Source organism: Halichoerus grypus, chromosome 11 (assembly GCF_964656455.1).
Source record: "Halichoerus grypus chromosome 11, mHalGry1.hap1.1, whole genome shotgun sequence".
In the NCBI taxonomy this organism is placed as follows: domain Eukaryota; kingdom Metazoa; phylum Chordata; class Mammalia; order Carnivora; family Phocidae; genus Halichoerus; species Halichoerus grypus.
This window is the reverse complement of record NC_135722.1, coordinates 53908617-54048395: the sequence shown is the minus strand read 5'-3', so window position 1 is coordinate 54048395 and position 139779 is coordinate 53908617. Positions and strand designations below refer to the sequence as shown.

At 52.9% G+C, this 139779-nt stretch overlaps 3 protein-coding genes and 2 long non-coding RNA genes across 10 annotated transcripts in view; 3 read left to right on the top strand and 2 right to left on the bottom strand.

Annotated features, from left to right (window-relative positions):
- Positions 1-47493, top strand: part of ARRB1 (arrestin beta 1) — a 75265-nt gene extending 27772 nt beyond the window's left edge. Inside the window, exons 1-16 of one of the 3 annotated variants that reach the window (XM_036082809.2) lie at positions 6640-6740; positions 19705-19735; positions 21582-21642; positions 24673-24717; positions 25547-25743; positions 27040-27099; positions 28203-28270; positions 30481-30616; positions 31459-31543; positions 31998-32070; positions 32905-33042; positions 34223-34306; positions 35550-35573; positions 37798-37868; positions 38733-38784; positions 40137-47493. In XM_036082809.2, coding sequence (XP_035938702.1) covers positions 6736-6740; positions 19705-19735; positions 21582-21642; positions 24673-24717; positions 25547-25743; positions 27040-27099; positions 28203-28270; positions 30481-30616; positions 31459-31543; positions 31998-32070; positions 32905-33042; positions 34223-34306; positions 35550-35573; positions 37798-37868; positions 38733-38784; positions 40137-40248 — 1242 coding nt within the window. In that variant the 5' untranslated portion in view covers positions 6640-6735 and the 3' untranslated portion in view covers positions 40249-47493. Of the gene's footprint in view, positions 1-6639; positions 6741-19704; positions 19736-21581; positions 21643-24672; positions 24718-25546; positions 25744-27039; positions 27100-28202; positions 28271-30480; positions 30617-31458; positions 31544-31997; positions 32071-32904; positions 33043-34222; positions 34307-35549; positions 35574-37797; positions 37869-38732; positions 38785-40136 lie in introns of those variants that run through there. The other 2 variants (XM_036082808.2, XM_078058558.1) reach the window with 2 other exon arrangements.
- A 7252-nt stretch (positions 47494-54745) lies between these two features.
- Positions 54746-57538, bottom strand: TPBGL (trophoblast glycoprotein like). The gene has a single exon (XM_036082804.2). The coding sequence runs from the start codon at positions 57472-57474 to the stop codon at positions 56302-56304; it is 1173 nt and encodes a 390-aa protein (XP_035938697.2). The 5' UTR covers positions 57475-57538; the 3' UTR covers positions 54746-56301.
- A 1459-nt stretch (positions 57539-58997) lies between these two features.
- LOC118529831 (uncharacterized) lies at positions 58998-75498 on the top strand. Its single transcript, XR_004914326.2, has 4 exons — positions 58998-59114; positions 64921-64999; positions 72095-72164; positions 73695-75498. It is a non-coding gene; the product is annotated as an uncharacterized LOC118529831 (long non-coding RNA).
- An 11708-nt stretch (positions 75499-87206) lies between these two features.
- Positions 87207-88290, top strand: LOC118529832 (uncharacterized). The gene is made up of 3 exons (XR_013442473.1): positions 87207-87640; positions 87752-87891; positions 88172-88290. It is a non-coding gene; the product is annotated as an uncharacterized LOC118529832 (long non-coding RNA).
- Positions 88125-134750, bottom strand: SLCO2B1 (solute carrier organic anion transporter family member 2B1). Of its 4 annotated transcripts, none has more exons than XM_036082800.2 (14): positions 134398-134750; positions 122189-122319; positions 120969-121106; positions 119428-119590; positions 116197-116436; positions 115857-115955; positions 113561-113751; positions 104393-104495; positions 100794-101151; positions 97918-98083; positions 93152-93315; positions 91509-91573; positions 91057-91177; positions 88125-90029 (listed from the first exon to the last, which is right to left on the bottom strand). In XM_036082800.2, exons 1-14 carry the CDS (start codon positions 134411-134413, stop codon positions 89849-89851), a joined length of 2136 nt encoding a protein of 711 aa, XP_035938693.2. In that variant the 5' UTR covers positions 134414-134750; the 3' UTR covers positions 88125-89848. The 4 variants fall into 4 exon arrangements, with proteins under 4 accessions (XP_035938693.2, XP_077914680.1, XP_077914682.1 ...); XM_078058554.1 differs by lacking the exon at positions 134398-134750 and adding an exon at positions 130199-130245; XM_078058556.1 differs by lacking the exon at positions 134398-134750 and adding an exon at positions 122592-122696.
- Positions 134751-139779: the final 5029 nt, after the last annotated feature.

Sequence of the window (139779 nt, the reverse complement as noted above, 5' to 3'; positions counted from 1 at the left end):
GAGGATCAGAATGACTCCTTCCCTGCTCAAAGTCACCCGGCTCATGAGTGGCAGACCCCAAACCAGTACCTCAGACTCCCATAGTGACACAGTGTGGGGCCAAGGGCGAGTCCTGTCCTTTTCTGGACCTCAGTGCCGCTACGTGTGCCCCGAGGGGTGGGACCTAACGTTCTTGGAGGCCCCATCAGCCCCACTGCCCTGGGGTCTGCATTTCTGGGAGGACCCGCTCCCCGGAGAAGTTACCCCACCACACTCTGTCCCGCATCCAGGCTGCCTTTCCTTTACTATGTACGAAATGACCCCCTCGCTCAGGCCCTCTCAGCTCCAGGCCTCCTGCCGCCGAGGGCTGACCTCTGGCCCTGCTCCCGGTCCCTTACCCACAAAGAGGAACAGGTGTGGCCAGGACCTATGTTTTTTCCACCATGAGTGTGTGTGGCCTGGGGCTGGTGAGGCGGGATCCTCTCTCCTGTAGGAGAGTCCAGAGTTGTAAAAAGTTTGGTGTCTCCAGGGAAACGACCAAGGTCAGTGTGGCTGGAGGGTGTGTGTGTGTTGGGGGGGCTGGGGGGACGGGGAATGGGGTGGGAGGGGAGATCGGAGGAGTGGGTGGGCCCAGATTGTGAAAGGCTTGTGGGGAGCAGTGAAGGGGTTTGAGGCCAAGGAGAGACTTGCTGGGTCTCCATCAAGCATGACAGAAAATGCCAGTGACAGGAGACACAGTGTCAGGCCTACAGAATTGAATAGCTGTTCGTCGTGGTTTCCTTATGTTGATCGTCGTGAACATGCCGATCCCTCTTCTTACCAGCTGTGAGAACTTGAGCCCGTCACTAACCCCCAGGGCCTCATTTTCCCCACCAGTCCTGTGGGAAGAAGGATAAGGGGTCTTCCTCTCAGGGGTTTTATCAGGAGCAAAGAGATAATGGGGAGATTTCATCTAATCTTGGTTAATCCTGCAAATTCTTGGCGCACTCAGCCCAGCTGCTTAGCCAGGGCCCTTCCTCCCTGTCAACACGCCTCCCTGCTTCACAGTTTGGGGCAGGGTAGGACTCGGTCACTGGCTCCAGGAGGCCCCAGCCATAATACACTTCCTTGCAGGCAGAACTTTCCCCTCCCCAGATCCCATCCCCGCTCTGTCCTCAACCTTGGCCCTGCAGTGGCAGACCCCTGCCTCCCCCCTCAGACTTTCCCCCAGCCTTGAAGCCCTGGCCAAGGGGCTCCCGGCCTTAAGAGTCTATGGAGATTCCCAGTAAGCCCAGTGTGGTGTGGAGGGGAGCATGCAGGACCCGAGGAAGTTGTGTGCCTTCCCTGAGGCTGTGTCCTCATCTGCAAAACGGGAATGGGATGATTAGTCTGCTATTGCTTCTGTAACAAATTACCACAAATTTAGTGGCCTAAAACAGCACATATTTATTCTCCTAACAGTTCTGGAGGTCAGAAGTTCTAAAGTAGGTTGGTAGGGCTGCAATCCTTCTGGAGGCTCGAGGGGAGAATCCATTCCTTTGCCTTACCTAGCTTCTGGAAGCTGCCTGCATGCTTTGGCTCCTGGTTCCATCCTCCATCGTAAAGCCAGCAGCATAGCATCTTCCAATTTCTCTCTCGATGCTTCCCTCAGCACGACGTTGCCTCTTCTCTCTCTGACCCTCCTGGCTCCCTCTTATAAGGACCTTTGTGATGACACTGGGTCCACCCGGATAATGCAGGGGAATCTCCCCATCTCGAGATCCTTAACTAAATCACATCTGCCAGGTCCCTTTTATCATGTAAGGTACCCTATTCACAGTTCAGGGTTTCGGATGTGGGCATCTTAGGGGGCCATTCTTCAGCCTGCCACACATTTCTTGCAGGGTAGCTGTGAGGATTAAGGAGACAAGAAATGTGAAAGGCTCCAACAGTGCCTGGAGTCCCCAGACATACTTCTTCGACCTCCTCTCTCTGGGCCTCTGTCTCCCCGTTCATAAAAAGAGGCCCATTCCAGCTCCAGCAGTTGGATCCCACCTTCATCTAGAGTGAGTGGTAAGGACAGGCAGACTGTGCCCTTAGCCCAGTCTGGGCTTCATCAGAAGCAGCAGAATGGAGCCCTGCCCCCAGGACGCCCCCAGTGGCTTTTGGAAAAGCCCAAAGCCCCGTCTTCTCCTCCTCCTCCCTCTCTGGGGCAGGCCTCTGCCAATTCCTGGCCTGCTGTGCATTTCCCATCATTCCCAGGGATGGCTGATGGGAAAGGCTGAGCTCACTGCTCCCTGGGGAGGGCGAGGGCGGGAGGAAGGAGAGGGAGAGGCTGGTGGCAGCTGTGGGAGCTGGGGAGAGGAGAGCAGATTTGCAGTGGGAGAGGTCGAGGTTATCGGCGCTCAGGGGGAGTGGGAGAGGGTGGGGCACGGCCTCAAAGCTGGGCCTCACAGAAGCTCAGCTCTTCCTTGGCCTCCTTGGAAGGCTGTTCTGTCCCTCTGCTGGCCGCTCTGCTGAGGGGCCCTGGGCTCTCCGGAGGAGGATGCACGTATGTTGGGGCTGGGAGGAGGGCATCACAGACCAGCAGGGGCTGGGAATGAGGGGCCATTCCCTGACAGGAATATGAATACCACCCCCTTCATGAGGAGAGGGCCATCTCGGCCAGTGTCCATCCTTCACTCCTACCCTCTCCCCAGAAATCCGTCCCCATTTGCCCTTGGGCTCATCATGTCTTCACCGGACCTTACTTTTCTTATTTGCATGTGTGGGAGGGGCGGTGGGAGGGCAGGTAATAGCACCATTATGGGATTTGAGAGAATTAAATGAGATCGTGATTTTGAAATGATTTTGAAATGTACACTGGTGCTCTAGAAGGATGCGTAATTCCATGCATATGCACATCGCTTTGATGTTCTCTCTTCACCTTGATAACCTGGCAAACTCTTAATCATTCTCGGATTCCCATCTCACATGTCACCTGTTCTCTAACTTCCAAGCCACTCCCTCCCTGGAGTTACTGTCACCTTCTTGATAACTCTCTCTCACAGTGCCTTTTGCAGGATAGTTTTTGGTTTGTGCATCTGTCTCCCCTACTGCATGTGGGCAATGCATTCACCCCAGACCCCTCTGCTTCTCAGGGTTCCTGTAGTTGTGGTAGAATAGAGGCGGGATGGCGAAGACTGGGGAAGCTGGCCTCCTGGGGTCTGGCCAGGGCAAGGTCCCCACAAGGCAGTCCAGTCCTCAGAATGGAGCAGGTCCCCACAACCAGCTCCATCAGATTTACAAGCATCTAGGTTGGGCAGCTGGAGCTGGTTCTGAAGTTGTCACTCCAGACAGATTGGCAGCTAACGAAGGGGCCCACACTGTCCCTCCTGGCAGGCTTCTCACACTTCCCTGGACAAAGAAAGGGAACGGGCTAGGGAGCAGGTGGAGGGTTTGGGGTCGGTATGGAGGTGTTGATTACCAAGCCCCAGGGTGTGGTTCGGGGAGAGGTTTGGAGATGCCCCGACGGCTCCTTCCTGCTCACTGCCTCACTGAGGACGGCTGCTCTTGGCTGGCCTTGCCGTGCCCACCTCATCCTTGGGCCTCTGTGTTCTTGGAAGTAATGGAAATGCATTTCTTAAAAATGCTTGATAATTCAGCCTTGTTTTCATAACAGGCCTTTGTCTCTGGCCTCCTAGGAACTCCTCATACTCATGATCTCCTCTCAGCTGCCTAGGCCCATCAAGATAACGTGACCCCCATTGAGAGCTGGTGAGCCAGTTGAGGCCAAGATGGGCAGGAACCTGCTCAAGGCCACCCAGCAAGTTTGTTTATTGTGGTGGTGGTGGTGGTTAGTATTCTCACCGCTTACAGAGCTCTAACTGGGTGCCAGGGCCTCATTTAACACTGCAGACAGCTGAAGTACAGGCTGAGGAAGCCACGGGTCCACCTCACCCTAAGCCCTTAACTCCTTTGTGATGCACCTTCTCTGTGCCAAGCACAGCCCCCGCCCCGGAGCAGCTCCCACCCTGGGCGGGGCAGACATCCATGGGTCATGCCCACCACCATGCCCACCAAGGTGTATGAGATAGGCGCCCTCGAGGGAATAAAGGAATAATGCCTTCTCTTCCTTAAGTTGGCCTCAAGATTAAACATGATAAATATTCAAAGTACCTAGCACATAACAAATAAATGATAAATCTTAAAATGATTGCTATTGTGGGTTTTTCTTGTTTTCTAAATTTTAATAAAACTGCTCAGTTAAAAGTTTCAAAAGAAGGAGAACTGTAGGCGTGCCTGGGTGGCTCAGTCCATGAAGCATCAGACTCTTGATTTCAGTTCAGGTCACGATCTCTTGATCGTGAGATCAATCCCTGCGTCGTGCTCTGCACTCAGTGTGGAGTCAGCTTGAAATTGTCTCTCTCCCTCTCCTGACCCTCCCCCGGCGCATGGGCTCTCTCTCTCTTTCTCAAAATAAATAAATAAAATCTTAAAAAAAAAAACAACTGTATTTTGAGGTGACTGAGAAGCTTGTGTTTTACATTTGTAATATTATTCTTTGAGAGAACCTCTTACATCCTGACAATACCACAATATGTCCAATAATGAATGTATTTGGTTTGGAACACAGGATAAATTATATCTTTTGAAAGTATATAAGTCTTTTAAAATTCAGAGGCATTGTAATTATATTTTTACTTCTTAATTTATGAAGCAGATGGTTTGAGCTGCTTCCGTTTCTTCTTTTCTGCTCTGTGACTTTGGGCAAGTTACTTAACCTATCTGTGTCTAAGTTTCATCCTGTGTAGAGCGGGAATAATAAGAGTATCTACCTTACAGGGTTCTTGTGAGGATTAAATGAGTTAACATAGTGTTTAGCATAGTGCCGGGCTTGTATTAAATGTGATAAATATAATTTATAATAATATAAAATAATAATAATAATTCTTAATAAGAAAATATACCCAAGTTAAGTTACCAGATTAAGGTGGCTTTTCAGCGAACACGTATTCAGCTGACATTTACTGGGTGCTGGCCCTGGGCTTGTTTGGGCCTTGGTCTCGGGGCTCCACTGTTCCCTCCCTCTGCCTGGTGGCCTGGGCCCCCAGCTCCATTTCCACATCTTGCTCCTAGCCCCCAGGGCCCTGGGTGAGGCTAAGCTCATAAGAAGTGTCGGCAAAGCACTTTGTGGATCGATGCTAACTAATAGCAGCTCCCTGGAGCTGGTACACGTAGGGAAGAGGATCGTGAAGGCGGCTTGGACGAGGCTCAGGGACGGCACGTGGCCCTCGGGGAGGCCAGTGATGTCCTCATGGCAGGACCTGTCCTTCTTCTCCTGTGCCTCCTGCCACTTTAGCCAGCAGTGGGTGCTGATTTGGGTAGTGGGACGGGTGTTAGTGGCCACAGGGGGAAGAGGATCGCCCGGCTGATAGCAGAGCCATGAGCAGAGACCCATCGAGCCCATGCATCTGGTCACATCCAGACCAGGTCTGGGTGCACAGCCTGTCCTGGGCATCTTCTTGTCAGGGTCTCCCAGTCATCCCTTTCGAAATGTCTTGAGAAGTCAACATTCCTGGGCTGGGACAGACGGCTGCTGGCCTCTGTCCAGACATGTGGCTATCTTAAGTACAGCAAGGCAGCTTTGGGTCAGTTGAGGGCACGAATGGGAGGTTGGCGTGGGACCCTGTGCAAGGGATGATTGGGCAAAACGCCCCCTGTTTCTGCCCCAGAGGGAAGCCCTTCTCTGTGTCTTAGACTGAGCTGAAGTCTGTTGTGAGGACTGTTGTGGGGGCAAGCAGGTGGGGGGGGGGTGTGCCCTCTGGGAGCTCCTAGTCTAATGGAGGAGGCATGGCCCCATCTTCCAGGAGAGAGACTCCTGTCTGATGGGGGGGGGAATGTGGCTCCTGTTTCCTGGGGCTCCCTATTTAGTGGAGGGGACATAGCTCTCTTGTCCACTGGCAGCTCCTTGTTTAAGGAAGGAGGCATGATTTTTGTCCTGCAGGAACCTCCTATGATCGAAAGTCATAGCCACTTCCCTCAGGGAAATCTTTATCTGAAAGACGAGATCTGACCTTTGCCCTCAGGAAGGTCCCTTGTCTAATGGGGGAGGCTCATCTTGTCACTCAGGAAGGCCCATTTGATGGCCTCTGCCCTTGTCTCCCTCCTCCCTGCTTCCCACCGCCCCCCCCACCTGATTTATGGGGGGCACAGATCTACAGGAAGTAGCCATACAAGGCTGGGCAGAGTGGGGAGGTTGGCTGCTGTGGGGCAGGGAGGAAGGGAAGAGGGACTACAGAGGGACTCTGAAGTGAGGGTGACATGGAAGGCTTCCCAGTAGAGTGCCTTTATGGGACAGTCTATGGACAAGAGGTGCCTGGCTGTGATGAGTATCCCCTGGGGATAATGGGTGGAGGCTCCCCCAAGGCTGGGAGGGAACACTCGAGAGGTCACTCCAGGGAGCCCCTGTTCATGCAGGCCCGACTGCTGGGGTGGTAAGGGCCCCGGGGAGACCCTCACCTTCTGTCTGTGCACAGGCTGAGTGCGGCCAGCCCAGAGACATCCGCCCTCCAAGGCCTGAGAAGCCCAGAGGAGGAGAGGAAACAGGACGCGTATCAGGAACGCCTTTTCCTTTTCTTTGTAACTAACCCCCTCACTCGGGGCTGGGGAGAGCTGATCCTGAAGGCCTGCCCTGGCCTGGCTTCTGCTGCCTCCAGCCCCCAGCTCTGGGTCCTACACACCCTTACCCGCCCCCTTAGCTGCTGCTTCTGGGCCGGTCCCTTCACTTCACCAAAACTCAGGACTCTCATCTGTAAAATGGGGTAAGACTTCCTCTCTGCTTCACGTGGAAGTTTGTGTTTTTTTTCCTCTCTTTGTAGGATTTACGTAATTTATTCCTTTATTTGTGAGATGGACATTGAGACACCTCGGGACCTTTGGGGTGGGCAGGGGCAGAGAACGTAGGCAAGGAACAGGTGTGGACAGATAGGAAGTCAGTGTGGGACTTGTCTGGGGAGTCGGGGCACATCTGAGTGGAGATGCCACAAAGCTGGTGGGTGTGGGGTCAGAGAGGATCTAGCTGGAGATAGAGCGTGGACTTACCAGCCCCTAGTGGCAGCCAAGTGGCTGGGTGGGTGGAGTCACCCGGGGAGCAGCCTGTCATGCGCTGTGGGGAGGGGTGGAGGGCCAGACCCTGGAGGCCACAGCCTGCTGGGCTCAGCGTACAGAGAGCTGGACACAGAGCAGGGATGGGAACCACGCAGCCAGGGCTCCAGCGACCAAGGGGCTGGTGGGGAGGTGGTGTGTGGGGAGGGATGGGCCACAGAGGATGAAGAGGGTGTAAAGAGGAAGGTACGGAAACATCAGAGAAGGCTTTCTTCCACTGTTCTCGTGATTTCAGTTAGTCTCTGCCGGCCAGAAGGCTCCTGACACGTGTATTTGTGTGGTGTGGGTACGGCCTCTGTGTGGGGGTGCTGTAGTGAGATGTGCGTTGCAGGTGTGCGTGTGCTGACGTTGTGTGAGTGGTGTGTGTGTGTATGAGGTGTGTAGACTTGTGCACGTTCAGATCCTTGTTCCACACTGCAGATAGCAGGCTGGTGCGGAGCCGCCTGCCTGGGCTGGAAACTGACAAGCATCTACCAGGCTTGTGAATCCCCTTCTTTACTTAGGGTTACAGCCAGGGGTGTACTGGGGACAGCTGGCTGTCCAGAGAACAACAGAGGGGGTGTCAGTCTCTGTGGTGTAAGTTCCCCCACCAAGGAGCTCACACTACTAAAGTGATGTCATTGAGTGTGGGCTTGGGGAGAGATGCACAGTAGGACACCATCCAACAACATTCCAACCGTCCAGATCTGGGGGACATAAAGAGCCTCAAGAGCATCACAGGGAAATTTAGTGAAACAATAGTAATGGTAAGTTTGGAGTATGTATTCCCTTTGTTTTTAATGTAATTTATTTAACTGTAAGTTTAGAACAGGATTTCTCACCATCAGTACTATTAACATTCGGGCTGCAGAGTCTTGGTTGGCGGTGGGAAGGGGGCTGACCTGTGCCTTGTGCCCGCGACATCCCTGACCTCCACCCACCGGATGCCACTAGCACCCCTCCTCCAAAATGTCTCCAGACATTGCCAAATGTCCCCTGGGGGGGGGGCGCATTCACCCCACAGTGGCGAGCCTTGGCGATGGCCGTGTTTAACCTCTAGCTCACAGAATTTCTACAGTAGGCAGTAGGCTCTTAGGAGCCTATACGAGCCTCCTCCCGCACGTCACGGGCACCGCGTCTGGCTAAATCTGAGACATGGGTTTTTTCCCCTAGAATTCATTCTTAGAGAAGAGCTGCCACCTGAGGCCATAGCTTTCGGTCTGGACAGAGCCCCCGACCACAGAGGGCTCTCAGCCTCTGACCCGCCCGTGGGATGGTTGGCACAGAGTGGGAGATGCGCTGCCGCAGCCCTCTGCCCTGCTGCTTTATGACCCATGAGAGAGGGAAATAGTACGGCTTCTGAATTCATATCTCATTTTAATATGGCATTTTATAATCCTAAAAGTCCGTATGTGCGAATTGGCAAAACAAAACAAAACAACCAAACCCAAACAAATGAAACTTTAAATACAGTCTTCCTCTGGGAAAATCTGCCTGCCGGGTGTCTGGGGCCGCCCTGTGTGTCCCGGGCTCCCGCTGAGGCCCACGCGCCGCGTCTCATCCTGCTGGCCGGGCTGCCCACCTCTGATTTGCCACTTGGCCCAGGTCCTGTTTTTCCCCAGCTTCATGCTCAGGGTCTGGCTCTCCTTGATTCATTTATTCATTCGTACAAAATACTTATTTAGCACCAACCATGGACCGAGGAAAGTGAATGACTGAAGGAAGAGGCTCCTGCTCTCTGTAGTTTTCAGCGTTCCGTGGCTGTCCCCAAGGAGAGGAGAGGTGCATGCTTGTGTGGATGCCAAGGGGGCATGGGTGCTGGATGGGGGAGGGGGAGGGACAGGTGCTAACGTGTGTGGGTGGCTGTTTTGTGCCTGGAACCGAGCTGGACGTTATACACCCTCTCATTCCACCCTCCCACTGTGCTTTTGAGGGAGGATTTCTTTATCTGTGGAGCATCTGTCTCCCTGCTCCAGAGTGTAGGTGCCCTGAGGACACGGCGCAGGGGCCTGTTTCTCCTGGACGTAAGAACTGTCCCAGTCCCAGAGATTGGAAAATAAAAGGAAGAAAATGAAGGAAGGAAGGAAGGAGGGAAGGAAGGAAGGATGGAAGGAAGGAAGGAAGATGGATGGAAAGAGGAGAGAAGGGCAAGAGGAGAGAGGAGCAAGCACAGTCCCTCTGAAGATGAGAGCAGTCAGGGAAAGCTTCTCGGATGAGGTGACGTTGGGAAGAAAGGATTGCAGTTGGGAGAACTGATGGAAAGGCTAGTACAGAAAGAAGAAATAGGGCATGTCCCCAGAGATTTCTGAAATGTGAGGGTCTAAACTGGGAAGAGAACATTATAAACTATTGTTTTCCATCTGAGACTGAGAGGAAGACAGACAACTAAAAAAACTTCCCTGTCTCCAGCGAGGGTAACGTAACTATCTCTTCCCACCCCAAGGCCTTCTCAGTTGAGGGACATTTAGGCAAGAGCTCTCCCCTGGGCACTGGAGGGGAGGGGAATGATGATAACATAATCATCGTATTACCAATGATGTTGGCTTCCTTTCATCAGTTCCCTACTGTGGACCAAGTCTTTACATGTGCCTTCAACCTGTGAGGTAGATACCACCCCCATATTCCAGATGAGGGCAAGTATGCCACAGAGAGGTGCTAAGCTCACCCCAGGACACATAGGATTCAGGCAGGGTCTACTTGCTTGTAGGGTCCACACTGTTTCCACCGCTAGCAGCCTTCCCTTCCTGCCTCTCACCCCGAGAGAAGCCTGGAGAGTATTCAGGTGTGGTCTGTGGGCTCTTTGGGATCCAGCTGCCAGCCTGCTTGTTGAAATTTTTATTAGCCTTTGACTTTCGGATCTCCAGTTTCTTAGGTTACCAGCAAATGGGCCGTGCTTTTTTAAGAAACTCTCCCCTCTCTTCAGGGCCACCTGGTGGCTCCCCTCCTTCCTGACTCTGCACCCTATAGACATCTCCACAAGTATGGATCATGGCCAGAAAAGTGAACATGGGAATGCAGGCAAGAGGGGAAGGAATTGCTGTCTGCCCAGAAGCCAATGGAAGTCCAGAGGCTGGGAGCTTGCCTTGGTCAGAGCCCCTATCCACCACCCCTCGTCCCGCCGCCCTGCCAGATACGCCACCCTCTGGGCACAGGAGTCTTGCCCGGTTTCAAGCTGCGATATGACAAGAGCACCAGGATGCCCTCCTCCCTGTCTGGGACTCTGTGCACGTCGGCGAGTCTCTCTCAGCCTATTCCCTGGCCCCAGCACGAGACTCTTCCCTCCCTTGGGTTGTGATTTCTCCACCTGGGGAATGAAGCAGGCTGCAGTGTGCTCCCTCAGGCTCCCCAAATCTGTGAAATGAGGGTGACATTTCCTGTCTTCCTGCCCCCTTCCCCCTCCTGGGCTGTCCTGGGCAGCAGGTGCACTAATGGTGGGTAAACAGGTAGGCAATGTTCTGACACAGGGTGGGCTGTTCAATTTTGCCAGAGCAGACGAGCTTGTACACAAATAACTCTGCTACCAGGGAGCGTGTGATAAGGGCCCTAGAAACCTCTTTGCTGCCATAGCCACCTGCTCTTCATGCCTCCCTGCTCCCTGATGGCTGCTCTCACACCCAGAAAGTGGGTCAGAATGTAGGGCAGAAGGAATGCCCCCTTGTGTGGTCCCCACCCTACCCAACTGAGTCAAGATTGCCAGCAGGGCAGAGATAGAGGAAATTTATGGGGTTAGGGGCACCTCTGTGTCCAAAATACAGTCCTGGCCAGTCATTCTCCCTCCCCCAAATGCTCACAGCTCCCTATTGCCTTCTGGTTATGGTCCAAGTTCCTTAGCTGGGCATTCAAGGCCCTTCACACCTAGTCCGGGGCCTGCGTGTGGACGTGCTCCATGACTCTCTGGGCAGTGAGTGGACCCTTCTCTGGCCTGTCCTCCTCCCAGGCACGCAGGACACACTTCAGCACATCAGGCTGCCTGCCACCCCGTGGACTCAGTCGCCCTCTCCAGACCTTGGCCTGCAGAGCTGCCACCCCTTCATCTCTGACCGCTCCGTAAGGCCTTCCTCACTGCTCCCTCCTCCCTTGAAGCCTTTCCTGACTCGCCAGACGGAACCACACAATCCCACTTAGAAAGTGTTGTTGTGAATGGTTAAAAGTGTGTGATCTCTGGAGCCAGACTGCCTGGGCTCCAGCATCTAGCTATGCCCCTTACTAGCTGTGTGACCTTGGGAAAACGAGACTCTCTGTCTGTGCCTCAGTTTCCTCATCTCTGAAACGGGGATGGAGTAGTACCTCCTAATAAGGTCATTGGAGGAACACATGAGTTAATATTTATGACGCACTTAGAGCAGTAAACTGGCACCTGGTTTCTCTCCCGGGTGAGTTTTCTGATGTTGACTGAAGATTGAGTAATATTTGAAGGTCTTCCCACATTCACTGTATTCATAGCATTTTTCTCCACCATGAATTTTCTGATGCTCATAGAGGAATGAATTGTAACTAGCACTCTCCCAATTCACTGCTAGTCAATCCACATTCATGGATAGTCCAGGATGAGGTTCCTGATATTGAGTAAGACATGTTTTGTCTAAATGATTCCCCATAAGTGGCCCATTCATAGGGTTTCTCTCCTGTATAAATTTTCTGATACTGACTTCATGACTTTGGATAAGTTATTTATTGGAGTCTTAGGTTTCTCCTCTGAAAAAAAAAAAAAAAAAGGAATATTTAGATGGAATAACATAATATCTTTTTTAAAAAGATTTTATTTATTTATTTGACACAGAGAGAGAGAGCACAAGCGGGGGAGCGGCAGGCAGAGAGAGGGAGAAGCAGGTTCCCTGCTGAGCAGGGAGCCTGATGGGGGGCTCGATCCCAGGACCCTGGGATCATGACCTGAGCCAAGGGCAGATGCTTAACCAACTGAGCCACCCAGGCACCCCAGAATAACACAATATCTTAATGTGTGTCAAGTGCTTAGCACAGCACCTGACTCCTAGGGAGCGCTTAATGCACGGTGGCCATTGTACATGGTGGGTTCCTCTAACTTGGCTATACCATGGTCGTTTGTCAGCAGGGACCATGAATTGCTCGCCTTAGTGCCCCCAGAGCCTGGCAGTGGCAGGGCCTGTGTGAAGGTGGGTAGGTGAGTGATAAGGGAGAGAGCTTTATCAAAGCTGAGTAGAGGCCTATTTGGGATACATCAGTTGTACTCCTGACTTAGCCTGATGGTGGCTGGGACCCTGCCCCTATGAAGCATTTTCGAGGCTTGATTTTCATTGATCCTGACAGCCAAAGAGAAGGATAGATAGAAGAAGAAATGTCTGGAGTCTGCTAACCCAGAGAAAAGGATCATCGCCAACCCACCATCTTTTTAAACTTCATCCATCCTCACTCTTGACAATTCTCTCTTAGAGTATTCATTCATTCAACAACATTCAACCTGTAGTTATTTACTGAGCCCCTACTGTGCCCCAGGAACCATGCTATGCCCCAGGGATCGGTAACACAGATAAGATCTGTACTCTCACTTATGTAAGTGAAGCAGAAAGTAAGTAAACAAACCACTGCGAAGTGTGGGAAATGCTGTGACTCCCCACTGGGTGTGGGACTTGGAGGAGTCAGGGAGGGCTTCCTGGAGAAAGAAATAGCTGAGCAGAAGATAGCACAGCAGTTCTTATAGCTGACACAGCAGGCCCAGGAGGGATCTGAGCAATCACAGAGATACAGACTCTGCATTGTAAAATCGCGGAATCAGAGACTCTAACATCAAAGGATTCAGAGTAATAGGATCCATATTTCTCTACTAATAATATTTTTTTCCAGACTCTTCTTTCACCAAGACCCAAGACATATCTTATCAGGGAAGCCCTGGCATCTTTATAAAGTAATTTATGCCTATTATACAACATAGAAAAATAAGATCTATAAAGAAGTGGGTTGGTGGGTGGAGAGAGTCTCCTTCAACCCCGGTTAATATTTCAGCCATGTTTCTTTTCCTTTCATTTATTTCTTGGGCGTGTGTTTTTAGTATTATTTTTTTAAATTGACATAATTTATATACCATAATAGAATTTTAATGTAAAATATAGTGGTTTTTAATATATTCACATATATATATTTAATATACATATATATTTAATATATAACCATCACCACTAATTCCAGGACATTTTCATCTCCCCAAAGAGAAACCCCATACCCATTAGCAGTCACTCTTCATTTCCCCCTCACCCCAGCCCCTGGCAGCCACTAGCCTGTGCTCTGTCTCTCTGTGCTTGCCTATTCCGGACATTTCATGTAAGTGGGATCAAACAGTAGGTGGTCTTTTCTGTCTGGCTTCTTCCATATAACATGTTTTCAAGGGTCATCCATGTGGTAGCAGGAATCAGTATGCCATCTCTTTTTTATAGCTAAATAATATTTCTTTGTATGTAGATACCACATTTAAACAATACATTTGTCAGCTGATGGACATTTGGTTTTCTTTTTCACCCTTTATGACTATTTTGAATAATGTGTGCTATGGACATTTATGTACACGTTTTTGTGTGAGCATCTGCTTTCAGTTCTTTCAGGTGTATACCTAAGGATAGAATTGCTGGGTCATATGGTAACCCTATGTTTCACTTTCAGAGGAACTGCCAAACTGTTTTTCAAAGTGATCCCACCTTGTTAACATTCCCACCAACAATGTATGAGGAGGGTTCCAATATCTACACATCCTTGACAACACTTGTTATTATCTTTTTTTGATTGTAGGGTATCCTAGTGGGTGTGAAGTATCTCACTGTGGCTTTGATTTGCATTTCTCCAATGACTAATGATGTTGAACATCTTTACATGTGCTTATTGGCCGCTTGTATGTTTTCTTGGAGAAATGTCTATTTGAATCCATTGCCCATTTTTAATTGGGTTATTTGCCTGTTTATTATTGAATTGTAATAGGGTTTTTATATATCTTGGATACTAAACCCTTATCAGATAAGTGATTTGAGAATATTTTCTCTATTCTGTGGGTTGTCGTTCCACTTTCTTGATAGTGACCTTTGAAGCTAGAAGTTTTAATTTTGATAAAAAGCAAATTTCTCTCTTTTTTTAAGTTGCCCATGCTTTTGGTGTCCTATCTAAGGTTACATTGCCTGATCCAAGGCCATGTTGATTTACACATAGGTTTTCTTCTAAGGGTTGTATAGTTATAACTCTTACATATAGTTATAACTCTTACATCCTTGATCCATTTTGAGTTAATTTTTGTATATGGTGTGAGGTAGGGAGTCTAACTTTATTTTTTTGCATGTGGATATCTGGTTGTCTCAGCATCATTTGTTTGAGAAAACTGTTTTGTGTTGTTGTTTTTTTCCCCCTCAATGACTTATCTTTGTTCCTCTGTAAAAAAATCAATTGACCATAAATATATGGGTTTATTTCTGGACTTTCAGTTCTGTTCCATTGATCTATGTGTCTATCTTTATGTCAGCATCACACAGTCTTAATTACTGTAGCTTTGTGGTAAGTTTTGAATTTGGGGGTGTAAATCCTCCAACTTTATATTTTTTCAAGGTTGTTTTGGCTCTTCTGGGCCTTTGCATTTTCATATGAATTTTAGGGCCAGCCTATTCACTTTCTTTCTCTCTTTCTTTCTTTCTTTCTTTCTTTCTTTCTTTCTTTCTTTCTTTTCCTTTTTTTAAGATTTTATTTATTTGAGAGAGAGCGAGAGCACAGGCAGGGGGAGGGGCAGAGAGAGAGAGAGAGGGAAAAGCAGACTCCCCACTCAGCAGGGAGCCCATCTGCCCACGTGGGGCTTGATCCCAGGATCCCAAGACCATGACCCGAGCCCAAGGTGGATGCTTAACCGACTGAGCCACCCAGGTGCCCCCAGCCTGTTCATTTCTAAAAAAAAAAAAAAAAAAAAAAAAGCCAGCTGGGATTTTGATAGGGATTGCACTAAATCTATAGATCAATTTGGGAAGTATTGCCATGTTAATATTAAGTCTTCTCATTCTTTCTTTTGGTACTTATTGAGTATAAAGTTGAGCTCATGCCAAATACATTGTTTTGAATCCTGATGTCTTCTGCTCAATATTCTATCACAGGCATTTCCTTGTGTTATAAAAATGCAAGAGTAATTTCAGTGCTATGTAATATTCCATTGTTTGGCTATACCACACAGAATCATAAACTTTTGGTTTTTGGCTAATCTGTCATGAGTCCCTCATGGTGCAGGTACAAATGGACACTGGGAGGCTAGGTGGCTCACAGAAGGGCAGCAGATTATTAAAGGCATCCCCTGCTGCAGGTGGGGAATGGGACTCACTGGAAAAGACAATGTTCTGGTTACTGGAGAGCTGACCTGCCTGCCCACCTGGGAGCACCACCCTGATGGAATCAAATCAGGAAACACAATTCAATTGACTGCACAGACATTGATAGAACATGTCATTTAGGCATGTTTCTCTAGAACAGTGGATTAAAAAAATTTAAAAATTTGCAACATGAAATTCACTTAACCTTGTAACTCAGTTATCCTAAAATGAAGGTTTCACTAAATAATACTTTTTGTATCAGCCAGGAGAAGCTGGTTTGCTGCAGTAACAAGCAACCCCCAAATCTTAGTGGTGTAAGAGCTTTCTTTTTCTGTCATGCTACACATCTATCATGTAATAGGAGAGCCCTGGCACTTAGTTTACGGAAGTCTTCTCCCTCCAGATGGTTTCTGGTTTCAGTGGCAGAGGAAGGAGCGTGGGGTAGATAGAAGAATGGCACCCCGAAGATGTGTACATACTAACGCTTGGAACCTTTGAGCATGTTATATTACATGGCAAAGGGGAATTACAGTTGCAGATGGAATTAAGGTTGCTAATCAGCTGACCTTAAGTTAGGGGGCCGAATGTATTCATAAAGGTCTGTAAAAATAGAAGAGGGGGGCAGAAGAGGTCAGAATGATGCAGTGTAATAAGAATTTAACCTGCTGTGGTTGGCCTTGAAGATGGAGGAGGGGGCCATGAGACAAATGTGGGTGGCCTCTAGAAGCTGGGAAGGGTGAGGAAACAGATTCACCCTGAAGCCTCCGGAAAAGAATGTAGCCCAGCCAACATCTTGATTTTGACCCAGTGGGGGTACATTTCGAACTTCTGACCTACAAAACCATAAGATAAATTTCTGTTGTTTTAAGCCACTTAGTTGTGGTCATTTGTTACAGGCTCTGTAGGACGCGAAAACGTGCACTAGCCCTTATATGCTTCTGCCCGGAAGTGACATGTGACACTTCTATCTCATTGGCCATATCTCACATGCCACGTGGGCATGCCTAACTCCATAGGACTGGAGAAATTTGCTCAGCCTTAGAGGGAAATGGAATATTAGTGAATATAGTAATATCTGCTATACCCCTGCTATCTGTAAGTCACGCTGATGTCTTCAAGTCCATTAAAACAAAACAAGGAAGTGCCGGTGGCAACCGTTTTAAGTCGATTTCATGATCGACTAATGGGCTGCGACCCCCGATTAGTAAAACACTGCTCTGTAGACCCTCCTCCACCCAAGCCTCATGGAACACATGACACACCCTCGACTTAGCTGATTGGTCCAGGCTGGGGGCACCTGACCAAAGCTGATCAATCAAATTCCTCTCCTGGGAATTTGGAATTGGGCCATTCAGCCAGTTAACAGTGCGAAGCTGAGTGAGAGGCAGAGTAGAAACAGGGTCGGGGTGAGAGCCACATGCAAGCGAAAATGACGGAGGGGCAGAAAAGCCCTGAGTAAGCAGAGAGAGTCGGTCCCCAGAGACAATGGAGCGGCCACATGGAGAGCAGCACAGCCCCGAGAACATGCAGCCCCAGGGGGAGAGGTGGAGAGAGAGCAACTGCCTGAGAGGCTGATGGCTTTCCCGGTCCTGGCTCCAGCACTCCTGCGTCCTGCCTGCACGTCCTTCCCGTGAGAGTTTGGTCTCCTTATTGTCCCTCCTCCTTTTCTTGAGCCACCCTCGCTGGGTTTCTGTTCCTTGTCTCCAGTGAGCTTTAGTCAGCTAGAACACCCCCAGTGTGTCTCTTACTGGGCTCAGCTTTGACTCTGAGAATCAGGCTGGTGGGGCACAGATGGGTCGTGGTTGGGGGGGGGGGGGCTTTGTCCTGACAGTGATGGGGTCAGGAAGCCAGTGGGGTTGTTTCAGGGAGGGCTTGGCTGTGCAACAGAGCGGATAGGACCTGGGCTCTGGAGACACACAGCCAGAGTTCACCTCCCAGAGCCTCAGTTTCCTCATCTCTGAAATGGGATTGTTGAAGGATCAGCAGTGTTCTGGGAAAAATACTGAGAGGCAGGACTGGGGCAGAACATGTGCTCGGGGCATGGGAAGCCGCTGTTGTTGTTTGAGGAAGCCATCAGAGTCCCGGCTTCCTGAGGAGGTGGCCCCAGGGGCTGATTGAGTTAGCACAGGACATTCCCCGCCACTGGCCATGTTTCCTGCCCTTGTTGCCCTCACTCTTCTCGCCTCTTACTCGCTTTTTCATCCTTTTGCCCTCCCCTTCCCTCTCCAGACTCATTTCCCCTCTTTTCTGCTTTTCCCCTGAAGCTGATTAAAAAAAAAAACACCTGCTTTAGGAAAGCAGCAGAGTTGGATATAAAGTACCCAGCCTCTGGAGGCAGACAGAATTGGGTCTGAATCCTGACTTAGCCTCTTGGCTTGCTCTGTGTCCCTGGACAAATTGCTATATCTCTCTGACCTTCAAGTTCATTTTATGTAAAATGGGAGTTATAATGCCCATTTCACAGTGTGTTATGAGAAAGAACTAATCAGGCAGTCAACAAATGCTAGTTCTGTCTGTCTTACTGCCCTTCCTCGGTCCCTCCCTCCCTTTTTGACTGTCACTGCCCCCAGCCTGGCCCCCAGCCCCCTCCTGTGGTGCGGATGCCCCTCCCTCCTCTCCAGGATCACCCGAGTGGCTTTCCCTGACTCACTTATAACTCAGGCGTTTCTGGTCTCTCCTTTCTCTCAGGCCCCGGGCTCCTGAGCGGTGGACTGAGGTTTCTGGAAGCAGTTGGGGGTCCCTGTGACTTCTCTGGTCTCCTGGTCTCCTGCGCAGGTCCAGCCCTAGCTTGGGAGCTGCTGGTTCAAACTGTGTGATCTGTATTTTTTCTCACTTTAGCGATTATTACACCCCAGCTGACTATGGCATTTTCACACTCCAAATACTGATAAATATTTATGAGGAGGAGAAAAGCCCAGAACTAGGGGAGGTGGGGGAGAGAAGTGCCAGGGCCTTCTTTGCAAGCCAAGCTCAGCCCTCTCAGTGGTCCCTTGGGCCCCAGAAGTTAGGGTGGGGGTGGGGTGGGGGCTGAGGAGAGAGTGCAGAGCCACCCCCATACCCCTTCTGGGAGCAGCGACAGTCCCCGTGGCTCTGTGGGCTTCACCCCACTTGCCTTGGTGGCCTGCTGCACCTCCTGCTTCTGGGGGCCTGCTCCATGCTCTGGGTTTTTGGTTGGTTGGTTTGTTTCATCTCTCATTCCATCTGTTATGCTCACACCTGCAGGGCAGCGTCCCTCTCCCCTCCTCTCCCTCCCTCCCTCCTTCCTCCAGTACCTTCCTAGGCTTTGCCTCTTTCCTTTTTCTTCTCTCCTCCCAGCATTACTCTGAGCAATTCTGGGGCTAGATGATGGGGCTAGGTGAGGGGGTCTCAGGCTCCCAGACCCAGCTCTAAAAGGCCCAGCGAGCACTTGGCAGGAGTTGGGGGCCGCGTGTCTGCCTGACTCAGCGTCCAGTGCTCTGCTGTGTGGCCGTGGGCACGTCCCCTGTCTTTCTTGGGCCTCAGTCTCTCAGTTGATTCCTTCACTAATTCATTCATGCACCCACTCAACTAATATTTGTCGAGCGCTTGCTACCTGCCACGCATTAACACAGATTTATTAAATGCCTACTAGGGACGCCATTCTAGGGACTCAGGACACATTAGTGGAGAAGAAAGACCAGGCTCTCTGGCTCGTGGGGCTGCCATGTTAGCAGAGCAGACAGGCATAAATTAGCAAGTCGCTTGTGTAGTAGGTTAGCAAGTGGTGAGTGCTGTGGGAAAGTAAATAGAGCCAGAGGAGGAGAGGGAGTGTGGGGTGAGGCCACAGTGAAGCCCCATCACAGAAGGCATGGGGCTGGGCCAGCAGATCTGTGGTGGGGAGCATCTGGGGGCAAGTACTGCTCCATCGAAGGCCCTGGGGCAGGACCCACCCTGGTGTGTTGGAAGAACAGCTGTGACTGGAGGGGTGAGGGAGAGCGGTCGGTGATGCCCAGGGGTAAAGGGGAGGCAGGGCCGACCACACACACAGGGCTTTTTTTCTGCGTGAGCTGCGAGGACTTTGAGCAAATGAGCGGCAGAGGCTGACACATCTTTAGAGACTCCCTCAGCCTGCTGTGTGAAGGGGAGGCTGAGGGGGCCATGGCAGATCCCACAAGAGCTATAATGGCAAGAATGGAGGCTTGGGTGGGGTAGCGCCGGAGATGGTAAGATCTGATGATGCCAGACACTATTCTGGCTGTCAAGGCTTGGGCGGTGCCTGAAAATCACTCCAGGCGCTTCTCCTCTGTCCTGCCTAGGGACGGCCTGCGGGGGGCCTTGCCCCTGGAGGGATGCGCTAATCCTGGCTTCCTCTTTCTGTCCACAGGGTGTTCAAGAAGGCAAGCCCGAATGGAAAGGTGAGTCTGTAATAACCACACCCCAGCTCGTCCCTGGCCCCAAACTCTTGTCCTCTCTTGGGCATTTCTATTGCCCATGCAGCACTCCCCGCACACCCCCATCTGTCCTTAGGAGCTGTCCACCACAGGGGGAGGGACCGCTCAGGAAACTTTCTGTCTGAGGGGGGGCGGTACAACTCCCCGGGACTTTAGGGAGCCACTGCTCCAGGTTGAGACCCAGCCTTTCTTAGAGAGACTTCAGTGCGAGTGTGATAATTAGACTAAGTGCCAAGGGCCTCGGGGGCACTGAGTCCCCTGGCGTGAGAGGCCCTTAGAGCCTCTCTGCTGAACCCTGGCGTCACCTAGTTATGTGGAGCAGCTCCCAGGGCCTGTCCTGCTTTCTCTCTTTCCACAGGCCCCAGGCTCCATCCTGCTTTCCTTTCAGTTCAACAAATAGATATTACTGACATCATTCCTTCTCGGGTCCAGGCCAAAGTGGGGGGGACAGGGCATACCGAGACAAATGAGGCATAGCCCATGCCACTCACAGCCAGATGAGGGAGGCAGACACAGAAACCCATCACTTCAACGTGAAGCGGCAGGGGTGAGATCAAGGGATGCCCAGGGGCTGAAGGACCCAGCCTGGGCAGTCGGAACGGCTTCTCTCTAAAAGGGATGAGTATCCAGGCAAGGCAGGGTGAAGAAGGGCATTCTAGGCATGAACACAACTCACAGGGAGTGGGGGAGCATCCACAGCAGTTGAACCAGAGTGCCAAGAGGGAGGCAGGGGGAGCGGGAGCTGAGGTGAGGCAGGTTGCAGGGTGTAGGAGCTTGGCCTCGCGGCCTGGGCGGGCAGATAGCACCATGTTGCTCCCACGTCTCACATCTGTGCCCGCGGCAGACCTCGCCAATAACTGTTCACCCTTTCCTGCTGAGCCAGGATTCCATCTTAGATGCCTTCTCCACCCAGAGCCCCAGGCAGCCCCTGATCTATCAGAGTTGGCATTTGGAATGAAACCCATTTGTCATCATACCTCTGGGCTCAGGAACCATTAGAGGGTTTTCAGATGGGAGTAGTAGCGTTAGATTTGCATTTTAGGATAACCAGTCTGGCTAAGGAGGGGAGAAAGGCCTCCAGTCCAGAGCGTGTGAGGCTGCCGGCAGCAGGCCACAGAGGGGGCTGGTGTGTGTGGTGCGTCGTCCAGGCAACCGAGGCTGTGGGGAGGAGGAGGGCTGGACTGAGAGAGATGATGGAGGGAGGGGGCTCAGCGGGATGCAAGGACTGTGCAGGAACAGGAAGTGTCTTGGATGACTGTGGATTCTAGAATCTCCCGCTTGGGAGGTTCTTCCCTGCAGGCTGGCTACCTAGCAGGACACTGGCTCCCCGTTCCTCCTTTGCCTCGGAAAACCAGTCCTACTATGAGTGGACCCCGGCCAGACTGCAGTGAGGAGCACAGAGCTCAGGCTTGGGCGCCTTCGGCCCCGCCGCGGGTTGCCCTTGCTGTCTCAGAGATGCGCCCAGCGCTCCCGGCAGCAGACTTCTTTGCTGCTGCCGGTCTACTCTCAGTGGCGCTTGCTGTGAAGATCTCAGGCCTCAGTGTCCTCATCTGTAAAATGGGAACAGTAACAAGTGCTTCAGAGGGGTTTAGGCTAAATAGGTGCTTTCAGAATTGTACAAGGGTTTGTTTGTATCAGCGCTGGAGCTCAGGTCCAAGTCCAGTTAGGACTTTGATGTAGGTCCGGGTTGGGGTTTAGCAGTTGCAGAGGCAGTTCCCGGGGTTTCCTCCAGAGCAAGGGCCGGTGGCTTTTCAGGGATGTGTCCTCCAGGCCCACAGCTGCTAACACCCCCTGTGCCTCTCCTCCCCAGCTCACGGTCTATCTGGGAAAGCGGGACTTTGTGGACCACATCGACCTTGTGGACCCTGTGGGTGAGTCCCTGTAGGCTGCGGGGGAAGGTGGGGAGAGGTGGGGCTGACCTGGCCCCTCCTAGAGAAGGGAATGTTAAAGCCACCCGGGAATAGCCCCCAGGTCTCCAGAGGGGCCTGGTGCCAAGAACAGGGTGTGCGTGGCTTCCTGTGACAGTCGGCAGACATCTACCACGGTTACTGAGCAGCTCCTCGGCCCTCAGTGAGGACCACGTGAGGGGAAAGTGGGGGGGATTGAGGGGAGAAACCGGGAAGGAGGAGGGCGAGCAGCCACCAGCGTGAGGCTTATTACGTACCAGACACTGGGGTAGCTCCATTATGATCCCTGCTTTCCGCTGAGGAGAATGAGGTGCAGAGAGGTTAAGTGACTTTCTCCAGGTCACAGAGCCAGTGGGTTGAGGAGCCTGGATTCAAACCCCGGGCAGCCTGGCTCCACAGAACCTTTGTTCTGCTGCATCCTGATGAAAAGGTGGGAGGTGGGAAGAAAACCTTGGGGCTTATGAATGGGGTCTGTCCTCACCCACATGGGGTTCTCAGCAGAGGCAGGATTGCGGCTAAAGTCACCTTTCAAAGTCTTACTCTAGCTGAAGGTTTCTCAGCCTCGGCACTCTTGACATTTTGGGCTAGATAATTCTTTGTTGGTGGGGCTGTCCTGTGTATTGTACGTTGGGTAGCAGTATCCCTGGCCTCTATCCGTTAGACCTTAGGACTACCCCCCATCCCAGCAGGACGATCAACAATGTTTTTGGACATTGCCAGATTTCCCCTGGAAGGCACAGTCACCCCGGGTTAGGATTCTAAGAACCATAGCTCTCGTTAGAAGAGCCTGACCTCACTGCCTCTTCCCACAGCTGTTGGAGGGAGGGAGGCCCAGAATTATCCCTGTTTCACATATGGGGACAGTGAGGCCCAGAGAGGCTAAATGATTTCAGAGGGACAAGAACAAACCAAAGTGAGGCCAAAGGAGGTGACCGATTGGGAGGATGGACACTGGAAACTGCCTGAGGCCAAGTTCAGGTGAAGAAACTAGATGTGTCGCATGGGGAACGTTCACAGAGAATGTGGCCTCTGTTACGTATCCCTGGGAGTTGTCCCGGGGCCAGAGGGCGGAAGGGAGCATGCGGCTCCAGAGCCGAGGTGGGAGGAGAGAGAGCATAGCCAGCAGGTTTTGGTTTACTGGGAGGAAGACCTTTATGACAGTGGGGGCAGGAGAACTGGGAAGTCCCTGGGGTCCCTCTGCTGAGGGGGTGTGCGCAGGGCTGTGGCCTGCAGAGAGGTCAGCTCCCCATTAGGCCCTCCCTTCCTGGCCTGGAGTAGGACGACCCCGCCTTTCCTCCCCTGTGCTGTCTGGGAACACTGGCTCAGTGTCCCCTCTGCCATCTGCATCTCCTCCCTGAGCTGGCCTCTTGGAGGCAGTGAGCAAGCATCCCAGGGTTTGGCTGGCCTGCTACAAGGCACAGTTTCCAGCACACTGTCTGGGGCCAGGGCTGGCCCTACCCATTGGCCTATTAAGGACCGAAGTGGGGGTGGCACCGAGGCTGGGCGCAGGGCAGGAACAGGAGGGAACCGGCTCCCCTAGGGCACACACCCTGGGACTGTTCAGTCAGTGTTCATGGAGCCCCTACTTTGAGCCAGGCCCTGTGCTGGGCCCTGGGGATCTTGGAGAGCTCTGGGGCACTGTCCAGACTTGATCAAATGACCCACAGAGAGAAATACCTTCCCCATCGCGACATTGAGCTGATTATGAATTCCCAATGCATAACTATCCCCCATGGTTCCCTGTTAGGCTCCAGGGCAAGTCCGAGCCCCCAGCCTTGCAGACAGGACACTGCAGGTCAGGCCTGGCCCTGCTTCCTCCACCACCCCCAGCATGTGCTCTCCCAAGCCTCAGAGCCACACCCTTCCCCCTGTCCATTTTGTGCTGCCCCGTGGTCATCCAACTGGTGACCCTTACATGCCCTTTAAGACCTGGCTCCTGCTTCCATCCCCTAGGAAGCCTTTCCTGACACCCCTAGTTGGGGGGGTGCCCTCTCCCCGGATTTTGTACAGAGCCCCTGGTGCTCAGGCGCAGAGGAAACAACCACAGCAGAAGGAGGGAAGATGGGCAGGTTTGGGGATGGGCTGAACACTCCCCTGACCAGGTATCCCTTGGGCCTGCCTGGGACTGGATAGGACCAGGAGCCTTCTGACACTCCCTTCTGGATGTGGCCCCTGAGATTCCCTGAGAGCTTGCTGTGTTGGCAGCATGGGGGGAGGGCGGCAGTGGGCGAGAGTTGGGGAGCGACAATTTTGCTTGTTCCCTGGGTGTGGCTGAGTGAAGTTTGGCCAGAGGTGACTGGGGATGTCAGGCAAGGAGGTGACCCCTGAGCCTGTGTTTCTGGCCTTCTGGGGTCCTGCGGGGAGAAAAATGTCCTTTGTGTCCAGCTGGTCTCTGCACTGCCGCGGCCAGGCCTGGGGACATTCTCCGTGGAATCACAGGAACCGGGCACCGTCTCAGCTTTAAACATATTAACTCAGGCTTCACAGGAGCCCTGGGAGGTCGGTTCTACAGGATCGCAACTCCTGCTGGCAAATCCCAAATCCAAGAACCTCTAGAAGTCTCAACTTGCTCATAAGTTTGATGTGGGGTTCATTCAATGGCAAAACCTGACTTCAACTGATAGGAAGCTCTTGGTGAAAATATTCGTGTTTCCCTGCAGCGGTGTTAATGGGACATGGCCTTTCCACAATTCAGAACCTCTAAATTTTAAAGTACACCTGATCGTAAGGGTTTCGGACCCATATTGTCGTTCTTATGAACAGGGAAGAAACAGAGAAGTAACGGCCCCAAGTCACCAGCTGGGCCCGTAAAGCCAACCTCCGGGTAGGGGGTGGGGCATGGCAGTGCCCTCCCCTGGGTGCTGGCCTCCCCATTTCTCTCATGAGGCTTTTCAACAGCCAGATAGTTAGGTTTGGATTTGGCTTGGTGTTTGGGGCTCAGGAATTTGAGAGGTCAAGCTGGGAGGGTCTGCTTACTCTCTGTCCTTCTTCCAGATGGTGTGGTCCTGGTGGATCCTGAGTATCTCAAGGAGAGGAGAGGTGAGGTGGTGGTCCCCACCTCTGGCCTGTGAAGGGGCCTCCTATTCCCCACCAACCTCTAGCCCAAGGCCTCCCTGAGGCCCAGGCAGAACATCAACTAATTCTACGGCCTTTCTCTGCCCAGCCCCACTGGCTCTTCCCTTTGCAGCCCCAACGAACATCAGAGCAGGTGCCCTGGCCTCTTCCGGCCTGGGTAGCCCACCCATGCCCATTTTAGGGGAACCTTGTCAGTGCTCCGGGCACTCTCACATCAATATAAATGATTTTTGCAAGGCCGGGGATACCCATTAGGGCAGGGATTAGGGTCTCATTACAGAAGAGAAAACTGAATCCCAGGGAGGTGAAGGGATTGTCCAGGGTCCGCAGGGAGACACGGGGTGGGGGTTGGGCTAGGACAAGACCCCATGCCTTCCAGACCCCACTCAGCACTTATGTCCCCCTCCCTCTGCTCTCTCCAGCCACATCCCTTTCCCAGTCCCCCCCTTCCCCTCCAATCCTGTAAGCCTACCCCAGCCCTCACCAACCCTGTCAGACGTCTCCTATGCTCCTGCACACTCCACTGGCCAGAGCCGGGGCGGGGGGCCCAGGGTGGGGAAGGACAGAACTCACCCAGCAGTCAGCTCCCATCTCCCCGACCCCGGGGCCAGGCCTGAGTGGCTCTCCCAGGGACCCAGTCCCCCCATCCCCAGGGCAGCACAGTCCTCCCCGCAGCAGCTTTGGGACAGACCTGGGAGCTCCAGTTGAGCTAATCCCAGGGCTCAGCTGGTGCGCTGGGGGGGCTTGTTTGCTGCCCTCCTGGGCCCATCCTCAGCGCCGCCTGCTCCCACAGTCTATGTGACACTGACCTGCGCCTTCCGCTATGGCCGGGAGGACCTGGACGTCCTGGGCCTGACCTTTCGCAAGGACCTGTTTGTGGCCAACGTGCAGTCCTTCCCGCCGGCCCCCGAGGACAAGAAGGCCCTGACGCGGCTGCAGGAGCGTCTCATCAAGAAGCTGGGCGAGCACGCCTATCCTTTCACCTTTGAGGTTAGGGCCCGCCGGCCGCGCCCGCCGCGGGAAGCCCTGTGGGCAGGCACATGGGGGCAGCACTGTTTCTCAGTGTACACTGGGACCTGGGGCACGGTCACTGATCCTGCCTGGTCAGTGTCTCTTCTCTGGCCACTGCCAGGGTTGCACCTCACCTCTGAGCTCCTCCTTGGACCCTCTGGAGTCCAGCTCATCGGTGGGAGAAAGCAGGCTGGGGAGAGGCTGCAGAGAAAGAAGGAGCCCTGTCTCGCCCCGGAGTCATTACGGGACTGTCTCCTCCCTCAGACCAGCTGCCCACATGCCTGGCTTCTGCAGCCTGGCTCCAGCCCGGCTCCAGCCCACCTCATAAACGAGGGGTGGCACGTAGTGATTTCCCTGCTCTGCCACTTTCCCAAATGGAAAGGCTCCCAGATTCTGGATTTTAAAATTTCCTGTTTCTCAGACTCTGATTCTGTAATTCAGTGAAATCCGCTGGCTTTCTGGGAAGCTAGAGAAAGAGAGAGGATAGAGTCATCCTGTCCAGAGTAGATGTATCGCTTTCCTATGACTACTCTAACAAGCCACTGCCCACCTGGTGGGAATGAAACAGGAGCGTGAAAACACACATGGATGATCTTACAGTTTCAGAGGTTAGAAATCAAACACAGGTCGCACTGGGCTAAAATCAAGATGTCCGCAGGGCTGTATTTGTTCTGGAGGCTCTAGGCCCTGCCCTTTCCAGCTTCTAGAGACCACTCCTGTTCCTTGGCTGGTCGCCTACCCCTCTATCTTCCAAGCCCGCAGCGGCCAGCCAGTCTCTCTCCCAGCCCACCACTCTGACGCGGAGTCTTTTGCTTCCTGCTTTCCCTGCTAAGGTCCCTTGTGGTTACGTCGGGCCTGGTTAATCCCAGATACTCTCCCCATCTCAAGATCCTTGACTTAATCACACCTGTAAAGTCCCCTTTGCCATGTAAGCTAACAGGCACAGGTTCTGGGGATTCGGATGTGGGCATCTTTTGGGGGTGGGGGCCTCTTGTTCTGTCTACCACAAGCCAGGCACAACCCTTTAGGCAAAGAAAAGCACTGACATCCTTGGCTTTGCTGGAGGGGCTTCTGGCCCAATGTGGGGCATCCTTGGTGTGGTCTGATGGGGTAGACATGGTCTGTCCTCTGGAGTCCCCGGTCTGATAGAAGAGACATAGCCTGTTGCTAAGGGGCCCCTGGTCTGAAGAACGTGTGTGGGGGTGGTGGGTGGGCAGTATGGGGAGGTCAGGGGTCAATGTGACAGGAGACTTATTCTGTCTGTCCTCTTAACAGATCCCTCCAAACCTCCCGTGCTCTGTGACATTGCAGCCGGGGCCTGAAGACACAGGGAAGGTGGGTCACCTCTCTGGGAGCATCTCTCTGGGTATAGGACATTTGTATCCCTAGGGCCCTGGCTTTCTCTCTCAGAGGTGCCGGAACCCTCTGTGTGGAAGCCTCCTTGTGTCTAGGCCACTTCAATACTGCCCCAGATAAGCAGTCTCTTTTCTTTCTTTCTTTTTTTTTTTTTAAAGATATTATTTATTTATTAGAGAGCTCACGCACGAGAGAGAGTGTGAGAGACAGAGAACAGAAGCAGAGGGAGAGGGAGAAGCCGACTCCCTGCTGAGCAGGGAGCCCGACACACGGGGCTCGATCCCAGGACCCTGGGATCATAACCTAAGCTGAAAGCAGATGCTCAACCAACTGAGCCACCCAGGCGCCCCAAGCAGTCTCTCTTCATACAGGGCAGCCCAGAGGGTGTCATCCTCACCGCCCCCCCCCCCCCCCCCGCCAGCATTCAGTTATGTGCAGTCTCTCCTGGGCTGCCTGTTGGCTGCAGCGAAACCAAAATGTCTCTGGACTACTACCTGGTCTCACAGCCTTGCATGGGGGTGCACTCATTGTGGTTTCACAAGTGGGGAAACTGAGGTTCTGAGAAAAGTGACACCCCTAGTGTCACAGCCCCCAGATCTGAGCCCCCGTTTCCTCATCGGCAAAATGGGGACAATAGGATGCGCCGCCTCGTGTGGTTGAGAGGGTGGACTGAGACACTGAAGCACTGTAGGGTCTACACACAGTACGTGCCCCCCAAACAGGGTTGCGGAGGCACCCGTTGTTATTTCCGTGTGGCTGCCTCCATGAGGACAGCCGCCCAGACCAGGCAGGTGTCCAGAGGGTGAAGCCCAGTTCAGGCAGTTCAGCCCATCCAGCGTTGGGGGAGCTGGGAGAGCTCTGTGGGAAGGTCATGTTGGGGAGGCAGCCATCCCCAGAGGCAGCACACCACTGGGGCTGAGCACTGGGTCCTGAGTCAGGTGGGGGGTGGGGGGGAGGGGCGGGTTTGGGAGTTTGGTGTTCCTATCCAGCGTCCTCGTTTGTAAAATGAGAGGGTGGGATGGCTGTGCTGTGGGGACCCCGCCCTCTCCAGGACCCTGTGGTCAGCAGCCCCTTCCCCTCAGGCCTGTGGTGTGGACTATGAAGTCAAAGCCTTCTGTGCCGAGAACCTGGAGGAGAAGATCCACAAGCGGTGAGGAGGGCGCAGCTTCCGCTGGGTGTGTGGGCTGCCTGCTGGCCGAGGGAGGGAGACAGGGCCAGCAAAGTCTGAAGAAGAGATAAGTAACAATACCTGGAAGTGTGCGAGGAGGGGCCGCACATTCCAGCCTCAGGAACTCCGAGAAGGGCACTCTGGAAGGCTGGCCAGTCATGGAGGGGTTTTGGAGGGTTTCCTGGGGCAGGTGGCTCAATGGCCCCGGCTCGGGCCTCAGCGTTTCTCCCTTTACATGGCCGTACCTGCCTCCTCCATCTCCCTGCCTCTAGGCTTGCCCCGCCAGACTGCATGTCGTTTTATTTTGGAAAGAAACAAAATTCAGATCGTTTTTAACAGTGAGCAAGATTTTTCCCAGCCATCCTGGACTCCCCACTTCCCATTTCTCCTCCTGGGAGGCCATTAGCAGCAGGTGGTGGTTGGGGCTGGCTGGAGGCAGGGGTGGTGATGGGATCAGTGGAAGCTTCTAAGCAAGGGAGGGAAGTGGAGTCAGCGAAGCTCCCCCTCCCTGGGGAGAGTCAGGGGGAGGGTCAGCCCACCTGTCCGAGAAGGTCTCGTTCTCCTGGAGAGGCAGAGCCCTGGGCAGACAGGCCAGGTTAGCAGCCAGAAACAGCTGGCCCTGACTTCTGAGATGGACTGCCCAGCCCTGCTCTCACGCCTGCTCCTCCTCAAGGCAGGCCCTGCCCTTCCCCCTGGCGAGGCTGGCCTCAGCCCCCCCAGCTCTGATGTACCCTGCGTCCCCAGGCCGCAATGCTCCCGGAGGCTGGCTGAGGGAGGACGCTGCAACTTCTTAGGGAGTGAGCTGAGTTTGCCACCTGGTGGCTGACGGGTGTATTGCAGGCATCTCCATCTCCAGCAGGGCCAACTCTAGGGTGTGGGGGGATAGGACCCTCCCTTGCTTTTCTGTCTTCCTTTTCTTCTTAGGACCTGAGACCAGGGTAAAGAAGGGTGGGGGGGGGTTGGGGGCTTTTGAAGGAGGCCTGACCAAAGCAAGGAAGAGAAACAACACTGAGGGCCACCGCCTTCACCCCACCCCAGTGGAACATTTTAAGTCTACACCAAAGTTACTACTAATAATGATATAGCAACTATCATTTATCAAGGGCCTATTAAGGAACAGACACTATTCAGAGTGATGAACATGTACGAGCTAATTTAATCCTCTCAGCAACCCTGGGAGGGAGGTGTTACTATTGTTACCGTTTTACGGATGAGGAAACTGAGACCCAGAGGTGAATTTACTCAAAGGCATATAGTTAGTAAGGGGAGAACTAAGGCCTTAAGCCTGGCTGTCCGGTTCCAGGGAGTGGAACAGGGATGCTGGGACACCCAGCATGCCACAGACACTGCCTTGCCGGGTCCCATCCCCTCCCAATCTTGTGTCCTCGTTTCCTCCCTGAGCCCCTGTCACCTTCATTGAGCCCCATCTCATCTCTTGGCCTCCCATCTATTCACTGGGTCTCTGTCCTCTTCACTGACCTGCATCCCCCTGAATGAACCCCCTCACTGAACCCCGTCACCTCTCTGAGCCCCCACTTCTTCACAGGGCCCCTCCGCATCTTTTGGTCGAATAGATATTTGGAAGGCATTTGTTATATGACAGGCCCTGTCATAGGTGGTGAGAACACAGCAGTGAACAATGTAGATAAAACTTTCTCTCCTTAAGGAGCTTACCACTATTAAGTGACCTAAGGGATGCAGGCAGTGAAACATAGTCTCTTTCTTGCCATCCTGCTGGCTGCCAAGACACAGACCCAGTGAAGAACTGCCATGGGGGAGTTTGGCTCTGATGGGGTGGGAGTTCAGACCAGGAGAAGATCACGTGAGCTGATCCAGGAAGGTTTCCTGGAAGAGGAGGTATTTAGCTGGGCCTTGAAGAAGGAAGCAAGTGAGGGCCAAAGTGGGAAGAGGGTATTGCAGGCGAGGGCCCAGTGCAAGCGAAGCTGCAGAGACAGGACTAGATAGACCATCAAGGTGACAGTGAGGAAGTGGGGGTGGCTGCAGACACAACAGGGGAGGATGGGGTGGGGCCAGGTGGTGACAAGGCCCCTGTGTCCACCTCTACAGTTTAGACTGGATTTGAAGGCCATGGAGAGCCATGGCTGTCTCCTGAGCAGGAAAGGGAGGATTACAAGGGAAGGGGATGGAGGCAGGTGACTCTGGCTATCTTTTGCTCTGCCCATCTCCATTAGGAATTCCGTGCGCCTGGTTATCAGGAAGGTTCAGTATGCCCCAGAGAGGCCTGGCCCCCAGCCCACAGCTGAGACCACCAGGCAGTTCCTCATGTCGGACAAGCCCTTGCATCTAGAGGCTTCCCTGGATAAGGAGGTAGGAGGCTTGGACTTGGCAGGGGGTGGGGGCTGCTCTCTGGGGGCTGGGACCTCCCTGCCAGCTCTCTTATGGTCGCTAGGGCTCCTGGGGTAGGAGCTTCTGCCCCCAATCCTAAGACCATAGGGTTCAGGGAATCTGAGACCTCCCTTGAGGGATTTGGGAAGCCTTGGGGGCCAAAAGGAGTGGCAAAGTGGGGCATGAGCCTGAAGGATGCGATCGACTTAGGAGTCAGTGTACCTCCTGAAGGGACGTGGGTCCTGGCCATCTTCCCGCACCCCTGGGCCCCTTCGAAGTGTGGGCATGCCCCTGTCTCTGGGGACAGCTGAGGGTAAGTGCCGGCGGCAAGACGATTCGGAGCCTGTTCCCTCAGTGAGCCGGCCAGCCCTTCCCCCCTTTCTCCTGCTTCTTCCAGACCCTCTTGAGTCTAGAATTCCTGGCATCCAGAGCCAGTAGGGACTTGATACACCACCTAGTCCAAGTCCTTCATTGAACAGAGGGGGAGACCGAGGCTTAGGTAACCTGTCCAAGGTCACGCTACTCTCATCCTCTTCATCATTGTTATTACTATTGTTGTCATTATTTCTGGTGACCAGGTCAGGACTGGAGCCCAGGAATATCACCTTCTAATTCAGTTATATTTCAAAATCCCACCAAGGCACTGGTCTAACGTGCCCAGTGCCTTAGCATCAGTGGGAAGTGGCTGAGGAACTTGAGGCCAATGTCAGAGTGGTCAAAGTCTGGGGAACCCCGGGAGATGGGTGTGGGGCCTCTTCTCCCTCCCTCTCTCTAGAGCCTTAGTACCCTCCGGTCCAACCCTTCTCCCTTCTTCTGCCTCCCAGATCTATTACCACGGAGAACCCATCAGCGTTAATGTCCACGTCACCAACAACACCAACAAGACAGTGAAGAAGATCAAGATCTCGGGTACCCTGGGCAGAGGGCCAACCCAGGGGACGGGCAAGAAGGAATCCTGCCAAGGGTTGGGGGTAGCTGAAGGCTCTCCCCTTGTTAACAGCCTTGTGGATAACTACTGGCCTGCAGGGAAGCCCCGGGGCCTCCTCTTAGCCAAAAGGGAAGTCTTTTGAGGCTAGTAACACAGGCTGCTCATTGGTCAGGTAATGAGTTTACTGTGCAAGCTGCCTACTCTTAGGTTCTTTGGGTTCTGGGCAAAGCTGTCCCTAAGGGAGAGTTTTGGTGATGGAAGGGAATGGGTGTGTTTGGGCTATCCTTTGAGTGGCAGACGGGGGTGGTCTCTTGAAGAATCCCCCAGAGCACTCTGGCCATTCCCAGGGCTGAACATCCCCAACTTGAGGGAGCCTGGGATGCCTGGGAGTGGGAGCCCAAGGCTCATACCACCTTGTCTCCCTCTTCCTCCCAGTGCGTCAGTATGCGGACATCTGCCTTTTTAACACAGCCCAGTACAAGTGCCCTGTGGCCATGGAAGAGGCTGAGTAAGTGAGCGCAAGCCCAGCCGTGGATGTGTGGGACTGGGTGGGGAAAAGAGAAGCCCTGGCTGCAGTTACAGATGCACATGGTTCTTTTCCTCCTGGCAGAGGGCTGGGCCTCGGACTTCCTGGCCACTCACCGTAGATGATCCCAAACAGCCTTTTAGAAAACATCCACTTGCTTTAGATACAAGAAAATGCATGCTACAGTCAAGGGAAAGACCCACTCAAACTAGAATGACAGAATGAGAGCTAATGAATCGAAGGGGACCGGGGTCGTAATTACACTGTGCCAGAAACCTAGATTAAAGAGCAGATTTTGCTCTGAGCTTCCTGGCAGCCTAGGCAAAGAGAGAAAGGCACTAGGTACATAGCTTTTCTTGTCTGATAAAAGAATAATCCAGCTCATTGGGTAAAAGGGGTTGTATGTGCAAAGGTAGAGAGTAATTATATTTAAAAAATCTAGGTTTGAGGGTAGCTAATGTGGTTGAGCATGGAATTTTTGTCTCGAGTTTGTTAGCAGCTAAGGCAAGAGAAGAGATCTCAAATGAAACATCTTTTCTCACATAAAGGAAGTAGATGCTCCCATTAGAAGACACATCTGTTGTTGTTGTTGTTGTTGTTTCCTGGCCCTGCCTCCTTTTGGGAGGCAAGTGCATTTGGTGTAATTTTTCATGTGTACATGTTTATGGACATCTAATAGCGCTCAGTATTTTGGAAAGTTACAAACGTGTTTTCAGTGTTACTCTGTGGCCTCTGAACTGTTCTGGCTGGCCTGGGGGTGACGGCTGGGGGGTTGGCTCTGGGGCATGTTTCCAAACCCGCCTCCCTTCTTCCCAGTGACACCGTGGCCCCCAGTTCAACCTTCTGCAAGGTTTACACACTCACGCCCTTCCTGGCCAACAACCGAGAGAAGCGGGGCCTTGCCCTGGACGGGAAGCTCAAGCATGAAGACACGAACCTGGCCTCCAGCACCCTGTGAGGACCCACCCGCCCTCCTCCCTGCCCCTCGGGGTGTCCACACCCACCTTTCCCACCAGTGCCAGTCCATGTGGTGGTTACCCTCTCTGCAAGCATGGCCCCTAGCCTGTCCTCAGGAGCTTGAACTGTAGGGGAACTGTCCCCTTACTCTCACCGCTATCCAGGGCTGACCCAGAGAGCCAGATCGGCGCCTAGACCCAGCTCCCTCTGTCAGTGCTGGGCTCTGCTGGCTTGCCCAGGGGAGGGCAACCCGGAGAGGCTTCCTGCAGGAGGCAGCAGCTCCTGACCTAGTGTCTTGAGTCAGATGGGGTGTGTCCCTGAGGCAGAGCAAGGCTGGAAGGAAAGGAGTGGCTTTGGCGGGAAAGGATGAATCAGGAGGTGGATGGGGAGTCTGGGGAGATGTGGACAGTGAGCTGGGCTAAACCAGATGTTGGTGTGCCCCTTAAAGGGATCCCTGGGCCATATGATCACTCCTGCCTCGTGGTCATCACTGACTCAGAGGCTACCCTGCCCTCATGGAGACCTGGGGTGTGGGGAACTGGTCTCACCCTACCTGCTGAGGTCTGGCCCTTCGGTGGGGCTTTGGCCTGCCTCTGCAGCACCCCTGCCCCTGACTCCCAACGTGGACCCTGTGCTCCAGCCACCATGGTTGTTCACAGGCGCGCTAGCCGCTCGCCTCCGAGCCTTTGCCCTCTTCTTCCACCCTGGTCAAATCCTACCTGTCTTCAAGACTTGGTTGAGGGGCCGCCTCCTGCAGGGTCTTCCCCAATACCTCCTCCCCTGCCTTGCCAACCGTCCTCTCCCTCTCTGATCTCCCTGTCCAGCCCTTTGTGCCCCACGGGTTGCTGAGTAGTGGGAGAGGTAGCATCCATCCATCCAAGGGCAGAAAGAGCACACCCCTCCCCAAGCTGCTGGGACTCAGGCCCAGGGAAGAAAGGGGCTTATCAGGTGAGCCCGGCAAGTGAATTTCATGGCCAGATAGGGGACCCAGGGCTCCAGGTTCCCACCCACTCAGGGCAAAGCTTCCCATTCTCATATCCTGGGCTCCGTTTGCACATGGTGGCTGAGTGGCCCAGGAGAGGGACGGATGGCCACTGCCCCCACTGCACCCCACCCCTGCCATGTCTCTTCCACCCAGCGATCGTCCGTGAACCTGTTTCCCTATGTCACCTTGCAGGTTGAGGGAAGGAGCCAACCGGGAGATCCTGGGCATCATTGTTTCCTACAAAGTGAAAGTGAAGCTGGTGGTATCTCGGGGCGGGTGAGTGTTCTAGCCCAGCCCAAGACTCCAAAGTGCAGAAGGGGGTGTCCCAGACCACCTGCAGCCCACTGCCCCATTCTGCCTGTTTGCTGGACCTTTTTAGCTGCATCCACCAAGAGGGTAAACCAAGCTTGAGGACTTCCCATTCCTTCTCTTCCTCCTTCATGTTCCTTTTCCTCCTCCTCTGCCCTCTTTCCCTCGCCCACTTCAGAGGCTTTTGATCCCTCCCCTGCCCTTTCAATGTCTCTCTCTCCTTCCACCCTTTCTCGTCTTCCCTATCCCTGTCTGAGCACATGGGGTTGTTGCGGGGGGGAAGCTTTCTCAGAATCTATGCTGTGGGGTCTCCAGAGGGTTCTGTCCCCTCATCACGCCCCTGCTGATCTGCTGAGGAAATGGCTAAAAGGGGCTCAGAATCGCAGAGCTGGATTAGGGGTGTTCTGAATTTTCCCACTTTATAGATGGGGAAGCAGAGGCCCAAACCGTTCTCCAAACATTTCCTGAAATCTCCTCCCCTAACCTCAGGTCATCGGCTGGGTGCTGGGGTCACTGCAGCGGACCAGACATATTCCCTCCGTGGAGCATAGTGTGTGCCCCCACCTCCAAAGGTGGGGGCTCAGAGCAGCTTTTCCCCACAGATGGGGCCTGCATGTTGTCACAAACCTAGAGTTCGGATTTCTAATTTGTCACAGGGCTTTTTGTCTGACTCCTAGATTTCTATGAAAAGATTTGCAAGCTAATAGCATTAGACATTAGAACAATGCCCTACGTAGGTGGTAGTATCCAATACTGACCGCGTATTATAGGACATCTCAGACTTGCAAATCCCAAATCCCGTGTCCTGTGACTCTGCAGGACCCACAGTCTGCCTCGAGCTCTTCCTTGAGGAATCCTCGGTGAATCCCAAATTGATTTCTCTTGCCATCAGAGAGGCCTCCCCAGGGCAGGCCGCACAGGGCTCAGCTGTCATGTCTCCTTTGCAGAGGAGGATCCTGGGGGCTCAGCGAGGTCTCCCGCGAGGGGGTTTGGCTGAACTGGGCCTGGATTTCAGTCCCCCAGGCAAGGCTAATGCCATTTTTCTGTATCTCTGAATGAGAGGTCACAGCCACACAGAGGTGGGTGGGAGCTCGTCTCAGGGTCTGTCCTACCCCTGCAGGCAGCGAGGTGGTAAATGAACATGCTTTCTGTTTTCTTCCTCTCTGAACTCTCTCCTGACCATCTCTCCCGCCTCCTCTGACCCACCCAGCCTGTTGGGAGACCTTGCATCCAGGTAAAGCCCCTCCCTTCAACCGGATCCACCCACCTTCCCGAAAGGTCCAGAGACCACTGGGCTGACCGTCTAGAATTGTAGGGCACTGGGTTGGAAGTCTTAGCAGTCACTTTCGATGGCCAGGCTCAGGCATATATGTGCCGGGACTAGAATCCTCTCCAGAGGGACTAGGGAGATGCAGTTTCTCCTTTAAAAAACCTTGCCCTGTTCTTCTGTTCCACCCAAGTGACAGGAACCTTTGCAGACAACAAAGTCAGCTTCCTGGATCTGGGGAAATAGCGCTCCCCAACCCCAAAGTCTGCTGTTTTGGAGAAATGCAGGCTTCATGGCTTCCAGACTTGTACAGTAATGAGAATTAACTGCTGGCCATGTGTTGCTAGGGAGAGGTCCTGCGGAGATCTGCTCTTGTACACAAGGTCCCTTGTAGCCGGCTGGATCCATGCACCTTCCAAAACAGGCACGGGCAGTGGTTTTGCCTCCTCCTGTCACAAGGTGGCAGTAGTGTTCATACTGGGAAATCAGGCTATTTGGAGAGGTGAAATTAATTCAATTGAGTTCAGTTCAATATAATTCAGTAAAGATTTCTGGAATCCAGATTTGTGCCCAGCCTTGTGCTGCAATGCTGAGGTCCCAGGGAAGAATCAGACCTACCCCCTGCCCTTGATCACTCATGGCCTGCTGGAAGGTTAATGTCCAGATTCTTCCATCCATATGCTGTATGGCTTTCACAAAGGTTGGCAAACTCATTCTTCCCTTCTGTTAGCTTACTCTTCCAAGTGAACCTGGAAAAGCAATCCCCTTTGCAAGCAAAAACCAAAAAAAAAAAAAAAAAATGCCAAACTGTTTCGATAACCTATGAATCCCCCATGTCCCCATTGAGGGGAAGTAAAGATTGATTCTGGCAGGTGCACGTTTCACAGTTCAATCAAACCTTTTACCTACATCATCTCCTAGAAGTTAAGTATTGTTATCCCCATTTTCCAGCTGAGCTCAGTGAGACCTGAGGATGTAAAAGTGTCCCCCCAGACAGTGCTGGGCCTGGCAACAGACCTTTCTGGTTGCCCAGCCTCTGTCCCTGCCTGCTCTGTTCTCCTCTCCCTTCCCCCCTGCCACCTGGGCCCGGGGCAGCAAGTCTGTAAGATGAGGTGCTCACAGTTGGCAGGGCTTCACCCCAAGCTGAGAGGAGGAGCTTTCGTGGCTGCTTCTCTAGGAGTGGAGAGCAGACGATGGGTAGGAATCACCTCCTCAATTCAGAGCTGTTGTCACTCAGTGGTTGAGGATGTGAATTATGGAGTCAGAATCCTATCTCTCACTTCCAAAAAAAAAAAAAGAATCCTGTCTCTCACATCCCATTAATAGTTGTGTGGCCTTGTGTAATGTATATTTCCTCCTTGTGCCTCAGTTTCCTAGTCTGTACATATGGTATAATAATGGGATTGTTGTGGAGATTAAACAAGCTACTCTAGAATAGTCCTTAGCATGGAGTCAGCACCACGTGTCTGCTCTTGTTATTATTTTGCTCATCAGGGCCAAGGGGAGGGAAGTCCTGGTCAGAAGCACTGGCCTGTGGCAGCACCTCCCCTGTTCTTCCCCACCACCTAGACCCTCCATCCCTACAGGGCTTCAAGGAAGGCTCTAAGCACAATGTTGATAGCCCTGGGGCCTGCCCCCATACAACTTGAATTTGATTAAAATGACCTCGGCAGTGCATCATCCAGATGGCAGGGGGCTAGGGCCCCTGGAGCACTTTTACAAGAGCCTCATGGGGATGTTGGGAGGTGGGACTGAGTAGGGGGGAGGGGGAAAGGGCAGGAAGGAAGCCTGGAAGGGCAGTGTTAGGGAAGGCTGGGCTGGCTGTGGTGGTTTGAGGCCTGCGAGGTCCCGGGGCACCTCTGGAGCCACGCAGGAACCAATGTGCAGACTGCCCTGGGCAATTCTTTTCCCACCCCAAGCCTCTCAGCTCATGAGAATCCAGGGATCCTTATCAGGAAAAGGGAGGTTTCCATTTCTCTTGGGAGGTAGCAGGAAAGTCTTCTAATTCAACTCCTAGAGGGAGTAAGGTTCAGGGAGTAGCAGAACTGGGGCCTGAGTCCAGATTCCCTGCCTCAACTGAGAGCTACCTCCTCTGACCATAAAACCCTCCCCAGTCCTCAAACTGATAGGGCATTGAGTCTTCTAGCCTGAGACTGAGCTTGAGGCTCACTGGGTCTGGGTCTTGTTTCAGTGACGTGGCCGTGGAACTGCCCTTCACCCTAATGCACCCCAAGCCCAAAGAGGAACCCCCACATCGTGAAGGTAAGCAGGATCTGCGGGTCACTGGAGTGGGAGTTTCCAGGTTGCCGACCCCGTTCTCCACCAGCTGCTGTCTCTCCCCATCAGCCCATCTCACTCTGGGTTAGCCTTCAGCCCAGGGTCGCTCTTTTTTCTCAGCACCCCAGGATCTTTTGTGAGGCCCACACTCCTCTATTTGCATCTGACTCCCCCAAGAGACAGAGAGGTCTGACTCCTTTCTCCATGGGGAGGGAGGCGGGGAGTGGAGGGAACTCACTGGCCATGCTTGGAGCTCTTGTCTTGCATCCAGGCATGGGGGAAGGGGCTGCACAGATACGATGGCCCCTGGACACATCTTAATGATTTTTCCAAGTGATACCAGATTGGTCATATTTCCTTAAACCTAAGACTGTTTGAGTTGAAAGAGACAACACTATAGTCTGTACCACAAAGAAAGACAAATGTTCCCACAATTAAACTATGAAATGCCATTGATTATAAAACATACCCAGGTTCAGAGATGTGAAAGTGGAAAAAAAATAATAATGGTTGTCTTAACACTAAATGAAAGTCATGTATTTAAGGAAAGAATCTAAGTCATGCAGGAAACATGCCAAAGGAGCAGGGTCCAGAGTTTTTTCTGTTCTTCTGGAGCTGCTACGGGCCTCTGGGGCCTCCTTGGACCCTCCCTGGACTCTCCTTCCTGCCTTTAGGATGATTTGGGGGTGTTTTCAAGATCAAGATCAGGGACCAACCCTTCTTCCCCACTTCCCTTCTTCCTTAGCCCTCCCCATCTTAGTTTGGTTGCCCTAGCGTAGGGACCTGTGCCTACCTGCCCCCATGCCCACTCCCCACTAACCCATGGGCGTCCGCCCACCCTGTGTTTAGTTCCAGAGAACGAGGCGCCAGTAGATACCAATCTCATAGAACTTGACACAAAGTAAGCCAAACCCTGCCTGCAGACGTTTGGGGGGCGGGGGGCTGGGGCAGGGCAGGGTGGGGCGATGGGATCATTTGCATATATGCTTATTAACCCCTGAGGAACAGCTGGTCTAACCCGTTGCTGAGAGCTGCCTCTGCTCGCCTCTTCAGCAACCCGCTTGCCTGCATGTGACTTGAAGGACCCTCCGTGCCCGTTCCTCTTCCTCCTGCCTTGGTGGGGTCTGTCTTCCTCCCTCGTCCTTGCACGTCCGTCCGTCAGTCCGTTCGTCCATCCACAGCGCCTGCTCGGCTCTCACAGGGCTGGTTTGGTTCGGGGCCCTGGGCTGGGCTTTCCTGCCCTGCCCGCGCCCAGCCAGTGGAATCAGGCTGTGGGGTGGAAAAGGTTCTGGGGGCTCTTGTTGCTTCTGACTCCTGAGGACTGATGGAGATTTCCCTGCGGTCAAAGGCCATCACCTCACCGGACAGTGGCCAGAGGGGGAGGACCTAGGCTGACTTCATGAACCACCTCCAGAGCCAAGCAGCTTTCTCTTTCCAGCTCCAAATCCACCCTTTCCTTGTCCCCCAGGAGATATTTGGAATGTGGAGTCACAAGTCATCCCATGAGGATACCTCATGGGGCTGGCTGAATTCTGTGGGGCGGGGGACTTGGGTGGGCCTAAGTGTACATGTTATATGATAGAACAGAAATCACTGTTCTTAGAAGTCCTTCGTCCTGAAACCCCACTCAGGCACCCCCTCTCCCCACATACCCTTCCTCTGTCCCGCTATTCAGATTTGCTGCCCCCAGACCCCCTCCTATCCAAGATCCCTCAGGGTAGAGTGAGCTGACAGCTCCCTGGAGAAAGGGCATTCATGGTTTTCTCTTCCGCTAAGCCAAGCCCACACCGTCCTGTGCAGAAACAGGAATGCTTCCTGAGGGCGGTTCTTTGGGTGGGTGCTTAGGGTTTCTTGGGCCGGTTCTGGGGGATTCAGAATATGCTGTGACACTACTGGTGGGCTGGCCTCCCGTAGTAGGACTGAGTTCTTCCTCTGGCCCCAGCCCAGCTACACTGCACCTCCATCCCTATTTGATATCTCCCCCACCCCCAAATCCTCAAGAACCGGGTCACTCTCCAGCCCTTAGGCATTAGAGTCAAACTCGTGCATCCCTCTGGTATTTCCACAACTAGCTGGAGTCCGGATGTGACCAGTCCCACTGTCACCGAAGGGCATCTAGATGTGCCAGCCTGGCAGGCCTTTCTGCCCATGGTCAACCCCGGGGGCCGGCCTCTGAGTCCCATCTGACCCTCTGGATCAGCCTGCTCTCCCTGCCTGGCAAACACACCCCGTTTTCCTTGTCTTTCCCACCAGCGATGACGACATCGTGTTTGAGGACTTTGCCCGCCAGAGACTGAAAGGCATGAAGGATGACAAGGAGGAGGAGGAGGATGGTACTGGCTCGCCACAGCTCAACGACAGATAGACTGGGGCCGGCCCTCCCCCCGGGCAGCTCCAGGGCCGCGCTCATGCACTAGGATGCTTATTTGTCTTCTTCCTGCCCTCGTTCCCCCTCCCCCTTGTTCTTCTAGTTCCTACCAGGGGGCACCCAGTGGTCTTCCAGGTCACGGTGGTGAACCTCTGGCCTCAGGGTTGGCCCCACATCGCCATGCCAACAGGGCCCCAGGGATCACCTTCTCCCTCTTACCCCTCTCACGGGTCACCCCTCCAGCCCCTTCTCTTTTCCTGCTGACCCCCAGAAAGGCCATCTGGGCTCTGGCCTTGGGATTTGACTTGGGATGGGGAGCAGAACGGGGAGGGTGGGGCAGAGGGCTCAAGACACATGAGAGGGTGCCTGCGGCCCCAGGTGGCTGGCATAGCTCTGGCAGCTAAAAGATCACCGCACTGAGGGCCACCCTCTTCTGGCCGGGAGGGGCACACCTGTGGATAGATTCTCAGTACCTTTTTGTGCTCCGGACCCACCAAACACCTCTCCCCTTCCACCCCTCCGTCCCCATCCTGTGTCCCTCTGTGTCTGACAGTGACATTGGTGAAGGTTCACAGACCCCAGGAGTAGAGAAAAGCCACTGGACTGACATTCTTACCAGCAGTTACCCAGTCTAAGGCAAGCTGTGGGAACAAGCCCAAGTCTGATTCAGTCCTATCAGGATGTAACATCCTAGCTACCTTGTATCTAATGTGTGTGTCCTCTCTATACACATGCACAGAGAGAGAAGGGCGGGGTCTTCACAAAGCGCCAACCGGCTGCATAGTGAGCCCAAGCTCCTGGGTGGGGAGGGGTTCCTGAAGGGTGACTCTGAGAGATGGGGTTTGGGGGCAAGAAGATGAGCATCTGCTCTATTCCCTCCTCTGCAGACTTAACAGCAATCAGTGGTCCCCCGAGAAGTCAGGCTGGAGGTCCAGATGGGGCTGGGGACAACGCTACCCTACTACCTCCCCTCACAGTTAGTTCTCCAGGGCTGAGCTGGGCTGGCCCTGCAGGCTGGGAGAGCATGCTCGAGGCCGCCATGCCCACAGTCAAAGGGCCTCCTGCCCCAGGAGGTGGCATGGCCCATCAAGATGCCCTCCCCTAAAAGGAAGGGGGCTGCTGGGTAGCAAGGAACCCTTCATTTCCTTGGGGAGTTAATGACCTCCCAGTAGCTCCCAGTGACATGGATGCCCAGTACCCACTGGCTGGTGTTGGTGTGATTGGGACCTGGGGCATTTTTAGGCAACGGGGCAGACAGATGATGAGGTAGAAAGTGGTAAAAGGTATTCGTTCTTGTCTGGCCTTTGATGCCCACTTACTGTATGACCTTAGGCAAGTTCCTTTCTCTCTCTGGGCCTCAGTTCTTCACCTAGAAGACCAAAGGGTTTGACCAGATGATCACAAAGGGACCTCCCAGCTCTGGCCTCCAAGAACTTGTAAACCTTAGAGCTTCTGGTATGACGGGTGGAGCCAAATCCAGACCATTGACTCTGGTCTGTCTGCCTCCAGAGGTGATTCACCGAGCCCCAGAGGTAGCAAGGCCATGGAGAGCTCCTAACCCACCCCTTCCCAGGACCTTCTTGGGCCGCTGGAGGGTCATCTGATGTCAAGCTGTGGCCATAGCTAGCATGAGCTGCTTGACCATAGGGCTAGAGTATTCTAGAAGACCAAGTTTGGATTTGCTATGACAGGGCTTTGGGTACCTCACAGCTCCCTGTGGAGGCAGACCCCCTAAGATTCACCTTATACCCAAGCAAATATATTGCTTAGCAGGGCAAGTGGATCTCTCCTCCATCCCTGCTCCCTTTTATCTCTGTCTCATACTTGCCTGAAAAAGGAGACAACAAAATATTATGGGGACTCCACCCTTTTCAGTCCAGCCCCTCCTGGGGTGGGCTGGGTAACCATTATCCATGGCGAGAGTACCTAGTTCACAAGCCTGGCACTGCACCCCAGCCCTTCCCCTTCTGAATCTCATGAAGCTGCAATTCTAGGGAGCACTGCCCCATGTCAGGCCCAAGTCAGCTTGTGGCAGCCATACTTTCCTGGCCAGCTCTGGGGTCCTAGCTGTGGGTGCCCCGGGCATCCAGCCCCTACCAGAGCTTGCTGGCAGTTCACACCTCATTGGACAGCTGAAGAGTTGACGAAGGGCTGGAACACATGCCAAGCATATGCCCTCCAGTGTCTTCCTCTGGAACATTTAAGGCTGGTATGAGACCCTTTAGGATTTGGGGGATCACTCCCCTACAGACCAGCTTCTTCCTCCATCCCTCACCTGTGTACACAAAAGATTTGTCAGCCTGGTTTCTGGCTTCTTCACCTCAACACCACATTTACCCTTTTGGGTTTATCCCAGTGTTTGACTGAAATTTCTCCAGCTGCAGGAAGTATCATAGCCCCATCTAGACTTTTGCTCTTTGGGCCCAGGGCTCCAGAAGGGCAGCCCCTGTCCCCAGGAAGCTCCTGGTCAGTTGAAAGTTCTAGGGGGAAGGAATGGGGACCATTGCATTCAGGGCTCCTTGGCTCCTGCTAGTCCATATAGTGCCTTGATGTGAAGTAGAAACAGTGCCCCTTCCAGGTGGGTTCAGTCCATGTTAGAAGGCACAGCTTTGAGAATGGCGCACAGGCTGGAGTTCAGCCCCACTTGCCCCAGCCAGTGCAGCACAGGCCAGTGTTTCCTTGGGCCTCTTCCTGAGAGAAGGACCCAGATCTTCTTTCAAGCTTCCGGTTGGCTCCAGACCCCACTCCACTGGCAGCCCCCCAACCATGACCCAGTCCTCCTGTGCAGGGCCCCTCTCCATCTGGAGTCAGCCTGCCTGGAGCCAGGTGAGACTGGGGAATGAAATTGGAGTGAAATTGGGGAATGAAGGAGCCCCACCGGGCCCCAGGCACCAGTCCACAGTGTTGGCTCTGTGCTGACCCCACAGCTCCGCACTGGTACCTTCCAGTGGCCCATGTGGGTGGCCTAGAGAGATCGGTCTGGGCAGGTGGGAGAAGCATGGTGCTGGGTGAAAACCTACAGGCAGAGGCCAGCTGGGCTTCCTCAGCTTTCCAACCATGAGAATGGTGAAGTCCCGTGAAGAGAAGGGCTGAGTTATTCGGTCGGACTCCATGGGCTGCCTCAGCCTCAAAGCACAGACGGCGAGGGTGGGCACACTGGGTTGCGGGGGTGTTGCTTCAGCTGCTCGGCTTGTTGCTGACAAGCTGGTTCCCACATGGTGCCATGGAAAGCATGCTGGGCTGGAAGCACAGTGTCTCCAGCCCAGTTGTCACCAACCAGCTGAGTAGCCTTAAGTGAGCAAGTCACTCAACCTCTTGGGCTCAGTTTCCCTAACTAGAAAATGAGACCGTAATCTCTTCCCCACCTGACTCAAGGAATCTGAAGCCCAGATGAGACGCAAGTCAGCTCTGTAAGTTGCAGATGGCTGCTCAAGCAGTAGCCCAGGGTCACACAGGAAGATCACTGCAGGCTGCGTCCTCCTCCCACCAGTCTTCATCTCTTGCCCCCTTCTCACTTAGGCAGACGTCAGCCAGGAGGAGATGCAGTCCGTTTGGCTTTGAAAATGTGGACACTGCTTAGGAATGCCTTGCCCACAGATAGTGAGTGGTCCCAGAGATCATGACAGAGAGACACACCATGGATATTGCCAGTGATTGGGCTGGGGGGCATCCTGGACCCTCCCAGCCCTGGTGCCACCCCCATCTCCCGTCTTTCAGATTCCACAGAGGCCAAGAAGCTCCTGGTCAGGTGAAAGTTCTAAGGGGAAGGAATGGGGGCCATTGCATTCAGGGCTCCTTGGCTGCTGCTAGCTGCCCCCATCCCCCCATGGCTCTGATCCCAGATTACGGAGAGCCACCCACCTCCAGGCCCCGGGAGGGCTGAGCCACTATTCCATCAAAGAACCCCACGGGTGAGGTAGACTAGCAATTGCCCTTCGAAGTAGAAGGCCCCTCCAGGATCGGCACAGCCGCCAATGCTCCTTGGTGATACTTGGAAGGGATTTGGACCCAGGGGCAACCCAGGCCCGTTCCCCTGAGAGCTGACCCGTTTGTTCCCCATGGTTCCAGCGCCCCACAAAGGCAGCCTCTCCTACCAGTGACTGGGGACTGGACATTCAGCCATCCCCGAGGAAGGCATTGGCCCCAATCTTGGTCTCACAGGCACAGGCCTATGTCTGTTCTGATGTTTTTCTCTTTTTAAAGTCAACAAGGACCAAAACAGACTCTCCTGACCCTCACGCACAAGCCTGCGTTGAGCAGTCTGATGGCATTTTGCCATCCTCGTCCACGCAGGTCCATCGCTTCTGTCCTCCCTCCAGGACTGAAATGGCCTACCTGTGGGGCAGGGTCCCCACCTCGTCCACTCCCCTGCAGAGTCCCTGCACAGTGGCTTCAATGAGAGGCCCATCAAAGGGGGAGCACCCCTCTAGCACTCTCTCCCAACTCTTCACTCTGAAAGGGAAATCAAAGCACAGGTCCCCAGGACCCATGACCCATAGACACTCTGAAGCAGCGGTTTTCAAACCAGGTGCTGTGGAACCCCTGGGTTTCACAGAGCTTCGCCAGGGGCTGCTAAGGTGGGACAATGGGGGTGGAGGCAAAGGCTAGGTCTCCAGCTCTCCCCCATCCCCACTTCCACCAGGACAACTCTGCTTTTATCTGTCTTGCCTCTTGAGGTTCCACCTTCAAACTTTTGAAGAAAAGCTTCTTCAAACCACCGTTCTGAGGTTTGATCTTCAACCAGCAAGCACAGGTTCTCTTCTTGCTTTTCATGTTGGAATGGCTTTAGCATTCCAGTACAAAGTGGCTTTGTATTGGAACTTGGGCTGCAGACCCAGGCCCAAGCATTTGCTTACATACACATGCACACACACATGTACACATTTGACAGTTTTGTAGCTCACCCACCCTGAAGCTCTGGCCTGGGTTTGATTTGGGCAGGGGCCTGGTGCTCAGTGAGGATTGGTCTTACCTTGATATCAGCCCATGCAGGGTGGGGGATGGTGGAGCAAGGAAATAGGCCCAGCCCCCACCCCAGGACTTGTGTCTGCACCCCACTTCCCTGATTCAGGCCTATGGGACACGTGATGGGAGAAGGAGGAACTAGACTTAGGTTCCTCTTTACATACAGCCAGATGGATGGACATCCAGGTTCTTACAAAAATGTTGAGGGAGGATGTTATGATAGAAGTCCCTCCGTGAGGACATGGTCCCTCCAGAGACCTTTAAAGCAGCCAGTTTCCCTTGAGCAATTCTAATAGGCTCCCACTCCCACATCTGTGGACAAGCTAGTGTGTGGACAACAGGAAGATCCCTGAAGAGATGCTGGTCCTCCACCCACAGTCTCCCACAGTCTCTGCCAACCTGCCCCTCCGGCTGGGTCCCCCACCAGGCTGACTGAGGGGTGGCACATTGGTGAGACCTGGACCAGCCCTTGACACAGAATCCTGCCTGGGCCCCCCACTGAGGGCATTCTAGGTGAAAATGTGAGGCTCAGGGCACAGCAGACCATGTGGCATGGGAGAAAGTGTTCTGTGTTCAGTCCGAGTATGCCTTTGGGAACCCCACTGACCTGTTTCCCCATGTGTAAGATGGGGCTTGTGCCAGACTCTGCCCACCTCACAGCTTACTGCAAGGAGAGGTCATGGGGGGGGTATGATAGGTAGTGTCCTATCAGAGATGGGAGCCGCACAAACTTGGGGTGTGGTCATGGCCTGCACTGCAGATCAGCAGAGCACTTGGGGGAATGAGTATGGGATGTGCCATCTTTCCGGGGCATCTCTGCTCAGTGTTAAGGTCTAGCCACAGACGCTATGGGAGACCTGCCTCTTCCTACCCAATGGGAGCCAGCATTCAGCCTGGCACAGTGACTGTGGATCCTGGACGCAGGGAGTGACAGGTGGCTGGGACAGGTCTCCAGGTCTGTAGCCCTTCTGTTAAGTGATTATTTTGTGACACCCTCTTTCCTGGGCCACCTGCCAGGTTTATCTGTTGTACTGTGGCATTCCTTATTATGTCAGATAAGTTATTACAGTTTATTCAACTCTAACAGGACAAATGAACAAGAGAACCATAAATAGGAGACCATTAAAGGTCTTTTGTGACAGATGCTGGATGTGCATTCATTTCTGTCTCATTAGCTCATGGCAGGACCTAGATCAGCAAATCCTGCCCTACTGCCTCAGAATATTGGACAGGACCTGGGGCTGGGTCAGGTGTTGTCTTCCCTTCTCTGTGGCCCCACCTCCAACCTGGTTTCTGCACCTCTTTCTGGAAACTGTCAAAGAGCCCCCCTCCCCATGTACCAGTCTTCTGGCCTTGGGGAAGTTGCCAAACCTCCCAGACATCACTGGATCCCAGGACCCCTGGTTTGCTTCTCAGGTTAAAGCCATCCCATCTTCCCTTTGGCACCACCAACCACTCCAGCTGGAATCCTGCCCCGGTCTCAGCCCTGGGTCTTATTCAGTTCTCATCTCCTGTTCTGCTGGATCTCCCTGAAGTCACTTCACTTTGCCATGACTTACCCAATGCCTGTTCCAGAAGAACACATGGGAAGAGTGGGGATATATGTGAGGCAGATTCAAAGTTCTAAATGATAATGGGCTGCATTAACACAAAAGGGGGATGCCAATGAATGTGAGATGGCTTTCTCAAAAAAAATTGATTATGTAGGAAAAAGAATTTGTTTTTACATTCCTCCAAAATAATGTGTAACTTAGATCAAAGCATTGCCCTCCTGGTGGGCCAGAAGGTGGTCTCTTTCCTCTGATGCTCCTTTAGGCCAGAGAAGGGTAGTGGGAAGACACTGACATTTGAATCAGGAGGCTTCAGCTAAGGGCTCTCATTCTGCCTTCCCATGTGGTCTGTATCAGTCTGAGTCCAGAGAAAAAGCCTCTTCCCATATTTCAGTAGCAGGGATTTTACTGATGAAACTGGTTATAATGTTGCAAGAGTTAAAAGGGCAAGTGAGGCAAGGGATGTGAGGCAACCCAGAGATTAGGTGTAACTGGAAACCACTACCACCTGTAAGGTGGAAGGACAGGATGAGGAGTGACAGACCTGAGGAACTAGGGACATTGAGGAAGGTATCTGAGGAATTCAGACCACAGGAGAAACGTGTCTGTTGCTGGGGATGCTACCCAAAGCAGAGTGTGAGAAAAACTACTCCTCTCTTCCTGCCCCCTAACTTCATGCCCATGCCTACTCTTGGAACAATCTAATTAAAAGCTGATTTTCAAGGAATCTTGGGAAATGTGGTTTGCCATGGTCGGTGCCCTGTAATACAGAGCAGAAGTTCAGGGGATTAGATCTGAGACCAAATAGGCAAATCACCAGCTCTTCCTCAATCTTCTCATCCAAAAAATAAAAATAATCATATTGGCCTGGATACCACAATTGAGAAGGAGTGCCCTGCCATCTAAACAGGACCATAAATGTGGGAGAAGTATTTGTTTTTGAATCAAAACCTGATAGAACTGAATGGAGAAATATACAAATCCACAACACTCCTCTCTCAGCGATCAGTAGAGCAAGAAGACAGAAAATTAGTAAGGATAGAGGAGACCTGAACAACATTATCAATTGACTTAATTGATATTAATAAAATATTTCACCTCAAAATAATAAAATGTGCATCACTTTCAAGTGCACATGGAACATTCACCAAGAAAAACCATTTTCTGGGCCTGAAAAATACCTTAACAAATTTAAAAGAATTTAATAAAAAAAATGTTTTCAGACCATAACAGATTTAAACTAGAAATTAATAATAGAAAAGTATCTGGAAAATGTACAAATACTCGGAAATTAAGCAACCTTGTAAATAAAGAGAAAACCACATGGAAAATTAGAAAATATTCTGAATTAAATAAAAATGAAAACAAAAATAAGTAAATTTGTGGGATGCTGCTAAATTATTTTGATAGATGCAGAAGTGGCATTTGACAAAATGCAATATCCATTCTTGATCTAAAAATAAAAAACAACCCAAAGCCTTAGTGAACTTCCTTAATCTAATAAAGGGCATCTACAAAAAACCTATAACTAACACAGTACTTAATGGTGAAATGGTGTGGTAGTGGTGAATGATTTTCTTCTAAGATTGGGAACAAGGTAAGGATGATTGTTCCCACCACTCCTATTTAACATCCTACTAAAGGTCCTTGCCGGTACAATGAGGCAAGAAAAAGATATAAAAGACCTACTGATTGTAAACAAAGAAATAAAATGGTCTCTATTCACAGAAAACATGATTATTTACATAGAAAATCCCAAGAAATCTACCCCAAAAAGGTACTAGAACTAATGAGTGAGTCTACATAGGTTGCAGGATACATGATCAATACACAAAAGTCAACTGTACTTCTGGATAGTAACATCACACAATTGGAAATTGAAATTAAAAAGACAATGCCAAATAAAAAGATAACACCATTTACAACAGCACTGAAATGGAAATACTTAGGTATAAATATAACAAAATATGTGCATAATCTCTATGCACATCTCTAAAGCACAAAATACTGGTGAAAGAAATCAAAGAAGACCTAAACAAATTGAGACATTTACCATGTTCATGGATTGGAAGGTTCAATACTGTTAAGATATCAGTTCTCTCCAAACTGACTTTAGATTCAGTGCAATCTGAATCAAGATCCCTTCAGCATTGTCTTTTTGCAGATATAGACAAGCTGATTCTAAAATTTATATGGGGAGGTAAAGGAACTAGAAGAGCCAAGCAATTTTTAAAAGGAAAAACAAAGTTGGAATTCTCCAGTACCTAATCTCAGGAATTATCATGAAGCTACAGTAATCAAGACAGTGTCGTAGGGGTGAAAGAATAGACATCTACCTTAGATGGGACAGAATCCAGAATCAAGAAACAGACCTGCATATATATTGCAATTGATTTTCCAAAAAGGTGCAAAGGCAATCCAATTGTCTTTTCAGTAAATAGTGCTGGTGAGGATGTGGAGACTGGAACACTCAACACTACTGGTGGGAATGCGAAGTGTATGGACACTTTGGAGAACAGTCTGACAGTTTCCTATAGATTTAAACATACTTACATAAGACTTAGCAGTTCTACTCCCCAAAGAAATGAAAAGTTATGTTCTCACAAAAACCTGTATGTGAACATTAATTTATTATAAAATTTATTTATTTGTAAAAAAATTTTATTGTAAAAAACTGGAAACAACCCAAATGTCCTTCAGCTAGAGTGAACGGACTAACTATTGTACAGCCATACCATGGAATCCTACTCCGCAATAAAAATGAAAAACTAGCAATATCCACAAAAACATGAATCCTAAATACGTTACGCTAAGTGAAGGAAGACAGACTTGTCAAAGGACAAAAATGTATGATTCTATTTATATGACATCTGGAAAAGGCAAAACTATGAGGACAGAAAACAGACCACTCGTTGCCAGTGGCTGGGGTTGAGGGAGGGTTGGCTAAAAGGGACTACAGGAGGGATTTTGGGGGGTGATGGAACTGTTCCATATCTTGATTGTCAAAATCAACTGTAAGCCCAAAAGAGTGGATTTTACTTTATGCAAATATGTATCTCAATAAAAAAGCAAAAAAAAAAAAAAAAGGCAAAAGAGAAAGTAAACAATTTATATCACAGACTACAAACGATATTTACTGGGCACGTGCCCTTTGCTGGAGTTTATGCTGGACCCTGAAGACACAAAGATAAATAAGATAATCCCTTTAAGGAGCTCACAGATTCACAGGAGGATAAGGCATGACAACAAAGGTTTGGAATTGCTGTTGAGGGATACTGGAGATGGGGTTGACATGTCCTCATGGCATGCCATGAGACCACTAAGGAGGGGTCATCATGTTTAACTGGGGTGAGTGAGATGGGGAATAAGGCAGGCTTCTTAGAGGAGGAATTGCTTCAACTGAGTTTTGAAGGCTGAGAAGGAGTTAGGCAGGTGAGGGGAGGCTATGGACATTGGCCAGAACTGATCTCCCATCTGATATTTGAATATTCAGTCTCAGCACCTTTGCAACCACTGTTTCTTCTGCTTGGACTGATAGATCCTACAGAGCTTCCCATCCTTCAGGGTAAGCCACTTTCTCAGATGGGTCTGCCTGACTACCCTGGTCAAAGACATCCTTCCCCATCTCTTCTTATGAGGGAAATAAACAGAGACCTCTGTTTATTTCCCTCATAAGAAGTGTCTTGCTTATTTATGGTATAAGCACGTGGGCTCAGGGTTCTACACCCAATTTGGCCTCTTAGTGTGACCTTGAGCAAATCATTCACATTTATGTGCCTTGACTTCTTCATTTCTAAGTAGGAATAATAACTACTTTGTAGAATTGTCATCAGCCTAAAATGGGTTAATATATATAAAGTGCCTAGAACAACCCCCAGGTTCTTCCTAGCACAGTGCTTAGCACATGGTAGGCACTTTATAAAATACTTGTTGAACAGATTGTGACTAAATGAAAGAAGGAACTTTCCCATGCTCACCAGCAGATGGCGCATGTATGCAAGAAAAATTAAAACTGGTTCCGCTCCGACACAAATTGGCCAACAGAAGTCGCTGCAGCTCTCTGGGTAAAGGAACCAAGACCTGTGACAGGCTGAGCCAGGGTCCCACGTTACCCAGATAGGACCCTAGACAAGTATTCCAAATGGAGGGTCAGAAAGTTGTAACTGTACTAAAAAGCCAAAGCCCAAAGCTGAGAAGCTAAGGCTAAATTATGTTGTACACAATAACATATTCTATAGCTGCCTTTTCTTTCCGTTTTCTCACTTTATCAAATAGTAACAAGGTGCTGGCCATGCAGGCATCTTATATAACCACAACCTCAGTTCAGTGAGGTGGGAGGTTATGGGAATCAAAGGGAGTGGGCATCTGAGTGCAGCAGAAGGAGGCCATGAGCCCTGTGTGATGTTTCTTCCCTGGTGCTGTGGATCTCTGCGGGGCAGGGACAGTGCTCATAAATCTTCTGTGCCCCAGGACTGGGGATCACCCAAAAGGACACTGGACCCGGCCTCTGAAGGGAACTTCTGATCTGGTGTGGACAACGGGCCAGAAAACCAATCTATACAAATAAAGGTCTGGGGGGTACAGTGATGGGAAGGAGAGGTGAGGTTAGGACAGCAGAGGGGACTCAAGCTGTCCTGATGCTCTCTGCATAGGGAAGGCATCTCAGGCAGAGAGTACTACGTGAGCAAAATACGGGGCCTGGAATCACTGGGCTCAGTTACTAAAATCGAAGTAGTTCAGTGTAGCTGGAGAATGGTGTTCAAGTATGTGTTTAGCATGGCTCGAGGATAAGGTCAAGGATTGGGAGTGTATTATTATTAGTGTTGGTAGACTAGCTAGTCTAGCAGTCTAGCACTTTTTCTTTTCCTCTCCAGTCTTGTCAAAAGTCACTGGAGTCCAAGGCCCACCAGCCTGGTACAGTCCTAAATTATTCTTGTCCCGATTTAATTCTTAATAGTGGTCTTCCTCACTCCCCAAAGTTTCCTGGTTTGGTTGGTCCCCTTATTTAGGTGCCCCATGTGTTTCCATTATTACAGTGACTTCATCTTTACTGAGGACAGCTCCAGGATCTGGTCCATCTCATCAGGTGCTCAGCAGAAAGTAGAGGCTCAGGAAGGAGGAGTTTTATATCCGGGGACCACAGAGCTTGGGGTTCTAGCAAACCCCTCTCTCCTCTCAGGGAGGGATAGAGATGCCCCTTCCCCAGGGATGGATGCCCGGCAGGGTTTCTGCCCGCAAGAGGTTGAGGCAGGTTTCTGAGGCCTGCTGGAAGCTGCTGATGGAGACGGAAAAGTCCTCCGCACCCCTTGGTTGTTGGCTTCCCCCTCCCACTGCCCCCCCATCTCTAGGCCACCATAGGTATGGGTCTGGCTGCAGGAGGCAATGACCAGAGGGATGGAGATACAGGGTGAGGAGATAGGACAGCCCTGCCAGCTACTCAGACCCAGAGCAGGACAGGGATGGCCCCGGGGACATCCTGGGTTCTGGATCTGCTCTGATTCTGGATGGGCTCCTGCACTCCCTGGGCCTCAATTTCCCCATCCGTACTAGGTTAAATATCCGTACTATGAAGGGTTAGTTGGGGTGGTCTGCAAGGGACTAGCCAGCCCCAGGCGAATTGGCTTGAGGCAGCACTGAGGGAGGAGGGGTGGTGGTGAGGGAGGGGTGGGAGGGGTGGAGGAGGGGACTCCAAAGGCTGCCAGGCACATTACCACAGAAATATTAACTGCCCCGTCACTTCTCCCAGTCTGGCAGAGGCCATGTCCATAAATTAGGGCCGTGAGTCTGCCAGAGACTTAATGAAGAAGGAGATGAACTTCAGTGAGAGCAGGCAGTCCCTCTGGAGGTCACAAGTCCAGCCCCAGCCTGGACAAAAGGAGCCTGGAATCAGAGGGGGGCCTGGGGTGTCCACGGACACCCTGGCCTGGGCCAGGAAGTTAGGAACTGGCTCTGCCATGTTCACTTGCTGCATCCCCAGCACCCAGCACACAGTAGGGGCTCAACCAGTATTTCTGACTGCGGACCAAATGGCGTGGCAAGTCATGGGAAGCTCAGACTGAAACCAGGTCCTCTGGACTCCAGCTGGGCCCTTACCAGTTCCCACACCAGACCTGAGCGGCGTGGGGAGGAAAGGGGCTGCAGAAGTAAAAGGCTTCTCAAGGAGAGAGGGAAGCTCAGCTTTTACAGGGCCACAAACCCTGCGAAGTCTGACATGTTTCTCAAAGTGTGCAGTTTTATGTCTGTCACATTTCCGACAGTTACACACCTTTTCTCTCCCTCTGCTGCTCTTTAAGGGGACATCCCAGATGGAGTTCTTCCCCCCTGGCACTTGGCCCTTGCACCCCCTGCCCACCTCAGACCTCAGCAGCGTCAGGAGTAGAGGGGAGGCTGGTCATTCAGAGAGGCTTGGGCGCTGCTAAGAGCATCTGGAGTGGTGGGAGGTATCAGGGTATGAGGGAATCAGGGCAGGGCCAGCCAGACCCCTCCATGTCACCCCTTCCTTTCTCTTCTGGGCTCCCATAGTGGCCACCGCCCTTGTCCCCCTCCCATCTGGGCTCCCATGGGCATGGCTTTGTCTGATTTCGATCTCTGTCTTCAGTGCCCAGCATGAGGTCTGGCACAAAAAGGATGGACAGAAGGAAGCAACAAGTAAGAGGCACTGGGCGGTGATGGAGCTGCTGATGGAGACGGAAGGCTAAATTATGTTGCCAGGACCTACTGCAGTCTTAGGCTACATCATGAGGGCATGTCTTTGGAACTGGAGAGGCGACCTGTTAGAGACACAGGTCTCTAACCTGTGTTAGAGATACCGTTACGATTTTGTCCGGGAGAACCGGGAGAGCGCCCTCTGAAGGTCATCCACAGATGGGAGCACTTCAAGGGAATTTGACCCCTTCCCACAGGGAATGACTGGGAATTTGCTGGGAACAGACAGATACTCCTGCACCACCTCCAACTCTGGGAGGAGCTGTGCCGGGTGACGTGCACTCCTGGCCCCAAGGCATAGCTGGGGCCGTCAGGGAGTTCCAGGCCGACTCCTCTGGCAATGAAAGGGATGCTTCCAGGAGGGGAGGGAGTGAGCCCCTCATCGAGAGAGGGTGCCCCTTGCTGAGAGGGCCTAGGAGGCTTCCCACCTTATCTCCGAGGTCCTTTTCAGTGTCTAAATGGCCCAAATTCTAGCATTATGTGGCCCTAAGATTCCCAAATGCCAGAAGTCGAGCCTTCTGCATGTGGTTCTAGGGCTCTGCGAACCTGAATGTGAAATAATCCAGTCTGAGGACCTTGAGGCAGGAGATAAGCCTCTTACCATGGCCCTGCTGGCCCAGAACCCACCTGGCTCCTCGATCCACGTATCTCAAAGGGTCATTTTATCCATATCCACCCCCCACCACTTCTAGGCTGCTGCTTCTCTCAGCCTCTCACGTACCCAAGGTGCAGTTCCTAGTCCTCTCCCCAGGACAGCATAGCATGACACAGGTTATTAAGGGAGTGTCACGTAATTCATCAGGGGGGATGATACCAAAGCGGCAAATAACGATCCCTCCTTTTCTGCCTGAATTAACTGCCTCTGATTCTCTGTAGCTGGATTTCCTCCCTGATGGCCTCATCTGATGCTAATGTTTCCAGTCCAACAGCACCTCCCCCACAGCCCCCACCCCCACCACAGTGATGAGGAATGACAGGGTAAAAGGATGTAGAGAAGTGTAGGATTCCACCCTGGCTATGGATAGCCTCCTCTCAGAGGATAAAAGGCAGGCTAGTTTGGAGAGCGATGCAATCCCAGTGGGAAGTCCCTCCATGTGTCTCACCTCAATCCTGCTACACGCAGTCAGAGTCTATTTCTTCTCCCATACATCAGGAGAAGACACCAAAGGTCACTGCCTCACCTCAGGGAGGTCCAAAATACCCTCCCAAGTGTCCCCTCCCACCTCCTTCAATGCCCAAGGTCAGCAGGAATGACATGGCACCACTTCCAAGAATAGAGTTTCCGAGATTATTGCAGACTTTATAGAAAACTGCCCAAGGGAGATCCAGATGTCTTGGGTGGGGGTGGGAAGGCAGGCCTCAAGCCAATATGTTGGGGCGGGGGGACTTCCTGTATGCAGAGGCCACACAGGCCAGCCATTCTGCCTGACCTAAGGGATGGGAGTCAGGGAGAGGCAGCCCCCTCCCCACTCACCAATTGTGCTTTGGGATCATGCAGAAGGCAGGGCACTGACACTCTGACCTTAAACAGGATAACCTGTGCCTGAGACAAGAGATGAGGCCCCTCACCTCTTCTAAAAGGCATGGAGGAGGGAGGCATGGCAGCAAGGGATCCCCAGGGTAGAAGAGTCACATGGGTGGGAAAGAGCTTGTGGGCAGCAGCTCCCAGCCCTTCAGAGCCTCCTCCCCTGCCCCTCTCTGAGGCCACGATGAATGGGTGACCCCGGTTCTGAGGCCCAACCAACTACTTTAAACCCCTAGGGTTCTCTCCCTCTCCATGGGGATCTGCCTCTCCATGGGGTATGCTGGCACCTGCACCCGTCTTGCAGGCCTGGAGAGCTCATCCTAGGAGGAAAGGGGGGGTGGGCACACCCCAGGAATGGATTCCTCACTGGACCCTCACAGAGTGGGTGCAAGCGATGGGTATAGGGGGGATAGAGAGCCTAAGATTTGGGCAGGGGGATTAAATTCTGATCAGGGTGAAGAGCTGAGCGTCTTGAGATTAGGGACAAGCACTGAGTATTGGGGGATCAGAGCCCCAGTGAGAAAGGCTGAGGATCGGTTCCATACTAAGGCTATAACAGGGTGTGACTGTCCCTGGGATGGGAGATAGATGGAGCTGAGCCCCAAGCCTGGGCCAAGGAAGGGAAGAGCCTGAGCCAGAGCTGGGGTGGGGGGCAGTATGAAATACATCCCCAGATTGGAGGAGGGTGCCCGACCCTCAGGGCCCTGGGAAGTGGGCGTCTGCAGGATGGGAGGGCTCGGAGCTCCGGGGTGAGAAAAAGGCTCAAAGTTCACAAAAGCCTTCAGAGGAGTGCTCTGCTTCTGAGACCAGAACGGGATGAGAGGGTCCCTGAGCCCTGGGAAGGGAGTTGAGGTCTCCAAGCTGGAGATGGGAGTCAGTGATGTCTAGGGCGACGTTTCCCACTGAGAGGTCAGGCCTCAAAGCATAGGGTGGTGGAGGCAGTCTTAGGGCTCTCGGATTGAAGGACAAAGTTTCCTGGCCAAGTCTCGAAAGGGGGAGGGTGCTTTTGAGGGTTCAGGAGGGATGTGTCAGAGCCTGAGATGGGCAGGTAGGGTTTCTAGAATCAGAAGAGGGCGTCTCTTGATCTTTGATGGTGAGAGCTCTCAGAGGTTGGGGAGAGGGGGTACAGCTTGGGGCCTCCGGGTGGGGGCAGGGGAATGCCATAATCCAAAGGTTTCAGGCCGGTCAGGGGCAAGTCTCGAAGCCCCCAACTCACGGGTGTCTCATACCCATGGCTTCGGGCCAGGCAATCCCAGTAAAGTCATCAGCTGGCAGGGACAGCCGTCAACCCCCAAGGGGCAACACTCAGAGGCCCGAGCCCGGGGAAGTGGCGCGGGAGCCGGCGGGGGCGGCCGGGGCGGGCGCGCGGCGCGGGTCGGCGTCCTGCTCATAACGGTAGTGGTAGCCCTCCATCTGGTCCCGGCAGGCCTCGCGCAAGTTGCGCATCCAGCGCTGGATGCCGCGGCGGTTTAGGTAGAGCACCATGAGGAAGATGAGGCCGATGAGCGCCAGCACCAGCCCAAAGAAGACGTAGGAGGCTTCCAGCTCCGGGCCGGCGAGTTCCACTTCTTCCCCGCGACCGTCGGCGTCGCGGTCGGCGCAGCGCAGCCGCGCCTCGTCCAGGTCCAGGAAAGGCCGGTCCTGCAGCGCTCGCGGGGCGGCGCAGCGCAGGCGCCGCGCGTCAGGTACGCGCTCCGTGGCGTTGCGCAGCCAGGCCAGCAGGGGGCGCGCGGCACAGCCGCAGCGCAGGGGGTTGTCCGCGAGCAGCAAGCGCGGCGCGGGGAGGCCGCCATCGCGCTCGAGCGCGCGCAGCTCCTCGGGACCCAGGCCCCATAGCGCGTTGAGGCGCGCGTCCAGCTGCTCCAGGAGCGGCAGGCGCAGCGCGGCGGGCGGCAGGCGGCTCAGCGCGTTGCCCGCCAGGCCCAGGAGGCGCAGCTCGTCCAGCTGGGCGAGCGCGGCGTCCAGCGCGACCAGCAGCGTGGGGCCGCCTCGCGCCAGCGCGTGGTTGAGCTGCAGCGAGCGCAGCGCGGGCAGCCCGCGGAAGGCGCCGCCGCCCAGGGCGCGCAGCGGGTTGTGGCTCAGGTCGAGCGCCGTCAGGCTGGGCAGCCCGTCGAAGGCGCCGTCCTCCACCACCTCGATGTTGTTGTGCGTGAGGCGCAGCGCGCTCAGGAGCGGCAGGCGCACGCCGCCCGCCGCCGCCTCCTCTTCCGCGTCAGCGTCCCCGCCGGCGAAGGCGGCGGCGCGCAGCACGGTCAGGTTGGCGCCCACGATGGTGAGATTGCGCGCGTCGGGCGGCACGTCCCGCGGCGGCTGCCGGAGCTCCGCGCCCGACGCGCAGCGCAACAGCAGCTTGGGGCCGCCGAAGCAGTAGCACTGGAAGGGACAGGGTGCGGCGGGCCGGCTCAGCGCCGCCGCCACCAGCAGCAGCCCCGGCAGGAGCGGCCCCCTTTGCTCCGGCTGTCCCGGGCGCGGGGCCATCGCAGCTGCCCCTGCATCCAGCGCCCCGGCCGCCGCGCTCACCAGTGAGTTCAGAGCGCCTCGGGGGCGGGGAGGGGGGCGGGTGGGGCAAGTCCTTGACGCGGAGCGGCTGGCGGTCGCGGTCGGTCCGTCCGCTGGCTCTAAAGTCCGAGGAGCCTTCACTTTCCTGGCTGGGGCGAGAGGGGTCAGGCGGGGAGCAGAGCCCCCCGCCCCCCGTGCCCTCCTCGCCCTGCGCGCCGGCCTCCGACTCTCGCGGCCGTTCCGGGCTCGGAGCCGAGTGGGCAGGGTTTGTCTCCCCCCTCCCAGCCTCCCGGCCTCCTCCTCCTCCCCCAACGGAGTCTCCGCGCCCTCCTCGCCGAGAGGCGGGGTGGGAGGCTCCCGAGAATCAGGGCTTTCGGCCGTGCGCTTTCTCTTCCCCCCCTCTCCGGCTCCGGGGCTGCTGAGAAGTTTGGCTCTCCCAGGCTCTGACTTGCTTCTCCCTGATCTCCCCCCATTCCCACCCCCCACGTTTCAGCTGGTTCCTTCCTCCTCCCTCTATGGCACGTGTGGGGCGGGGCCGGGCGGGGGATTGCTGGCAGGTGGGTCAGCACCACAGAGCAAGAATTGGGAGGGGAGGACCTTAGGGTTCCCCCTACGAGCACAGGCCAGGATGAGGGGTGGGCTGAGAAAGTTATTCAGCTTTCAGCCTCTTCCTGATCGGTGTGACCAAGGAGAGGGCTGTGCTAGGAGAGACTGGAAAATCCCCAGCCCTGGTTCCCCCCTCAGCAACCCCAGTTACATTAGGCCTGGCTGGGTCACCACTCTTGCAGGTCCTGTGGGACCAGCGTTTTCTCGACCCCATCCTACCCCCACCCAGGGAAGGCAGCACCAACCCCCTCCTCCTTTTCTCCCCCCTTCTCCCCTCCAACTCACTGGCTGCTCTGCTGGGAGTTCCATCTGATTTCCTCCACCAGGCTGGACTCCTCCCCCAAGCATTCTCCTAGGCCCTAGGACCTGGTGGGTGTGGTGATTCAGCTCTTTGCTGTCCCCTCCCTGCTCCAGCACCTGGGGACCGTGTTAGATTGTTCTACCGGGTCTCAGGCCCCTGACGTTGTTGGACACCATCGACTGCCCCTCCTCCCCTCCAGGGTATCCCACCTGTAAATGTTGAAAGGGTGGGAGGGTTTGGAGCTCTAGAGATTTGGAGAAGGGGAGCGGATTTTGCAGCATTGAGTGGTAGTGGGGGGGTGGCCTCAGAGGGGGCCAGGGCCTGAGCTGTTTATAGGTTTGTTTTGTTCTGGATTTTTTTTTTTTTTTTCTCAGAACTGGGAAGCTCCAGACTTGATTTAAAGAGATATGCTCCTGAGAAGGGAGCACTCCTGGCCTTGGCATGAATTATTCAGGCTGGAGAGGCTGACACTTGATCCACAGGCCATTCTGGTCTCAGCAGAGCTGGTTGGGATAGAGGCTCCACCCTCCCCCCACCCCCCCAAATAAGAATCAGTCAGTCTTTCTCCTGAATTAGGGACAGTTGATCGGTTGACTTCTTCCCTGAGGTTATATTTAACAGATTGACCAACAGATCAATACCACTTAAGGAGAAGAGGCAGACCCTGCGGTGGCCTGGGTCCCAGGCAAAGACCAACAACCTCACAGGCCAGGTCTGTTGATGCTGGGGTGGGAGGGCGGGGGTCCTCTCCCCCTTCCTTCCCTCTCCCCATCCCTGTCATCACTCCCGGGTATTGGCAGATGAGAACTATAACTTGCACCTGCAGGATTGGACGTATCTACACAGGTGTACATGTAGGTTGCACGTGCATATATGCATGGACGTGTAGAGGCACGTGTGACACATGAACAGTTCAAGGTGCATCCACATGTGAGGAAACACAGACTCGTGCTTCCTTGGATGTGCATCCACGTGCATAGGACGGTGTGTACAGGTCTGCCCAGGGTTGCGGGCAGGCTCAGATACACCTCACACAAGTACCTGCAGGCCATTCATATATGTGCACATGTTAACACAGATTCGAGTCCATCTGGTGTGTGTCCATACATTCATAAGCACATAAATACTTGAATGTATGTTCCTGGGTACATTCTCGGAGGGGCAAGCTTACAGACGCATGCATGCAAGCACGTGCATCCAGAGATCGGACAACATACTCTGAGCCCATTCCTGACCTCCACCATGCCTTGGTCTGTACAAGTAACAGGCTGAGATACCGTTTCTCATATGGGCACAGGTGCTCAGACAGCCATTGGGGCTGGGCCTCAGCTGTTGTGCTTCCCCGAGCCCTGGCCCACATCAGCTCCAAGCCCCAGCTCTGTCATCTCCCTGGTGAGAGGTGCTGGCTCTTCTTCCTATTATGTTTCCAGTACAGGGACTAGCACGAGAGAGTGTGCAGTAAGTGTAGATGGGTGGGTGGATGGATGGATGAATGAATGAATGAATGAATGGAAAGGTCTCTGCTTTCCTGTCCCACTGCATAGAGCCCCTTCTGCCTTCAGCCTCTGGGGAATCACAGACCAACTGCCAAGGCCAGAGCCCCATTTCCAGGGCCCCTTGGTGGCTGGTTCCTGGTGGGCTGATGGCCTCCTTGGGAAAGGGCCACAGGGCAGCAGGCAGCCTCGATTGGGGGATACTAGACGGGATCGGGCACATTCAGGCTGGTATGGCCATACTGACTGGGGGGTACTAGAAATCTCAGAGAAAGGAGGCCCAGAGAGAACCTAGAACCATCAGGTATCAGAGAATAAGGCAGTGACTATGTTTTCTAAGTGGGGAGTCTGAGGCCAGAGGGCCAGGGACTTGCCTCAAAGCCGGTGACTGTCAGGGTTTAGCCTAGCCCCAGGCTCCTTGCCCAAGGCATTGTCCAAGGTAGTGGCCGCATCTGAGAAGGGCCAGTGCAGCAGGGAATCTCATCCTGACCCCGGGAAGCCGAAGCCAGCAACAGATGCCAGAGTGGATGTGGTGTGACCTTGAGCCACTCTCCACCTCTGGGCTGTCGACTTCTACTTCTGGAAAGTAGATGGGCTTCTGAAGTCCTATCCTTCCTAGGCTTCTCAGGGCTGTTGTGACGAAGTGAATGGAAAGTACTTTGAAACAAGAAAAGCCGTATCACCTAGGGTCTGGGGATCTTCACCATGTGACTGGATGAAACATTGCCCTTTTCTGGGACTAATTAGCTCCCATGTCATTTTGCCCTGTTCCATCTTCCTCCCTCCCCCAGCATAGCAAGTTCATGGTAGATGGTACGAGGAATGAGTCTCTACTTGCTGTCCCTGTGAATGCCTCTACGCAGCCTCCTCCCTACCCTCCCCTCTTTATGCAGGTGTTCCCCTTCTCTGTTCAGGTTCCCCTGGAACAAAGTCTGTAGGCTATTTAGGGGTCTCTGTTCTCTGGAGGAACTTCCGTCTCCATCTTGTCAGTATTCCGTATGCAGTAGGTGTTCAATAAATGTATGTCCAATTGTGTCTGGGGCTGTGTTCATTCTCTGATGCATCCAGTGGAAGTATCTTTGCTCAGATTGTTTGCCTCACTTGGGATGCTCTCTCCCCTTGACTGTTTCTTTGGCCCAGCCCACTGATCCTCAGGGCTCGGCTTGAGTTCTGTCCCTTCCAGGAAGCCTTCATGGCTCCTTCTCTCTCCTTTGAATTTCACTTAGCAACCAGAGGGCTGGAGCTCCTCTGAGCCCCCTAACTGTCAGCACCTGGGGCTCAGGACTGGTCTGGTCTCCTGTGTTGTCAGCTCAGAGCTCAGCATGGAGAGGGCACCAGGGAACATTTATTGGATGAAATAATGATTTAAAAATCTCTGGCTTGCTCCTCTCATCTCTGTGAGGCAGGCTAGGTGAGGAGCCCCCGTCTGCACTTTATACCAGGAGACAGCCTCCCAGAAAGGTGAAGTGCTTTCCTCAAGGTTGCACAGCTGACTGAGACCCAGTCCTGACAGTAGCTCAGGTTTCCTGCTCATCTTCTATGCTGCAGCCCTCCCCATTCTAGGCCCTCTCTCTGGAGAGTGTGACTGGGTCAGGTCCCAGGGGACCCTGTGGGCAAAGAGCTCAGGCCCTCAGGGTTGCCTTAGGACTCAGCAAGCGAGTCACCGCAGCCCACTCAAGCAGAGTGATTGACCTTTGCTGGGTTGAGAATCCCCCCTATGTCAATTACACTAGACTCCCCCTTTTTTTTAAGAGAGAGCACACACTTACAAGCGGGGGTGCAGAGAGAGAGAGGGAGAGAGAATCCTAAGCAGGCTCTATGCTCAGTGTGGACACAGGGCTCTATCTCACTTAGCTGACTGAACCACCCAAGCGCCCCTGAACCCCAGTTCTTGAATTTATTACCCCCCTAGGTTCCAGAGCCCCTCTCTGAGCCTTCCAAGGTACTGTCCCTCCCCTAACTCCAGCTCCTTCACTGGGCTCCTTTTCTCTCCACGAAGGCCCTGCTCTCTGTAAGGTCCACTGAGCCTTGGTAGGGAGCCTGCAGAGGTTTGGCAAGTTCCCTGAGGTCACCCACCAGAGAGCCCTTTCCCTGTCTGCCTCCAGCTCCATCTTGTTCATCAGAGGTGCGTCAGTGTTCCTAAAGTCCTTAGGCAAGTCTGCTTTTCCAGATCTGTTTCTTGTCTGCAAAGAAGGTGTGTGTGTGTAGACAGAATGATCTTGGAGGGCTTTTAGTCCTGTGCCCCTTGGCCTTTTAAGGGTGGGGATCGTGGAGGGGAAGGTAATACTGTGATTTGCCCGAATTGGTGCCCCCACCTCAATGTATGACCTTGAACTTGGCCCCACCCGGACTATAACGTGGTGGTAGCATAGTCTGGTGGGGGAGGAGGGTCTTCCTAAGTCTGTAGCAGCATGTGATATCCAGGGTCCCTTTATCTTGGCAGACTCCCTTTCCCTCTGCCCCCGCTTCCTCCGAGGCAAGCGGAGGAGCAGCTGGACAGGGCTGACATGATGAAGCTCAGTCATTAGGTAGTGGGGGAGCCCCAGGTTCTCTTGTGTAACTTCTGCACTGGCAGGGAGGGGAAAACTCCACCTCAGGCTTTGCTGTTCCCATTTCTTACTTCCCCCTCCCCCCTGCTGCATCGACCATGAGACACAGGAAAATCCATAGACCCAAGATTCATTTTCTCCATTGAGTCAGCAGAGGCCACACTGCTTCTGAGGGGCCAGCAATTGGCTTTTAAATAACTCTGATATTTAATACCCTCCTCCTCCACTCTGCAGCGTGGGCCTCTGGGGAAAAGCTAGAATAAATGAACTGGATGAGTCCTCTGAAAGTCCTAAGTGCTCCTGCCTCCACCTCAACCCACCCTCCTCCACCCAGACTCCCAGGCCATTGGGAAAAACCGGATTCCTTATTACCTTTGCACTGTGCTTTACAGTTTCTAAGTGGTGTCCCAGGCTGGGTCTGTTATCCCCAGGTTAGAATTGGAAGCTAAAGTTTAGAAAAGGGGAGTGAGCCCATCTTGTTTTGGGTCTTGGTCTACTAGTGGCTGGCTGTGTGACTGTGAGCAGGTTCATATCCCAGTCTGGGCTTCTAACTCCTTATCTGTGCTACAAGGTGGTTCAGCTGGTGGGTTGTGGCTGGTCCCTCTAATTGTAAAGTTTTCATGAGTTGCTGCCCTGATCTAGGTCTCCTCTCATGGAGCTGCTTTTTGCCTCCACATTCCTCTTCTTGGGGAAGCTAAAGGCAGAGCAGACTGAGGCTCAAGGCCAGGCAGAAACCGGTTTGGCCCCAGGGTTCCAGTGTAAACTCAATTGAGTCTGGGGCAGGAGTTGGTGGGTGAAAGAGGAAGGAGCAGCGTTGGAGGATTTTCCTCTCCACCCCTCCCCTCACTTCCCATGTCCTTCCCTTCCCTCTTTCTCCTTTCTTCTGCAAGTAGAGGTCAGGACAGGTCAAGGGTAGTAACCTATTTAAATCTTGGTTTCCTTAAAACTCAGGGTCTCTGCAGTTGTAGATGCAGTTTGAGGAAGGTGGGAGCAAAACTCTTAAGCTGTACCAGGTTCAGGCTCCTGATGATGGAAGTTAGTGGGCCCCGTTCTCCTGGCTTCACCACTCTTCCTTGTCATTCAGAAGATAGGAATTGATATCTCTGTTGGTTGTAAGAGAACACTGGGAGATTATGAGTGGTGCTTGGGGCCACCCCAAATTCATGATGGAACAGAGCCTATATTATAGGTTTTCTGATTCCCAGTTTGGTGCTCATGCCACCGTCCTGCTGCATGCAGGAAGTTGGGGGCTGAGGGATGGGAATGGGAGAGGCAGGTGGGTTCTTGCTTAGATCTGGGAATAACCTTAGTTTGCTTGACTTCCTTAATATACTCTTTTTGGGTCCTCATGATCCTCCTCAGCTGTACCAAGCCTTCTACTTCTAGAATTACAGAATCTTGGAATCAAAACATTGAATTATAAGAACCGCAGAGTTGGAAGGCCATAGGACCATGGTCTGTTTGAATCAGAACATAAGACTCTTATGGTGGTAAATGAAACACTTAGAACTTGTGGAAGGTTGTTATATTAGTGTTCCCCCAATTAATGCTGCCTATTTGTATCTATACTTTTAGGCTGTCCCTTCCCATACTGACTGGTTTGGCCAAATGAATTCCTTTGGCTATTGAGACATCAGCAAATGTGATGCAAGCAGAGGATTTAAAAGTGCTTGTGCATTGGGGCTTCCCTCTTTCTGTCCCGTGAGATCTCCATGTGTAGAAACCTAGGCAAACTTCTTAGGGGAAGAAACCAGAAATGAGCCATCCCAGCTGAAACTTCCAGGTGATCTTCTAGCTGACGTCAGCTGCCTGAGTGACCCTAGAAAAGACCAGGAGAACTATCTAACCCAAGCCCAAAATTGCTGACTCTCAGCAATTGTGAACAAATAAAATGGTTGCTGTTTTAAGTCATTAAGTTTGGGGGGAGGTGATTTGTTACACAGCAGTAGATAACTGACTCAGAGGCTTAGAATTAGAATTGTAGAATCTTAGTCATAGTTTCCATATACCCCTATGAGCATGAATCTTGGTTCTTGGGACCAGAGACTGGACTCTTTGATGTAGTATCTGAGGAATAGAAGGGCCCTGAGAACTCATTTCTTTAACTCCCACCCAGTGCTACACGCTCTTTTACAGACCGATTGATAGACCAATTGATCCACTCATCCTCTTCCAACCTGAGCCCTCCCACCACCCACAGTGTCCGTTATTCTTTGGCATTTTGTCCATTCTGTCACAAGGTCTTCTTGCCCCACTCCTCAGCTGGCTTCTCAATCCCTTCCTTCCACTTTAGGAAGCCTTCCCCTGTTGATCTGCTTGTCTTGGGAGCTAAATGTCGATGTGGTGATAACTTGTCTTGGTATTTATCCCAGTTCCTGGCACAGAGTGTGGGTTCATGGACATATCCTGAAGAAGACTACCACTACCCGCCCCCGCCCCAAACAACTCACTTTTTCCTGCTGTCCCCTTACTACAGAGTTCCTGGATCTGTCCGTGGTGCTGAATGCCTTTTTCCTTCTTGCCACTGTCTGCCTCAGAACGGCTACTTCCAAAAGGTAGGAATCATTTCTATGTCCTGGAATTAAATCTCTCTATCAATGCCCCCCTCTCCTTCCCTCCCTCTCCTTCCTTCTTTGTCTTTCCTTCCCTCCCTCCCCATCTCCCATTTCTCCCTCCCTAATGCCCCCATCACTCATACGGATCATTAGCCCAGAGGATTTCATGAAAACTAATATGTAGTGATATATACTAATTGGGATTAGGTTCAGTGGCATCCATCAGAATGCCCCAAACAACAGTCTCTTAAATGATAAAAAATAAAAGTTTATTTTTTCATAACAAAAATCCAGATGTAGCAGTTTAGAATTTGAATGGTTTCGGGCGCCTGGGTGGCTCAGTTGGTTAAGCGACTGCCTTCAGCTCAGGTCGTGATCCTGGAGTCCCGGGATCGAGTCCCACATCGGGCTCCCTGCTCAGCAGGGGGTCTGCTTCTCCCTCTGACCCTCTTCCCTCTCGTGCTCTCTGTCTCTCATTCTCTCTCAAATAAATAAATAAAAAATCTTTAAAAAAAAAAAAAAAAAAAAAAAAGAATTTGAATGGTTTCTCCACAGTCATGAGAAACCAGTACTCCTTCCTGCTTCCCACTCTGCCTTCCCTAGAGTGTAGTCCTCGTTCTTTGGTACAAAATGGCTGCTAGAGCACCAGCCATCACATCAGATATCAGATGGAGACAAAAGATAAATAAGGGTGCCACTTCTCATAATTTTATTTCACTTATATATGGCCACATCTAACTAGCTTCAAAGAGCATGGTAAATAACAGTCTTTGAACTGGGAGGCAATCTGCCCAGCAAAAAGTTGTAGTCCTTGTTATTGAGAATGAAAGAGAAATAGCTATTGAAAAGTAACTAGAAATCTCTGACATTAGTAATGGAACAGTGGCATTGATGGTGACAGTGACTGTGGTGTTGATGGGACAGCAATGGTAATGATGGTGGTAGTAGAGGGAACAATAACAGTAATGGTGGTGATAGCAGTGATGGGGATGAAGAAGATAGTGGTGAGAATGGTGATGATAAAGGTGGTGTAATGTAAGCTCTGGTCCAGGAACACAGACTCACTCAAGCATCAGCCTGGACCAGGAGAATACCAGAGGAGGGACCCAGTGACTACAAGGTGTTTGGAGCTTGGGGCCTGCCCCAAGCCACAGGGGCACTGCTGCTTTGCAGTTCATCAGCCTTGAGGTTCTCACCTTCTTGAGTCCAAGTCACCCCCAGCAGAGCATGAATCAGATTCCTCCCACTTAGTCTGGAAATCACTCTGGAATGAAAACTTAAGGCCTGAGGGAGGTGAAGCAGCAAGGGCGATATTGGACTTCCATTTATTAGACAATAAATAGTGATAGAATTTGTTGCAGTCAAGGAAGGCTTTGCGGTGAAATACACAGACACATGGACACGTAGTCTCAGAAATAGAGATAAATGGATTCAAAGACGGACATACAGAGAGAGTTACAGATATGCAGAAAGAAACAGTCCCATAGTCTGGAGACACACAGACCTACTTCATCTCATAAGGAGGCACCAGGCCAGCCCCTCTCCCCAGAGACACAGGCCATCCAGCCATCTTATCCCACAGGACAACTTTCATATTACCCCTGGGTCCCATGGACTGAAGGTACCAAGGACCAGAAAGGCCACTGCAGAGGGGGCTCAGAGCTCAGTGTGACCTTTGATACCCCTCCCACCTGGAGTGAGGTCGCACCAGTGCTCTGTGGCCCGCCCCACGCCAGCCTAGGTTCTGCGGCTGAAGGTGACCAGAGGGGTGGGACTTGGGTTGGATGGGGTGTGTCCTCCAGGATGCCTCCCCCCAGGGGCCCAAGGACACACCTGGAAGCCATTAGCAGAGGAGCCATCAGGCAGCAGTCTCTGGCTCCAGGTGAGAAGGCGTGATGAGAACATGTGGCAGCCTCCTGCCCGCTGGAGCCGGAGGGTGGAGGACACCTTGGCCTGAGTAATTTCCAGCGTCACTGCCCTGGCACCCACCTAGTATGCAAAGGTAATCCAGACCTTGGTGCTCAAAATGGTTGGTGAGCCTGCCTTCAGTTCATCTCCTGGACCTTTGAGGCCAGATTTCTTGACCTTCACAGTGATACTTTTCTTCCAGGAAGCCTTCTTGATGACTCCTCTGCTCTCCTTTGTCTTTTTCTTTCTCTGCTTCTTCTTAAACCTCCTATATGACATCACTCTGATCTGCCTACCCTTTCCACTGATCTGTGCTTCTTTGTAAGGGGCAGCCCTGCTTGGTTCTAGCCACCGTGGTCCTCCTCTCTGTCCACCTAGAGCAGCTTTATTTCACTGTGGTTTCAGTCCTTTCTTATCAGTGGAAGATGTTTGGGTCCCACTTTGGGTCTCAGCCCCCTTTCCTCCTAATCCTTGGCCTTGGGATTCATGACTGACTCATTTCCCATCTCTGCAGTGCTGGAGCTCCCAGCCTATGAAGGAAGCTGCAGAGAGCTCTGCTCTTTGTACTTAGATCTATTGCCACCAGACTAGGCCTCAAGAACTGGAGGTTCTTGCCACCCCAGAGCTACTTCTGCCTTTCTCGCCTTACGTTGGCCAGGATGATCTAGTGCTGGCTTCCCCCAGCAGGTCAGGTTCTAAATCCCTAGATTTCCCCAGCTGTGTCCCAGAATGACAGAGAAAGCACTCAGCTTCAGGTGTGTTTGGGTAGCTTCCCCCAACTCTGTAAGGGCATGATATCCCTGGGGATCTCTGGGACCTCATCACTCTCTGGAAGGCTGTGGGTGGGCAGGAAGATCTTGAAGGCTAGCCAGAACATTGATCATTGGATGCCCCACATATTCCTGGACTTAGGACAGGAACCTCAAGACAGATGCATGGATAGCCACCTGGGCAGTTCCCTCTTGGGCCAACCGCAAAGTCCGTGCCGCGGTAGCTCCCGTGGCACACCTGGCATAAGCTGCTCTCACCCCTCCTTAGTGCACTGCCTGCTACGGCGGGGGCTTCAGCTTGGCCCTGCCAGTATGTCCCAGCTCTGCCCTGGGGAAGGGAAAAAGAAGCCAATTGGAAGTTCAGAAAAGGAAAGGCTAAAAAGGAGCCCATAATCGGCCCTAATTAGCCACTGGGAGAGAGAAAAAGAGGTCAGAGGCCTGAGTCTACTTCTGAAAGAAAGCACCTGGCAGGCAGAGCCATAGCTGGTCTGCACTCCCATACTACACAGCACGGGACTTGGCCCCACACCAGCCCACCTGATCCTGATTCTAAGGACCCCCAGCTGGGGGAGGGCTCTGCAGCTACCCATAGACCTGTCATGGCCCTCTCTTCTGGAAGAGGCAGCTGGCTATGGGGAAAGAGGGAAGGGGGGAGGAGGAAGAGGGAAGGCAGACAGACTTAAGTGAGCATCCACTGTATGCAGTGTGCTGTGTCGAGAGGTTTACATACATGCTTGTATTTAATTTTCACAGTGGTCCTGAAATGGAGGTACTTTGGCCCCAGTTTTTAAACAAGGAAGTGGACACTCAGGTTAAGTAGTTGACCCAAGATCGCACAGCTTAAAAGGGGCCGAGTGGAAAGTCCATCTCAGGCTGTGTGCTTGGCAACCTGTGCTCTTGGTGCTCTGAAATGAGCGTTCGGAGGGCAGAGCCCTTGCCTGCGTCATCGCTTGTGTCCCAGTGCGCAGCCTGGTGGGGGGCAGCATGTGGCTGGTGCAGAGAAGAGCTGGTGTACTCAAGAGGCAGGACAGGCTGATCCAGGGAAGGACATAAAAAGAGGGGGACGGAGGGATGGTGGAGGCACTAGAGATAGATTACTTCTATCCTCTGGGACATCATGCAGGGGACCCCTGGGGCAGCTTTCCTGGGGCTGAGGACAGTGCAGGACTGAACACAGCTTGTGACCGGCTGTGGGGGAGGCGGGGGAGGAAGAAGTGCAGGAACAGTGCATTTCTTCTCCCCTTTTTGCCAGTCCTCCTACCCTCCCACCCACCCCCGATGGTTAAGCTGAAGCAGAAAACAAAATGAAGAACCTTTAGCCTTTGCTGGAGCCAAGCCACCTCTGCTTAGCCTGGGCAGAACACCAGCAGGCCAGCTGGGCCAGGGCCAGGTCCAGAGCAGGGTGGGGGACATTGAGGAGGAGAGGATACACAGGACCTCAGGGCAGGGCCACTGTGGGCACAGCGCTCCTCCACACAGGCTGGATCTCCTGGCAGGCGCTGAGCATCCCTAACAGAGGAGAGAGGCAGCAGGATGGGGAGAGGGAAGGAGAGCCCCCCCGCCGGCCCTGCTTATGATCACCCCAGTAGCAACTGGGGAATAGGAGAGAACACATTTTGGGTCAGGTAGACTTCACATAGCAGCTGTCTTTATAACTGCCACCCTCAAAGGTAGTGATTCTCAGTCCTGATTATATTTTATTTTAATATTTTATTTATTCACTTAACAGCAAGAGAAAGCACAAGGGGGGGGCAGCAGAGGGAGAGGGAGAAGCAGGCTCCCCACTGAGCAGGGAGCCCGACGTGGGCCTCGATCCCAGGACCGCGGGATCACGACCTGAGCCGAAGGCAGACGCTTAACCGACTGAGCCACCCAGGAGCCCGTCAGTCCTGATTTTAAAGATGAGGAAACTGAAGCACAGATTGGCTAAGTAACTTGTCTAAGGCCACAGAGTGAGTAGGAGGAGGGCTGGGATTCCACCCCTGGCTCTTTGGCTCCAGGCCTGGTCTTAATAATCATCATCTCCTGAGTAGGGCAGCAGAAGCTTGCCTGTCTGCACCCACCAGCAATTAGGGGCCCCTCGGTATTGTGAAGAATGTCAGTGGAGTGTGTCTGATTAGGCTCATCAGTGCCCAGCATGGGACACATGTGTTTTTAAGATGGATCACCATTATCCTTGGCTGAAGAATTGCATGGGGTTTTCTAATTACAAATTATTCCTGCTGGATTTCATTATGCTCCCTCTTGTCTGGCTTTTTGTGTTCTCAATCTTACAAAACTGAAAATCATAGTTGGCCGAGCTTGTTTTCTTGGTCTTAAAATATACAGCTAAGCTTTTATTAAGATACAACGTTGTTACATTTTTAACGAGTGAATGTTTAACTCAATATTACAAGAAGACCGCAATTATTTGAATTTAACCATTCCACCTTTATAATGAGTCAGAAGAACAGGATGGAAATTTACCTTCCTATAGAAAACCTTCCTTCATTTGGAAAGCAGATTTCCTGTGGTAGCAGGAGATTCTCATTTAAGTGTTTTGAACTGTTTTCAGCCAACAGCCAACTGTTGTAGGCAAGTCACCTCTGTTAATTTGATCATTTCTAAGTGACACTTTTCATTGAAGACTAAAAATTCTTCAGATTTAACAGCACTAGCAAAGATGGTAGAAAGAGAATGATTCGTGTCATTGAAAAAAGAAGAAAATGTAGTGCTTACCAGGACCCAGCAGAGGTTTACTTAAAGGAAGTCAGGCTAATCTCCCCTCTCTCCTCCTTTTGGGAGAACCTGAGTGATAGATCAGGGGTCTGTCAGAGTCCTGAGAATCTTGATTTCAAAAAGGCATTTGGAACATCTCCCAAAGTATTTTTATGGCAAGACAAGGGGCGGGATCAAATAGTGATACTCTAGGGGAATCCCTAGCTGCCTGGACAGCTGGTGGAGGGAAATTGATTGGTGGATCAATGGCAGTCTGGAGGGCAGACTATAGCCCTGCTTGGGACTCAGTCTTCCATCCTGATATGCTTAGTCTGATGTCTTTTTCAAGGACTTGGATGAAGCCAAATAAAAAATGTATATCAAATCTGTAGACCGTGTCAGGTAGCAGGACTGGGTTTCAAAATGATTTGGATTGACTTGATCTATCAGTGGCGACCGTGGGTTCAAGTTCATGGAAGTAAATGCCAAGTTCCTACTGGGGCTCAAAGGTTTGGGTGGGGAGAAGGAAAGGAATTATTGAGCACATACTGTATGCCATAACTTTTGCATAAGAGGGCTCATTTAGTTATGAAAAACCCTCAGAGGAGGACATTGTTCTCATTTTATAGGGAAAGAAACTGAGGCCCTGAGAAGCTGAGCATTTGCTTGAGGTCACAGTTAGTAAAGGGTAGAGCTGAGCTCAGAATCGAGGCTGGTCAGACTCCAAGGCCCACCTTCTCACAAAATGTCCAAGACAAAGGAGACAGAGCTTGACGGCAATTATGTGAAAAGAAAGAAAAACACACATTTATGTGATGTTAGTCCCAAATTGTAATGCTGAGCCTTTCCTGAGCCTCTCTTTTGGGACCACCCTGGAGCCAGGCTTGGGGTGCAGAGAAGAAATCCTGTGGCCCCGAAGCAAGCTGAGCTGTCTGGGGAGAGAAACCCACACAACAGGCAAATTTGATAGTGCTGGGCGTGCAAATGCCACGGGAGCCCAGGGAGAACTGGGCCTCCTTCTTCAGGGAGTCCTGGCAAACTGCACAGAGGACCCAGTACCTGGCCTGAGGCCTGAGGCTGGCTGGCTTGTTGGGGAGCCCAGGGAGCACACGGCTTGCATTTCTTTCACCCTTTGGCTCCAGGCCCCACTGTAAGGCCCAGGAAGAGTCTGGGCTGAGGAGATAGGGAGGTTTGCCCATTCTCCACCCCCAGCTCCCAGCTGAGGAATGGAGGAAGAGAGCAGGAGGGGAATGGGAGATCTGGGAGGCATCTGGGAGCTAGAGTAAGGGATTTTCCGCTGGGAGTGCTGGGAGGTTCTGGAACCTTCGGCTCCAAACGTGCCGGTTACTTTGTAACCACTGGCTGGGTCCACAGCTATTCCTTCAAGGGCCCGAGATTGGTGCTCAGGGCTAGGGAACATGCAAAGAACAGATGTCCTGGGAGTCATTTGGAAGAGGGAAGGAGGGCAACCCAAATCTTTGAACCCATGGGGCATCAGTGCGAATAGCACGTGCAGAGGTGTGAGATCAGGGGATGGGCTTGGTGGGCCAGAGACAAGAGGTCCGGAGATGGAGGAGGGGGGTTGCTGAGAACAATTGGCGAGGTCTGCAAAGGCCAGGCCTTGCAGGTCTTTTTTAAAATTTTAACCTTTATCCCAAAGGCAAGGAGAAGCCACCAAAGGCTTTTAAGCAGAGAGGTGACAATTTTCTTCGCTTTTCAGAAAGATCGCTGTCACTACGGGATTGAAGGGGGCCGAGTGTGAGAAGACAAATGAGGAGCTTGCGGTATAGGTGGGAGACAGTGGCGTGGGGGCCGGTGGTGGTGTGGAGGCGGGAGGGGTGGTGGGCTGTCACCTGGGGCCTGGTGCCCGGACAGTGGGGCAAGGGAGGCATGGCTCCGGGATGTCTGGCTTGCAGACGATGGCACCATTCGTGGTGAGAGGGAACACCAGGCGCAGGTTGGGCAGAGAGGGTGAGCTCAGCCTCGGTGCTGGTGCATTAGAGACACTGAGGCATCCAAGTTGAATGGGCGGTTGGATATTTAAGGCTGGAATTCACAGCCATGTCCGGGCTGGAGATGCAGAGCTGGAGCTGCCTGCTTACTGAGGCCCCCTTGGGTCCATTGCCTGCTCCAAGAGGCAGTTCCTGACCCCCCACGCTGCCCCAAAGCTGGCTCAGGGCTCCCTCTGGGCTTTCACAGCTTTCTCACTGCAGAGTGTGGTCGGCGTCTGCCTCCCCCCTTCAATGGCAAGCTCCAGGAGGGCAGGGACCACGTGCATCTCTGCATCCCCAGAGCCCAGCACAGATCCTGGCACAGAGGAGGCATGGGGGGCAGTTTGGTAATTGATGCATGGACCGACTCTCAGAGGAATGGGCCAGCATAGAAGGGAATGAGCTTCCTGCCCCAGAAGGCACATGAGCAGGGGTTCTATGGGCCCATGGGGGAGTAGGTGGGATTCCTGTTCCCAGCAGGTGTTCTCTGGAGACCCTCTCAGCCCTGGATTCTAGCTTTCCAGGACCTGACTCATTTCCCCTAGGGAGTCCAGTTTGGGCTGGGTTTCTGGAGGCTGTGCTGACCTCAGCAGGCACTCCCCTTCCCCTCAAGCCTCTCCTCTCTGGAGCTCCACCCAAGCGTAGATGCCTTGCTAGGGTTTGCAGAAGCTGCTGAGGTAGCTTTGGCCGGGGCTGCTGGGGCTGGCCGCCTGCCCTGCCCAGCCTCCTCGACCTCGGCCTTGGCCTGAGCCCTCCTCCCTCCCTAGCCACCTCTGCTCTACTCCATTGCATTCTTTACTGCAGCAGCTTGGCCACTGCAAGAGCCAAAGTGGGTCTTAGCGTGGAGATTCTGGGGGCTTTGCAGGAAGGGGGTGTACCTGGAAGGAGGGGGAAAGGGAGCAGAGTAGATAAGTTGAGAAGGGAGAGGGAAGGTCTGGGAAGGGGCTAACGAGAAACAAAATGTCTCCACTGGGTTGGAGGACCTTTGAGAGTATCTGGCTCCCTTGCTTTGGCCAGGGAGAAACTGAGGAGCAGGGGTGGGGGGATGGGAGGGGGACTCTTCAGGCGTGGGGATTGGAGTGTGACTTGCCAGAGGATACACAGGGCATAAGGAACCTCCATGTGGTTGGGGAGGTGGGGAAGGGGCGGGGAACAGAAGGCCCTGGAGGCCAGGGAAGGCCATGGCAGTTGGCTGTCCCACCTGGAGGAGGGGTTAGGGAGGTATGGTAGTCCTGAGACAGAAGGTTCTGGAGTCGAGGTTGGCTGAGACTGAATCAGCCCCACTCTCTTATCTTTTCTCCCCATCACACTGGAACTCCTGGAAAATAGGGACTGCATCTTCCATCTGATTGAGACGTTCCTAAGGCAAAGAATAGTCTGGAGTCTCCCTGAAGTTGGAGGACTGGCTCGCCCACCAGACTGGGGCCAGGACAGGACTGAACCTCCATCCTCTATCCATCCACCGCCCTGGGGGCTAGGGCAGTGCAGGCTGGAGAAGGGACTGGGGGCTTGCACTTCAGACGGGCCTAAACGTTGACATGACCGACCAGCCCTGCCCCATTCACAGAGGCGAAGGTGAACCTTGAAGCCTGTGAAATGAGAGAGAAAACCAACAGAGAGGAGGATTCCAGCTTCAGGGGCCTAATCCTCACAGCGTAGCGGGGCCTGATAACACACACATTGTTACAAGAGGTGGGAATGTTGGGTTATTCCCCCCCTGGCTCAGAGAGCTCAGCCTGAGATAACTGTGGAGGCCACGGTCCGTGCCCACTGGCCCGGTGCTGGCAGCAGACGCTGCAGGGACTGCCGGGCTGCCCCAGGAAACCCAGGACTACCGTGACTTCCAGACCACTCTACACAGGACTCCGGGAACTTAAAAGGACCAAAACACAGCAGCACCATCTCTTTAATATCATTTTATTCTTGTTTTTAAAAAGTCATTTTGCTTTTTTTTCAGAGTGTGCTCACTAGTGAAAATTTGAAAAATGGAAGTTGAAAGAAAAATAAACACACCCACAATTGCACTATGCAGAGACCTTTTTGACAAATTTCCTTCCAGTCTTCTATGCATATTTTCTCCATCATTGCGTTAACACTGCTCTCATCTTTAAAACTGTTTTATTTTTTTCTTATGATTTTTTAGGTAAAGCATGCTCTTAGTTTAAAAAAAAAAGGAAAGTATAGGAGAACATTAAAAAAGCAGGAAAAAATTAATCAAAATCTCATTATCACATTGTTGTGTGAAGACATTGGAATATTTACATCTAGTCATTTTTCTCTGCCCCCACGTGTTGTTGTTGTTTTTTTAACATGTTAGGAACCATAAGTACCCGTGCTCTGTTTACAATGTCGGAGACAGCATAATGTATTTATAACAACAACAACAAAAACCCGAGGGTTTTGTTCACTTACGAGTTGAGTGACTTTGGGAAAGTTACTCTCACCTCTAAAACCTCAATTTCCTTAATTATATAATGAGATCAACCATCATCCGGTTAGAGAATTGCTTCACAGATCTGTGTATATAAAACACCTGACAATGCATCCAGCAGTTAGGGAGCCCTCAATAAACATGTAGTGGACATTTGTCACAGTTTTTGCTGCCTAAAATGAATCCATTTTTATATTTTGAATGAATCTCCCTGGAGGTGAGTCCTTATGGAAGTTAGGACCCCACCTTCCACCTCAAAGCCAAAGGGGGCCTGATACTCTCCCACTGTTTCCCCCTGGCAATTTGGCCAGCTATTTCTGCCTCAGGACTTTAATGTGACAGTTAGTGAGGCTGGCAGGATGATTCATTAGAATGTATTTGTGCTTGGGGCGCCTGGGTGGCTCAGTTGTTCCAGCGTCTGCCTTTGGCTCAGGTCATGATCCCAGGGTCCTAGGATGGAGTCCCATGTCGGGCTCTCTGCCCCTGCTCTGTAAGGAGTCTGCTTCTCCCTCTGCCCCTCCTCCCACTTGTTCTCTCAATCTCTCTCTCTCAAATAAATAAATAAAATCTTTAAAAAAAAAAAAGTATTTGTGCTTATGTCATTTAGCAGTGCCATACCTGGGTGTGTAGCCCTGTGAAGATATGCAAAGGCCATACTGGTGGAAGTGTCGGGACCAGCTGTTCCTATGCTGTGACCTTGGCTGTGAATTCAGGTGCCCACTCATTTGATTCTCCAGGTTTGTCATCCATTCTGAGCTGCCCAGTGGAACTGCTAATGATTTCTTTTCTGTTTTGCTTAGCCTGAGTCAGTTTCTGTTGCTTGCAACCACAAAGGTTAGTTCCTAAATCTTTCAACAATAAAATAAATTTCAGGCACTCGCTTTAATTACCAGCCAAAGTTTTAATGCAGACAGGTCCTGGATGTGCTAGAAGTGTTGTGCTGACTGTTGGCCTTTTGGACAAAGAACAGGGTGATCCTAGATCTGTGCCTCCCTGCTCAGCCCAGAGCCAGCCTGGAGAGAGGACTTACTCAGAGCTGCTGAAGGAAAGAATGAAGGGAGAGAGTGGGTAAAGGAGGGATTTCTGTATGTTTGCTTCCTACAGGCAACTTGTGTGTGGTTCCCTTGAATTCCTCAGCCTCCTTGGACCTCCACTGGGTGAATCCTGTGACTTGAGCAGCCTGGAACCTTGGCAGCTCATTTTCTACCCCCCACCCCCCACCCCCGACTGGGTTTCCCGTAGGATGGCATGGCCCAAGATAAAAACCCTGGTGTCTCTCCAGTCCACCTCCTAAACATTTCTTAATCTATACCTTGCCTCCATCCCCAGGATATCATCTCAGCCATCACTGCTTCTCATTTTCTGAATTTGCTTATGGGGACCTTGCTCATCATAGGACTGGTCTTCAGGAGGCCAGTTAGGCATCAGGAATAGACCCCCACCCCCCCCCCAGAGGCCAGCTCAATTTTGTCCAGTAAGACTGCTTGCCTGGGTATCTTAGGCAGGGGGCTGCGGGCAGGCCCAGCCAGCCAACAAGTGGTCCAGAGAGACCAGCCGGGCCTGAATCCCACCTGGAGCCAAGCTGGGACTATATAAGGGGGACTATTGGTGTGTCCTTCTAGAACTTCTGGAGGGCAGTACCTGAGTCTTGTTCATCTCTGTTTCCCCCACTCCCACCTGCTCCCAGTTTCAGAACAGGGCCTGGCATAATGTCCATGCTCAGGAAGCGTGGATTGGTCAGAGACTCTGAGATTATTGCTTCAGTCCTTTCTTGGCATGCCATCAGAAGTGAGACCTGGACCTGGCTATGTCTCCTGCTTCATCTCCCCCATTCCTACCTTATGCTGTAGGCTCCATCCACACCAACTAGTTCCCTGAATGTGAGCCAAGCTGTCTTCACTGCCATGCCTTTGTACGTGCTGGACCCTCCACTCAAGGCCCTTCCTCAGCCAGGTCAGCCTGAAGAACTCCCACTAATACATCCTTCTTTTAAGGCTCACTGAGTGCAAGTACTGCCTCTTCTAGGGAGTCTTTTGGAACTGGCCCTGGGAGGCCTCCCTCACTGTCTGTGCCCCCGCTGCACCCTGCCCATGCAGCCCTCTGTGATACCACTTGGCACAGAGTATTGTAGGTATATGTCCACGCAAGGCGACCCTTCTGAGGGACCGGGACCTGTTTCTCTCTGTACCTCCAGTGCCTAGCCAGAACCTGGCACAGAGGGAAAACCAGAACGTGTTTGTTTCCTCTCTACCCACCCCCACCTCGTGGAGGCAGGAGATGTCGTGGGAGAGGTTGCAGGGCCTTAAATGCCAGGCTAAGGAGAGAGGCTTGGTCAGATTTTCATTGTTGAATGATCCTAGTGGCTGGGACCCCTATCATTTGGGGTAAGAAGAGTGGTTTTTCACTTTGGCTCTCTCTCAGCCCAGAGAACAGGGGTTAGTTCTCTGGAAGGAAGATGGAAGATGGGCCTCTGCCTGGGGTTATCACTCCGCCTTCCCCTGGACTCTCTTGTCCTTTCTGCATTCACTCCTAAATCCTGAAATCTCTTGCCAGAGGCCTGGGGTCTAGGATCCACTCCCACGACTCAAGGGCCAGGTCCAAACCTCAATCTCCTGTTATGTAAGTGAATTATCCTCTGTTCCCAACCAGCGCCAGCCAGATCTCCTCCTCCTAATTGATTTAATCTTCTCATACCAGAGAGCTGGGCGGGGTTGGGGAGACAGCATTGATCAGAAGCCAACACATCAGTGACGTAGGCTCATTAATTACAGGGAATCTAGGTCATGGATTGGCTCTGAGTGGCTCTGATTCTCCCCCTCCCCAGTCATTGGGTCTCTGAAAGGACATTTCATCTCCTCCTCATTTCTCAAACCCCAGTCTTACATGAAGAGAAAGTTGAGGGTCCCATAAAACCCTATCTATCTCAAATTTCCCCAAACCCTCAGCTCTGGACAGAAATTCCCTGCATTCCAATCTGAGCACAGGGCATAGCGAAACATAATTTATTGAGAAATGAGGGAGGAACAGATGCTTTAATTTTGGGGTAGGAAGAGACCTTGGAGTTGTCTTTATTTACTTTCCACATCAAGCAAATCTTCACTTTGTAGCTTCTCTGATAAAGGATGTCCAGATCTTGTGTACCCCCAGAGATGGGGAGCTCACTCCCCTAAGATAGTCCTTCCCTTGTATGGTGGCCTTTCTCGCATGGGGCTGAGATATCAGCATTGTGACTTCTGCTGGGACCCAGTTTTGCCTCTGGGGCCACAGGGCATGCCCCAGGACAGCCAGCCAGATCCTGAGACGTGATGGTTGCTCTTTTTCAGGATGAACACCTGGCTCTTTCACCAGTTCCTCATTTGGTAGACTTTACATATTACTCCTCACTGTTATCTCTTATGTGGACAAGTCATGGAGATCATCATCTCTCCAGATGCACAGAGCAGAACACAGACTCCAGGGCAGTGTGAATAGCTCAGGTCAGGGCAGGACTGTCACCTTTCCTGATCTTGATATTAGAGTTCCATTGATACAGCCTGAAATTGCCTGAGATCTTTTGAGGCTTTAACACACTTTTGACTCCGCTTATGCACAGAGTCAGCAAATCCCCATTGTCATTTTTCTGACATAAGCAATGGAAAGTCTCCATGAAAATGATCTTTGTGATATTAGGAACATCTCCATGTTTCTTCCCTGTAATTCTTTTCATCTACCCTGACATTTATCTTCTCATACAATCATGTAATTATCCATCCACTCATTCACCCACACAACTATCCAACTATATGTTAATCCATCTATTCACCAACCCCACTATCTGCCTACATACCATTCCATTCAGCTGCCCATAGATTCATTCATGTACTCAATCACCTGTCCATCCACCTACCTACCTACCAACCCATTTAACCATTTATACATTTCTATCCACCTATCTGAGCATGTACTTAACTGTCCATCCATCCATTCATCCACCATCTACTGATATAACTACCCACCCATACATACATCTCTTCATCTGTTCCCTCTCCCAGTCATCCATACATCTATATTCATCATCCATCCATCCATACATCCATCCATCCATCCATCCAGTACTTACTGGGATTCTATTACCTTTCAAATCTGTGTTGAGTATTCTGAGTGATTCAAAACTGAGTAAAATATAGGTGCTCACTCTTTGGGAGCCCACAAACCAGATGATGGCAAGTACTGTAAAACAGGAACAAAGAAAATGCTTTGGGGATTCAGAGGAGGGAGAAGTGGTATCTGGATAAGGTTATGGATGCGTTTCCACCAGGGTAAACTTTTGGTTTGGGCCTTAATAGAACAACAGTATTTGGGCATATATAAATGCATTGGATGTAATTCCAAATAGAAGAAGTAGCATAAAACCTACTAGAGGAGAGATGTCATGTCTTATTCTTTATACCCCCATTAAAGTACTTAGTACAGAACTGGGCACACTTTAGTAACTTAATACATACTTGGTGATTAATATTTTCCCTTCTCTTCTCTAAGAGGGATACCCCAACACTTAATCAGGGTAAGAGTTTACCCTTTCTCTTTAAGAGGATTCTATGGTTGCATTGCTGGATGGCCTTGGAGAAGTAACAAAACCTTTCTGGGGTTCTCTGAGTTTGGGGTTGAATTTCTGTCTCTGTCAGGTGGTCCTTTTCCCCTAATTTTAATTATTTCTACTATGTTCTCTGCTCTCTTCAGAGACATCAGCATTTCCACATATCTTAAATTTTATTTTCTTTTGTTGGCACCAGTAAACTCAATCCCAGCTGTCTTCAACTTCCCCAGCCTCATCCCCAGGCAAGAAATTCTGTAATATGGAAGAAGGGGGAAGTTCTGTGCAAGTGGAATAGCACTGAAGTAGAAGTTAGGAGCCATGAATTCAAAACCAGCTTTGCCATGAACTTGCTATGTGCCCTCAGGCAAGTCTCTTTTCCTCTATGTTTTAAAACTCCCCCTACCCCCACATAGAATCTTAGTACTGAACAGCATTTGAGATCCTCCAGCCCAATATCCTCATCTTATAAATGGAAAAATAGCCTCATAAAGGGCATGTGACTTGTTCTAGATCATATCTAGATTAGTGGCAAAGCCAGAACAGATTTCCTGACTTTCAGCTCAAGGTTTTTTTTTTACCCAACCACAATTTTTCAGTCTCCAGTCACAGCCCCTATATATCTCAGGAAGAGCTTCCTCTCCCATCTCCATTCCCCAGGAAGGAATCTGTGTTTTCCAAATGTTTTGACTATGTGTTACTGGGTGGGGGCTGGGCAGGCAGTATTTAAGAGCAAGTATTCCCAGCCTGATGGAGTTAATTATGTTCATCAGGAAGAGAGAAGAGAAAGGAACAAGGCGCTCTGGTTATCTACTGGGCTTTAATCAAATTGAGAAACGAGGAAATTCATCACGCAGAGGCTAAGGGAGTTCGAGAGCTTGGCTTCCGAGGGCTCTGAGAACTCTAATGGGTTGGGCGCTGTCCAAGGTGCTGACATCTTCACTTACTGCTCTGAGTTGCTGGGAGGAGCTGGGAGGGGACCACTCTGGGCAGAGGCAGGGCAGCTTTTAGGAGATGGCCCAGGATACAGCAAGGAAAGGTCTGGACATGTTGGGGAGAGGCTTGAGTTCCTATTCTCCCTTCTGAATCTTCCCTTTTCCATTCATTTGTTTATCTTCTTTAGGGAAAATATCCCTTCTTATGGCCAGAGCCCTCGGCTGAGATTGAAGAAACAGAACAGAAGGAAAAGCCCTAGACCCTTTGCTTTCAGGGAGATGGACCCCAGTATGAGGGTGGAAGCCCAGTTCTTGGCCTTGGGGACTTCCCCATCGTAAAGGGAGATGTGACTTCTGCTTTTATTAAATCCTCAGTCCAGTGATAGAGTCATGAACTGCATTTGAGGATTTGTTAATCCGGCAGAGGAATGTCACTCTGTCTTTAACTCAAGTATGCTTTAAGGGAGGCATGGCCCATGTCTAAATGGAGCCTCCAGTCTGATGGGGAAGACATGGTCTTCCTCTGAAAAAAATCTGTCTGGCTAAGGAGACATGTTCTTGATTTACGGGGAAACCTCAATTATAATCAGGGAGACAAGATGGACAGATAAGTTAAAATGTGCACAATAACCAACCAAAGGGCTCAGATCTCCATGCTCATGATTGAGGTTATTCGCCCTAGATATTTTTTTTAAAGATTTTATTTATTTATCTGACAGAGAGACAGCAAGAGAGGGAACACAAGCAGGGGAGTGGGAGAGGAAGAAGCAGGCTTCCCGCTGAGCAGAGAGCCCGATGTGAGGCTCGATCCCAGGACCCTGGGATCATGACCTGAGCCGAAGGCAGATGCTTAACGACTGAGCCACCCAGGCGCCCCTCGCCCTAGATATTGTTAATCAAGGAAAATTTTCTGGTAGAGGTGAACTTGAACTGAGCTTAAAGGAAAACAAGAGACTTTGGTCCCTAGATCTTAGGCCTCCTGAGAATCATGACCGTGCCTTCTCATTCCCTATATCCCCTTTGGAGTAAGTACAAGCCCAGGCACAGAGAAGGTCCTTGTTCAATGAATAATCACCAGTAGATAGAGAGTGAATGTACCTACTTGATGTTTGGGGACATAGCAGAGTGGGGATGGTGTAGAGATCAAGGAGGAGGGTTAGTTGGAATGGAGAGCCTGAGGCTGGGGTGGGGGGATAGCAGTGGAGTGATAAGATGGGCAGAGGGAGTAGCCTAATGTATGTCCAGGCCACTGAAGTACAGCATTTGGAACAACTCCCTCGTGTTTCTGGAACTGGTGAGAGATACTTTATTGAATCTTGGATTGTTAAAGCTAGAGACTATTAAGTTACAAAATCATAGACTGCTCAGCTTCTAGAGCCACACAACCATGGATAGTTAGACTATTAAAAGCATAGCATCTTAGCAGGGCAGAACACAGTGTGTTAAAATTATAGAACTGTAGAATACTAGAGCCAAAGAGCCAAAAGTCCATATTAGAGAATCTTAAAATCCAAGAATCTGAATGTCAAAAGGGAAAAGAAATCCTAGTTTATTGACTCCCACTATTTGTATCAATTATGGTGCCAGGAGTATTCAAGCATATTATTCCATTTAATTTCTTCCACAATGTTTAGGCCATTTAGTCCCATCTCTACTCAGTGGAGTACTTCTGTCAAAGGCTTATCAAACAAAAGCTTGCATGAGCTTCATGACAGGGGAGTCATTACCTCTGTGCATACCTCTACCCCCTGCTGAATGGCAAATAGAAAGTTCTCTCTTATGTAAGCCGCACTCTCTTCCTGTAGTGCCTCCACACCGGTCTGGCTCATGTCCTCTGAGCTACACTGAGTAAGTCTAATCTCCCACTCACATGACAGCTTTTCAGATGGATAAAGACAGTCTTTATTTCTTTCTTCTCTAGGATAAGCTGGTTTGTTCATCATGTAGCTAGAAATGGGACAGCAAATCAAAGAATATTTGAGCCGGATAGGCCCTTAGAGGTCATTTTGTCCAGAGACTTCCTTTTACTGCCGGGCAGTACAGCCCTATGGTCGGGAGCCTGGGCTTTAGAGAGAGACGAGCATGAATTCAGAATCCAGAGATCCAGCACTAAGCACTAACTTCGTGTGTAACCTTGGGCAAATTACCTAATATATTGGGCCTCCATCTCTTTATCCATAAAATAAAGAGAATAATAGTTGATGTGAAGATTGGATAAGATAATGCAGAGGAAGCTCTTAGAGGAGTGCTTGGCACACAGTAAGCAGTCAATAAATATTAGCTATAATTATTGGAGGTCCAGAAGGGCAGGTACTTGCTCAAGATCACAGAGCAACTCACAGGCAGAGCTGGGGTTAGACCAAGGACTCCTGCTTCCCAGGGCAAGTCACTTTCCTGTTTACATTTCCACTCTGTCTTCCTTGGGAAAAGGAAATAACTCCAGAGGGAACTGGAATACTTTGCTCATTGAATCAGTTAGATTGCATGTGAGAGTATACCTGATTAAGAGGCTTAATTAAACCTTTTGCTTCTTTAACAAGGAGACCAGAGGAAGGTGGATCCAGGTTTGTCTGGTGACTCAATCATGTCTAACGACCTAGGCTTTTCCCATTTTAAGCTTTGAGAGAGACTCCTCTGCCTCACAAGATGGCTGATGTGGCACCAAGCACCATGTCTTCCCAAGCAGGAAGAAAGGCCATGGGAGCATAAAGGGTCTTCTCTCATGCCACTGTCTTATCCAGGAGGGGATCTTTCCAAGCAGACCATCCCCTTATATCTCATTGACCAAAATGAGGTCACATGTCCACTCTCAGACCACTTGCTGGTGAAGATGAAGGTGTTTCCATGAATGGTTTGGATTATCCCTGTGGCTAGGCACATTGCTACTGGAACAAGGAAGAGGGACTTGGCTGTGGGAAGGCAACCAGTAGTGCTTGCCATACTTACTCTGTCTCCTCTCTGGATTGGCCTCCCCTGGCGTCTTCACGTCTGCCAGGGAGCCTGCCCTGGTTTCCACCCGTGTCCAGCACACCCTCTTCTACCATGTAATTGAGCATCACCCAATTCAAGTCTACTTTGCCAAGCTCTCTCATCTTTCCATGTTCAGATCTTGTCCCAGACAGTCTATGAGCACTGGGAGAATAATAGCAGCTACTAATGAATAAGTACCTATTGTGTTCCAGCCACTACTCTGGCCACTTGTAACCAGCTTCCAAATGGCTTCCAATGATCCATATCTCCTGGTATTCACACCCTTTTGTGTTCCCCTCCCACATTATACCGGGGTTAGTCTGTGTGACCAATAGAATGTGGCAAAAGTTATGGTATATCACTTCCAAGATTACATTATAAAAGACGCCATGGCTTCCATCTTGGCAGCACACATCCTCTTCCGTGGATCATTCATCGTAGGGGAAGTTAGACACCATGGCAAGAGTGCCCTTATGGAGAAGCTTGCATAAAAATTAAACCCTTTGACTACCTGCTAGCAAAGAACAGAGGCCTGACAACAACCACAGAGTGAGCCTGGAAGTGGATCCCAGTTGAGCCTTCTGATGACTGTGGCCCTGGCTGACACCTGAATGCAACCTCATGAGAGGTCGTGAGCCACAATCTCCCAGTTAATCCACGTCTGGGTTCTCGATCCTCAGAAAATTGTGTGACATAATAAACGTGTTGTTTTCAGCTGCTAAGTTTTGGGGTAGTTTGTTACTCAGCAGTAGTTAACTACCATAGCGCTATATTGTCACATTAAATCCTCACAACATCCCTGAAAGGTGGAGTTTGTTTCTCCCGTTTTGAGGATGAGAAAACTGATGCTGAGATGAGGGCAGTGACTTTTCACACCTGGAAAGTGGTGGAGCTGGGATTTGCCCTCATGTCTATTGGATTCCAGAGCAGAGGGAACCTGGTTCTGTTTTCTCAGCTAGAATGTCTGCAGGATGAAGGTTGAGGAACTGGGAATGGGAGGAGGCAGTCTCTTTCTCTGATGTGTTTTCTCTCCTTTTTTTCATTCCAGCCGCATTAGTTAGCAGCCACTACATCATCTAGTGTGTATATGTGATTCTGGGACAAGAAGTTGTATCAGAAAAAACAGCAGAGTTTTGAGAAGCTTTTGAGTGACCTTGGATAAATTCCTGCACTTTTCTGGGCCGTGGTTTCTTTGTCCACTATGGGGAATAAAATCCTCCTTCCATATGCATCACCAGGAAACCTGGAAGATCAGGTGTGAGGGGATTTTGTAAAATGCGAAGTGTCGTGATTACGGAAAGGTCTGCTTTGAGTATGGAGCACCCCTGACCCAGGGCTCTCAGTCTGTAGGGGAGGCAGCCCCACACAGTGACCTCTGCACAAGTGGCAAGTGCTCCCTCTTCTCTCCCACCTGAGTCTAGCTTCAAGAGACAGAGAATACGGAGAGAAATTGAAGGCCCCGCCCACTTCTTCAGCCTCATCCCTCACCATGACCTCTCTGTTAGGCCACACTGCAGCCCGGCTGAACTAGTGGAAATTCCCCAAGCCTGCCTGGAGCTTTCTGTATGCTGACACTTTATCTGTGCCATTTCTTCTCCCTGGACACCCTTCCTAACTTCTCCACCTGGTGTGTTCCTACTCATCTGTCAAGACTCAGCTTAGATGCCCCCACTTCTAGGATGCCTCTCTTGACCTGGTTCAAAGCCTCCTACTTCTCCCCTTGATTAGTGCACCAGCCTCCTGCCTGAGCTCTTGGCCTCCAGCTTCCTTTTTCCACTCAAAGCCCCCATGGTGCAGCCAGCAACCTTTCTAAAACACAAATCTTGTCCTGTCACTCCCTGCTTAAAATAACCAGTCAATGGAATAATCCATCAATCAATGCTTCAAGGGCTTCTTGCCCTCAGGAAGATATCCAAAGCCTTCAGCTGGAACCCAAGGCTTGGTCCCCGCTGGTGTCTCCAGCCTCAGCTCTCCAGTCTGATTGCCCTGCATACACGGTACACCCCTGCCACATTGTTCTTGTGTCATATCTCAGACGCACCTTACTCTCTCATGCCTCCCTGTCTTTGCTCATCCTGATGTTTCTCATGCCCATTCCCGTCTTCTCTACCTGGGGACTTCCTGCCTAATCTAAGCCAGCTCTGATTTAACCTCTTCTGGAAGCCTTTCCTGGTGGCCCCAGGAAGAGTTCATGGCTTCCTCTTCTTCCGTCTCCTATTTGACGAGTCATGCTTTTGTTACCGTTTGTCAGTTTGTCAGCTTACAGTGGGAGTTTGCTGTATCTGACCCTGGCTGTGTCCCCAGCAGTGCCGCTGCCGGGGCACAGAGCAGCCATGTGGGATTTGTTGGTTGGTTGGTTGGTTGGTTGGTTGGTTGAATGAGTGAATGGTGGATGAATCCAGCCTTGAACCATCACTTCTTGGCTGGCCCCAGAACTGCTGTTTCCTAGGGTAAACCCATTTTATAGCAAAAGGGGAAGCAGAGGAAGGGACTGCTCTGGAAGGGAGAAAGAAAATCAATAAAAATGTAAATCTAGTTGAGAAAAGCTGTCCCAGCCTGGCTGTGGAGAGAGATAAGACTGGGCAGGCTGAGCCCTGGCTGACAGTGGAAGGGAGATTAGGGGACAAGCAGAACTACAGCCAGGGCAGCAAAGGGAGTGTCTCCCCTCAGTGGTGCCTCCTCCCCCTGTCTTCACCCCCGATCCCACCTCCATGCTCTATGGGCTCCTTAAATTCTTTCAGGGACAGGGGAAGTAAACTTACAAATACTGGTCATCTGGTGCACTGCCTGTGAGCGAGTATGTTATTTGGTCTTCACAACTTTTGGGAGACAGGAGATAGGAATGATCAGCCTTACCATACAAGTGAAGAAACAGATTCAGAGAAGTAAATCACTTATTCAGGGTCACATTGTGAGTAAGTGGCAGTCAGGATTTGAACCCAAATTTCACTGACTCTAAACTTCTGGTCTTTTCACTCCACTCCACTGGAGGTCTACAGCCAGACTTCGGATGGTCCCCAACCTCTGAAATCAGAGGCACAGGTGTTTATACGATGGTGTGTGATTTTAATGGAGATACATCTTTTATCATTCTCTAAGGTGGTTGTCATCCACTCTCCATTACCTGTGCCAGGCTGTCTCCCTAGAGGTGGTGGCCTTTTGAGTTGAGTCTGGAAGATTGAGTAGGACTTCATGAAGTGGGATGGAGAGGCAAGCAGTGGGGTGGGGATGAAGAAGTCCTGTTAGGTGGAGGGAAGAGCACACATTGGGGCCTGTTAAGGGGAAAGGATTCAACAGGGCCAAAGAATGGCGAAGGTGCTGTGGGCTCTTGCTCTTCATTTATTTGCACTCTAGTCATGGCACCTGGCTCCCGGCTCTGGAGAAGCATCTCCCTGCTGCAACTTTCTAGCATGGGTCTATGGGCCAAAGGGCTTCTGAGCGAGGCATCAGGATGTTCATTCTGGTTCCAGGAGAAACTGCTGGATTTTACTACCAGTCAACTCTAGCATGGAGACAATGCCTTTCTCCCAGCTTCCGGATGCAGGGTGAGAAGAAAGAGCTCATAAAGGCAATTGCTTATGGCTCCTCCTTGGCCAGAGGCCATAAGAGGGCTGTTCCCTGGACTCCCTTGGTCCCTGGGAATCCCTCCAGCCCTGACCTGCTCCACCCCTGGCTCTCAGCCCTGTGGCTCTCTTGTGATGACTCCTGGAGTCTCCTCACCCTGACCAGCCTGGGAGGTTTTAAGCAGAAGGACCTCACTTTCTCCTTCAAATCTCAGCTCAACCCAGAGGCGGACTCAGCATGAAGCTAATGCAGTTTGAGTATCATCGTTCTCTCCTCAGGCCCAAGGAAGGGCCTCTGCAATGTGTTCAGGTTGTGTGTTCTTGGGAAATTTGCAAAGGTAAGGTACTTTAACCACAAGTAGTTAAGATTGCTAGTTCTTCCTACTCCAGCTACTTGTGTCCCAGTTTTTCTTTATGTGAGGTGGTTGGAGGGGCCATGGGCATTTCTGGGATCTGGCTAAGGGGCAGTTGAATTGGGGATCAACTTAATTTGGGTTCATTGGGATATATTTATATGGTTCTCAGTCACCTCTGTATTTGATAACTTATTGCTAGCCACCTGCATGTAGAGAATGGCCTCTAGGAATCTTCTTACCCACTGTCCAACTCACTTGGCATTGTGACATCAAGGTGTCATATCCAGAGGTCATCTTGTGACATCTATGTGTTTTATGTGGCCTGGCCCTGGAAGTACATGGGCAATAGAAGGAAAACAGGTTTGCAATGACGGAACCAGAAGCTAGGCTGCAGGAAATCCTGCCAGTCTTCAGGGAGAAGAATGTATTTTAGACATGTGCACAACGGTTAGTAAAAAAAAATATGCTCTTTTTCTGAATTGTGTGATGTATTTGCTTTGACTTTTCTCATTCTAGGTACTCACTTTCTTACCTAATTTTGTGCTCTTTTTCTTAAAGAGGGCTCCCCAAAGTGTATAAGCTTCAGTTCCCACAAAACCCTGGCTCCACCATTTATGTTCTTGTATGATTTTGGGCAAGTTGCTTATTCGTTCTGAACTGTTTCCTCTTCTGTAAAATGTGAATGACAATTTGAACAGGTGAGGACTCGGAAAGCTTCATGACCTTATTCCATTTCTGAAACCATTACTAGAGGAAGTAACCCAGTCAAATGAAAATTAGACCAGAATATACAGATGGGGAAAGATGTTATATGCAAGAAGTAACAGTGAGCAATGAATCCAGTAAAACTTAAATCTAAATAACTGGAAATAATGTGGTTGCTGCGAACTCTAATGCACTTTGTAAGAAAGGAATTTTGTAATATAAGAGACATGATGCAAGAACAAATTTAATAATAAGCTGTGTCTATAATTCCAGATTATTTCTGCAAAACCTGGGGAACAGGAGGGAAGGAGAAGGAATATACACACGTGAATGGCCTCATCTTGTTGGAAGAAACCTTGAAATTCTTGGCATTGATAAATACAGGCTCAGATATTTATTAAACATTTAAGGTATCAACCAGTAGAATCAAAATGGGAGTTCGAATTTCTGTACCTTCTTCTTCCTCTTCTTTCGCGTGGGAGAGCCTCAAAGTCCTGCCACAGGAGCTGTTCGGAGGGCCAGAGCCACACGTGTCCCCACTGCCCCCCGCTTGCCCCCCAGCTTCTCCCCTGCCTCCAGCACAGGGCTGGACACAGGGCTTGGGAAGCCGCTGCTGACAGCTGTCTCCTGCCGCCCAAGCAGATCTCAGTCAGGTCACGTCAGGTGGCAACAGAATGGGCTGGAGTAGATGAGGAAACTCTCTCCCCTTCCCGGGGTTGGCGGGGGGGGGGGGGGGGGGGGAGGGGCACGGGGGATAACCAGGCTGGAGAAGACCAGCCATAGAACAAGACAAGGCCCACTGAAGGACCAGGTGGTTCAGATCCAAGCATTCCACAGACCCACTCCTTACACACAGCGGACATTATAGGCCTTGGCCTTACAAAGAACAGGTCCTTACACCAACTCAGGCATCACACAGAACCAGACGTTGCCCCCAAAACGTGGTTATCGCAGAACCAGACGTTATCTACGGAGCGCTAGGCGGCACGGATTCAGGCACCGGGAAGGAAATGGTGAGATTTGGATTTTCGTCAACAAGGGTCACAGTGATTTTGGTGGGCCCTGGCCAAATGTGTGAAGTTATGGTGGCGTAAGTACCAGTGAATGTGTGCTGAGTGTGTTTGGTCTCTGAAGTCAGAAAACGCCCAAGTGTGGGGCCTGAATCTCCCTCCTCACTGGAGCCCCTAAGGCAGAGACCAGGCCTCGCCTAGACTGTGGCTCCCTGAGGGCAAGGACTGGACTTTCCTGAGTCTACAGAGTGATCCTCCCACCTCAGCTAAGTGCCCCAGGGGCCCTCACGCCAAGTTTGCTGAAGGCCCTGGCCCACCTGAATGTTCTGTGAGGCCAGCTTCCTCCCCAGTGGGCCCACCCCAGAGCTCAGGGCTCTGCCTCCAGGGGGCGCCAAATGGATATTTCTTGACAGGCTGTCCTGGCCCCACCTCCAGGCTGAGTGGGGCTGGGGAGGAGACCTGAGTCCATCCTGACCACACAGATGGTCATAGCCAGAAGGGGCCTACAAGCCCCCAGGTCCACTTCCACCTGTCAGAGATGGTGCCTGAGGCCCAGAGAGGGTAGGGTGCTCCAGGTGAGTGCCAGAGCTGGGCTAGGACTAGGTGTGTAAGGCAGCCTGGCCTACTATTGTCTACTTCTCTATTCTAGGGCCTGGGGGAGAGATACACAGTCCTTCCACCAGGAAAGCCTGGTTTCAGGTCAGCCCGTGTGGCTGGGGGAGCAAGGGGGAAGGCCACCGTGCTTTAGACGTGGCCAACACACCAAACCCCTAGACAACTCTTTGGTTCAGATGAGTAACAGAGGCCCAGAGAGGGTCAGTGACTTGCCCGAAGTCACAGAGCAAGTTAGCAGAGAAGCCAGAATTGGAAAACAGGGTTCCTGACACCCAAGATTGGACGAAGGGTCCAGAGGAGGTACTCCTGCCCCTCTGGGGCCAGCTCACACTCTGGATTCCTCAGGCTTCTTTCCTGGCCCCGACGCCAACAGCTGCTGCTGTAGGCCAGATGGGGAGACGGTCACCTGGGTCCCCTCCTCTTTGTCTTGCTGCCTTAGGATGACCAAAATCAAGGCAAAGCAGGCCAGGGAGCCCGTCTTGAAGAAGAACTGGAGGCCAATGAACCTGGAAAAGACCAAGGGACCCGTGAACTTGGGACCTCCCTGTCCAGGGCCTGGGGGTCGGCCATCATCACCCATTGTGTGGTCAGAGACACTGAAGCCTGGCAGTGGGGGGAAGAGGCCTCCAGCCCCAGGGCAGTGGACCCTATCACCATGGCCTTGGTTGGGGAGACAGGGAGGCCCCTGGAGTTGACCCCTGTGGGGGTCCTTCCCTGACAGAGGGGGAGAGGCTCTGCAGAAGCCTGGGCATCCTCCCTGCCCTGTCCCCGGCCAGCTTGTAGCCTGGGCCAGCCCTGCCTCTCTCTGGCTGTCCCAAGGGCTCAGGGGGCCTGACAGGTGCAACTTTAGATCACCCTACCTGCCACAAGGATTCCCTCTCCCCCGTTTGCCTAACTCACCAAGGCTCTTACTTGATTTTTTTTCCTCTAGGAAGGGCCCTGGTCATTCCTGGCCCTCCTCAGAGCTGGCAGGGACCAGCTCCCTGCTCCCAGCCCTGTTAGCAAGTCCCCTCCAACCCCCTATCCCATCCCAGCAGCCTCTCGGCCTTCAGGTTCCTTTGGGCTCCCCATTGCACAGATGGGAAGACTCAGTTCCAGAAAAGGCAGGTCTCCCAATGAGAGACAGAGCTGGGCTGGATCCCAGGCCTCCTGTGCCCTAGATAGGCCTTCTCCCAACCCCACTTCAACTCCTTGTCTCTCTCACAGCTGGGCTGCTCCCCTGATTCTCCCCACACTCAACCACAATGACACGTTTCCTGCACAGACCATGGTTAGACCACTTGGGTTCAAGGCCCAGCTTTGCCAGTTATCAGCTGTGTGACGCTGGGCTGCTTTAACTCTTTCTTCATCCGTAAGAGTGGGGGACAGTAGCTAGCTCATAGGACTGGTGAGCTCAGTGCAGGAATAGCACCTGCTGCTTAGCAGCAGGGTATAAATGGGCCTCTCGTCCCTGCTGCTGTCCTACCTGGGACCCCGGAGTTATTTCCATCAGCCTTCCCACAGGGCCCTGGCAGTCCCCACCCCAGGTCTCACCGGTTTCGGAGCAGGTCGTGGTCATAGTAGCGGCAGACGGCCCGACGCCCACAGCTCTGGGCCCAGTGCACGCAGGTCGTGTCGATGGCGCTGCCGTGGAACACCGGGCTGGGCATCCAGGCTGCAGGAGGAGGTGGTCAGGGGACAACGGGGCCCGGCGTTTCTGCATTACCCGCCCCCCTGCTCCCTGGCAGACACAACCCCCCAGGGCCACTGGGGCCTCTTGTCCCATAAGTCTCTGGCCCTCAAGCCCAGCCCTCACCCTGGTGTGGGATGCTGCCTCGTGGAGGGCTCTTCCGCTGTTTGCATACGCACCTCCAGGGTCCCAGGTCCCATCTGTTGCCTGGGGCTCAGGAACCCTAAGGTCAGGAACTGGGTCCCGCTCATCCCTGTGCCCCCAGGCCTGGCACACAGTGGGTGTCTGAACTAAGGGTCCCAGGAAGGTTCTTTACCCAAAACTCTCAGGAGCATAAACTGGATTCCCACGGCTAGAGTCTTGTCTTCTTTCTTCACTCCCCTAATAAGTAGAAACACGGCGACATGAGAATTGAGAGGGTCCCAGCCCCCCAGTGGCTCTCACCATCCCCTTCTCTCTCACCACCCAGGGCCAGCCTCCCCCGGTCTGAGGGTCCTGTGCGTTGCGGTGGGGGTGGGCTCAGGCTCCCCACTCCATTTCCCTTCAACCTGTGGAGCCCAGCCCCCACATTCCAGGCACTCCCACTAGCTATCAGGACCCTGTGCTGGCCTCCCTGTGTTCCTGCTCACAGACACCCCCCACCCTCTCTCCCCAGCCCTGGGCCCACCAAGTTCCTCCTCCTTCCTCCTACACTCGGCAAAACCTGAAACTCGGTAGCCAGACCTGCCTTCTAACTTCCCCAAATGCTGTGAGGCCCCAGCCTAGGAATACCAGCAGCTAGTGTTTACAGAGTGCTTACTACGGGCTCTGTCATTCTATACTGCAGCCCCTACCTCACCCCTCATGAGGTAGGTTATACCATTAGCCCATTTAACAGATAAGGAGACTGATGAATGTTCAGACAGGTTAAGTGACTCGGCTAAGATCCCAGAGCGCGTGGGTGTAGCGGGTGGGTGTCAAGAGTCAGAATCTGCAGCCCACTGCCTGCATTAACTCCTCTTACATGGCCTGCCTGCCGGGACATCGGAGTCCTCTACCTTCTCTCTGGTGGCCAGCCTGTTTTATAGATCTATGTGTCTTCTTGTATTTGTGAGGGGTGCCATCCCCCTTTTAATTTTCCAAAAAACAGAGAATAAAAATAATCCCAGGGACGCCTAGGTGGCTCAGTCGGCTAAGCGTCTGCCTTCGGCTCAGGTCATGATCCCAGGGTCCCGGGATCCAGCTCTGAGTCAGGCTGCCTGCTCAGTGGGGAGTCTGCTTCTCCCTTTACCTGCTCCTTCTCTCTCTCTCTCAAATAAGTAAGTAAATAAATAAAAGTCGAAAAAAAAAAAAGTGGTTTAAAAAAATAATCCCAGCACAATGAAAACTTGGAATTATCCTGCTCTGAGGTCCCAATTCCAGCCCCCAACCTAGGCATGCTGACTTCGGCCTCAGGTAACAATTTGTCAGTCCCAGCAGGCACCCTCAGGACAATGGGCTGGGTCCACAGTGGACACATAAGTGCTCACTGACTTGAAGAGTCATGAACCACACTGATAGGGCTTGGTTTTCTGGATGTTACCTCCTGCCGGCCCACCCACTATGGGCAGGGTGGGGGTGGGCAGTCAGGTGACACTCCACTTGCTCCTCACTGTGACTGGGTGGCCTCTCCCTGGGGCAAGTAGGGGCCCTGCTCGGGGCCCTGGCACCGGTACTACTCTACCCAACACTTGCCACAAGACCTGGGGCTAGCTTCTGAATTTCTCTGAGCCCCAGTTTTCTTATCTATAGATGGGGGGGACTTCACTTTAGTGGGTTGCCGTGGGGATGAAGACAGGTCAGTGAGAGCCTGGTCTGTTACGGGGGGCCCAGGACACCCGAGTGGCCTCCTTCTTCAAACCCCGCCTTCAGGATCCCTTATCCTGCCTGGGTTTAAGGACTTCTTGGTATCCACCGGCTCCGGCCCACGCGTGCTTTCACCTTAAGATGAGTATGAAGGAAGGTGTGTGGGTGAGACTGGCCAGGGCCGCACCCAGGCTGACCAGGAGCATGAAGGGCAGCACCAGGCGGCTGCAGGCTGAGTCGCAGGAGCCCGCCGGCACAGGGCCGCCCCCCACTATGCAGCTGCAGTTGGTGTAGAAAACCTAGAGTGGGAAGGGGGTGGAGAAAAGCCTTCAGGAGCCTCCAAGGGCGAGCAGCTGGCCAAGCGCCTGAGGCCCCTGAAGGCTTGTGAGGGACCCGAGGGCACCAACCAGCGGGGGACAGAGCCGGCTGGAGGCTGGGATTTCTGGCCTCGGACACACATGCTTTCCGCACACGTGGGCTGAGGCTGTGGGGACCGGGAAGCAGAGGACAGGGAGAGGGGCTGGGAGAGCATCACCCCCCACCACACCACACACACTCACACACACTCACATACACACAGCAGGATCACTCTCACACACACCACCGTCCCTCAACACACACCCACACACCTACACACACACAATCATACACAGACATGTGCACACACACTCTCATTCTTTCACCTGGTGAGGTCAGAATGTTCCCAATTCCTGACTGAGCCAGGAATCAAAGTAACCAAGAGTGTTTTGGGCATCTCTCTCATGCTCTCTCTCTCTCTCAAATAAATAAAATCTTAAAAAAAAAAAAAAAAAAAAAAACAATGATAAGAAAAAAAAAAAGGGCGCCTGAGTGGCTCAGTCAGTTAAGCATCTGCCTTCAACTCAGGTCATGATCCCCGGGGTCCTGGGATTCAGTCCCGCATCGGGCTCCCTGCTCAGCAGGGAGTCTGCTTCTCCCTCTGCCCCTCTCCCCTGCTTGTGCCTGCTCTCTCTCTCTCTCTCTCTCACACACACACACACACACACACAAGCGCGCGCTCTCTCTCTCAAGCTCTCTCTCTCTCTCAAATAAATAAATAAAATCTTTAAAAAAAAACTATTTAAGAGTGTTTTGGGGAAGGATAAAAAAAACTATTTAAGAGTATTTTGGGGAAGGAACTCAAGTTTTCCAGCTCGGTTTCCCTCCCTTTCTACTTCACTGAGGTCTTGCAGGGCACTGGGTTGCAGAGGAGACTCTCCAGGAGAGTCAAGCACAGGAGAGAGGGACGCAGGCAGCACCATGGGAACCCGGCTTCAGCAGGTGAGGGGCAAGGAAGGCTTCACCAGAGAGGGGTGCTGGATCTGGGTCTTGAGGAATGAATAGGAGCTTGCCAAGAGGAAAACTGAAATGAGGAGAGGGAAGGTCAGATGTAAAATCCCACGAAAGTGGCATGAAAGAGTGCAGCAAATCTTTGCCTGGAGCGGAGGGCAGAGGGGAGGCGGGGAAGCACTCGAGGGCTGCCCCGGGATGGCGTTGTGAAGAGTTTGGGACACTGAAGAGGAACCTGGACTGCTGTTTCCAGAAACACAGTGGACCGGGGCCCTGCCAATCATCCTGCTGACAACACAATGCTGGATAAAGTATTGAAAACATTGTCCTGAGGGCACCCATGTGCCGGCAGAAACGGAAAACTGCTCAGAGAGGCTGGAACCCAGCGAGGTGAGCAGGGTCCTGAAGCGAGCTTTGGCTGCAGCATGTTTGCAGAACCTTCACCAGGAGTATAGCTTTCTGAGGTCTGGGAGCTCCAGGGCCGGAGGACAAAGCCTAGCCCTCCCTCCTGCCAGAGTGAAGTCCAATAGGAGACCCCCCAAAAAACTGGGACCCCTCCAGAGGCTGAAGTATGTGAAAAGCTGACCCCTTTTCAAACTGCAAGGGATGGCCCCCAGGCTGGCTCAGGGGCGTGTTTGATTGCAGCCCGCATTCCCACCCCCACATGGCCTGGAAAACTTCCAGCCTAGGATTCTTTCAGCAGTGGTCTCCACCGCCCATGCCTCACAGAAGCTAAGAAAGCCAGGAAGCCTAGGCTTTTCTTCCCCACAGAACAGAGTTTCTGACCAGTGTGTCCCAGGAGCCTCGGCCTCTGCTGGGAGACAGGCGTGCAGGGCTGGGTGCCATCAGCCCTCAGGGTGGTCTGCTCGGCGTGGGGCAGCCTCACACACTTCCCACTGTGGAAAGGGTTGGGAGGCCCTGAGGAGGACTGTGGGAGCCTTGGGAGGAATTTAAGCTCCGGAGGGATGACAGCTGACGGCACCAAAGCCGCTGGGGCTCCTGCAAGAGGACAGGCCAGGCAGGGGAGGCCGGCCAAGAGGCCCACTGTGGAGAGAGCGGTGGGAGGGGGAGGAGGATGGAGAACAGGGTTTGATTTGAGAGATACTTAGGATGTAGAATTAGGGCAAAGTGAGAGAGCACGAGATCGGGGATTCCGGCTGGGGTAACTGGGCGCTCTTTCCATCGCCCGCAGGGTGCCCGTGCGTGGTCAGGCTGCCACAGGCGTGCGACCTGCTGAGCACACGCCATCTGGACCTTTGCCCCCAGGCTGAGCAACCCACTGAGGTGGAGGTACAATGGAGGGACAGGTAAGGGGAGAAATATGCCAGGCAAGGTGGCTAGAAGAGAAAGACCCACCCTCATGCCTTTTCTGAATGGCCGAAGATGGCTGGGACGGACACAAAGCTGGAGGCCTTCCTCTTGGGGTTTTCCCAGCTCTCATTCACATCCATCTAACTCTGGCAGCAAGTTCTTCTTACGGATGACTCCGATCTCTCCAGCTGCCTCTGATTCTCACTCCCCCGGGGGGTTCAGCCTCACCCCGAGCCTCAGATCCCCCCAACCGCCCACCTCTCCTCATCTTTCCCCTGGCCATCTACTCCTTCATCCACGGTCACTGAGTGCAGTGGTGCTGGCCGCTGGCGACCCGGCCCTGGGCCCGCGAGCTCGCTCACAGTCAACCTCAGGAGGCAGGCTGGCTGTGAGACTATTCCAGGCCGGAGCTACAGTTCCTGCGTGCTGACCGGGACCCAGGTGCGCCCTCCTCCAAATACCATCCCCAGACACAACCTCTGAGGACGCTCTGGGGAGCGCGCTGGGCTGGGAGGCCAGAGCCCTGGGTTATAACCCCAGCTCTGGCATTAAGACTTTGGGCAACACCTGGGACTTTCCTGAACCTCCCTTTCCCATCTGTATAATGGACACTAATAGGAGTGTGTACTACTGAGTGCTTAAAATTTCCCAGCCACTGTGCCAAGTAGTTTTCATGGGCATTGTCATGTGGCTCTTTACTCACTATTTAATGACGTCACCTGAGGAAAGCATCTAGCACAGTGGCTGGTATACAGTAAGTACTCAATACGATCACCTCTGTCTTATAGACCAGGAAATGGAGGCACAGATGAAATAATTTGCCTGAGGTAACAGAGCCAGGTAGAGGTAGAACAGGGATTCGAACCGGGTGGCCTGGCCTCGGTGCTCAGGGGCCCATATCCACTAAAGCTTACTGTTCCCTGGGGGATCTTGCCCCAGCTGGCAGGGCCTGGGGTCTCCTGGAAGGTCTCAGAGAGATGAAACCAGGCAAAGACAGTGAGCGCTAAGGAGGCACAGAGGCTGGGATTTCGATGACTGCAAGTGCAAACCGTTTGCAGAGCCCAGCTGGTGCCTGCTGGCTTGCAGCCCCGTCAGCCAGGTGCTGTCCTCTGCACCAGCCCGTGGGGCCCAGGTCTCTACCTGGAGGAGCCTTGGGCTTGGATGCAGCTGCCCCGCAGGATGCAAAGGCAGGAGTTCCACATGACCAAGAGGGGGAGCTCTGAAGAAGGGACGCGTTGTGGCCAGCCCGATGCGCACCCCCTGCGCCCCCCCCCCAGCAGGCTCTTCTACAGCCTGGGGGCCTGAGGAAGACAGATATTCTCCTCATTTGTCATTTGGGGGACTGAGGAGAAAGGGGAGGAAGAGTGGCTAGTCTTGGAGACCTGTTGGAGGTTCCCACAGAATGCACTGCGGCTGCCTATTCTGCCTCCTTCCCTGCTTGGAGTTCCTTGAGGGTAGGGCCCCTTGGTTCTGGGTCCTCGGCCCCTGGCACAGGGCCTGGCACAGAGGAGGAGCTCTGTGAAGGTTTGCTGACTGGCTGAATGATTGACTGGGCTCTCTGGGCCAGCCTCCCCACCATTTCCCTGTCTCCTAGCCTGCACTCTGCTCGCCCTCCTCCATACATGGCCTCAAGTATTATCAGACACAGATCTGACCCTGTCACCAGCCCATCCAATGCTCCCCATTGCTCTCTTGGTAAAGGCCTTGAATGCCCTTCTTTGCCTGAGCCTCACTTTCCCTCTTGGAAACGTTCTGCTTCTGCTCCCACAAGTTCTTTGCAGTTTCTTGAAACACTGTGCATGTGGGTGCAGACTCTGCTTCTGCGGTTCCCCCTGCTTGGAAAGCCCTTTCCTGGTTTGCTCACTCATCCTTGATGATCCAGCACAAATGCCACATCCCAGGAAGCCTTCTAGTACCCTCCCAGGCTGGATGCACCTTCTTCCATCTTTGTCTGTACTTGTGGGGACCATTTCTCCTGCCTATCACCACCCCTGGAGTTCCTTGTTTCCTTTTGCCTCTCCCCTGCACAGACAGCTGGAGCCAGATCGGGCTCACCCCTGTGCTCTGGGGCCTGGCACATGGCTGGGCCCCGACTGGCAATGAAAGTTTACTGCAAGAATCATGTTCTACATCGGCCAACGGAAGGAGACAGACCAACCAACAGATAGAGAGAAGAGCCACAGAATGAGAATGTGCAAAGATGGAGAGCGTGATGGATGCACAAAGACAGGGAGGGGCAGAGCCCAGGGGAGGCAGAGGGAACAATCAGAGGCCTGACCCACCTGACTTTTGTCCAGAGCTTCCTGGACCAGCCAGCCTGTGCAGCCTGCCTGGCAGGGTGTGAGGTATTCAACATGGGTTCTGGGGTCACAGACAGGGTTAAAGTCGTCCAATGGGCAGGAGCAAGGCTCTGTGCAGGCTGGAAACAGGTCCGGTCCAGGCAGGTTGCTGGTGGGAGAGAAGGCGGCAGGGTTAGCCTGGCTTTCCGGCTCTCACACCATAAACTGGGGCCACCTCAGCCCTGAAGCCCAAGGGGCCTTTTTCTTGATGGGCTGGATTGCTTCCTTTTCTTAGAAAATTTGAGTGATGTCTGTTGGACCAGGCAGGACACCTGACCAGCTGTGGGATCACCCACCTGTCCCTGCCTCTCTCAGGACCTCAGTGTCTCTGTCAGCTCTGCTGGGAACCCCCGCCCATGGCCACCCTGCAGTCTCACCGCCTCTCAGCTCCCTGTCACTACTCTGTTCACTGTGGCCACTGCATGACTTAGTCCCGCCAACTCCCTCTGGAGGGCCTGCCCCCAAGTCCCAGGAGCACCCCTACTCTAGTCAGGTGGGAGATCAGAAGAAAGGCTGAGTCCGAGGGGTTAGGTCACCCTCGGTGGGGTGGGGAGGTGGCCCCTGGGACTCAGAGGAGGACCTGACTTCATGGCTCAGAGGGAGAAAACCTGCCAGGGAGCCTACGGCCAGGCTACAAACGAGGAGGGGGCCCCAGTGGGCAGGTGAGGGTCCTGTGGGCTTAGGCTGGGTATGGGCAGAGGCCCAGGCAGTGGGGCAGGTCTGGCCAGCTTAGTGAGATCTCAGTTCCCTGGAGAAGAGGTTCAACTCAACAGGGGACTGGGGAGGTGGGTAGGACAACTGGGTAGCCAGAGTTGGGAAGGGGGCCTCGGGGCAGAAGTAAATACACTCCTTCCCTCAGGAGGGGGTTTCCCTCTGACGGTGGGTGGGGGGAGATCATCTCTTCTTCCTTCCCTGCCAAGCAGGAAAGGGAACGGGCTGGTACTGCCTGAGCTGAGGTGGCACCAGGGGATTCTGCCCAGGGTCAGGCACCCGTCAGGTTGCCCCTGCCAGCAGCAGGAAGGCTGAGTGGATGAGAGTGGGACTCTTCCGCAGCCCCTTGCTCCTGTGGGGAGAGCCCTGGCTCTGCCCCTCCCAGCTAGACAGCCCAGCTGGGCGACTTCACCTCTCTGAGCCTCACTATCCTCATCTGTGAAATGGGCATAATGGTACAACCCATCTCAGAGATGCTGTGAAGGTTCAATGAGACAGAATATGGGAAGAGCTGAGCTGGACGCTGGGTGCGTGGGAGACCTCAGTTCTCGGCAGCTGTCGGTATCACTAGTTGGGCTGAAATATGAGAAAGCCTCCTGAATTTGCTCAGTTGGTCCCAAAAAGCTTCTTCAATGAATTAGAGCCCAAAGCTCAGTGAGTAAATTGCAAGAACAAAGATGAGAACACAGTGAGATGAGATGTCAGAGTCAAGGCGAGAGGCAGAAGAAAAGGGAAATAAGCATGTGTGCTAGGCTGACTTTTCTCCATTTACTTTTTGGAAGAAAAAAAAAGGGGGGGTGCCTGGGAGGCTCAGTCGGTTAAGCAGCCAACTCTTGATTTCGGCTCAGGACATGATCTCAGGGTCCTGGGATCGAGCCCCATGTCAGGCTCTGTGCTCAGCGAGGAATCTGCCAGAGATGCTCTCTCTCCTTCCTCTGCCCCTCCCCACCTCATGCGTTCTCCCTCTCTCTCCCCCCCTCCCTCTCTAAAATAAATAAATAAATCTTTTTAAAAAATAAAAAAATAAAGGCCCTGGCTCACTCCTCAGACCGGGGACTGCAGAGGGTCTGGCTAAAGCTCCACCCGCTGTGCCTAGAACAAGGGCTCTGCAGAGGGGAGGCAGGAGAGTCGCCTTAGTGTCTGGGAGAAGGAGGGACAAGGAAGGAGGGGAAGGGAAAGGATGATGAGGGAGAGGTTGTGATGTGGGGCCTGGGCCAGAGAGAAGAGCTGAGCCTCCGTCACGGTGGGATAGCTGGCATGTGGGTGGAGGGAGGAGATGCCCAGGGAGAGGTGGGAACGGACACAATCGGGGAATTCTAGCTGGGTCTTGGGCCAGCCTAAGCCTGGAGCAGTTCCCAGGCAAAGTGAAGTCATTCTGGAGAAGAGGCAGCGAAGTAACTTCCAGCACCCTCTCGAAATCTGCCCCCAGCGGGAGAGAGCATATGCCTGAGGGTGGGAGGACAGAGAAACGAGAAGGGAGATAGGCATCGGAGGCTTTCCTCTTGGTGCTGCCTCAGATGTGGGAAAAGAACCTTGAGTTTTAGGGTCATGGAACAACAGCATTTTAGCCGCCAGGCTCTAAGAGCCGCAAGTCTTCAAGGCCTCTGGGGGCCAACTCCTTCCTACGGCTTAAGTCCCTTCTGCAGCGTCCATGACAGATGCCTTCCAGCCCTGCTTGCCCCCTCTCTCTACACCCCCGCCCCCGGGGGATGGAGAGTGTGCGGGCTTCCTAGGCAGGCCTTTCCCCTGCCCGGGAGCGAAGCCTTCCTCACGCTGAGCTGGGCCCTGCTCTCTGACGTGGCCTCTGCCTTACCTCGGCCACTCTGGAGATGCCGTCCACACGAGTGACTTTGCCCTGCCTTGGCTTCCACCTCTCCCCAGGCCTGAGCTGTCCCGTCCGTGAAGTTCTATCCTTGCCCCTCTTAGTGACGCCTGACACCTTGACTGGAGACTCAGAGAGAGAAGTCCCACTGCTCTGAAGCCAGGTGGGGAGGGGAGGAGAAGGTGCTGATGGAGAGTGAGCTTTGAGGTAGACGGGCACCCCATTCCCCTGGCCTTGTCCGGGCCCCCTCCCTGACACCACCCCCCCTTGCTTCTTACACACTCACCCAGGCTGGCGGGTGATGCCTGCAATCTGGTGGGTAGAGCAGCCCATGAAGAAGAGGGGCAGGCTGAGAAGTAGGCCGAACAGCGCCCCCAGCAGGCAAAGGGCGCCACAACGCACGGGGCCCAGGTGGAAGCGCTTGACCAGGATGCCCCCGACCACGATGCCCACGATGGCCGATGGGATGCTGAGGCAGCCTATGAGCAGGTTGGCGTAGGACGCTGTGATGGAAAACTGGCGCTCCAGGAACTTGGGCAGGAAGGTGGCCATGCCTGCCACCGTGGACGACATGCACACCTGGGACAGGACCACCAGCAGGAAGATGGGGTGGCGCAGGGTCCGCAGCAGCACCCTGGGGAACACTGTTGGGGTGAGCAGGGAGAAGGTCAGAGTGGGCAGGCCAGCCATGCTTTCGTTTCTGTCCTGTCTTGCCCTGTTCAGTTGAAACTGGCCCATTCCTTCCATGCCGTCTCATTTAATTCTACTGCACCCAATTCTATCCCGTTACGTTTGACTCCTTTCCATTTAATTCTACTCCGCTTTTGAAACTCAGTTTCGTTCCATTCCATTGAATTAGATTGCACGCTATTCAATTGTGCCTCTTTCCATTCGATTCTATCTAAACTTCGATTTCATGAAGTTCTATTCCATACCTCCTATTCCATTCATCTCATCTCATCCCACCTCGTTCCATTTCTTCTGTTCTACTTACTCATCTCATTTTTCCCCACTCAGTCTTTTTCATCCTGTCCTGCTTTAGCTCTTTCCAAGCCAACCCTGGCCTGTGCCTTCCCTCCTGTGTCCCTGGCACGGGAGAGCAGCGCCTCCCCTGATCTTCCATCCCGAGTTTCTATGCTCCGCAGCACTTCGCCTCACATACCACATGTTTCACTCAGCCACTTTACTGTCACCCCACCAGAATATAAGCTTCATTTACAGCAGGGATTTTTGTCTGCCATGTTCACTGCTGAATCTCCAGAGCGTGGGGGCACAGCAGACACTCAGGAAATATTTATGGAATAAATGAGGGAACAAATGAATGGCCAATATGGGATCAAATGTCGCAGTGTTGGGGCAGAAGTAAGACCTCCAGAGAAGGTAAAAACTGAGCAGGCTTGGTGCTGGGTGGCTTCTTGAGGTAGGACAGAGGTAGGGCCTGAAGAATGGATCTGAAGGAAAAGGAATTCCTAGGAGGGACGCAGCAAGAACAAAAGCACATAGAGAGACATAGAAGCGACAGGTCCGGCTTTGATGACCTCCCCCACCCCCCATTATCTCCTAAACTGGTGCCTTGTGTACAGCTTTCCTCATGCAGGTCCGCCAACCTGAAGGGCACGTGATGGGGGGAAGTCTCGAGGAAAAGCCTCAGGGGCAGCCAGGGTGACGGCCAAGGCCAAGAATGCCTTCTCTTCGGACACGTGCAATTCTCTCTCCACTAACATCAAAAGAGAAAGGCATGTGTTTCTGCCCACAGGAGGTGAGCTGGAAGTTAACGTGAGGTGTGGGGGAGAGAGGAGGAAAGGCCCTTCTGAGAAGACACGTCAGAGGAGCAAATCACCTGGCAGTCGGGACTGGTGGGGAAAGATGGCCCTGGGGCCCCTCTGGGCCAAGTGGGAGGTCCCTTCTGTTCCTGCAGTAGCAAGACCAGGGTGTCTGTCGCTGGAGATCTCTGTGTGCCCTCAGAGCTTGGCCAGAGCCCAGTCAGCTAGTTCTCTAACCCCCTGGGCCGGGCCAGGAACCATTTCCTTAGAAGCCAGAAAATAAAGACCAATAGTCCACGCAGGGTGGGTAGGAGCTGGGCTGTGGAATTCCCCTTCCTTCATGTCTCAGGCCTGCCTCCCGTCCTGAGTCCCCTGCCCTACACACGGCGCACTGAGCCAGCGTCTGGAGCGAGAAGGTTGACACGTGGCCTGCGCCCCAGGTGGCTGCTCCAGCATCCCTCCCTCCTGCAGCTGCCCTGGCCAGGATCGGCCCAGGCCATACCGGTGCCCTCACTGGACAGGTGGGGCCCAAGTTCATCTAGAGCGGCCGGGGCAAGGCCAGAATTTGCCAGGGGTTTCCTGACTCCTGGTGTAAAGGCCATTCCGCCTACGGGACCCCACTCCACCCACATTCCCGGGCCTCTCTGGCTGCCAGAAGGCTCTAGCTCGTTACTTGCTTCTATCGCCTTCTCCTGTGCTCATCATCCCAAGTGCACTTTGTACCCACCCTCTATCTCTTCAGCATTTGTAGCCTGTCCTTAGAACAGATGGAAAATTCCTGGAGGGCAGGGCTATGCCTTTCACTTAGATAGGGATATCTGCTGGGAACTCCAGGGTCACCTCCGTTAGATAGCTGCTTCCCTCAGCTTAGTGCCTCCTCCATCAGGTATGCTCTTCTCCTCAAGAGATTCAGGAGCCGCCCACAGCTCAGAGGCATGTCCTCCCTCCACCGTAGGGATAGTCTTTCTTCCCTTTGTCAGGGGCCTCCCTTAACTCAAGGATAATGTCTCCCCCATCAGACAGGAGCCTTCTCTAACTCTGGGACTGTCTTCTCTCAAGAATTTTGGCCTCCTCCAGCTGAAGGGCCATGGTTCCTCTTCCTTTGGCTCCCCCATGGTCCCATGTGGTCAAGGCCGAGCCTCAGGTCACCACTGATCCCTCTGGAACTCAGCAGAAAGCCCAGAAGCCAGGCTTGAGGACCAACTAGAGGGCCTGTGGCTAGCCCTGCCTTGGTCTCCTCTAGGCTCACGGAGAAGCTGAAACCACCAGAGACAATCTGCCCAGGACACCTACTCCAAGATCTAATTTCAGTGATTGGCCCCAGCTTCCCTCTGGGTGGAAGCCAAAGCAGTGATTAATAAACTCTCCCAAGGAGCAACCTGCTGGGGCCTTCCAGCAGCTGGGGGGTGATCTGAGGTTAGGGAGTCTAAGCCCCTCCTGCCTCTAGGCCCAGCCCCATGCAGTCCAGCCCTCCCCTTACCCCAGAGAAGCTGGAGAACTGGCCGCTGGGTTACTGGTATCCCAACATCAGGTCTTAGGACACACTTCCAAGAACTGGGCCTAATTAACTTCCTGTTTCAAGAGTCCTCAGTGGGGGCAGGGTGGGTGCCAAAGCAAACCCCTCCGTCATCACCCTCCTAAACCACAGGCAGCTCAACTCACTGTCCCAGGATATGGTCAGAATAATAGCAGTAGGCCAGGGGTGATAATTGAAAAAATAATTATACCTTATATAAGTTTTTTTTTTAATAATATACAAAAGGCTTTCCATTCATCACCCCATTTGATTCCCCCAATAGTCCTTGAGGGAAGCAGAGCCAAGGATTATTGGCCCTGAGGGTTTGGAGAGCTGAGAGGAGGGAGGGCCAGGCTGGCCGGGGGAAGGAGAGGAAGAGCACTTGAACTTGACCTAGAGGGACCAGGAAGATTTTGATAGCAATAAAAACTGACATTCCAGGCAGAGGGGATCATATAAGTCAAGACTTACAGGAGTGTACGGTGCTCATGAGGGGTCTGTAGGTGTGAGAGATAAATCAAGAAGGGCAGGAAGGGGCTGGATCCTGTACGGCCCCACATGCCCCTCTGGTCCCACTTCTCTATATCCTGGCCTGAGCTCCCTTACCTTTGATGAACTGGATCACTGTCAGGTCTGGTGCAATCTGGGTGAGGCTATCCTGCTTCTCCCGGGACTCCCCCGGGCTCTGCTCAGAGGGAGAATCTTCACCCTGGGAAGACACACAACCAAGGGCAGTCAGCTGGACGCCAGACATTCTGCCCCAAGATGCCTGTGGGCTGGGGAAACCCTCTGGGAGAGAAGAGGGTATGGGGCAGTCACCTCATCGAAGCAATAGGGGTCAACAGTGTTCCATTTGTTTTGGCCCCAAATGGGCCTGGATGGATTGATGCTGACGCGTGCTGGGTGGGGGTGAGACCTCTCTGGTGCCTGAACACCCTAGAAGGACCTTTGCTTCACCTTGGTGGGGGATCCCTGAGAAAGGCTCAGGTCGAGTGTCTTGCTAATCCAGCAGGATGGGCATTCAGAGCAGAAGGGAAGTTGATTGTCAGAGAAAATCACTCTTACATACGCGCGTAGGACTGAGTCAAACTTTGTGCGGGGTCTCTCCCCTGCTGGGCTCCCAGCTCTGCAAGCACAGGCATCATGCTTATCTTGTTCTCTGTTGAAACCCTGGGGCCTAGCACAGGGCCTGGGGTGGAATAGTGGGTGTCTGGTAACTATGTATGAACAGAAAGAATGAAGAAATGGCAATGGGTGCGGCCAGTCAGGCTCTAGGAAGAAAAAATGGAAACAACAGGAGAGGCTATTGCGGCGATGCAAGCGATTTCCTACACCGCTTCTGGTTAGGAATGGGGCAGGGGGTCCACACCGAGTACCCCAGGGGCCTAGCAGAATGGAGATTCCGGGTGCGCCAGGCCACCATAGGCATGCTGCTGTTCTAGCCTCACGGGCATCTGCGAAGGAAAACGCTCCACACAGGCGCAGAGCAGCTTCGAGGTTAGGTAACTTGCCCAACATCGCACAGAACTATGATCTGAGCTTACGCCTGCCTGTGCCTAAAGCTCATGCTTTATCCACTAAGTCCTGTGAGTCGGAGGCCCTGGTGCAAGACGGGAAGAATTGGGAGGCATCTTTCCGGAGCACCGTGAAGGGGCCTGAAAGCCCAGTCTAAGTCCCTGGGTGAGGCACTGTGGGTCTGTTACTCATTTACACCTTAGAGCCGTGCTGCCGGACACACGAGCTACCGGCCACGTGTGGCCGCTGAGCACTGGAAATACGGCCAGTCCACACTGAGATGTGCCGTGAGTAACAAACACAGGCTGCATTTCAAAGACTTAGTATGAAAAAAAATTGGAAAATATCTCATTTTTTTTAATTTATGATATGCTAAAATGAGAATATTTTAGATATAGTGCGTTAACTTCAAGATATTAAAATTAGGGTGCCTGGGTGGCTCAGTTGGTTAAGCGACTGCCTTCGGCTCGGGTCATGATCCTGGAGTCCTGGGATCGAGTCCCGCATCGGGCTCCCTGCTCGGCGGGGAGTCTGCTTCTCCCTCTGACCCTCCCCCCTCTCATGCTCTCTCTCTCTCTCATTCTCTCTCTCAAATAAATAAATAAAAGTAAAAAAAAAAAGATATTAAAATTAGTGCCTTTTACTTTTGAATGTGCTACCAGTTAATATTTAGAATATACATATGTGGCTCACATAATATTTCTTTTGGACATGCTGCCTTCAAGACAATCGGAGAATCTCCTCGCATCTTTCTCCGTCCTAACCAAGCCGCGGAGAGTGGTGCGGGAAAGGCCCAGGACCGAGGGAAGGGTGCTAGGACCAGGATACCGCCCCAGGACAGGAGGGAGGAGATAAATTGAGATAAACTAAGAACCTCCCAATGTTCTATCAAGGACCACAGGACTGGCGGCTCAGCTCAGCGGTCTTTGGATGAGCAGAATCTGTGAGTTCCTTGCCTGGGGTTCCTTGTCCTCATGTAAGCAGTGAGGATGACCACAGTGTCTGCACGTCCAGCCCCCTGTGGTCCACCCCAAACTTTCACATCCACCATGTCATCTGATTCCTGCAGCAGTCTGGGGAAGGGATCATTACTGCACCTATTTTGCATAAGAGGAAACTGAGGCCCCAGAAGAAGACGTGTCACCCAGGGAGCAATGGGCAGAGCAGGTTCTCGAAGGCACATCCTCCAGGACCACCGTCTCACCCCTGTCTCATGCTGTGAAAAAGAGCACGGGGTTTGGAGATAGGAGGGAAGGGGCAGAACTTCAGGGGCTTGTGGGGGGGCGGTCAGGGAAGGCCTCCAGGAGAAGTGAGGTTTGGGATTGGGGTGGACAGAAAGGGAGAGGTTATTCAAAGCAAGGGCATAGGACAGCAGGAGTGTGGAGGTGGGGAGGGCCTTTCTGTGTGGGGGGTTGCGGGGGGGTTGACAGGGAAGCCATAGGGGCTGGGGCAGAAGCTGGGCAGTTTGGAGGGCCATGCTAAGGGACTTGGGCTTTATCAGGTGGGTGCTGGGAGCCTCTGTCCTGGGCTCTTCACAAGTTTCTGCCTCTCTCCCCACATCTGTTTTGAGGACTCCCGACCAAGAGCCGGCTCCGGAAACCAGAAGCATCGTGGCTCCGCTCAGAGCAGGGCTTGGAGTCAGACGCATCTGGCTGTGGTTTGCCCGGGTCAGCAGGCCTGCGCTGAGGGAGCCGGTTAGAACTTCCCCTCCCTTGGGGCCATGTGCTGATGGCTGCAAGCCTGTGGGACCCAGGGTGCCGTGTGTGGTCTGGCACGTGCAACGGCCCTCTGCCTGCTGGGCCTCCAGAGCTCCAGGAACTGTCCTCAGCGGAAGCTGGGTGCCTAGAAAGCTCTGTGTGGGGCCGTGACCCCAGCCCCACGGAGCCTCGCTGACCCTGGTGGCTGGTAGGGCACTGTCTCTGCCAGCCCTCAGCTGCCATGGCACGTGGCCACGACAAGCGGCCACAGGGATGGGGTGATCTGCTAGCCTTCCCACTGCCGTGGGAGGGAGATCGTGTTTCTAGCAGAGCGCCCGGAGATCGGAGCTCCACCGAGGACTACCACACGCTTCCTCTTTCTCATACTGAGATCCGTGCAACTGGCCATGCTTCTCGTGTCCCCGTGGCCACCGGCAAGCCCAGAACCAAATAAGGGGTTCGGTTACATCAACTGAATTCATCTTTGTGGTCCATGCTCCTAAGTTTCCCCTTGTCTTGCTGATACCCCTTTTCGCAGCTGTTTCTATTTTCTTGCTTCTTGGTCCTGAGTGAGTGATTCGGCTCAGGTCCCGCGATGCCCTTCCCGGGGCTGAATCCCAGCTCCACCCTTCACTAGCCCTGTGGGCAAGTTATTTAATCTCTCTGTAACTTGACCCCTCAGGTGTAAATGGGAGTTATAGCTGCACCTATTTTATAGACAGATTACAAAGATTAAATGAGATAATACATACAAAGGGCTTAAAACAATGCATGGTCCAGAGTAAGCGATAGATGTCAGCCTAATTTCCCACTCCTACTAGTACGGTACATGAGTTTGGCGTGAGCTGTAAGAATATTAGAAAAAAAGGTAATTTTTCCATTATTTTTCCTCTTAAGAGCTGGCTTGATCAGAGAAAGATATTAAGAATAAACACTCCGGGTCGTCAGGCACTGAGCAACCCACTTCCCACTTTGCCTCGTTTCATTCTTACAAAAATCCCAAGGTGTGGATGTTAGGATTATACCCATTTTATAGATTTCAGAGTTCCAAGTGTGGAGGTGCGTCTGGCTCCTGCTGTTAGCCCCCCGAGGCCAGTGTGGATGTCTCAGGCATCGAGGAGGCTCCCGGGCCAGATCAGCTACCGATCAGCTCTCTTAGTGAGCCTCAGTCTCTGCCGAACGGGGGTATTGGACTAGATCAGTGTTTTTAAAACTGGGTTTTCAGCAGCAAAACCCTTTCTCCAACCGAAACTTCACTCAAAAGACTGACATAAAAACACATAAAACTAGAATCTGATTGGTGTGTGTGTGTGTGTGTGCAGGGAGGTGGAAGGCCCTTAGTCCTATTGGGGGACACCTCTCTTCAATCTCCCTACGGTGGCACCTTGGGGTTCTGTCGGTACAATTTGAAATCACTGAAGAGCCTTCCAGTCCCAGTGTCTGAGGAAGCTCTGATCTACACCACCCGTGAGTAGGGGTGAGGCTCACCTTAGCCCTGTGGGGCCAAGACCTGGCTTGGTACAGACTGGTACAGGGGGAGGTGGTGCTGGCCCACCTCTGGGCACAGCCTTGACCCTCTCTGGGCCTGAATCCCTCCATCTGTAGGTAGAGTGGGGGCTGAACTGGATGATCACACAAGACCTTCTACCTTGGAGCGTCGAGGAGGGGTGAGGGTGGCATCAAAAGGCCTGGGTTTCAAGGGATGGAGAAGGACATATGAGGGCTCCTGGGCTGGCTGGGAGGGGTCCGGAGGCAGACCCGAGTCACCTTGGACCTCCCAGGGGCTGCAGAAGGAGCACGAAGTCCAAGAAGAACAGAAGCCCCCCAGCTGGCCCTAAGTTCTGGGCTTTAAGGGCCACTGCCACTGCCCACTCCTGTCCCCATCCTTGACCATTCTCCCAAAGAAGCACATCAGGTTAATGATTGGGAGAAAACAGATTTCCTAGACTCCTAGACTTGTAGGTCAAAATTATAGCCATGTAGAAACGTGAATTTGGGGAGTCAAAGATCATTCGAGGCATAGAATCATAGAATAATAGAACACAAGTACTTTAGAAACACAGAACTTTAAAACTGTATAATATTAGAATCCCAGACTCTGGAAGATGGCCTAGAATAACAGACATGGAGACTCCTGGGAAATAGGAACCCAGAGAAGATGACAGAGGCCAGTGGTGCTCAGAGGCCGGGCAGGGACAGGGGCTCTTGGTGGACGAGGCCTTTCTCAGCCCCTGGCCCAGCCTCAAGGGCAGGCACTCAGAGGGACCTGAGGGTATGGAGGGCAAAGGAGGGTTGCTGACTGAATGGGGTCCTATGACCAGAAGGACAGATAGGGCCAGATGACCTGCTAGGGAGCCCCTAAGAGGCCATCTGCACTCCACAGGTCCTACAGAACCATGTTCTAGGAGTCCTGGGGCTTGACAGGACCCTGGAGACGGGCTGATTATAGAGAGGGAGACTACAGGGAGACTGAGGCTCACAGAGAGCTAACACATGCCCTGGTTCACTCCTAGAAGGATATCTGGTGGCCACCATGAGGTCACAGATACATGGGCAGAACCAAAGGCAGGAAAGCAGAGATCCTCTCCCTCTGTGTCCTGGATGGCTTCCCCCATCTACCATCTCATAATCTTCTCTGTGGAGACTGTTCACGGTCCCCTCCCTGCAGGCAGAGGACTCTTAAGCACTGGCCATGGGAGAAGCCTGAGCGGTCAGTCAGTCATCCCCCTGTCCATCTGCATCTGGCCTTCCTTCGTTACCTGAGAGCTTCTTGGGGGCAGAGGCTGTGGACTGCACCCTTTTCTCCCACAGTGGAAGGGCTCCTGTACTGCTCCATTTAGAGAAGACATCATTCAACCTGTCAGAGCTGGTAGACCCTGTCTAATCTTCTGCCCATTGTACAGATGAGGAGACTGAGGTCAGTGACCTTCACTGGGTCACAAAACCCTGATATTACATGCCACCATACCACCCTTAAAAACTGCATTTACTTGTAGGAGCCTATTTGGGGGACCCCTGAGCCTGGGAGAAGATATTCGAAGGGATTTCAGAAAGAGTCTCCCCTTCACTTCCCTCTCCCCACCCCCACCCGTGCCTGTTCCCACTCTCTACAGAAGATACACCTCCCATGTCTGTGGGCCTGGACCTTCTGGCTGCCAATTCTACCTAACCAGGCCCTTCCTCCCAGTCCATCTACCTCCTCTTCAGTGGCCTTAGTGGGCTGGGCCAGCCCGAGTCAGCAGAGCTGGCCGAGGCAGCCTCAAGGAGGGGGGGGGAGGGGTGGGCAACAGTTCCTCCCACATCAATATTTATTGCCTGCGAGCTGCTGGAAGCAGATCATCATGTTCTCAGGCTTCGGTTCTTTTTTAAGAACCTCTCACCCCCTTCCTTCCTCACTCCCCATCCCCAGTGTGCTGACAGAATGAATCCAGACAGCCAGACAGGTTCACAGCCGGGGAGCAGGGTTTCCAAGCTTCACAGAGATGCCGCTCTTCAAATCCAGATGTCTGTACCAGAGCAGCTTCGCCTCAAGAAACCGTGCGTTCTTAGACTTCCAGGCACACAGCCTATGGCTCCGGGAATCCACCCTCGGCAGCTCCGGCAGCCGAACAGAACGGGGAAGTGTCTTGCTCAAGGTCACACGGCGGCCACGTGACCGAGCCCAGCCGTGCCTCCCACTGGCTTCTTCCATCTAGTCTGCCCCGTGGCTCAAGTGGTTGTCCTCTGTTCAGATGTGAGGCCCAACCTGGACACTGCCCGTAACCAGAAACTCCTCACTTCCCCTGTGACCACCCCTACTTCTAAGAACTCTTCCCCCAAGTTCTAGGAATTCCTATCTCATTCAAATTCTGGCCCGAGCTGGGCAGAACCAAGAAGGGCCATCTGTGGTTTCAAGTGCCTTCTTCTCCTGAAATTGGTCGCTAGCAAGGCCTGCCCCCTCTGCCTCTGAGCCCAGCACCAGCCCAGGCCCGCACTGTCCCGGGATGTCCCACAGTGGAGCAGCGCCCGGGCTGGGCAGTGTCTCTCCTGGGTGGCTCTTGCAACTTTTCCCTTTGCCCACGCCCCCACCCCCCACTGTGGGTGCATGGCTTCCCACCTGGACCACAGCCAGAGGGGCTGCAGCAGTCTCCCTGCCCCCACTGCTCCCCCCACTTCCTCTATCCCTTTCTCGGCTTAGACCCTGTGATGGAGCCACGGGACACCCGTTTACCCTCCTTCCAGGGCGACCAGCTGCTCTTGAAGCTGGCAGGCAAAGCCTTCTCTGATCTGGCCCCTAATGGCTGTTCTAACATCAATTTTCATTGGTCTCCCACGAAAAAAACTTCTGCTCCCGCAGGGGGTGGGCAATGGGTAGTGAGGTTCATAGAGCAGACACCTTTGGGGTTGGACAGACTTGGGTTCAAATTCTAGCTTTTCTAGATGAAGACATTTTCAGCCCTCTCTCATAGGCCCCGACTTTCTTGCTCTAAGGAGGAGGGCCTCTCTCCCATCACAGCCAGCATGTTCAAATGCACCAACCTGCCTCATTAAATAGAATTATTCTTGCTGCAAAATATTCGACAGGCTTTTTACAAACCGTCCCTTTGAAACTAGAATTACTTAGCAACAAATAATTTATGATTGTGATTTCTCAACAATTGCTTCCCTGTGAAATAAGAAGAAATATATGTATGCAAATGTATATATTCCTGACACAGAGCTCCTAAAACTCTTGTAAATAAGAGTGCTTAGGAGAATCTTCTAATGTTTATAGTCTTTGACCCCAGTTACTGACACAGAGCTCCTAAGATCTGTGTAATTTCCTGCGTGCTAGGAAATGACACCAAGCTCCTAAATCCCTTGCAATTTCCTGGGCGAGAAGAAGATCTTTTGTTCTAATGAGATGACTTTCAGTGGGCCCTTGGATGGGAAATGGTCACCAGAAAGACCATGCCACGATTACAAGCTTAGAACTTACAGCTCCCCCACCCCCACCCCCAATTCTCCAGAGAGGGGAGAAGGGCTGGAAATGGAGTTAAGGATTGATCATGTCTATATGGAGAAAGCCCCCACAAAATCCTAACAGTATCGGGTTCAGGGAGCTTCAAGGTTGGTAAGCACATCCATTTGCCAGGAGGGTGACATACCCCAACTCCACAGGGACAGAAGCTCCTGTATTTGGGACCCTCCCAATCCCCTCCCTATGTATCTCCTCATCTGGCTGTTTATCAATACCCTTTATCATATCCCCTATTACATAATTAGCTGGTAAACATGAAGTAAGTGCTTTCTTGAGTTCTGTGAACTGTTCTAGCAAATGATGGAATCCAAGAAAGGGGTTGTGGGAACCCTTGATCTGTAGCCAAGTAGGACAGAAATTGTTGGTCACCTGGGGATGGGCCTACTACCTGCGACTGAAGTGGGACTGAGCCCTAAGCTGTGGGATCAGATGCTATCTCCAGGTAGACAGTGTCAGAATTGAGTGAAATTGCAGGACGCCTAGTGGGTGGCACAGAGAATTGGTCAGCATGAGAATCACCCCACACACTAGGTCACAGAAATGTTGTGTGTGGGTACTCGGGAAAAGAGAAAATCGAATGTGCAAATTTTCAGAATGTAATGAAATGTCTGTGAGTGCTAAAGAAAATTCGATAAGGTCAACATTAATGACACATTGAACTTTTATAAAAGTTTCTATTTTGTCATTTTCTTTTGTACTCTGGAGCCAATTGATTGTTTTTAAGGCCTAGTGTTTTGGTGAGCCTCTGGAAAGCCTGGAGGCCCCCCACCCAGCATCATCTCTCCTGCCTGGTGGATCTCCTCTGAGGAAAGACCACCTGCCCCTCAGCCGAGCAGGGGGTTTCAGCGAGATATCCTCAAGCACCTCATGGCTTGTTACTTGTCAATGAATCTTGGTCCCCACTAGGCTGTGCCTGTTTTAAGGGTAGAGGCCATGTGCTGAGCTCCAGGGTTGGCCTGACACCTGGCCCCAAGGACGCCCTCAGTACGCATTTGTCCCCTCACTGCTTCTGGAAAGGCTGGATTCATTTCTACAGCTGAACCCTTTGTCCACGCTATGTCCACATCTAGAATGCTCCCTCTCCCCTCCCTAGGCTTCCACCATCCTTCAGAGTCCAGCTCAAATCCTGCCCCTTCAGAGAAGTTCTTCTCAGACCCCCCACCCATTCTCCACCTCCTCCTACTTCTCAGTATTGCTCCGGCACACCACGTTTAGAACTCACAGAAACCATGAAGTGACGAGCAGAGAGGCAGACAGTGTGATGGTTAGACAGAGGGCATGGGCTCAGACAGGCTGGGGTTCTCACCCCAGTGCTGCCCTCACTGGCCGTGTGATCTTGGCTAGGTCACTTCCTCCTCGGGCCCCTAATCTCCTCAGCGTGCAAGGGGCAGGACATACTCACTGTGCGGGGCTGTTGGGGGGGCAGCGGATGGAGCCTGGACAGAAAGGCTTTGTAAGCTGTGAAGTGCAGTGCCCAGGAGGGATGAAGTCTACGGTTACAAGGGAGGATGGGTAGGTGGGGGCTGGAGCCTGGACTAGGGTGGGCCCATGGAGGGGGCTTACTTTGCTGACAGGTGAGGCTGCGGCTGCCAAGGCCCTTCGCCGAAAGCGGAGCTCGTGCTTCTCCTTGGGCATCTCCCTGGGGAAGAAGAAGTAGGGCACGGCAGCCAGGGCCACTGCACCAGCGGAGACGAGGAAGCCCAGCCACCAGGCCCCCACCCATCGGGGGTCCTTCGAGGTCAGGCTGATACCACCTGGAAAGGAAGACCATGGTGATGTTAGAGTCAGGACAGGCTGTCCCTTCTTGGCCACCACCCTGGGACTGGCCTTTGAGACACTAGCTGGCCCCAGGGGCCAGGAGTCAGGAGACCTAGGCTCCAGTGTGGCTTTGCCAGTTACGTCCCGTGTGACCTTGGGCAAGGCCTTGATCCCTCCTGGACCTCAGCTTTCCGACTACTGAGGCATTGTGTGTAGCGGTCAAGGTTATGGACTTTGGAAATGGACTGTTGAGTCTGAATTCCATTACTAATATAACCTTGGGCAAATTACTTAACCTCTTTGTGCCTCGGGGTCTTCCTCTATAAAATACAGGCAATCGTAGCACCTACACCACAGGGTCATTGTGAGAACCACAGAAACCAACACAGGTAAAGCACGTAGTATGTGCTGTACAGCTGTTTGTTCTTCTTCCTCATCTTACTGTTCCTGTTTGGATTATTATTATTATTAAATCGATGGTTAGGACCCCTTTTGTGCTTCTCAGACCTGCGTCATTAAAATCACCAGGGTGCTTGTCAAAAATACCCAAGATCAACTTAAAACTACCACGGGGTGGAGTGGGAAGGTGACCAAGGAATCTTCCCTTTAGCAAGTTCCCCAGGTATAATTAGGACTAGATTATTCCAGATGTGCCTCCTGGCTGGCCTGACCGCTTCTCCCAACCAAGCCCTTGACCTCGAGGCTGAGTCGGACACTTCCTCCTTCAATTGCCACAGTATCCGCAAACGATTTCTAACCACACAGAGGCACGATGACACCAAGCCTAGGAGTAGGGTTGGTTCCCAGGTGCTTGGGCCTGAGCGCTCCTGGCCAGGGCCAGAGTACACAATCTGCACTCAGCACACGTATCAGCTGGGGATGAAGGTGGCTTTTGTTACTAATTCCCTCCTCCAGCTCTTCCTCCCCCTGCTTCTGTGCCAGCCTGGTGAGCCCGAGCACAGGCGTCTCCCCGACTCCCCCGCTTCTCACACACCCGTCTGTGCCCGCAGCAGGCATGACCTGCCCACCGCATGAAATCCCCCATAGAGGAAGGGCAGGAAGATCCGTCTACAGGAGCAGCACATCTGCCCGTGGAGGAGCCGCATCTGCCACGATGATGGCAAGAGCCCGAAAACACACCACCTTCCTGGAGCGGGGGCATGTCTGGGCACCCTGAGGACCAACCAGAGCTCACGCTGGGCTGCTGGGCCCCCCTTTCTAGAAGGAAGGAAGGTGGGGCAGGACTATCCCTAGTGAGTCCTGTTCAGAGCTGCCCAGGAGGCACCCTCGTGCAAAAGCCAGAGAACAGGAAGCAGAATCGGCGTGTCCATCCAGTCACACGTGTGTCCCCTGAGGTTTCTAGGGCTTGCTGGAAGTCTCCAGGGGAGAGGAATCCTCTCCTACTCCCTGCAGGGTGTCAGAGCTCGGGGACCCTCACCACTCCCCGCTCCTGGCTGCCTTCAGACCAAGCTTCGGTCCCACTCCTTGGCCCACCCCTACTATTGCACACAACTGCATCAGAGACTGCTGTTCCCTGAGCGGGGCACTCGGCCCAGGTTCCCAGACTCTGAGGTGGTCAGAACTAGAAGGGTCTTTAGAGGTCACCCAGTAAATTTCCCATCTGAAGTAGGCCCAAGCTCACCGAGTCCTGCTCCAGAAGTTCTCTCCTGCATGCTTCTCTGTTTCACCCGGGTCTTGTTCCCCCTAAAGATGGGAGCCCCCTACAGGCCAAGAGTGTATGTGCCCCTGTCTGCCCCACAGTGTATCTGAGCGCGGGCTGGGGTGGGGGGGAGCTCAGGGACGGGACTGGGTGAAGAGGCATCAGAACAGCAGAGACAAGACAACTGCCCATCTGGTGGTGTTCTGCAGCTTATCTTCATTTCTCACTGGATTCTGATCGCAGCTTGGGGAGGTGGACAGGAAGGAGAGTGTCTCAAAGATGAGGAAGCTGAGGCTCAGAGGTTAAGAGGCACGTCCGAGGTCAGCGGGATCGCTAGGATTTGGATGTGAGCCCCCGGCTCAGAGTCTCCTGTGAGGCCAGCGGTCAGTGAGCTAGCAGCTGTGTGCCCCCAGGGACGGCTGTGTGCTCTTTGAGGCTCACCTTCTGGCATCCGGTCGATGTCTACATAAAGGCGCAGCATGAGGCCGCCCAGCCCATAAGCCAAGCCTGGCCCCATCATGGTTACTGCAAACAGGATCCCTGCAACACAAAGCCTGGGTTAGGCCCCCCGGCCCTGGCTTCCCTCTGCAGATCAGCGCCTGGCCAGTCTCCAACAGGTAAGAGCGGCCCATCTCCCCTGGTCAGGCCCAGGAAACTCCAGGGCTTCTCCAGACCTTTCCTGGCCACGTGGGGCAGAGGTCAGGAACTCTGCCCAGCCCCTACCTAGTCCTCTCATCCTCCGACCTCTGAGCCTGGCCCTCCCTCTGAGCCCGGTTCTCACCAAGGTAGAGAGGCGAGTTGCTGTTGTGGGCAAAGTCATCAATGTAGGAGATGCCGAAGGGCTGAATGGGCACCGCGCCCACGCCAAGCAGGGTCTGGGCCGTGAACATTATCCCCACCACAGCCAGGTGCTGGGCCTCCGTGTAGCTTGAGCAGCTGCTGTTGGAGGGGGCTGGGGTTGGGGCTGGGACCAAGGTTGTGGGCTGGCACAGAGAAGCCTCAAAATCCTGTGGCATGTCCACTACGAGATGATAAAAAATATTATGATGAGAGCTAAGACTCTTAACACATCGTGCACTGGATGCAAGGCACCATTCCAGGTGCTGTGTATATAAACCATCTGACTCCCTCCCCACAGCAAACCTAGGGGATGGGTGCTCTCATTACACCCATTGCACAGACGAGGAAACTGATGCTCAGGCAGCAATTAGCAAAGGCAGAGCCAGGACTGGAACCCAGGCAGCTTGGCTTCGAGTCCACGCTCTTAAACTACCCTATGCCACCTTTCTGAGCAGAGGTATGTGGAAGTTCCATGGCAACCGTGGCCCTCGGGTGGGGTGGGGCTGTCAAAGGAGATGAGTTTGAACAGGGCCAAGAAGAACAAGATTTTCCAGAAAGAGAAGATGGGAGGGGTGCTCCAGGGAGAGGTCACAGCACAGGCAGAAGTTCAGCAGGGAGGACTCATAGAGTGTGAGGGACTAAGCCAGGGTTGAAGGCAGGGCCAGGCAGGGGAGGGATGCTGGAGCTGGACTGTGGAAGGCTCTAGGGCCCTTGGCCTTCATTTTGGGTGGGCAGGACAGCTCAGGACACAGATGCAGAGTTCAGTAAAGGGGAATTTCTTTATTTAGCACCAGACAGTTGCTCCCTGTAACTCACCAATATTTGGTAAGCAAACTTAAAGAGACACCCGTGCTATTATTATCCCAAATGTGGGTGTAGATGTGGCCTTCTCTGTGTGGCCCACCCAGCCTTTTCTGGAAGCTGGGCTCTTGAGAAAAAGCCATGTGAACCAGGGTCAAAGACCTGGACCTTCAACCAAGGTTGCATGAGTTGAAGCCTGGGAGACTTTGATGGAGGCCCTCAACTTGTCTGGGCCTCAGTTTCCTCACCTCTCAAGTCTCCTAGAATGGAAGTTCTACAGAAATTCAGAATTCAGAAGCAGAATAATTCAGGGGTTCAGAGCAGGGGCTCTGGAGCCAAGCCACCTGGACATGTCATGTCCCCACGAGGTGTGGGCCTTGAGGAGATCCCCCTCTCTCTGAACATCGGTTTCCTCACCTGTAAAATAGGATGCCACTGATACCCGATACCGGGCCATAAACATGGAGAGTGAGTGCTGCCCATGCACAGAGCCTACTAGACATTTCAGGCGACGACTGTTATAGGGCTCTGTCTTCTTTTTGCTCCCCTGTGACACCAGGGCCTTGCAGGGGGCCTGGTAGAGAAGTATTAGTGATAAAGAAACTAATTCATGCTGGATGAAGAAGGAGTGAATGAAATAGTCAGGGATGCCAGAGCAGGCCGGGTGCCTGGGGGTCACCAAGCTTAGTGTGCTCATCCAAGACAGGCTCAGGCAGGAGAAGGGCTGCGCTCAGGCTTTCCCGGGGCGCCCATGGCAGAGGGATGTTGTGTGGCAGGGCGGAGGAAGAACGTGTAGACCCTGCACAGAAAAAGCTCTGTTGAAGTGAAAATTCTGGACCCAGAAATGTATTTTTTTCCCCCAGCATTCCAATCAGGCCTTTTGATGGCTTTCCCTTGGGCCTCGATACCCCTCTAAGCTGTTCATGCACACTCTCTACTTTCCCACTTCCTGGCCATTGCCCTTGCGGCTCCCTGCACTCGAAATGCCCACCTTCTCCTTATCCCCCACCCCACTCAGGGCTCTGCCAGCTGTCTCTGGCTGACTCCCAATGAGCTGGAGTCTCTACCCTACAGCAGAGCTGCCCATGCCTCTAACCTGGGCCTCCCTGGGAGCTTATGGGGCTGGTTGTACTGCTCCCTCTTCCTGCCCCGAGTCCTGGCACAGACTGGGAGCTCTGGGGTGTGAGCTCTGGGGTGTGAGCAAGGGAGGCGATGCTCTCTGACAGCGCTCTTCCCTTGGGAAGGCTTCCATGATGCCAGGCTGGCCCCTGTGCTCCCCTCCTCACACAAGTGACACGTTGCAGGGTTTTTGTTTGCCTCTTGTCTCCTCTCCCATGCTGGAAGCTCCCTGGAGTCTTGAGTTCCCTGAGACGGTCTGACACAAAGTAGGCTGTACTAAGGGTTCACTGGGTGGACCACTGGATGGATGGATGGATGGATGGATGATGGATGGATGATGGATAGATGGAAGAGTGGATAGATGGGTAGGGAGATGGATGGATGAAAGAGTAGATAGATGGGTGATGGGCAGGTAGCTGGATGGGTGGATGGATGGGTGGATGGAATATTGAAGGAATGAAGCTCAGGCTTCTTGGGTTATTCTCCAAGGGACAGGCACCTACGTGAGTAGGCCCTCAACAAAATCTCACTGGGCTTCACTATTACTGTCTAAAATTCTTTCATTTTGGGGGGGCGCCTGGGTGGCTCAGTCGTTAAGCATCTGCCTTCGGCTTGGGTCGGGTCTCAGGGTCCTGGGATCGAACCCTGCATCAGGCTCCCTGCTCAGCGGGAGGCCTGCTTCTCCCTCTCCCTCTCCCCCCTGCTTGTGTTCCCTCTCTCGCTGTGTCTCTGTCAAATAAATAAATAAAATCTTTAAAAAAACAAAAAATAAAATTCTTTCATTTTTTAATTTGTTCATGCACTCATTCATTCTTTCATTAATGTCGTGGCTTCTTGAGAGGATTAAATGCACTAATACACACAGAGTACTTAGAAGAGTGTCTGGTACACCGGAAGTGGTACGTGATACTATTATTATCCCACAAACATTTCCTGAGGACCTACTGTATGCCAGGCCCTAAAGTAGGCTGTGTTGTGAATTCACCCCACCTTAAAAACACAGTGACACACAAGCAGGCCCTCACCAAGGGAGGCCCAGAGGGTTACACCCCTCTGCCCCAGAACCACCCCACTCCCCCACTCCCCAGGACTGCCAGGAGGACCCGCCCAGGCTGGGACCGAGGGAGCGGGGAGGACCAGCAAGTGCCCTGGGGAGCTGGGCCCATCCTGACCCATGGGCCCGGGAATGGAGCCCGGTGCATGGTAAGGCGGCTCCCGGTGTGCGTCTCCAGCCCAGCCCTCCTGCTCTTACCGGAGCTAGCACGGTCGTAGCGGTATGGCTCCGAGATGAAGTGTGGGAGACTCATGAGCAGGCCTGCCAGGGCCACAAGGACAGCCCCGTAGCCGATCAGTCGGGGCCGGTGTACCCGGCTGCCAAAGTAGCTCACAAACACAATCAGGGCTGTGTTCCCCACCTGCCAAGGGATGAGGGGGACCCATTCAAGTGCAGCAGAGCCACCAGAGACCAGAACCACCCCTGCTTCTATCACCAGTGTGGTGCTCCCCTCAGTCTAAAGGACTAGCTGACAGAATGAGAATCATCTGGGCCCCTCTTAATGCAGAATCTGGGTCCTCCTAGGAGGGGCCCCACGGCCCCCATTAGGGGAGAGAAATGAGGGCAGTGTGGACAAGGCTAGCAGTTCAATTTCATTCTGGGAAACAGGTTGGACCCCATGTTAGAACACAGAGGAGTCAAGGGAAGTGTTTTTAAGTTTCTGGGACATCATGATTGAGACAAACAAATAAAATCTAAAGCCAGAGGACTAAGGTTTGGAATTTTAAGCCTTAGAATAAAACACTGAGGATGTGGGCACTGGAGGGGACTAGAGAGTTCGCAGGGAAGGGGCAGGCTGCCCACCCCACTGCTTGTGGGCTGCTGTACTCACCCCGAGCCCCAGGCTCCTTGCTGCTGGAGGGGGGCAGTATTCACAAGAGGGCTGGTAGGAGGACCAACCCTGAGAAGGATAGCCACTCTCCATTTTATAGGTGGGACACTGAGGCCCAGAGGTGGGGAATGACTTCCCCAAGGTTCCAGAGCTAGGTAATGACGTTTCCTTCCCACCTCTGAGAGCTGGAGGTGGGGTCTGAGGACTATCTGGGGGTGCTGTGTTGTTGGCAGGCCAGGGGGAGAGAATTGCCTAGAAATCTGCTGTGGGGAGGGAAGAAAGAGTTCTCCAGACAGTGGCCTTCTCTGAGGTGGAAAACATCTGGTGGGGGGGGGGGTGCTGGGGCACAGCTGGACCTTGATCTCTAAATCCCCCCAAAGCAGCTTGTCCACTTCTCCCCACTTGGCTGTGGGCTCCAGACTTAGGGATCTCCGGGCAGCTCTTGAGAAAACACCCATGCCATGCTATCGCTCCCTCCCGCCCCCACCCACTGCGCCCAAAGTTCTGCCTTTGATCTCATTTAAGTCTATCTCACTACTATTGAAGTGACTTCCTCTGACTCCTCCCTGGGACGGGCAATAGGCATGTAAAGGAACCAAAGGGAAAGTGGGTGGGTATGGGAAATCTGAGCAGCTCTACAATACCCCACACCCCAACCCTTAGAGTGGCCCCAAGGGCAGGACTGCCCGTGCTGTCCTCTGTCCTCACAAGGAGGCAGAGGTCAGTTTCTCTACCGGGACACGAAGAAGGAGCTGGCTAAGGAGATTTGGGGAGGAAGCTGTGGCGGGGTGGCCTCTGGGCACCGGGCCGGGAAGGGTTTATGTCAGGTTAGTGAGAGAGGGGGGTGAGGAGGTGGGGGTGAGAGGCGCCTCCACTCCCACCCCCGTGGCTCCGCCAGGGCCAGTACCTCGTTGAAGGCAGCCAGCAGCCCTGAGGTCTGACTGGAGAGGCCAAAGCGCTTCTCCACTGTGGAGATGGAGCTCTTGAGGTAGCCGGAGATCATGAGCTGTGCCAGCTGCAACAGGCTGTGACACAGGACGAAGAACTGCCGGGGGGGGGGGGCGCAGGCGGGGGTCGGCCGGCCGGGCGGGGCGGGGGGGTAGGTGGGGATTCAGTTAGAGACGGTGGTGGATGGGAGACAGAGACGGAGTTGGGGAAAGGGAGGAGCAAGGAATAGAGATGGGGAAACAGTCAGAGGAGACAGACACACAGGAGAGAGAGAGAGAGAGAGAGTCAAGAATAAGGGGAGGGGGAGAGAGAAAGAGAGAGAGTTACTGAAATAGCCCATGGTTTCTCACACAGGTCTAAAAACTACACAGACTGTCCTGGGTACATTCAGGGGGTGTTGGTGCCACCCGAGACCCACATGACTGAGAGTAAGGTCTTTCTGGGGCCAAGAACGATGGGCGTCACTCTGACCCTCAGAGCTCTCCTGGGCTGGACTGCACCTTCCTCCCTGTTCCACCACCCTGCCCCTTTCTCCAGGAAGCTCTCCCAGATCCTTCTCCACCCCAGCCCACCCACTCCTCCCCTAGAGCTCCCTTGGGAGACCACCTGCACACACCGAATCCTCAAGCTGCCCACCCCAAACATCCGGGCCTCCCTCCTGATGAACTGGCAGAATTCCCAGGAGAAGAAAAACTAACTTCAAAGAAGGGTGTTTATGCCAGAGCTTAAAAATATTCACTGTGTTCTTCTGAGTCTTGGTTTCCTCTTGTATATAACAAGGACTGCGTCCCTACCCCTCAGGGCTACCGTGAGGACCAAACAGGCCCTGGCACCCAGGGGATGCCTGGATGTTTAGGGTTGCCCCTGGAGGAGCCAGAGCTCCCCAACATTCCTACAGATTTGGGATCCCTGGAGTCCTTTTCTTTCCCTCTAGGGAAATGGGAGGCAAGCAGCCTGATCCCCCACTGCCCACAGAGCAGCCTTTCTTTTCTGGAAGGAGGGAACATGTGCCCCAAACCAAGCTAAATGGTTTAGTAGATTATCCCTTTGAGTCTCACGGCCACCCATTCTACAGATGAGGAAACTGAAGCTCGGAGGAAGGCAGCAGCCTGCTTGGAGTTACAGCGCCTTCTCTGCCAGGCTCACACGGCCCCGTTCCCGGCAGGCCCTGAGTGATACCTTGATGTTATAGAACACGCGTCGCCTCAAGTCCTGAGGGTCTGGGCTGGCTTTGCCTCCAGGTGTATCTTCTGCGTTCATCATGGCCTTGGTGTCCTTGCCTGGTACCTGGGGCTCCTCACCCACTGGCCCTGTGGGACGGACATCCAGGAGGTGAGAGTGGCAATGGAATCCCAGAGAATGGTCCTGCCCCAGGTCACCCAGGGTGTTCCAGGGGTTGGTGGCAATCTGAGCACCCCCAGCCTTCCTGAGGCCCAGTGATGGGAGGGCCCTTCCTAAGAGGGTACGTGGTCCATGCACCCACGCTAGCCGGATCCCAGCTGGGACCTCCTGTCTCACACCTTCATACCACTCCCAGCATAAACCTTCCTTCTAGGGAGAAGCTGCCGGCCACACTCCATACCCTTCAAGCAGGGACTCCGACAGGAAGGACGTGCAGCCTTAGACCCGCTCGGGCCTGTAGCTGCGAGACATCCGGTGCTCCTGGAGGCTGAGTCTGGCTGTGGGTCTGTCTGGCTCAGGGTAGGATCACAGATTTAGGGTCAGGTGCAGGGTCAAGGCTTGGTCCATAGTCAGGGCATAAAGGTTTTTCCTGGGGGTAGTTCAGAACAGATACCAATGCCCCCCCAGCGCATCACCCCGAGTGTAATCTTAGAGTTACCTAACCCCATCTCCACCTCATACATCAAACCATGTTGCTGGTCGGTGCAGAGAGGGCCCTCAGAGGTCATCCCACTTAACCACCTCCTTCACCCTGGACAAACTGAATTCCCCAAGTGTGGCGATGACTCAGGAGGCAGAGCTGTGGTTAGAACCTGGATCCTTGGCCCCATTAGGCATGTCTGGGTTGCTCCACGGTAACCATGGTAACCATGCCTGTATCCCACTCACTGCAGTGAGAGCAAAGCTGAACCCCATTCAGGGGCGTCTCCTAGGGTCTCCTGACATTTCATCTCAGTGCGGAGCTCGGAAGTCCGGCTTCGGGAGACTCCACCCTTCCACTTAAATGGAAACCAAACCCCTTGGCCTTCCTCCCCTCTTGGGGCCCCGCTTCCCGTGGAAGCCTCCTCCATTGTTTCATATGTTTCTTAACCTGGTAGGAGTTTCCCCTCATTCAACAAGCTCCTTCTGGAGCCTGGAAACGGACGCAAGGACACCCTTGACCCAGACAGGGACATGGGGACTCTCCACCTCCAGACCCCGAAGGCAAACTCAGGGAGGGCCCACAGAGGCGAAGGGTCTGCACTCCTCACACAAGGTACCTGGGAGCCTGAGGAATTTTTTTCAACTGAGGTATAATTCATATGCCATAAACCCCACCCTTTTAAAGCACACAATTAAGTAGGTTTGGGTATATGAAAAAGGACACACATCATCGCCACTCATTCCAGAACATTTTCACCATCCCAGTAAGGAACCCCATACAGGTTAGCAGTGCTCCCCCTCCCCAGCTCCTGGCAACCACAAATCTATTTTCTGGCTCTCTGGGTTTGCCTGTTCTGGATATTTCATATAAATTCATATAAATGAAATAGTACAATATGTAATTTTTTGCCTCGCTGCTTTCACAGAGAATAATGTTATCGCGGGCATCAGTACGTCATTCCTTTTCATGGCTGGAGAATATCCCATTGTATGGACATACATCACATTTTGTTTAGGTTTCAGGTACTATGAACATTCATATGTTGTACACATTTTTGTGTCGACGTATGTTCTCAGTTCTCTTGGGTATATAGCCAGGAGTGAAATTCCTGGGTCACGTGGCAACTCTGTTCAACTTTTTAAGAAACTGCCAAACTGTTTTCCAAAGTGGCTGCGCCATTTTGTCCTCCTGCCACCAGGGTACGATGCTTCTAATCTCTCCACATCCTTGTAATACTTATTATTGTGTCTTTTTGATTATGGCCACCCTGGTGGGTATGAAGTGATATCGCATGCGGTTTTGATTAACATTTCCCTAATGAGTAACGATGTCGAGCATCTTTTCATGTACTTATTGGCCATTTGAGTATTTTCTTTGGAGAGATGTCTACTCAAATAGCTTAAGGAACTTGAAGAAATGGAAGTGTGTGTGGCTAGGGAGGAGTGCCTTTGGGGGGCATAAGGATTCAGGGGAAACAAGGAGATATTGAAACCAAAGTGACACCTGTCAGGGAGGAGATAAGGGGTTGGCCTAGCGAAGGGACAGCCTCTGCGGAGGTCACTTAGAAGGAGACATGGAGGTGAGGGGGTTCCCGAGCAGACTCCCGCAGAGGAGACTGATGGGACCGTTTCCATGCGCTGGTTTCGATCACCAGCATAGACTGGTCACTTCCTATAGGACAGAAGCTGGGTTACATGCTCTAATGCAGCTAAGCCTCCACACACATGCTCTCCATGCCCCCAAAGCCTCCCCATAGCTCTGGGCCTTGGGGCTTTCATTATCTCTATGCATCTGATGAGCACACTGAAGCTCTGAGGTAACTAGCTCTGCTGGTTAACGTTGTTGGTGCAGGGACTCAAGCCCAAGTGTTAACCTCAACATCACTCCAAGCTCCTTGCGCAGGTTTGATGAGGGGAAGAAGCACAGTGCTCTTCTCTGTCACGGCCCTAACTGGCAGTGAACACCCACCAAGGGGACAGGCCAAGCAGGTGATGAGGTTGGAGCTGAGTCTGGGAGGGCAGAAGTCACTGACCAGAAGGCCCGGCTCTGAAAGAAGTCCAGGATATGGAGAAGGGAGGGGGACAGAAGATCAGTGGACCAACTTAAAGAATCTTCTACCTTCCCACGGGCTAGTCCTTAGCCTGAGCCTCTGGATGAAGGAGGGAAGCTATGGCCTCTGGGAGTACTCAGTGCATTGGGTGGTCAGTTGGTCACTGAATGGGGCTGGTCAGGCAGGTAACCAGGCCTCTTCAAGCTCTTCCTGTGGGCTAAGGCCTCTGAGTAGGCTGGCAACAAATAGTCTGACTCTCTAAGTAAGGACAAAGCTCCCTTAGGAAGGAGGGCCCTGAGTCCAGGAAAGTACATCCTCTTCATGTGATATCTCCAAGGGCCTTCCCATCCTGTGAAGATTTTGTCAGGGGTCACCCCTGACAGGAGAGGGGGCCACTGTGGGGGTGAACATGGGCTGGGCCTGGGTGGCCTGTAGGAATGAGGGGAGAGATAGGGAACCTGGCCCCAGGAAAAAAATCCCAATTTGTTTCTCTCCCAGGTGGGCAACCAGGTTTTGGGGCTCCAGGTAGGCCAGGTGGTTCCCAGGGCTGAAGCCCACATCCCCAGAGCAGGCAGGCAAGGGGTCTGGGTGCCTATCAGTTGGTGACATGGCTGGCTCTTCACACAGGCCCACTCATGTCCATCAGCTGGTTAGTCATTGGTCTGGCTGTCTCTCAGGAGACTTGTCTGTTCAGGCAAGCTGAGCTAGCTAGCTAGTCAGTCATCCTGAACGTCTTTCAGCCAGAAACCTTCAGTTCGCTCAGAGAACACAACATCTGTAGGGCAGAGGCTCTGCCCGTAGAGACCCGCTCCATGGGCAGATATCAGCATGCTTCACGCCAGCTGAATCCACGGTGATGAGGACCAAGGTTTCAGAGAGCAGCCCGCCAGGGAAGCCTAGATTTCTCTGCCTGCTCTTTGCTGGAAAGGCTCAAAGTCCTACCTCCTCCAGCCACCTCCCAGCTGCAAACAGAAAATCCCAGGGGCAGGAGCGGGGCTGAGCGTGGGTTTCAAAGTCCTCAGACCTGGGTCTGAACCCCAGCTCTGGCACCGGTAGCCGAGCGAGCCTGGACATGCCCTTTCACCTTGCTGAGCTGTTTCCTCACCCTCCAGATGAGGAGACAGCATCTACCTCAAGGAGGTGGGGCATCCAGCCCCTGCCCAGGCCTGAGACACCGTAGGCCCCACTGAGGATGTCCCTCCCCTCTCCTGATAACCTTCAAGCGCCTCCCAGGCCACAGGGCCCAACGGAACCCACTCCCTTCCAAATGCAGCTGGCCCCTCCAAGTTAGCGCCTCCTTCTGGCAGCACCATCCTTCCCTCCCTAGATTATCTCTCCCTCTCATCCAAGCCCCAACTTAGCACAAGGAGGACCTGGGACCCCTGCCCTCCATGCACACTCACTAGCTTCAGAGGCATTGCCCAGGTTTGGGTCCCCAGCGGCTGCAATCCTGCTGTGTGGCCTGAGACCAGTGGCCCCTTTGCTGCAAAGCAGGGACTGTAATCCCCACATCCCAGGACAGAAAGAGCCCACTGAGAACCAGATCCTTCCACCCCACATTCAGCCTTGACACTAGAAGCCTGAAACCACACCTTACGGTCTATATGAACTTGGCCTTAAAATTCCACTGTCTTCATTCGCATTTTTTCTTCTTAAGCTTCCCAGACCGACCAGTTCAAACAAATGGTTTCATTGTTCATTACAGGAACTTCCTGAAAGACCCTTCGACTCTTCAAGGGAAACCAACCACAGAGTGTGTACCTCCGACTCTTTGACTCTCTCCCCCACAAAATCCTTACCTTGTTATTTCCACCAACAAACTGTTGTATCATGATTCTTACCCAATCCCAGTCAAGCCTCCCCCCCCTCCCCACACCGAAGGACCAGCCTTAAAACAAACTTTCAATTCTGAGCAAATATTGACCTTACCTCCCACTCTGAATCACTGCCAAAGCTCTGAGAAGTGGTCTTATCCCTCCTCACAGTAAACAACAGCATTTGTCTTACCAACAGGTTCTATTGGTACCGTGTGGGGAATCAGAACAAACACGTGTAGCAGGGGTGCAGTAAATGTAGTTTTATCACCCGTCAGGCAGCCAGGCTTTCTGTCAGCTGTCTGTCCTGCCACAAACTCCACGCTGGCTTCCATACTTGCTTTGCCACATTGCCACATCTGGAACTTGAGAATCCAGAGAAAGTTCAACCCCAGAGGGCTGAGAAGGTGGGAGGCTGGGGGACCCAGCTCTCTGGCTCACCCTAATCTCTACAGGAAGGGTCTTGGAGGAGCTTGTCCTAGGGGCTTGTCTGAGGGGCTACCACAAACCAAGCAACACTGTGTGCTGGGCTGGGCTGGGCTGAGCTCACTCACCAATCCTCCTAGCACCCCTTAGAGATAGCTGCTGGGATTCCATGATGCAGAGGAGGAAACTGAGGCACAGAGAGGGGAAGCAACTTACCTAGGGTCCTGGGGCTGGTAAATGGCAAAGCCTGGACCAGAACCCAGATCTGCCTGACTCCTGGGCCCCCAATAGCAACCACAAGAAGGTTGGCTGCAAAGATGGCCTTAGAACAAATGAAACATAATCCCCATGCAGCCATTTCTTATTCCAACCTGGCTTCCCTTCTGTGCTTTGTCTAAGGTGGTTTTATGGGGAGAGTCTGCCATTCTACCAGCTGATTCTTTATAGAGTGTCAGTCATTCACTGGTAATGGCCTCAGAGAGTGCTGTCAGGGCAAGGCTGGAGAGAGAGAAACGAGGGGACAAGAAGGACATGTGGGGCCCTGAGTCCCATACTCCAGGGGACCTGAGTATGGTGGGAGTTCAGGACTCATAACCAAGGCCCAGATTTGAACTTTCAGGAGGGACCTGCTGGGAAATGCCGAGAGAGCCTGTGAGGGTTCTCACATCCTGGGGACCAAGGAAGGGCAAGGCGATGGCACATTTTCTCCAGAACATTCCAGCCTGTCTCCAGCAGAGAGCAAAATCAAAGATCACTTAGACCCCGTATGGCCTTGGGCCAGCAACTAGACATCTCTGAGCCTCTGTGCGATAGGAATACTAAGCCTTGCCTCTCAAGCCTGTGTGAGGGTCACACAGTATTATGTCCTTTGTCAACATGAGGCTATCCTGCAAGTAGCAGTTTTGTCAGCCTTTGCTCCAAACTCACCAGGCGATCTATTTCCAGGTCTGGCCACCAGGGCCCAGAAAAAACGGTATTCCTTCCTGTGGGAGCCTCAGCCCCGGCACCACTCACTCACACCCCCTTATCCCTGAAGCAACACAGACCCCTCTGGACGCCTCTCTCTGCCATTTCTTGTCCTCTCCCCACCCCCACCCCATCCCACCAGCGGCATTCCAAGGTCCTTTTTTTCTAACATCTTCCCTGTACAAGAGAACGGAAGGCCTCTCCCCACACCCTTTGCCAAGACCATCAAAAGAACTAGCAGAGATAGAGGTTATAACAGAGAGGCCCCTGCCCAAGGCCCCGTGTGCAGTTGTATGGCTGTGCACCACACAGGGAATGGTGCCCTCTGGAGTCGGGCAGCGCATGGCAGTCCTGCCTGGTGGCACATCTGGCTTCTAGATGTTTTGGGGGGCTTGCACAATGCTTGCTTTCTGAGTGTTTTTAAGTTAGTGGCCAGCATTTAAAAACAGGAAATTTCACATAAAACTCCAGATGTTTTGCTTTTTCCTGGAAGATTAGCAGATCTGGCAATCCTGGGCCCACATTCTGGCAGCTGGCAATACTCAGCTGGCCCAAGATGCAATTTGCCCTGTTGGAGTCTCTTTGTGGGGCTAGGGGGGTGCCTGCCTGGTGTGTTTTCAGGGACCCTCTTCATCTGCCTGTGACTCCACAGCAACACTGGGCTGGGGGGTCCCCTGGACAGGAAGCCAGGGCTGGGTTGAGCCTTTGAGGGGCGAATAAACAGGGCCAGAGAGGACCACGACTTGCCCAGCGTCTCCACACGGGAAGAACTGGTCTCTGCTGGTTCTAGAAGTAACAATGAAGATTCATTCCACACACCCTGACAGCTCTCCGAGGCAGGCTGCTGGAGACTCAGAGGCCAGCAGCCCCAGTCCTTGCCCTCAGGGAGCTCCCAGTGTCTGGGGGGGGGGGGGTAGGTGGGGAAGCAGACATCTAATACAGAATCCCAGTGACATGAGCTCACTGAGGTAACAAGGAATTTCAAGACTACAAAAACACAGCAGAGGCCCTAGCCTAGATTGCAAGGTTCTGGAAGGCTTCTTAAAGGAAGAAACATCAGAGAAAAGGGCAGAAATATCAAAGTACAAAGAATGCTCAGGGAACAAATGGTCTGGCAAGGGGGGAGCACTGGGGCCAAGGTGGGGGTACGGTGGGGGGCTGGGCCTGCAGCGGTTGGAGGAGCTGGGCTATGATGAGCCCAAATGCCAGGTTGAAGGGCTGGGCTTTGTTCTGAGCCCAGGGATGAGGTCTGATTTGGCTACCTGGGAAGACCTCCGTGCCTGTGAGGGGAGAGTGGAAGAGTCAGGCGATGGGCAGGGACCAGGGAGAAGGCAGGAGTGGGGTCCAGAGCGGCGAGTGACCATGGGGCCTGGGCTAGGTAGTGGCTAGGAGAGTAATGAGCTGAGGTACCACAGTGGGGAGGTAGGATGGGCAGGACTTGGTGGAAGATCAGCTGTGGGGAGTGCAGGAGGCCGAGGAGTCCTGGGGGCAGGGGTGGAACGGGGAGGCGCAGCTCTGCATCTGGGCCTGCCATCATTGAGGGCCGGGATTGAAAAGCGGTGGTGAGTTCAGCCTTGGCCATGGTGAGTTTGGGGGGGTGGGGCGGGGGGGTGGTGCACCAAGGGAGAGATGTTTAGGAGGCTGTGGGCTCTAGGAGAGCCCATGAGAGGATACGGGCTGGAGTCAGATCTCTGGCTGTCTGGAGACAAGAGCGGAAAGAAGGTAACAGAAGCCACAAGTGGGCAACCTGCCCGGCGAGAGTGAGACGCCTCCGCCATATGCCGCATCTGAAGAGAACAGAGCAAAAAGAAGAACCTACCCTGGAACTGTGTTCAGATGCCACGTGGGGGGAGGGAACAGTGTTACAAAGGCGCCAAGATGTTTTTGGAAAACCTACCAGCTTCCAGCACTGACACACCCATAGCCCCGAGCCTGGAAAGGGAAATTTTCCCAGCAGCAGATATTGGGCAATCCGTCCCTCATAACAATGACAGATACTTCTCCGGAGGTATTGGAGTAGAAGGAAGCCAGCGAGGCCAACTCCTTCCTTGAGCCCTTCTTACCTCCTAGATTGCTCTGTGTGCCCTCAGTTTGCTGGTCCCTCCTACCTAGCTCCTGCGGCCCACGCCTGCTGTCTCGTCTTCCGTAAAACCCCCTCCTGGGCAGGTTCCCTCAGACCTTCCTCTGGGCTGCAGTGCTGGTCAGTCTCCTGCACTATTTAAGTCCCCCTGATGAAGCAGTGAGCTCCCCAGGGCAGCACCTGCCCCATCCTATGTCCTGATGGACCATGTCCCTGCTGAAACCCTCTAGGTCAGAAGACTTTGGATTCAAATATTTGCTTTGCCACATCGGAGCTGTGTGACCTTGGGCAGCTTAGTTGGCCAATGTCAGTTTCAGTTTCCTTCTCTGGAAGCGAGAGAAGAGTGCCGGTTTCATGGAGTGTTTGCAGGATTGCAGGAAAATGCCATGCCGGGTACACTGTTGTCCTCAACAATAGTTGGCCCCTCCTCCCTTCCCACCCCGTCTATGCCATGTGAGAACAGACATCTCAGCCTCAAAAGGTCAACTGCTTTTTTGGGAACCGCTCCTGTCTCATACCCTAGCGAACAGTATTCTCTGGCCCATAGATGCTTGCCATTCCCCAAATTCATCCTATTCTTTTCACCCCTCTGCCTTTGCACATGCTGTACCCTCAGCCTGGAGTGTCCTTTCTCCCCAGCAAACCACTTCTCATCTTTCAAGGCCTGGCCCAGCTTAAAAACATGATTGTTAAACCAAGCTAAGCTTAGGGAAGGAGAAGACAGGGGCTGGAGCATGGGAATGTGGGAGGAGGGGCTCAGGTTGGGGTGGGGGTGGGCTGGGAGCCCTGAGTGCTCCAGTTCCCAGTGTGGCCCTAGTGAGCTTCTGGAGGGGGTTATCAGGCTTCTGGAGGGGGAAGAGTCGGAGGCACGAAGGGCTTGGCTGTCATCATTGGGAAATTCCTCCTTGCAGGGCTTCGGGTGGTCTGCTGGGATGACAATAGCATGCTTGAGGTCCAGCTCTTGCCAGCCTCCCAGCTGTTGCTTCTTGAGGAAGATCGTGCAGGGTGGGGGAGGAGGTCAAGCACTTCCCGGTGGTTTCCAAGCTGGGTCAGGCACCCTGTGCTGGGACTTTCTGTTCCCAGTTCCAGCCCCGGCTATCCCATCTAGAAAGATGACCTTAAAAACAATGAGGGCCTGCAGGGAGGGTGAGCCCTGAGCACATAGGGAATTCAGGTCAGTCTCCTTCAGCCTAAAACATGGAGCCTGAGGCTCAGAGAGAGGTGGCCATTGGCTTTGGCCACGCTGCCAACCCCCCTCCCCCGACCCTGAGTCCCAGCTCATCTCTCCGTGCGCTTATATTTACCCCCCAAGGGCCCTATTATACCCAACCTCACTCCATATCCTGAGTCTCCAGTCCTCAACTAGAGTAGGCTTTCAAAACAGGTTGGAGGGAAGGAAGGAATGTCATGGGGGGGAGACAGGGAGTGGAGGGAGGACAGCTTAGACACTGAGACTTTCCCAGATCCTCGCGTCTGCCAAGCCTGTGCTGAAATCTGGGGCCCCAAGAATGGCTCAAATCTGACCCCACCTCCAGGAAGCTCCCAGTCTGGGGAGGGAGGCACTGTTCTCCATCATTTCAAACATTAGCGCTTAGGGCTCTGGGCTGCAGCCCATGACGGATGGCAGGGACCAAGTTTACTTCTTTCTTTTTCCCGGCATCCAGGGTGCAGCTGAAGTTGGGGCTGGTACCCTGGAGACAGCCAAGCCCCCTTATCACCGATGGGGGGATCTGACCCTTCCCCTGCAGAGAGGCCTTTGCTGCACTTCTCCTTCCAGAGACAGAAGATTGAGCTTCTCAGTACAGGAAGAGACCAAATGACCACCCCAGCCAACCCCCTCCATCTGTCACACAGAGAAAGTGAGTCCCAGAAAGGGACAAAAGCAGAGGGGGCTTTGAATGCCTAGCCCCCGACTGTAGGGTTTAGGCAAGCCTGCCGTCTGGTTCACAGCTGCCTGAGATCAGGCCCAGTAGGCAAGGCCTAGCCTGGGAGGAAAGAACCACCCCCAACCCCACCCATTCCCCAGTCACTCACACCCAGAGAATAGTTCGCTTTGTCTGGAACCAGTGCAGAAGCGCCCAAGTGGGTGGAGTCTCACTAGTGTGGGGTCTGTGGAAGAGAGGAGGGAGCCCTGAGGGTAATGGCAGAGAGAGGAAAGAGCTTTGGCATCAGGACAACCTGCCCCCACTCTGCTGGCCCCCACTCTGCTGCTCCCTTGCTGGGTGACCTTGGGTGAATCACTTGCCCTCTTGGAGCATCTGTTTCCTCAACTATTAAAAAGGGTGAGAGTACATCACTGCACTCTCATAAAGCTAGTGACGCAGAGCTCAAATTTTAACCCGGGACTGCTAGTTTTTTCCTTTGCCCTACCTCTCTGCCCTGGATTGATGCACTCTGAACCCAGGACGGCTGGAGAGCAACAGAAACAATACGAGGAACAAGAAAAGATGAACCTTGAAGAAGAGAAGTCAAGCAGCATACGTGAGATAGGTTACTTCTAGCTGGGGAATCCGTCTGGAAGGCTTCCTGGAGGAGTGATGTTTGGAGGAGTTGGCAAATGGCAAATTTCACCAGAATCGGTGAAGAAACGTGGGCAGATACCTTCCTGGTAGAGGTAAAAGCTGTGAGCAAAGGGGCAGACGTCGGAAAGAGGCTTCTCTGAAATCACGAAAGGAATGGCCTTGGGAGATCATTTTCTCCGACTCCTCCCCCACAGACAGGGAAAGCTCTGCCTGTTGCCGAAGGGCACGTGGTGAGTTGGTGGTAGGGCTGGGCTGAGAGCCAGATCTGACCCTGATTCCTCTCTCTGGTGTCTGCCCCTGGCTAGGACAGCTGACCCCTCTCCCTCACGCAAGCTGGCCCCTGCTCTTTTCCCAGGCTCCAGTCTCTATACCCTGCCCCACCTGCATTCCCATAGCCCTCAGATGTCGTCAGACCAGAAGGAGCTCAGGGTGGGGCCCAGGAAGCAGAGCCAGAGGCGACTCCTGGTGGCCCAGTGGGCAGACGGGGGATCAGCTTCCTGCTGTGTGTGTGGGAGGTCGGGGCGGCTAGAGAACAGTCTAGAGCTGAGCCCTGCAGGGGTCAGAATAACAGTGGGGTGAGGGGGACAAGCACAATACAGCCAAAGTCTCTAGTTTCTTCCCATACCTATAGGGTCACAACCCTCCCATCCTGCAGCAAGCCAAAGCTTGATGGGGAATTTGGTCTGTCAGTGGCCCATCTCCAAACCAACCCAGGGCCTCATTGTCATCTCTCCAGCAAGGCCCCCCGAGGAAGCATCCACCCCACCCTTCCTGCCACGCCAGGGTCCCCAAGCCGCGTCAGGCTGCCCACGAAGCCCTCGGTGCCTCCGGCACGAGCCAGGGAGAAGGTTCAGTCCTGCCTGAGCGGGCATGAGGCTAACACAGCCAGCAGGGGACAGGCAGCTGGAAGGAGGCCAGAGGTGATCACCGCAGGGCACCCTGTCTGAAGACCCTTTGTTTCTTCCACCTCCCTCCTCTGCCCAAGAAATGCTCAGCGGGGCGCTCCGTTCCCAGAACCTCCGCCCTCTCCACGTGGCGTGTGTCACGCTGCAGGCTGGGCTCTGCAAGCCTCTCTCTGAACCCCTTTCTCTTCTGTGCTGAGCTTTTGGATTCTTCATGGCAGGTCTGCCTGTCTCTCTCCTGTCTGCCTCTGTCTGCTTCTCTTCATTTCTCCCTGTCTCTTCTGCAGCCTTCTCTCCGGGGCGGACCTCCTTCCCTGTCCCTGCACAGTCCTGCAGACACCTGTTGGCCTTTGTCTTCTCCTCTGTCCCGGCCTTTGTCTGACTGCCTATCTCTGGACTTGCTCTGTCTCTGACTCCACTTTCGTCTGTATATTTGTCTGCTTTGTCTGTCTTTATCTCTGCCGGCTTCAAACAGGGAACAGGGCTCAGCGAGGGGCTCGAGTGGCCCGACTTTCCATTGTCCTCTCAGCGTCTCTGTCTCGTCAGGGAAGGTAGGCTGGGGTCCCCCCCTCCAGCTGAGTAAACAGCATCCCTTCCTGCCCCTTCCGTCATTCACTCATTCATTCAAACACTTTCTCTAGGTCTGGCCTTATGGCTGGCTCTGCGTGGGGAACCGCGAGTGCCCCTGCCCAGCCCACCCAGTACACCCATTTTGGGTCCACAGCCTCCTCACCCTCCGCACTGGGCATGTGGCCCCCACACTCCATCCCAGTGCCCCTTCCTTAATTTCATCCAAGACTTACCTATTCTGGGTCCCATGATTCATGGGGTGCAGTGAATTCCAGCCCCTATTTCAATGTCAAGAGGCAGGCAGGAGAGGGAGTGAGACCTTATCAGGGGCCCCTGGAGGCAGCAGCCACGAGCCACCGAAGGGAGGCACTAATGTGGGGACTCCAGGCACTGGGGCCGATGCTGCTCAGGCCACACTGGATCACAGCCACCTTTTCTGAGATGGGTTAGGAATTCCTGTAAAACTTGACTCCACTCTCCAAGAGCTTGCCTCATCCAGTTACTTGTTCCTTCTGGCTGTCTCTCTCTCTGAATTCCTCTGATCTTTGGCTGGGACAGCCCAGGGCCAGAGTGGTGCAAGAGGCTGGGTTTCTTTCGATCCGGCCCCGCTGCTGGGAGGAGGCTGCTGTGTCACCTCCCCTCAGCCTGTTCCTTCACATCCTCTTGCCTCAGCATTCCCCTGGATATTTTCTCTTCCTCCATTAGCAGCAGAGAGGTGGCGGGCAGAGGGAATGTTGATGGTCCCCAAGCCCTGGTCTCATTCAGTCTGGATTCTCCAGTTTCCTCTTGCACTCCCATTCTCAATCTGTCCCCCACCAAGCTCTTGTCCCCCATCACATCTTGTCACCCTCCATGAGCCCCATAGAGAGCCCCTTTTTCCCCAGGGTCCCCCTTCCCAGAATCCCTGGCCCCTCAAGATCTCAACCCTTCTCACTAAACCCCCATCTCCTCTCTGAGCTCGGAGGATCCAGAGCAAGGAGTAAGTCCGTTCACCAGGATTCACAATGGCCAGCCCGCCTTAAGGGACTCATGGCAACAGCTCATGAAGTGGAGCTCCATCTTGGTGGAGAGGGTCGGGAGAAGAAGGGCAAATCTGCAATTTCAAGAATTTTCTGGACTGAAGGCTGAGGATGGAGGCCTTGGAGCCAGACAGACCTGGGTCTCATTTCAGCCAGCTACATGGTCTCAGACAAGTTTCTGCATCTCTGAGTATCATTTCCCTCATCCTTAAAGAAGGGACAGCTGGCCCCTCACTTGAAGGGCTGCTGTGTAAGTTCAGCGAGCAAGAAAAAAGCCAAGCCTGAAGGCCTGGAGCTCAGAGAAGGAAGCCACAGAGGCAGGTCTCAGAACAGGCCAGCAGAGGACACATACCGGTTTGCCTTTTCCAGCTTGCTCAGGACTCACACGTGAGGCCCTACTGGGTCTATCATCCCTGTAGGCCAGGTGCTTATTCCCCCATTTTATGGATGAGACATTGAGTCTCAGTAACTGCCCAGAGATCACCCAGCTAGTAGGTGGTGGGGCCATGTCTTGAATCTTTGGTGCTAGAAGCAGGCTTTTTCCTCCACCCAGGCTGCATTTTCTGAGGAAGACCTCTGGGTTTCCCCAAATCCAAGATACAGAAGTGAACTTGACCCAGTTCCAGGAATAGGGTCTTTGCATGAAATGGGGATGTGGATTTGGAATCCAACTTTCAGGGTGCACTGATAAGGGAAATATCCATGGACCCCACTTGGCTCCCAGGGGCTATATGAGGGAGCTGGTGGGAAGCGGGGAGTCCTTGAAATAATCAATGTGCAGCCTGGCACATAGTGGCCCTCCATAGATACTCGTTGCCTAACTGTCTTTGAGAAACCAGAAATGTGAATGCATGACCACCATACTAGGAAAGGTCAATAGTTGGCTCAGATTGATATAAAGACCAGGCCCTGCTCCTGCTTGAGAAAACCAAATTGGTTCTATTTCTCTAAATCCTTCAGACTGAAGTCAGTAGTGCGAGTCTTCGCAGAGACTGGCAGAGGTGCCAACTTCAGACTCCAAATTGCAGGTGCATGGTTAAGAGTGAGAAGGTCCCTTTAGGCTTTCTGGAAACTCAGTTGCTTCCGTCTTGGCTTCAGAGGCTGAAAAATTCTATACGTGGATTGCTCTGGGTACCTGTCGGGCCCAGCTTGGCTGGCTAAGTTCAGCTCATCAGTCTTTGAGTGAAACAATGCACAACGCTCCCCAAGGCGTGGAACATACAATAACCTCAGACATGAGTGATCTTCATTTATCTCCTCGGCCTCCCCAGGCTGACGTAGCCCGGTCCGAGAATATTCCTGAACTCAGCTATGTAATTGGAACAAGGGTCAGCTACCCAGCAGCTTCTGGGAATTAGGCTAACAGGCCTTCGGGGGCTCTTGGGCTAATCCCTCAGTGACGTCCCATCATGGGTAGCCTCAGCTTGTTCAACCAACCTGCTTTGCACCCCTGCTTTACCACTTGCCAATGTGGTGTTTGCCGAACCCCGTGCATTTTACAGAGCCCCAGGGTGTGTGTAGATTGCAACACCATCTGCGGATTCCCATAGTTTGCAAAACTTGATGCCTTTTTTAGAGTCCCACGCTGTTGGCAAAGCCCAGCATGGCTCGCAGAACTTCTGAGGCCCCATGATGCGTGCAGTCTTGCATCTCATGCCGAGCCTGATGCTGTTCATAAAACCTTGGGCTGTTTGCAGAACCCAGGTCCTTCCCTTCTTTAAGTCAATCCATGTAGAGGGTTTGCAAACCCAGAAAAATAGGACACTCCTCATTTTATAGAACTATCTGAATTTGGGTGTAATGGAATAGTGCTGAACTCCGGACTGGAGACCTCAGTTCTGGTCCCAGCTCTGTCACTAACTAGCTATGGCATTTGCAGCAAGTCCTCTCTCCTCTCTGGGTCTCAGTCTTCTCATCTGTTAAATGGAGACCGTCACCTCTCACCTCCCACCTTCGGGACTGTCATGAGTGTCACTGTGAGAAGGCCCAGAAGATGGGGAGGCAGGGGTAGCAAGGGGAAGAGTAACCAGAGGCTCCTTCCTGAAAAAGGCCCCAAACTGCCATCTCAGCACCTCTGCTCCCACTTCCCTTCAGCCTGGCAGCCAGGGAGCGGATGTCTATAAATGAGCCCTCAGCTGGGCAGACAAGTGAGGACCTCAGTCAGAGTTCCAGCTTTCCCCACCCCCAGACTCTCCCTGGGGTCAGAACCCAAGCTACACAGCCATGCTCCCATGCATGGCTCATTTAATCTGCTCAAGGAGGGCTGTGTCATACTTATTTCACCCATGAGGACCCTGACACTCAGAGAGTCCTTGTGTCTTGCCCAGAGCTACAAGTCAAACAGACAGCAGGGGCCGGGATCTGAGCCAAGGACAGCAAAGATGGACGCATGGTACCTAGAAGGTCAGAGCAGGAAGGAAACTGGAGCACATTTCATTCAATCCTTCCCTTGTTCCGACTGGGAGACTGAGGCCTGGAGAGACCACAGGTCTGTCTCCTTAGGCTTCAGTTTCTCTCTCTGGTGGATGAGAAACAGACCCCGGCCTGCCAAGGGTTCAGGATTTTATCCCTCTTTGTTGGCACAGCTCTTGGATCAAGACACAGAAAATTTCCGAATCATGCGAGGAGAAGTGCAGGTCTGCAGGCAGGTGGGTGCGTGGCTGGCCCCTCAGCCCGGGCCACCTTGGCTCAGCACAGCCATGGCCCCTCCAGCCCGCCCAGCCGCGCACAGCATGCTCTCCCTACAGCTTACACTCCCCCGGAGCTTCCTCCTTGGGAAGCCCTTTTGCCCCAACAGCAGCCTTCCCCTGGGTCCAACGGCATCCACCTCCCACCAGGTTCTCCCTCTAGGCTGGAGAGAATATGTACTATGCTAGAAACTCTGCATCCCTCCCTGAAAGTGGCAGGCCCAGGCCCCAGAAAGAGCATGAGCTTGGGCATCAGACAGGTCAATCCTGATGGAGTAAGATTTTTGAGACTCCATCTCCTCCTCTGTAAAATCAAGATAACAGGACCCCTTGAGGCAAAGTCGCAATAAGCCTCAACCATCTCGCCCTATCTTCAACTTGGTATGTGCATAGGAGGTTGAAATCTCTTGGGCGAGATTACAACCTCTCCTTGATTGTAATCTCTCCCAAGGCCTAGCTGGGTGACCTGAGGCTAGTCACTTGCCCTCTCTGATCTTCAGTACCCTTGTCTGTGAAATACCTTCTCAGGGCTGGCATAAGGCTCAGAGGAGCTAATGGATGGATTAGCGCTTGCTAAGTTCTAAGAGCTGAGCATTAATAATGAGCCATTATTAATAGGGTGACGATGGTAATAGGGTGACTCTTGTAATTCTGCAAGCAGAGGATGAGGAGGAAGTAAATCATGGCAGGTCTGACCTGACAGACAACCCCGCGGGAATAAATCACCAAGAAGGCCCCCTGAGGTAGGAGGGAGCTCAAGGGCAAAGTTAGGGCTCTGCAGGCTGGCTGGGGGGCCCTTGTTAGCAGCTGTCATTCTACGGGCACTGCAGGGCTATACCCTCTCACGGGGTCCAGACTGGGTGCTGGCTGGCCCGTGGCTCCCAGCCCTGGCTCTGCCACCATCAGATCCTATTTCCTGCCTGGTCCTCAGTTTCCTTAGAAAATGGTGGGGGGGGGAGGATAAAAAGAAGGGTCTCATTCTGCTCCACCCCAGACTTTGGGGAAGAACCATGTGAGCTAATGGATGTACCACTGCTTTTGTAAAGTGTCAGGTGTGGGACATGAGGGATTATGGTTATTAATAATTTGGCTCCTGGGAGAGAGGACGTGGGGGAGGGATGCAGTAAAGGCTGGGAGAGGAGACGGAGGGGAGCCAGCCCCAGCCCCTGACTGCAGGGAGTTTGAAGCAAGGGCTCCAACGCCCAGAAGACTTTGCAACACTGCCCCCTGGGGGCCAGAGAGCAGGTCTGTGCCCCAGGCTTTTCCTCCGAGGCTCCTCCAATCAGGGAAAGGGGGCAGAGGCCCACCGTCCCAGGAGGCTGAAGTGGACAGGCGGGGGCGGGGGGGAGCCCAGCGAAAGCAGTCACAGCCTGCCCCTGCCTCTCCCTTCCCTTCCACATCTGCCTATTCGCTCCACAAGTCCTTCAAGCCGCCCCGTTCTTCTCATCCTGCCGGCCCCACCTTGGTCCAGACCACCAGAGGCTCTTGCCTGGGCCCTGCTCCAGCCTCCCCCCCCCACCTCCAGCCCATCTTCCTTCCAGCCTCAGGGAACTTGCCAACCCTTAAATTTGACCATGCCCCTCCCTGCTTAAAACTCAGCCCTGTCCTGCTCTCCCCAACGCCCTCGGGAGCAAGTGCCCCTGTCTCTCAGATCAGTATCTCCTCTTTGCAAATGAGACAAAATAGCGGATGGTCAAGGACAAGGCTTTGGGGCAGGACCACTGGGCATGACTCCTGGCTTCTCCACTTGGTAGGTGGGTAACTCCTCTGCTTGTTTGGAAGTTTTTTTGCATTGTGGTAAAATAGACATAGCATAAAATTTACACTTTTAACCATCGTACGTGTACCATCCAGGGACATTAAGTGCATTCACAGATTTGTGCAGCCAGCCCCACCATCCGTCTCCGCA

Excerpts from the sequence above, each read along its gene's own strand:
- TPBGL (XM_036082804.2), bottom strand. The coding sequence starts at position 57,474 with ATGGCCCCGCGCCCGGGACAGCCGGAGCAAAGGGGGCCGCTCCTGCCG.
- SLCO2B1 (XM_036082800.2), bottom strand. Across the intron at positions 121,107-122,188 it reads GCGTGTTCTATAACATCAAG|TTCTTCGTCCTGTGTCACAG; the intron begins GTATCACTCAGG and ends CCCCCCCGGCAG. Across the intron at positions 90,030-91,056 it reads CACGACCTGCTCCGAAACCG|GTTCATTGGCCTCCAGTTCT; the intron begins GTGAGACCTGGG and ends GGTCTTTTCCAG.